Below are 144,179 nucleotides of genomic sequence, written 5' to 3' on the forward strand. Positions count from 1 at the left end.
CCATTAGTGGAGACATTTGTGTATTGACCATAATAAACCTGGGGGCAGAGGAAGGACACTAGGATGACCTATGTACAACCTTGTTTACTAACTGATCTAGGTTGTAAATTCCTATAGGGAAACCAACAACTGGGGTAGACATTTGTTGAGTAACACATCTGTTGATTGTTTTATTGTCTGAGAAAGCTAGAAGTGCTTGTAGTAATGAAGTAACCAGAGTCATAAAGTGGGGTATAAGAAGGGACTGCAACCTCTGTTCTTGGGGCACTACTCTGAACTGCTACTGCCATGTAGTTCTGTGTTCTGTTCCCTTCTCCCCTTCTCTGTGGAGAATGGAGAATAAACTTGGGTGCATGCTACCTCTCCTGTCTTGTTCTTTGACTCGCCACCGGCAGGACCAATATTCCCACGACAAGATGGTGGCAGCGGTGGGATCTCGTGAGTGATTCGTCCATCTGCTGAGGGCAGACAGAGGCTGATCACCCCGAACAGGAAAAAAGTTCGGTCTCAAACCTCGACTCGTTCAGAGAGAGAGAGAGCTGACTGACTCAAGGCAGAGGGACCATCACCGACGAGACAAAAAGAGCAAAAGGGCGAGTCAAAGAACAACACTTGTTACGGTAACGGGGTTTAAAAAAAAAGAAAAAAAAAAAAAGAAGGCTGTGTTTATCTTTCCTGTGCTGTTCACCTGGAGAAGAGAGGCTCTCAAAAGGGCACAGCCATATTCCGCCTGCAGAACTGCTGAGGGTATTCGGTAAAGTACCCATTTGGGGGGTCTGGGACCTCTAGTGCTTCTAAGGCGAGAGGCCGTACTAGTAAAGATCCAACTACGGGGTCGGGGTATTCTGGGAATACTGCCTAAAAGTTGTCTCTGGGAGGCACGTGTAAATAGCCGGGGTTTACACCTAATAGACGCGTAGAGGCCGTGAGGACGCTCATTGAGCATGGGATCTAACAGCAGTCAGGAATGTGAGCCTGTGTCGCCAAACGAGCAATGCATGAAAGATAAATATGGTGATGAAACAATTAAGTTTATGCCGCTGTGGTGTAGCAAAATGGGTTTCCCAAAAGGGGGTTCCTTTAGTTTGCAACACTTGGCGTTGTTTAGAAGGAAAACTAAGTGTGGCCGGAGCACGGCTCACTCCTCCTCACAGTGGGGCGCTGTGTTGTTCTGGTGCACTGATTTATGGGCGGGGAACACACCTCTATATAGGAGTCTGGTTTTACCTGGCGCGCGCTCTCTTCCCGTTCCGCTCGTCCGTGGTGGTGGCTGTGGCCTGGTGTAGCGGAGCTTGGGTTGGCGTTGTGAAGCCACGTGGCTGCATCAGCAGTGAAGCGTCTCTGGCGTGTTGCCAGGAGAGGCACGCTGTTTCCCTAAGCGCACAGGTAAGGCGCACTGATGCGCACCGCTGCTTTCTCTTCCACTCATCTCCCGACTGTTTGTTGATCTGATTGTTTCTGCTGCAGTGTGGCGTGCTGCTGGTGTTGGTATTGGTGAAGCCGTTTGGCTGTGCCGGCATTGGAGTGTCTCTGGCGTGGTGCCAGAGAAAGACGCACGTTCCCTCCTTCAGCGCACGGGTAAGGCGCGTCAGAACACACCGCTGCTTTCTCTTTTCATTCACGTGCCGATTGTTCTGTGACATGGTTGTTTCTGCTGCAGTGTGGCGGACTGCTGGGGCTACGGGGCTGGTTCGCCCTGTTGGAAGCCTTTCGGTGTTGTTGCTCTGTCTTCACGTGGTAAGTTGGCGTTGTCCGCCCCTCGTTTCAGTCTGTTCCGCCGCTCCCAGCTGATTGTACTGTCCTGCTCTGTTGTCCTAGACTACGCCTCCCGGTGCTCCGTAATGCCCTGCTGGTGAGGCCCAAAAACTGTTAAAGCCACCATCTTCTGGACCCGCTGCTGTTTTGGCTCACTGGAATTGCTCTGACTCCTCGGCTCTCCTGAGCTACGACGGAGTGATTGATACGCTCCTCACGGAGCTGGTGTCGGAGCTTGATTGTTACTTTAGGAATTTGTTTAGTTTATTAATTATTGTGAAAAGATTTATTTTGTAGTTATTTGTTTAGTTCGTTTGGCTAGCATCATTTATTCTTTTGTTTATTTTGTTTGATGAACATTTGTTTACTTTGGTTTGATTTGTTTTCTTATTTACTTAAAATACAGTGTGTGTGTGTGTGTGTGTGTGTGTGCATGCGTGAGAGAGAGAGGTTGGCGACACGAGCGCTGCATTAACTGGGAGGCTGGTTTATAATTTTGTTTCTTTTCTTTGTGGACAGGTGCTGAGGGCCAAGGCGGCGACCCAATCCCTGGTGGTGGTCTTTTCTTCACGAACCCCTTGTGTGTGTGTGTGTGTGGTGCCACGGGTGTTTTTGGTTAGTTACTCCTCCCCTTGATTTGATTTTGGGCCGCCGTAGCGACCCCAGTTCTGTCCACCCTTGCCTCCATGCCCCCAGTCCAAGTAAAATGCAGCCAGTGTTGATGTGACCTGTTGTTGATAATTGCAAATAAAATATTTTTGTACTTTTCTAATACGTCTCTGCCCGTGGTATTGAACCTGTGAGGACCTTATATACGAGAGAAAGGTATTAACTATTTTCCTTTAAGAATATCTATAACTATCTCCTGGGGCGAAACTCCCCAGGTGGCGTTGTTGGTACATTTTTCCACCCTCCACTTGCCACAAACTTGGCGTTGTTGGCAGGATACCACAATTAAAGGGGCAGAGACGCAATTTTTTTGTCATTTGGATTTATTATTCAATTTCCTGTTCTTTCTTTTTTTTTATTGAGAGCCAGTATTTGTACAGCGTTAGAGCCAAAACAGCAGTGCTTAGTCCAGTGTTCGAGTTCTCGTACGATCTTGTATAGCTGTCTTTCAGGCAACATGGAGGAGGAGATGCAGCGGCTTAGGGAGTTGGTGCTGCAGCTTACGGCGGACAACGAGCGACTCCACCAGGAGCGTGCTGCTTCCCCGGGGGGCTCTGGTGGGGCTGCTTCGGCCTCCTCTGGTCCGGCTGGCCCTGCCCTCGCTGCTGGCGTCACAGCTGCTGTTGCAGAACGGTTGGTGGTGATCCCAAGAGACCGTAAGTGTCCTATGTTCAATGGTAAATCGGGCTTAGGTATTGTTGAGTGGACAGAAGAGGTCCAAGCGTGCGTGCGTGCTCGGCGCCTTCCTGCGGTAGAAGAGGCATTGTTTATCTTTGATCATTTGGAGGGAGAGGCGAAGGAAGAGATTAAGTTTCGCTCTGGTGAGGAACAGAGAGATCCAGCTCAAATTATCGCCATCTTAAAGGAGCTCTATGGTTGTAGCCAGTCTTATGTCACCCTTCAACAGGCTTTCTTTTCTCGGCACCAACAGGAAGGTGAAACACTGCAGGAATTCTCATTAGCTCTTATGGCTTTAATGGCACAGGTTGAGCGTCAGGCACCTGAGAGAATGCCCAACGCTGATATTCTTGTCAGAGACCAGTTTATAGAGCATGTCCTCGACTGCTCCCTCCGTCGGGAGCTTAAGCAGCTAGTCCGTCGCCAGCCCACCATCACCCTGTTGGCCCTGCGGACTGAGGCAATTAGATGGGAGAGGGAAGGTCTTCCAGGTGGCACTAGGGGTCGCAGTTCTTCACTGCCAACATCTTATGGCCTCCAGTATGGAGTACAGGGCCGTCTCCATCAAGCCCCTCAGGTCACTCCTCAGGAGCCAGGATTGGGAGCAGTAATGGATCTCTTGAAGCGTCAGCAAGAGCAGCTGAATCAACTTGCCAAGACAGTAGCTTCTCTACAGGCCCCTCCTCCATTGGGTCCAGTGTCCCGTTCTGGCCCTGTCATTTGCAGGAGGTGTCAACAGCCTGGCCATTTTGCCCATGAGTGTGATGGTGAGCGGGTTCCTCCCCGCCGGCGTGCTAACTCTGTCACTGCTTTCAACCCACATGCTGTCATGTCCTCTCGTTCTTCCCAGCAGTCGGGAAACTGAAGACCGCTGAGCTGCCGAGCCACAGCTCAGTTGGGGAGTCCACAGGCTCACAGCCAGGTGCTGCAGTTGAGCTGATTGCCCCTTGCCCAAACATTAATGTGTCTATTGGGGGGATTAGTGTAGAGTGCTTGGTGGATACTGGTTCCATGGTATCCACCATTACCGAAAGTCTCTTTTTGGCCCAGTTTGAGCCATGGGGCCATGACCGCCTTCGTTCTTGTCAGTGGCTACAGCTGCGTGCGGCTAATGGCCTCGCCATCCCATACATTGGTTACTTGGAACTTGATGTGGAACTGTGTGGCAAAGTGATGCCCTGTTGTGGGATACTTGTTGTGAAAGACCCCCCTGGAGCTTCATCTTCTGTCCCTGGAATCCTAGGGATGAATGTAATCCGTAGATGTTATCAAGAGCTTTTTGGTCTGTTCGGGTCTTCCTTGTTTGAGTCACCCTCTGTGTCAGGGGCACCTAGTCCAGTTGTGGCTGCTCTTCAACAGTGTCACCAGTCTTCAGACCAGGTTATCTCGAGCCTCACTGGTGCCGTAAAGGTCCGAGGCAAGCGGGTAGTGCGTATACCTGGGGGAATGATGAAGATGGTCACTGCTACCTGTCCAGAACAGTTTTCCGGTCAGAGTGTCTTATTTGAGCCTCCTGGGTCTGGGTTACCAGCCGGGCTGTTGGCGTCCCCATGCATGTTGAAGGTTGTTCATGGTACTGTGAGTGTTCCAGTGGTGAATGTTGGTGAAGCAGAGGTCCTCCTTTACCCCCGGACTAATCTTGGTGTCTTGAATGCTGCTCAGGTTGTCAGCTTGCCTGCAGGGGTAACTGAGGTGGGGTCAACCGTGGCCACGGTATCCTCCCAGGCAGCCACCCCCTCGGTCCTCGATAGGGTTGGCTCATTGGATCCATCGGCTTTAACTGAGCAGGAACAGGCCAGTGTGAGGTCTTTACTGGACAGGTATGACTCAGTCTTTGCAGCTAATGAGGGGGATTTGGGGTGCACCAACCTCATCGCACATGACATACCTCTGCTCGATGATGTCCCTGTCCGGCAGAGGTATCGCCGCATCCCTCCCTCAGAATATGAGGCAGTGAAGACGCACATTAACCAGCTTCTTGAGTCACAAGTCATCCGTGAGAGCAGCAGCCCTTATGCGTCTCCCATTGTGTTGGTGAGGAAAAAGGACGGGGGCTTGCGGCTGTGTGTGGACTATAGGCTCCTCAATAGTAAGACCAGAAAGGATGCCTTCCCACTGCCTCGTATTGAGGAGAGCTTGGACACACTTTCAGGAGCCCGCTGGTTTTCTACCCTCGACCTGGCCAGCGGGTACAATCAGGTGCCAATGGCTGAAGAGGACCGCTCCAAGACCGCCTTTTGCACCCCCTTTGGTCTTTTTGAGTTCAATCGGATGCCCTTCGGCCTCTGTAACGCCCCGAGCACTTTCCAGCGGCTGATGCAGCGGATGTTTGGCGATCAGCAGGGTCAGTCCCTGCTGCTTTACCTCGACGACATCATTATCTTTTCATCTTCTGTTGAACAACACCTGCAGCGGCTGGAGATGGTGCTCGGGCGGCTTCAGAGAGAAGGCCTTAAAGCCAAGGCGGAGAAATGTGCATTTTTCCAACAACGGGTATCGTACTTGGGCCATGTCATCTCGAGTCAGGGAGTGGCGACAGACCCAAAGAAAATTGAGGCTGTGGCCAGTTGGCAGCGCCCCAGTCACATCTCGGAAGTGCGCTCTTTTTTGGGTTTCGCCAGCTACTATCGGCGCTTTGTCGATGGTTTCGCCAAGCTGGCCAAGCCCTTGCATCAGTTAGTAGCCAATCTTGCTGGCACCAAGTCAAGAAAGGGGTCGGGCCAGACACTGGGGACCGCCTGGACGCCTCAGTGTGAAGAGGGCTTCCAAGCTCTGAAGGCTAAGCTGGTCTCCGCCCCAGTACTGGCCTACGCGGACTTCTCACGCCCGTTCATTCTTGAGACCGATGCCAGCCACAGTGGGCTCGGGGCGGTACTTTCACAAGAGACGGACAGTGGTGTGAGACCGGTGGCTTTCGCCAGCAGGGGTCTCCGGCCCACTGAGCGCAACATGTCCAACTACAGCTCTATGAAGCTGGAATTTCTTGCGCTCAAGTGGGCCGTGACGGAGAAGTTCCGGGAATATTTGTTGGGGCACAAATGTGTTGTGTACACAGACAATAACCCGTTGAGCCACCTTCGGTCCGCTAAACTTGGAGCTGCAGAGCATAGATGGGCTGCGGAGCTCGCTTCCTTCAATCTTGAAATCAAATATCGTTCTGGGCGCAGCAACAGGAACGCAGACGCACTGTCACGACAGTATGTGTCTGTCCCCCACTTGGCCCCTCCATCTTGGCCTGGCACTTTGATCCCCAGCAGCATTCAGCAAAGTGCCCAGTCAGGTCCTGTTGTGTCTGCTACTCAGTCGTTGATTTCCATTCTTCCATCCCACTCTGCATCTGATCTCCGCTGTATGCAAGAGGATGATCCTCTGCTGAAGGAGGTGTTGTTTTTTTGGAACCGTGGGTCCCTTCCCACCTCAGTTGAGAGGCGGCAGCTTTCCCAGTCAGCAATTGCACTTTTGCGTCAATGGGACCGCCTGGTCAAAGAAGATGGCGTGCTCTTCCGCCGGGTCTTTCGTCCTGACGGCGGTGAAGAGTTCTTTCAACTTGTCTTGCCTGCTGTGCTCAAGCAGGAAACGCTGCATCAACTCCATCAGGACCATGGCCACCAGGGCATAGAGAGGACAACTGAGTTGGTCCGGCAACGTTGCTATTGGCCAGGGATGTCTTCGGATGTTAAGAACTGGGTCCAGCGGTGTGAGCGCTGCCAAGTCTCCAAAGACTCAGGGCAGGTTCCACATAGTCATATGGGCCATCTACTTGCATCCCGGCCAAACGAGATCTTGGCCATTGATTTCACGTTGCTTGAGCCCTCCCGCAATGGACTTGAAAATGTTTTAGTTTTGACTGATGTGTTCAGTAAATTTACAGTGGCTGTCCCCACCCGGGACCAACGGGCCTCAACGGTGGCCCAGGTTTTGGTCTCTGAATGGTTCTATAAATTTGGTGTCCCAAGTCGCCTGCATTCGGACCAAGGCAGGAGTTTTGAGAGTTCCTTGATCTATCAGCTCTGCGCTTTGTACGGTGTTGCCAAGTCCCGTACTACCCCCTACCATCCAGCGGGGAACGGCCAATGCGAAAGGTTTAACCGGACCCTACATAACCTTCTGCGTACCTTGCCAGCTTCCCGCAAACGGGACTGGGCTTCTTGTCTGCCACAGGTGCTCTTTTGTTATAACACCACACCACATCAGAGCACCGGTGAGTCACCCTTTTATTTGATGTTTGGGCAGGAGCCTCGTCTTCCGGTGGACTTCCTCCTTGGTCGTGTTCAGGATCCAGTGCCTGGTGAGGTACAGGACTGGGTTGCTGAACATCGAGCTCGACTTCGAGTTGCTTTTGAGGGTGCACGTGGACGGCTTTTGGCTGCAGCTGACAAACGTAAACAGAGACACGATCAACATGTCCGGGTTGCACCTTTGTCTGTGGGCCAGTTGGTGTACTTGAGGGACCATGGTGTGAGAGGTCGACACAAGATCCAAGACCTCTGGAGCTCAGTGGTCCACCAGGTTGTGAGGGCTCCTGCTGCTGAGGGAGCAGTCTACACAGTGGCTCCTGTTGATGACCTGGATAGGACCCGCAATGTGCACAGAGACATGTTGAAGGCTGTGGTCCAGCCTGAGGTTGTAGTTGCTCTGCCTCCGGTTCCATCTTCACCAACCTTGCCTCCATTGGTAGCCTCTGCTGATGACTCCTCCAGCAGTGACCTTTGGTTTCTAGTGTCTGAGACCTCTGCACCACCAACTGCTGCGCCGCCACTTGTGGTGAGTCCTGATGCCCCTTCTGGCCCGGCTGCGACACCGCCCCAGGCTGCGTCCAGCTCAGCAACATCCTTGGATCATGGGGATTCATCACGGCCAGCTTTTTCCCTGCTCCCAGTTGACCAGCCTAGTACCAGCCAACACTCGCTGCGTCGAACCACTCGTCCCACTGCTGGCAGTCATCCAAATGTCCACCATCTTCCTCGGTCAGCTGGTTTCCATGGCCATGCTGCTACCCAAGACCCCGTGTCTAATTCTCAAACAGTTGTGTTTAGACCGTGGTGTTAGTTCTTGAGACTTCGGTCCATCGTCGGGTCGACGATCCAAAAGGTGGAGGTAGATGTGGCCGGAGCACGGCTCACTCCTCCTCACAGTGGGGCGCTGTGTTGTTCTGGTGCACTGATTTATGGGCGGGGAACACACCTCTATATAGGAGTCTGGTTTTACCTGGCGCGCGCTCTCTTCCCGTTCCGCTCGTCCGTGGTGGTGGCTGTGGCCTGGTGTAGCGGAGCTTGGGTTGGCGTTGTGAAGCCACGTGGCTGCATCAGCAGTGAAGCGTCTCTGGCGTGTTGCCAGGAGAGGCACGCTGTTTCCCTAAGCGCACAGGTAAGGCGCACTGATGCGCACCGCTGCTTTCTCTTCCACTCATCTCCCGACTGTTTGTTGATCTGATTGTTTCTGCTGCAGTGTGGCGTGCTGCTGGTGTTGGTATTGGTGAAGCCGTTTGGCTGTGCCGGCATTGGAGTGTCTCTGGCGTGGTGCCAGAGAAAGACGCACGTTCCCTCCTTCAGCGCACGGGTAAGGCGCGTCAGAACACACCGCTGCTTTCTCTTTTCATTCACGTGCCGATTGTTCTGTGACATGGTTGTTTCTGCTGCAGTGTGGCGGACTGCTGGGGCTACGGGGCTGGTTCGCCCTGTTGGAAGCCTTTCGGTGTTGTTGCTCTGTCTTCACGTGGTAAGTTGGCGTTGTCCGCCCCTCGTTTCAGTCTGTTCCGCCGCTCCCAGCTGATTGTACTGTCCTGCTCTGTTGTCCTAGACTACGCCTCCCGGTGCTCCGTAATGCCCTGCTGGTGAGGCCCAAAAACTGTTAAAGCCACCATCTTCTGGACCCGCTGCTGTTTTGGCTCACTGGAATTGCTCTGACTCCTCGGCTCTCCTGAGCTACGACGGAGTGATTGATACGCTCCTCACGGAGCTGGTGTCGGAGCTTGATTGTTACTTTAGGAATTTGTTTAGTTTATTAATTATTGTGAAAAGATTTATTTTGTAGTTATTTGTTTAGTTCGTTTGGCTAGCATCATTTATTCTTTTGTTTATTTTGTTTGATGAACATTTGTTTACTTTGGTTTGATTTGTTTTCTTATTTACTTAAAATACAGTGTGTGTGTGTGTGTGTGTGTGTGTGCATGCGTGAGAGAGAGAGGTTGGCGACACGAGCGCTGCATTAACTGGGAGGCTGGTTTATAATTTTGTTTCTTTTCTTTGTGGACAGGTGCTGAGGGCCAAGGCGGCGACCCAATCCCTGGTGGTGGTCTTTTCTTCACGAACCCCTTGTGTGTGTGTGTGTGTGGTGCCACGGGTGTTTTTGGTTAGTTACTCCTCCCCTTGATTTGATTTTGGGCCGCCGTAGCGACCCCAGTTCTGTCCACCCTTGCCTCCATGCCCCCAGTCCAAGTAAAATGCAGCCAGTGTTGATGTGACCTGTTGTTGATAATTGCAAATAAAATATTTTTGTACTTTTCTAATACGTCTCTGCCCGTGGTATTGAACCTGTGAGGACCTTATATACGAGAGAAAGGTATTAACTATTTTCCTTTAAGAATATCTATAACTATCTCCTGGGGCGAAACTCCCCAGGTGGCGTTGTTGGTACATTTTTCCACCCTCCACTTGCCACATAAGTAAAGAAGAAAAAGAAATAAGAAAGGGTAAGAAGGTAGTAATGATGGATTTGAGGAAGTGGAATAGCAAAGAGCGGCATTTAATGCGTGGGAAAAGGAAGCGAAGCGTAGGGATAGAAAGCAAACTTGTAAGTTGATGAAGAAGGTGCTTGTAGAGCAATCAGACATGACAAGAACAGACAATTCTTCTCAGTGCTTTTCTCTGTATGCTTCTCTTTCACAGTTGGTAAAGGTTGACCTGGAACTCGACTCCTGTACCACTCCTCCCCCACCACAACAACAGCAGCCGCAGATGCAGCCGATGCCGGATGTGCAGCAGCAGCAGCAACAGCCGCAGCCAGCACACCAGCCACAAGCAGATGCGGGCATAATCAGCAGCAGTACAGCCGCCTCAGGCAAGCACAGAGACTGGTCCTGAAGCAGGAGCAACAGTATGGAGAGCGGGGAGCTGTACATCAGTCCGCTGATGTGATGTCACCTGATGTGAAGCCAAAGACACTGACTTCTTTGACATCTCCACACACAAGGACATGTGTGTAACATAGAAAAATAGAGACACAGCAAGAGTAAAAGACAGCAGATCTTCACAACAGTTCACAGCAATTCTCAGAGAGACAGAGAGTTCAACACCCGAGGAAGATGCCGTGAAGGAGGACAAGTGGGCAGAAGATTTGGAGGGCCAAGCAGGGCCTACATTAAAGACGATGTGTTTCACATGCGGGCAAAAAGGACACTGGGAGCGAGATTGCCCAAAGAACAAATCAGACTGATGGGGAGAGCGGACGGAGGAGAGGAAAAGGTCTCAGCCGAATGCCACTGTGTCAGAGGATAGAGGTACTGCACACACTCACAATACACACAAAACACAAACACATAAGAGTGCTACTGGGGAAAACTAACGTAAACAGAGGCACATATGTACAAATGCAGAATGAGGCCTATCAGCGGTTGCCAGAATATATGCTAACTGTAGGTAAAAACAAACTCAAATTTCTTGTTGATTCAGGAGCAACAAACTCTGTAATCAGAGCATGTGATCTCTCTCCCTCTCCAAAGATGAGTGGTAGATATGTGTATTCCATGGAAGCATCAGACACAGCAGTCTGATCACTGTCCTATTAATCTCTTGGGAAGAGATGTAAGGATAACTTTGGGGATATCTATTTTGTCAACTATAGAGGGACTGAAAGTCATAAAAGCAAATGCCTTGGTTAACCAAATGGTGAATATTAACACTCCACTGTGGTACACGTATCAATGGCAGTTGGCCAACACAGAAGAAAAGCAGAACATTAATTGAAGAGGCAGAGACAATCATGACCGCTCCTAACATTGTATTCATGCAAGATTTACTGTGTATTGACATATGAGACTAACTGGTACCAGGACAGACAACCTGACGACTTGGACATACTGACTATTGGTGACGTTTACAGGGACACAGACAAAAGTGCAGAAGCCATAAACCTGCCTAACGACCCGTGACAACTGTTTGAAGTTCCCAATGCAGTCCCACATGTAGCCTTGGCTAATACAAACAACTGTTAGTGGGAAGACATAGGGTCATTTGTTAAGGACTGCACACAAGCGACTGACTGGATAGACACTTCCACTGAAGGTGTCCGATACTGTGCGAGACTGAGCTCATGTAAATAAGCATTTTCTGCTGATGTACTGTATACACAGCATGCGCAGCGTAACACTAATGTCTGAGAAATGAATGATCTAACCTATATGTTTCCATGTATGTCTGTAGAAAAAAAGAAAAAAGCGCATGTTCATCCCTTGTTAAGTCAAGTCCCTGTCGAATTGTGGGCTAAAGGGAAATATGATGTGGGTTTAGTAAGAACGATAGAACCTAAAGCTGATTATCGACCATGTCAGAAACAATACCCACTGAGGCAAGAGTACGTCCTTTAAGGTGAAAACGTGGACGTTTACACATATGAGTCAGGGTTACTGTGAATCACCTACTATTTACAACAGTGCCTTAGCAGTGTCACTGTCATCTCTGCAACTCACACCAGGATCAGCCTTGTTGCAATACTTTGGTGATCATCTCCTTTGTGCCTCAAGAAGCCTGTCTACCTAAAGCGTGGTTTCTGCATTTCGCCAAATAGACACATGGGTTAGGCCGCGTGTCAAAAGGGGGGATGTATGCCACATTGGCAAAATATTGGTTTATTGCTTGTCTTCCTTGTTAGTGGACTTTCATTCACAGGTGAAAGCAGCACTGAAGGGTCCAGCCAGCAGTACACTCCACCCATTCCAGTGAGGAGATTGGGTGATAGTAGAAGACCTGAGAGTGAAGAGGTGGAACCAAAAGAAGTGGCTAGGACCATTCCAAGTGCTCCTGATATACAGCAGTGAAAACTTCTGAGAGAGCAACGTTGATACACGCCAGTCACTGCAGGGAGGTACCAGAGCCAGAAGACAACCCCACACAACCAAAAGGAGGGAAAACACTCACTTGCTCACACACACACTTACAGCGAGGCAACGATGACCAGCACAGCTGAAAGGTGTAAGCCAAGCGCTGCCACAGCTGCAACGATGAAGTTCACATGTTGCACACGCATGATTCCTGGGTAAACGCAACACACAAGACACTGTGTAGTGTCCAACGAGGGACAACGATGGAACGCAGAGCTTCGTGACAAGTGTTTAACAACCTATTAAGATACTGTAGTGCTAACAATGATGTCTAAAGGTTAAAATGTGCCAAATGTGTAAAGGTTGAAAAAAGTGCATTCAATGATGTGTTGGATTGAAGCTTATGCATTTTCTACAATGATGTCTGATTAGTTGATCATTAATGATAAAAAGGGGGGAGTTGTGGTGGAAAATTGCTATGATGGGTATTCTCCTTGTAATAAGTGGTAACATAGTCTTTGAAGTAGTTGTAGTAAGACCATGTAGCAATCCTGTTAACTCCATTAGTGGAGACATTTGTGTATTGACCATAATAAACCTGGGGGCAGAGGAAGGACACTAGGATGACCTATGTACAACCTTGTTTACTAACTGATCTAGGTTGTAAATTCCTATAGGGAAACCAACAACTGGGGTAGACATTTGTTGAGTAACACATCTGTTGATTGTTTTATTGCCTGAGAAAGCTAGAAGTGCTTGTAGTAATGAAGTAACCAGAGTCATAAAGTGGGGTATAAGAAGGGACTGCAACCTCTGTTCTTGGGGCACTACTCTGAACTGCTACTGCCATGTAGTTCTGTGTTCTGTTCCCTTCTCCCCTTCTCTGTGGAGAATGGAGAATAAACTTGGGTGCATGCTACCTCTCCTGTCTTGTTCTTTGACTCGCCACCGGCAGGACCAATATTCCCACGACAAGCATTAAAATTATGAGATGTAAGGATTTCAATGTGCAACCGCTTAGTAATATTGGCAAACTTCATTATTAGCAAAAATTACCTTTAACCACAGAATATAGAGCTGTTTCTCGGAAGGCCCTTTTTTTTTTTTGGCCACCACCCTTCATATTGAACAGGGCCATCATTTTGTTTGTTAGAAGTCTGTAAATTAAATAAAGCATTGTCAAAGACACACAAGACTTCAGTAATGCTCACTTTTTGAGAATGGTGTAAACGTCAATTAGACACCATAGATTTCAAAATAATAAGTGTGTGTGATATTAATACCTGTCCAATATCTTGTTGGTGTTGTCTTTTATATTTTTCCCCCCTACTTTGGCCAGCAGTTGAACCTGATGAAAAAATAAAAAGAAGAGACACAATGTCATGCTCTGTGCAGATACAGTTTCTTAAAGGGACATTGTGTAGTAATTCCTCCCATCTAGCGTTGTGGTTGTATATCGCAAGCAACTCAATCGTATTTTTCATGCAATCTTATATTTCACGTGAAATTGGGCAGACGGACGACAGCCACGGCACATAACGGCATAAACAAGCCTCTATGTAAACAAGTGTTCCGTCAGTGCGAGGCAAAACAATACACGTGACAATGTGTTGTCATGGCGATGTCGTATTGTTTTACCGGCTAATTCAGAGCTGAAAGGAACACTTCACTTTGTTGATGGGGGTTTTTGTGAATAGAAAACAGGATAAGTTACACAATGTCCCTTTAAAGGAGCAATTATTTTAAATGATATTAAAAGCATATGGATAAAATAATAAACTGATTTGATTTTTTATACCAATGATGCCCTCTGTTTTTCATTTGCCAGAAAGGCCTCCAGCTCTTCAAGCTCCTCAATCGAATGTACTCTTTTAAATTCTGTTGGTAGGCCCTCTGGTAAATGGTAAATGGACTTGCACTTATTAGTCCAGTGACAATGCCCCCCAAAAATTGAGATACCCCTACCGGAGGTAGAACAACACCTAACAATGTTTTTCCTCATCTCCAAGGTCTCCCATATATGAAATGGATTCTTAGGTTTAAATATTTTACTGCAAACATTGTTAAATTGATACATATTGTCATACACCCCAAACTTAAAAAAGAACAAAAATACAGCCTGGCCGTATGGGAGTTAAGACACATAAACTCATGTAGATTAATAACACAAGCTCTGACAGCTTTGAAACTTGACATAATTGTGGCCAGGAAGTTCCTTTACCTATTAGAAAAAACTGGATGTGAATATCTTGATGTGTGTAACATATAGAGACCTATAAACACTTGCCTTAAATAAGCGGACATGCAAAAAAAGAATATCTATGCAGAATATTCTCATTTACTTTGTAGTTGCTCAGCCAGGGATTGTCATAGAAACACATATGATGGCTTGTTTGAAAGATGGAGAATCCAGTGATACCAAATATGTGAATATAGCATGCATAGTCAGCATAATACATCACCAAATGTATGAGGTGTCCCAAATGAAAGAAAGTGAAACATTAACATACCGTATTTCCTCTAATAGTAGCCGGTATCTATTTAATAGCCGGGTCTGTTATAATGGCCGGGGGCGTGGTTTACACGAACAAATAAAGGCCGGCCCCAAATACAGGCCGGGTCAATGGGAAAAAAACAAACAAACAGAAAAAACCTGAATTTCAGTCACTGTGGATGCACTGGTCTCAGGCGGCCAAACACGGATGCAGTAACCCACAAGTGCCAGCAGATGGCAGTAGCTAGATCTGAAGTGCCACATGAACCCACGCTTCAAGGAAACAGTCACTGACAACTCGACCGAAGAGAGCTTTAGCAGCATGGCGTGTCACTACCCGATTTGCGACGCTACCCGATCTGTGACAAAACTGGTCACTTGTGCTCCAGCGTTTATTAGCCTAATCCTGTCCAGCTGATCGCTGCTGTTGCGGTACCTGCTACAGTAATGTGTAAAAAAATATAATTAATTGTAGGCAGAATGAAAACTGAGCACGGTAACTGTCAAATTTGAGCACCAGCATGAAACAGAGGAAGAAATAATAGCCTCTCTCAAATATAAGCCGGTCTCCAATACAGGCCGGTTCCCCTGGGCAGCTAAAGTAAATAAAGGCCTCGGCCTCTATTAGAGGAAATACGGTAATCAAGTCTCCACAGCCCATTATCAATGGTGACAAGAATGTTAAATTGAAATAGAACACCTCAAAAATAGGCCCACTTGAATTTATTTTTAGTCAAGTCATTACTGCATAATGGAAAATAATTCTGATGTTGACCCTAAATTTTGTAAGAGCCGCCCATTGCCATTTGCCATGAAGTCAAGAGTGGATGCTGAATTAGATCGACTCGAGAAGGCTGGTATGGTGAGTGGGCTGCGCCAGTGGTGCCTGTAGTGAAAAGAGACAACATAATTCGGCTGTGTGCCGATTATAAATTAACAGTAAATCAGGCTGCCACCACAGAGACCTATCCCTTGCCCCGAATTGAGGAGCTGATGGCGGGACTGTGTTTTCAAAGATCGATCTTGCCTCACCATATCAGCAGGTCCTTCTAGAGGATGAGACAAAGAAACTACTGACCATCAATACACATCAAGGGTTATTTGTGTACAACAGACTGGCTTTGGTGTTGGTTCAGCACCTTCCATTTTCCAAAGGATTATGGAAAATCTAATGAAAGATCTGGATGTTGTTGTCTATTGGGATGATTTGTTAGTTACAGGAAAAACTGAACAAGATCATCTGAAAAAGCTGCAAAAGGTGCTACAGAGACTCCAAGAGAGAGGCTTGAGAGTCAAGAAAACCAAATGCGAGTTTGGTAAATGCAGATTGAATACTTGGGACATGTTTTGAACAGCCAGGGCATTCATCCATCTTCAGACAAGATAAAAGCAATCAAGGACGCACCAGCACCATCCTGTGTGAAAGAACTGAGAGCATTTTTGGGGTTAGTGAATTAATATGACGATTTATGAATAACCAAAGCACTGTACTAGCTCCACTCCATAGGCTGTTAAAGTATGACGTGGCATGGGTGTGGAAGAAACCAGAGCAGGCTTTTGAGGAGTGCAAGAAGTTGCTAACAAGTGACAAGATTTTCCTGCACTATGATTCTAACCTACCCCTCACTCTGGCTTCTGACTCCTCAGCTTATGGTATAGGAGCTGTCATTCAGCATGAGAGGCCAACAGGAGAAACCCGTCCCATTGCTTACGCGTCAAGGACGCTATCCCTTGCTGAGAACAAATTTTCTCAGATTGAAAAAGAAGGACTGGCATTGATTTTTGGAGTCAAAAAGTTCCATCAATATTTATGGGGAAGGAAATTCAAGCTTGTCACTGATCATAAGCTTTTGCTGACTCTTTTTGGAGAACACAAAAGCCTGCCCACCATGGCTGCTGCCTGGATTCAAAGATGGGCAATCGTCCTCTCTGCTTATGACTATTGCATTGAGTGTGCTTCAGAAAAACACAGCAATGCACACGGACTGTCAAGGGTTCCTTTACCTGACACAAGCGATGTAGGGACTGAAGCCATAGCGCAGAACATTCATGCATGTTCTATGAACTGAACATTTGATGCAAGTGCCAGTGTATGCTGATCAAGTTGCACGTGCCACAAGCACAGACAGTGTGCTAGCCAAGGTTCTGAAATACATTACGAATGGTTGGCCTGATGATGTGGACAATAGTCTGAAACCCTTCCACACACGCAGATATGAACTGTCAGCTGAACGTGGATGTGTACTCTGGTGCACCAGGGTGGTTTTGTCTGAGAAGCTCAGAAAAGTTGTGTTGAAAGAGTTGCATTCTGGTCATCAAGGAGTTGTGAAAAGCTCTGGCACTCAAATATGTATGGTGGCCTAAGATTGACACGGATGTAGAGCAGGTCTGCAAAGCCTGTGAATCTTGCCAGATGGAACAACGGATGCCTCGGCAGGTGCCTTTACATCCTTGGGAGTTTCCAGGCCAGAGCTGGAAAAGATTACACGTGGACTTTGCAGGCCCCTTCTTACTGTAGGTCACACCTTCATGATTGTCGTAGATGCCTACTCCAAGTGGCTAGAAGTATTCGGAATGCCCAGCACCTCATCACAAGACTAAGGAGACTGTTTGCAGCATACGGTCATCCGGAGCATGTTGTAACTGACAACGGAACGCAGTTCACGTCTGCAGAGTTCAAGAACTTCATGCATCAGAATGGAATTCTGCACTCTACAAGCGCCCCAGGCCATCCTGCTTCTAATGGTCTCGCAGAGCGATATGTGCAGACATTTAAGAGTGGAATTAAGAAGCTTTCTCAGACTACACTCGACATTGAGGACAAGTTCTCTGTGTTTCTGATGCAGTATTGCTGTACCCCAAACTGCACCACTGGTCAGTCGCCTGCGGACTTGGTTCTAAACAGACATATGCAAACTCGCCTGGACCTGATGCATCCTGACACTGCAGTCACAGTTCGCAAAAAGCAGTACATGCAGAAGTTCTATCATGACCAGCGGGCAGTAAGCAGATCTTTCTCTTTGCAAAATACAGCAGGGGGGGGAGAGAAGTGGATTCCTGGAGTGATAGAGCACCAAACAGGACCAGTGTCCTACAAAGTGCAAGAGACAGACACAGACATAACATACAGGAGACATGGGGATCAGTTGAGATCCCGTGTCACAACTGATGGACTCATTTTGGATACTGACTGTACAACCTCTAATACTGACACGTCCGCCCAGCCAAGTGTGCTCCAAGACAACATGTCAGCCGGTGCTGATCTTCTGCATATGGACAGTGCAGAGGTGCCAGCAGCATCTCCAATGCTGCGCCGCTCAGCCAGAGAAAGGAAGCTGCCTGAGCGCTATGACCGTTAATGTGCAGATTGATTGTTCTTTACAAGCAGGTTGACACTTGGACTAAGTTGGTCAATATAATAATAATGTAACTACTGTTTTCAGTTCAGTATAGCTTTGTTACATTATGCCTGTCTTAAAGCAACACAAGGGAGTTTGTTAAATTAACTTAGAAACATTTGTATGAGTTTGTATGGTAATACAAGGCACTGATATTTTAAGTCATTGTGTAACAAAAGTGTACTTTCATTTAAAGGGGGGGGGTTACTTATCACAACTCACTACTGTGATGTATCAGATTTTGAGTTTTGTATTCTGTGTGACCGTTGTGCCGTTGTTATCAGTGTACCAAGGAATGCTGGGATATGTATGTGAAGTTCCGGTTTTGCACGAGCTGAGTAAAGGTGCCATGTGCAGTAAGAGTCACTGCGTCCTGTGCGTTATTAGGGAAATACACAACACTAACACTATTATTTTCCATTATGCAGTAATGACTTGACCAAAAATAAATTCAAGTGGGTGTATACAGTATATATTTAAGGTGTTCTATTTCAATTTAAACTGATTCTACTGGATATTTGTTTCCATATGAACTATATAAAGTGTCATCATGATATATGCTATTATTTAATGTATTATAAAAAAGAGTAGCACTTACCCAAAGTTACTTGCTTAGGTTGCAGTAAGATTGAACTGGTCATTCTTTCTTGTCACCATCACCATTGATAATGGGCTGTGGAGACTTGATTATGTTAATGTTTCACTTTCTTTCATTTGGGACACCTCATACATTTGGTGATGTATTATGCTGACTATGCATGCTATCTTCACATATTTGGTATCACTGGATTCTCCATCTTTCAAACAAGCCATCATATGTGTTTCTATGACAATCCCTGGCTGAACAACTACAAAGTAAATGAGAATATTCTGCATAGATATTCTTTTTTTGTATGTCCGCTTATTTAAGGCAAGTGTTTATAGGTCTCTATATGTTACACACATCAAGATATTCACATCCAGTTTTTTCTAATAGGTAAAGGAACTTCCTGGCCACAATTATGTCAAGTTTCAAAGCTGTCAGAGCTTGTGTTATTAATCTACATGAGTTTATGTGTCTTAACTCCCATACGGCCAGGCTGTATTTTTGTTCTTTTTTAAGTTTGGGGTGTATGACAATATGTATCAATTTAACAATGTTTGCAGTAAAATATTTAAACCTAAGAATCCATTTCATATATGGGAGACCTTGGAGATGAGGAAAAACATTGTTAGGTTTTGTTCTACCTCCGGTAGGGGTATCTCAATTTTTGGGGGGCATTGTCACTGGACTATATATTTTACTTTTATATACAGTCAGTCACCACTGATAGAAGTTGTCCGCTCGCAGCAGGACAGATAATCAGATGGATAATCGGTAAAGTTAATAATTTCACTTAATGTGGCTGTGAATAAATTAATTCCGATGTGTCACCGGGTATATTTCAGTGTTGCCCAAACGGAAATCTTGAATAAATCTCTGCTGTTTTCACATTTAAAAAGGTCTTTGTTCATGAGATTTGCTTGTAGCTACAGCACCTAAAAAAAAACCTCACTAACCTATCCAGCCTCGCTTCCAATAAAACACACACTCGCGTTATAATTGCGATCAGTGAAATATATAACAATATAAAACACAATTTAAAATGACAGTTGATGTTGCTCTAGTTTATTTAGTTTAAATGGATAAAGCTTCATATTTAAAAGTAAATTTGATTATGATTACTATTTGACTATTGCTGAAAAATGACATGATTGCATGATAGAGAAATGTGAGTGAGTATGTCTGTGTGTGTGTCGTGCTCGGTGTATGTGTTTTGTAGGAACTGAAGGCGCCCTGCACCGGTGTGAGTACGGAGGGAGGAGAGGCCACTGCTGCCAGTTGGAAGTGGTTTGGTGCCATGGATGAGGTGTTGGGGGGCAGGCCATCAATAACCCCCCCTGTCCTCATCACCTCATCCGTGGCACCGACTGCAGCAGTGGCCTCTCCCCCCTCCCCTCCCTCCTCACCCCCCCTAACCCCCCAACCATCAACATCAGCCGGCTCCCGGGGGAAACGTGACGGTTGGGCCACTGTCCTCCGGGAGCTGGACGAAAGGGAGGCTCGAGCAGAGGAGAGGGCAGACAGAAGAATGAGAGAGATGCAGGAGAGAGAGGCAGAACTGGAGAGGGAAAGACGACAGGACCAGGAACGGAGCTTGGAGAGGAGAGAAAGGGAATGGAGAGAATGGATGGACATGAGGATGAGGGAGGAGCGGCGTGAGAGAGAGGAGCGAGATAGAGAGAGTCGGGCAAGAGAGGAGAAACTGATGGCGATGTTGAAGAAGTTTTTGGATAAATAAGAAGTTGTTGTAGAAATAAGAAGGTTTTGTAGAAATAACAAGTTGTTTTAGAAATAAGGTTTTGTAGAAATAATATGTTTTTGGAGAAATAAGAAGTTTTTGTTGAAATAATAATTTTTTGGAGAAATAAGAAGTTTTTGTTGAAATAATAAGTTTTTGGAGAAATAAGGAGCTTATTCTATGTCAAATTAAAAGTTGAGGGACAGAAAGTTTTGAGTGTGTAGTGTGTTTCTGTTGTGATGTTATAAACGAATGTGTTGAAGACGAGTGATTGAGAATAGCAACAGACTAATGCAGAAATATTAGGTTGATGACCCCACAAACCAAGTTTAGCTTTACACAATCTGATTCTTTAGAATGACATGTAATAGAATTGATTACATTTTACAGTGCCGGTATTACATCTACACCTTCCTTAAACTAGACAACAGTATGGGATGTGCAAGTTTGAGCATTCACAGCTTTGGATAGCCATGACAGGGATGAGTAACAACCTTCACAGACAGATTAATAGCAAATGCAAGAGTAGCTTTATTCACAGTATATTCACCAAAGGGAGACATTGTTGTATAGCACATTTACCAGAGCCCCGTTAGCCAGCGTATTTCCAGGTCAACCCAGACAGGCCTTCTTGGTTACTGTATCAGCCAGGATGAGTGGACCACCCACCATATTTGGCCCTGTCTGGCAATCCTGTACTTTACCTGTTTCCACCTCTTACGACTTGGACGTGGGGTTGGATTTGTAAGAGGCACTATTTACAAAAACTATTTACAACAGGGTTAGATACTACAACAACTTGAACTAAAAAATGAACTCCCTGTATATGTACAAATTAACAATAGTCATGTTCTTGCAGAACTGCGATTCTGTGTCCTGGGGCAGACACCGCAGCTGCAAGCCTCTGTCTGAGGGTGTCCCCAGACCGCTGGACAGGCTCGTGGCCCTCCTCTCCATCACCACCATCTTCTTCTTCCTCTGCAGGTTCAGGCTCCAGGATGTCCCCATGGGTGATGCAGAGGTTGTGGAGGAACAGGCAGGCAGTGATCACCTCCAGTGCCTTGAGGAAGATGGAGCGCCACCTGGTCTTCAGGACTCCAAAAGCCCTCTCCACTACGCAGCGTGCCCTGGACAGCCTGGCGTTGAACCTCCCCTCCACTGCATTTGCCACAGGCTCCCTGAATGGCGTCAGCAGGCGGATTGGCTCAGCCAGGCACGGGTACCCGCCGTCCCCGATCAGGTACCATCCAGGCGGTGGGTACAGCTGGTGCACGTAGAAGGGGCTGCTCCTGAGGACCCTGGCGTCGTGGACACAGCCAGGGAAGCCCACCACCACGTCCAGGAAACGCCCCTTGTGGTCACAGATGGCCTGGAACTGGACCGAGTGGAAGAGCTTCCTATTGAAGTAGTCCGCTGCAAATTGCCCAGGTTGAACAATGCGGACATGGCAACCATCAATGCTCCCCGCCACTCTGGACAGAGCTGGACAGCCAGACAGCTCCTGGAACCCAGCACCTATCTCCTCCAGCTCCTCCATGTCTGGGAAGTGGATCAGCCTCCTGAACACACCAAGGATGACTCTGCAGACACGGTGAATCATGTCATGGCATGTGGTGCGGGGGACGTCAAATGCCTCTGAAACGACCCGGTACGATGTTCCACAGGCCAACCAAAACAAAAACACCAGGACCTCAAAGGACTTTGCCCAGCCATGGTCCTTGTGTGGCAGGAGCTGGATGAGGCTGTCCAGGGACTCTCGGGACAAACGAAAGTCCTTCCTGGTATCACCTCCATTAAAATAGAGGCGCACCAGTGGGACATGGGGATTAACCCGGCAGTATGGCCCTCTTGAAGCCACCTGTAACATAACAGATGAATGATCAATCAATCAATCAATCAATCAAACTTTATTTATATATATAGATCAATATGTTTTTTCAGGACAATTGCCCATCTGAAATGATTAATGGTCTGAAATGTTTAAAAATGGAATATTTTTAACTTATGTATGTATTTATTTGAATTATTAAACTTAATCGGATGATTCACAACAACTTTGTTGCTAAATGATGCTCATTTTCCCCTCCTATTGTGTTACAGTGGGGTATGTTAGCCTTTATTGTTTTTTCATAATGTTTGCTGTCTTTATGGGAATAAACAGTAAACTTACATCTTGGAGCAATCCCCAGTCCAGAGCAAGTATGATGTAGCGAAGATGGCGGGCGGATCTTCGTCTCAGAGCAGGCAAAACTCTCCGGTAAGGCATTTTGAACGGGCAAATTCCGTTAACGGCACGAGGTCGGTCCAAACGGCGTTTCCAAGCTAGCCACAGTGGGGACAGGTTCACTTCCTGTTTATAAAGTAAGAGCACTGACGTCATTGTAACGGCTTTCTTTATGGTCAATTGCAACGGGTGCTTTATTTTGACACAGAAACCGGAAGTACAGTGCTCACTACGGCTGGTTTTACTAACGCCAGAGAAGTTCGACTTCGTCCGACTAAAATTGTAAATAGGTGTTATTTTGTCATTTTTTCAACACCATGGGGATACGAAGTAGTACTTTCTCGCCTGAAAATGTTTCAAATGTTGCTGAAGTTATATATTTACAGAGTTTAGAGCTTAAGTGAAATCAGCTTCAGGGCGGCTGATTTCGGCTCGGGCAGGAGCGAAATGCATTGTGGGTTATCATAGTACGCAGCAGTGTGAACGCTCTGCATACTGTATGATCGATTAGTATGTAGTATGGAGTATGGAAGTATGCAGTATGGAAGTATGTAGTATGGAGTATGTGGTTTCGAACACAGCCACTGTTTTGCTGTTCTGTCAGGTCATGCATGATAAATGTTGACAAAGTTAGACTGTCAGACTTCCTTGGTTTTAAACTTTGGCGGCTCTGCCCCTCGTCTTTTTGCCACTCCGTGAGTGTTCTGCAGTGACTTCTGAGTACCGTGACGTTGACGGTCCTGTAGTGCTGCTCACCTCCGCTCATTTGAGAAAAAAAAACAAACCTCCGCTCATTTGATTGTGCAACTGCAGTGGGTGATTTATTAATACGTAGTAAGAAGCTAAGAATACCGTTTAAACGCACACATCATTTTGAACTCTTTATTAACAGAAAGTAGGCAGATTTTGTATCAAAATAGTCTTTTTATAACGAAAAAAGACATTCTATGTAACAATTTATGCTCAGCAGCCGTGGGCACCCCCATATAGTCAGAATGGTACGGTCTTGGTTAGATTCGACTACGAGGTTCATAGTCGAATCAGACCCCTCCGAATCGAATTGTCGAATAATCGACTTTTGGAGGTCAGCCCTAGTCCTCACACATCAGTATGTTAGCAATTCATATGAACACACCACTCCGGGTTTAAAACATCAGTCCGTGTCTCATATTACTTACGTTGTGGAGTGGGAGGTGAATAATTCTCAAAGATTTCTTTGGTGGCTTGGGTGGCAGACCTTTTATATGAGATGACTTATCTGTGTAGGAAACAGGATTTTCATTTTGCTGTGCAGTATAGCGATAAAAATGTTAAATGAAACAGTATGAAAACTATCAATGTTTCAATTTTACTCACATGTAGGTGCAGGAGACGATGGGGTTTTTCTTTTAAATTTTTGCGGTGGCTCTGGAAAAGCTTTTCTCTGAGATGATTTTTCTGTGAAACACAATTTTCTTTTTGCTGTAGTGCTCAAAATGTCAGTCTGTCAAATTTTCCTGATTAAATTATATAATAAAATGTATTAACTATTACAAATTTTACTCACATGGTGGATCGAGTGGCTCTGGCACACTGGTTATCTGAGTTGATGTGGCTGTTAGGGGAACACCATTTTACATTTGCTGTATTCAGTAATCCTTTAAATAGTATTTTTTTAAACTTCTAGATGCAAAGAATGAATATCCCATATTACTCACGTGGTGGAGTCAGCGTTGATGGGCTGGAAAATCTGAACCTTTTTTTTGGTGGTCCTGTTGGTAATGTTGTGCCTGTTTAATAAACATAATTTTGGTTTATTTACACTCTTGAATTATCATTAATTAATAATTAAACAAATTATACACTTATTACTCACCTGAAGGATTTGATTTATGCTTTCTCTTCCCCTGTGAGTAAGATCCCTCCTCATCAGTGGAAAGATCTAAAAATAAAAGCCGACATTCAGAGGAGTATAGATACCTATTCAAATGACTGACAGAGTAAATAATGCCATGTGCAGGTCTAAGTATTTTTAATGATAAAGCATAAGAAAAACTTACTTGGAACAAAATCTTTAAACTTCGTCTTCCTCCTCACTCTTTTCTCCATCTGTGTCACCTGGCGAATTAAAATTGCTAATAAGTATTAGTCCAAAACACATTAACATAAATTTGAAACTATAAAACTGTATAAAGTTACCCATAGTCATTCAATATCATGGAGAAGGGGGAAGACTGCAAACCCTTCTTCATACGGTAGGCACACCGCATTTCTGTGCAAGTCTTTTTGCTGCAACAGACATCTTTTTGCTTTGAGCATGGGATTTTTGACATAAACTATGTCAATGAGCTTTGACTTGCAGGGAGTCTCGAAGAGGTCTTCTGTGTCATCCTGCCTAATGACACTGGCAATGACAGTTCCGTTGGAACTCTTCTCCAATATGAAGGCATAACTGTCATCCTTCAGGAGAAAGCAGCAGTCGCGGGTTTTAGCAGAAAAAAACCTGCTTTTCTGTTTTTGGGAACGGGTGGACCTTGTGTGTTGTGTCTTCTCTGCCAACCTCTTTGTGACCTGGGCAATGGGGTTTTTACTTTTCCTTACACTTTTCTTTAACTGTTGGAGGTGATTTTCAAACGGAAAAGATGAGACCTCATTCAAAGAACACTTGAAGTATGCAACATCTTCATGCAAATGCTGCACACTGTGGACATTGTAAACTGTGAATGTTGGTCCATAGAAGTCCTCACTGTTATCGACAAAGTGCTTCAGGAGGTTGGCAGCATAATCTAGGTATGCCTCTCTCTTTTTTGCATCTGACTCCAGAAGGATTGACATGCCCACAGTCAATGACAAGAAATGTTCATAAAAGGCGTCCGAAAGTATGTCCCTGAGAACTACCGGCCCTGTGTACAACAGGAACTGGCGGAACTCTGTTGCTTTCCAGCGATCCATTTCCTGTAATGACCGGGGTTGCCTTGCAAACTCCGTTGGCATGGCACCCTGCAGCATTTTCATGCGAGTAGATATTTCTTCCCTCAGTTGGGGTGCCAGTCTGCAATTGGCAGGTCCACGGAGTAGATAGGTAAGCAGTCTTTTCACCACTCCCAGACAAATGAGGTGCATGTAGTCTAGTGCAAATTGCTGAATGCACAGGATTCCAGCACTGCTGAGGGGGGATTTCTTTTTTTGATGGCCTGCATAGTGGACCTGATCAAAATCCTCATCTGACCTGGACTCAAATGTGTCTTTTGATGGGTAAGTTACCCTTCTCTGGACGCTGACAGTGGGTGCCACACACCGCTCACACCCTTGCAGTCCATTGTGTCCAATTATGCACTTCAGGAATGCTCTGGCAGGAGCATCACACAAAGGCCTTAATTTTGACCTTGTGCAAGCTGCCTTGATGAAGGACACCATTTTGGGTGAGAGCCTTGATTTCCCCAACCAGGTCCTGCACATAGTCCTCGACTGCATTGGGCTTTTCTGTTGCACAAAATAGTGCAACCAGGAATGGCTCTGAATTTTGAATTGATGCCAATATGGGCCAAAATTGCAATTTAGAAGACTTGAAAATTGGAACCCCGTCAACATTTAACATTACTTCAATGTCTCCTCTAAAATTTGGGGAACGAGTAATGTGTTGCAAAATGCCAGTCTCTAAACCAAAATATACATACTTTTTCCATTGCCCCTTTCTTCACAAGTAACTGTACGTGGGGTGGAAAGCAGTGTGCGGGCATCCATGGGGAGGTGAGACCCATGTTTCCTGAGAACACCCAGAAGTGAATTTTTTTTTTTTTTAAGTATATTTTTTGAACGGTGCATCACTGAACATGCACCGTTCCCTCGCAACGAGAGTCTCCGCCACCAGATTCGCAGGTGATTCAGTGATTCACAGACCACACAGCAGTTCCACTGTCGGCCTGCACGCTTGCTGCTGAGCTCAACTACTGAACTGAGAAAGGAACGAATCAGGTCAGGAAGTGATTCTAGTCAGTACGTTCACTTAAATAATTTGTTCCTTCGAACGAATCACTCGCGAACGACACAACACTAACTTGGACTAAAGGTTGGCCCAGATACTGCACTGCCAGAGAGACTTTAACTGGTCAGAATATTCTTTTCACGTATCTCAGTTGACTGTGTTTACTTTATACGACGGTGAAGTTTTACGAGCCGCGACAGCGTGGTCTCCACCATTATCTCCGTACATTAGCTTAGCAGTGTTGCTATCAGTTAGCTCCTCGGCAGAGAAACCAGACTGCCGCACAACACGGACACGAGGAAGTCGCCACCGGACATTCGTGCGGGACCGGACGGACCGGACGAGCGGACAAGTCGACAACAGGGAACGAGGATGTGTCGCAGGTAGCCGGAGCTACGAGAGTCGGCGGGGAGCTGTCTGGACATCGCTCTGCGGCCTGGCTGGCTACACCGCCATGTTGCTTCTACACAGAGAGGTTGCGTGAGTACTTGACATTGGAACGATACCGAGTGCAGGATACAGGCACGGGACTGTGTTAAAACAGACTCGGTTTCAAAGTTAACTCTTCTTCTGATAACTGGATAAAACTTCATGTGCACCAACGCTTCAAATGGGCCCCAACGGTTAGGGAAAATTATCCAAGCGCTTGGGTTAGACTTTTTTTCTGGTATCATTATCATCTGTGTGAACTGTGAAAAATACTGTGGTACAGGTGTGGGTACATTTACTGTGTTTTGAATGCACAAAAGCACTATGGTTGATATTTCTATGCATTTGGGTTATTGAACAGTTAAAAGGTGTGAATACAGTTGAAATATTAAGAACACATCTAGGTAATTATTTCATATGTGAATGGTTTAACCATAATTTGATTTAGTTTATATGTTACGCCTCTGTAGGGCGCAGAGATACAGAGTGACAACTTTGTGTGTTCATGTTGCTACTGTAACTGCTCCATAGCAACATTTATTTCACACATACTGTATAATCACAGAACAACACAACGACTACGATACTAACGAAAACAGTTACAACGGCTACTCTGCATATAACGTTCATTACGACGACAACAACAAAACATTAAACATTAACTCATTGAGTGCCAGACCTTTTATAAAATGGTCAGTGCCAGGTGCCAGCGTTTTGGGGCATTCTGAGTAATATGTCAAGACCCAGAGAGTATTTTGTACTATGACTCTGAAAACACCAAACAGCTCAAAGGAAAGAGGAGACTCTCTATTTAACTAGGGAAAAAAAACATTTGTTTGTACCTTGTTCCATTCTTGATTTATCTTAAGTTGAATAGAGCCTGGTTGCACCAAAAAGACCACTTTTTTTCTAGAAAGCTGAGAAAAATGCATTTTTGTGAAAGAGAGTCTCTCAAGAAAAACAGTGATTTATCCGTTTTAATTTTGGCTTCAAAAACATGTAAGATGTCTGAAAATTTCATTTCACATGTTTTTTCATTGTACAAAAAAAAAAAAACAACTAAAATACAACAAGTAGGAGTCTTACTCTGCAGAGTGATGCCTGCTCTCCTACTCCTCCTGCAGTTGCTGCCCCCTCACCCTCTCCTAACCCCCTCCTCCCCCCTCCCCCCTCCCCTCCTTCTCCTCCCCTCTCCTCCTGCTGCTTCCCCTCGTCTCTGCAGTAGGGAGGGAGACGTCGTGGTCCAGCCTCTGCTGGACGCGGCCGCGGCAGCGACGCACCGCGCTGATCTCTCGGTTCGTCGTCACGACGTCGGTTTACAGCAACTGGTGAAACTGACTCCGCGATCCGCTTTCGCTTCGGCATTTCGGTGCTGATCATCTAGATGAGTTTACCTTTCCTGCCTCCTCTGATCACTTCATGCTGGAGCTATGCTAATAGCATCCGTGGCTAAGCTTCCTCCAGCTCCACGTTACACTTGTTCCAGGCTCTGCCCGTCGTTTTTCTCTAGAAATAGAAACTTTTCCCAACTTTTTTATCTCTGTACCGATCGTGCTCGTCTTCTCCTTCCTCTTCACTTCTTGCTCTGATCTACAGTCTTCTTCGTTCTACACATCCCAGAAGCCCCAAAATTACTCACAGTGTGCGCAACAGCGTCCCCATTTACCAGCCGCAGAAAAGTGCATTTGACGTATACGTCAATGGCACTCAAGCGTTGGATTTTGATTGACGTATATATACGTCAATGGCACTCAATGAGTTAATTAATTCCACTCACGGCAAAAACTACGGTTAAAAACTGTAAAACTAACACTCGCACACATTTAACAAGCAACACAACCAAGATAAACAACAATTATTACTATTTCTAACTTTTTTTTACCTGTAGGGCGCAGAGATACAGAGTGACAACTTTGTGTGTTCATGTCGCTACTGTAACTGCTCCATAGCAACAGAAGCCCATGAAAACAGAAGCCCACTGCCTCGCGCCCCACAACTCATAACATTCTAAAATGATAATAGTTAGTTAAAGCAGATATCAGTGGAATGTTTTTGTTAATATAAGTCCTAAATAGTCCTATTTTCCATCAGCAATCACTTACATGAAGTATTTCAGCCTAAACACGAGTCTCTCCGTCACTCTGCTCTGCTGTAACCCGAGGAGAAAATTTTCCTTGTGGGATACAAGTGTTATCCAATGAGGGGAGAGAACGGCATGAAGGGCTGTGTGTGCAGCCAAGGGATGCGCGTGAATGTGGTGACGTAGCACGAGGACCAATTGATGCCTGACAAGGGCGGGGGCTGCTAACTCATGGTGCGTTCAAGGAAACTCGTACTTTGTGTTTTTCCTTCCTGTGAAGTCATACCAGATCGATCTGGTACGAGTTCACGGGTCGGAAGTTACGAGTGGCCGTTATAGGGAACTTTCACAGACAACAGGACGGTAAAAACACGAGCTACGGGTTACCTGGAACGCTACCAAGTCGTAGTTGTGACTTGAAGCTGTAACTTACGGTTTCAAAAGCCTGCCTTGAACACAGCATTAGCCGAAACGGCCGTGCCGCTGTTATCTGCTTTAATAAGTAAAAATGAAACAAAATAAGAAAAAGTAATACTAATACACTATACTATACTACTAGTTCATACTGTATATTGTTCATAGCAACAGTCAGTGTAAACAGTCCATACTGTATATTGTTCATGGCAACAGTCTGTGCAAAGAGTCCATGTCTAGTGTATGGCAACAGTCCATGTGAACAGTCCATATGTTGTCTGTGGCAACAGTCAAACTTGTTAAGTCTGTAGGCTCACATTTCGCTGGAGTCCATACATGGAAGGAGACTGGAAATAGTATGGCTGGAGCGGTGGCAGCCATGGGGCCAGTCCAGGTGCGTGGTACACAGGCAACATCTGAGGTGTTGGCTGCACACTGTAGCAGGAAGAGATGCCAAGCTGGTCGTAGGTCAAACGTCTCGGTGGATGTCTCTGTCTTGCTGGTAGCTGAAATGATGTCTCCTCAGATTCCGCAGCAGCACTCGACGAGGAGGAAGGAGAGGCTTCATCAGGCACGTTTCCTGTAGGTGAGTCTGTTTCCTCTCCAGGCAGGCTTTCAGCAGGTGCACTCAACTCCTCCGGCGGCTCTCCTCGGGAAGGCTGCGCTGGTGATGGAGATGGAGCTGGTGTTCCAACTCTGTCCTCTACTAATCGGTGCTCCTGTTCATGCTCAGTCCCAGATTCAATCTCTGTCTCATTCCTTTCTACTGGCAGTCTGGGATCTGGAAGTGGCTTGTAATGCAGTTCATATTCATCATCGCTTTCCTCATCAGATTCCTGAGCTTTGGATACAGGCTGGCGTTCCCTTTTTTGTTTCTCCTTGTCATTTTTAACAAGCTCTGGTTGTTTTTCAAAGAGCAAGTAGTCACAGGGTATTAGCAGATTTCTGTGCAGAACTCTGGAGCGGGTTTTACCTTTCTCTGGTCTTATTTCATATATTGGCAGATCAGGACCCATCTGTCTCACTACTGTATGAACTATGTCCTCCCAATAGTTCCTGAGTTTACCGGTTCCGCCCCTGGGTGTTAAGTTTTTAACCAAGACACGATCTCCAGGTTGCAGCACTGAACTCCTCACTTTTGTGTCATAATACCTTTTACTCCTTTCTGCAGCTTTTTGGGTATTTTGGTTCACGATGGCATATGCTTCCTCCATGCCCTTTTTCCACTTTTCCACATATTCTCGCTGGTCACTAGAGCCTGACTCTGCATGCAGTCCAAAGAACATGTCGACCAGAAGCCTTGGTGACCTTCCGTACAAAAGGTAAAATGGTGAGTAGCCAGTCACTTCACATTGGCCCTCATTTATCAAACTTGCGCAGGATCTGGTGTAGATTCTGGTGTAAATATCAGTGTACGCCAAGTGTCACATGTGATTTACTAAAAGTGTGTACGCTGCTGATTTCGGCGTAGAACCGGCGTGGTGGTGATAAATCCGGTGGCTGAAAACGAGCGCAATTTAAATGTCACGCCCCGATATATTCCTGCTTTAGAGGCGTCGCCCTGCCCCTTTTACGACATGGAGACACGGAAGACGGCCAAGAAGACGGACTTTACTGACGTTACCGCGTTGAACAGGGAGAGGGCGGCAACATTAAATATCTGCACATTGATAGATTGATAGATTTTGTGATTGATAAGCGTCATCCCGATGGATGGAGGCTGCAGACGCACGTGTCACCGACCACGTCAGGAAACCCAGCGATCTCATGAAATGCTCCTGCAGTTTACTAAACACAAGTGATTGAGGAGAAATCATATGGGCATATTACTGCTGCGAACGCGACTTTATGACCATCAGCACCGCTGGCATGGTTCGGCTGATGGAGGGATGTGAAACACCGGCCCGATGTCCCGCTGACAGGTCCCGGTGGCGGGGAAGAAAAAAAAAAACACTCTGCCGCAGTGATCAGCTGTATCTGGACAGGTAGCGGAGCCCCCCACCCCCGCAACCGGGGGCTCCGGTGTCCGGCAGAGAGAGAGACTGAGGAGCCGTCCGGTCATGCTCTGGTGCAGGAGATGTTGGACGTTTGTGTGTGTGTGATCTACAATAACAGGTCTGTCTGTCATTGACTGTTTCTGTTTACACAGCTGATTAACGAGCATCTGTCACATCGTGGTTTTTAATTCATCTCAGTTGCTCAAAATAAAAGTCGAGTTAAATTTTCAACACGGACTTGGTGGTATCGTTTCTCTTTTTTTGGCTACTTTTTATCTTTTTATCAATATAAACAACAACAACATGTGGTCCACATCGCTGCGTTATTAGACTATGGTTTAATAATCATTCTGACACAGCAGCACTCGTTTCTGCATGTTATACGCTGGTTCCAAATGTGCGTACACCTGGTCAGAGCTGGCGTGAGATTTGTGCGTACCGTACGCTCACGCTCAGATTGATAAATGCCAATCCTTGCGGTGAATTTGGTGTACACCCATTTTTTTGGTGCACGCAAGTTTAATAAATGAGGGCCAGTGGATGTTTTAACTTTGTCACTAACTCTTCTGAGCTTGGACTCCCCACATGACTGATTTCCCTGGTCCCTAATAGCTGCACATGTATATGGCTCACAGTAACTTTTATGTGCACAATAGTGGGACCTATCTAAACTACAAGTTGCTCCTTGTCCCATGGAAGCAACTCTCATTAGTTTAAAGAGCTCTCCCTCTCTGGTCTTGGCAGTCTTGGCATTTTACATCCAGCACGGAAATGTTCACTACTTCCACACCTAAAGCAATGCTGGCAGTATTCTTCTCCTGCTTGTGTGCAAGCAAAACACCTGGGGCGTGGACGTGGTGCTGGGTAAGATCGCTGGGGTGCAAACCTTTGCTGGAACTGTGTTGTTTCCCTCACATGTGCAGGTCCCTGTGTTGGTCGGTACTCTTGTGCTGCTGTTGACGGTTGCTGGTGGTAGAACTGCATGTAGTTTTGTGCAGGGTTCCAAGACGATGACTGGGGGGGTGCAGGTGCAGACTGTTGGATAGTTTCTTTGATGTGGGATCTTTCAGCAACACCATGTCAGAGCGCAGTTCTTTAATTTCTGAGAGGAGATCAGGGGAAACAGTGGCTGAACTGTGCTGGGGGATGTTTTTCTTTTCAACTCGGGGTTCACTTGACTGGACAGTGTTCACATGAGTTCCTCGTGGTGGGGCTGAATGTTTCTTTTTGTCCTGTCTCTCCTTTTCATTAGCACATGCAGTGTTCACCTTTTCCAGTAGTAGCTCGTCTGACGTATTTGTCTGCAGGAGATAAGGCTGGAGATCACTTTTAACATTGTCATTTTGCAGGCCAGTCAAAACAGTATGCATGAAGAGACTCTGGACTAGTGCTGGGTCATACTTGAGACTTGATTCAACCTCTTGCGAAGCAAACAGAATTTTCTGTCTCAGGTCCATTGCTCTGATCAGGAAATTTTGGGGTGTCTCTTTATTACTCTGGACTTCAGAAGTGAGTTGCTTGTACAGTTCTGTGGCATTTCTCTCTTGGTAATGAGACCTCAGAATTCTACGAAGGGCAGGCAATGTCAGGTTTTCTTTTCCTTCAAGGTAACTCCTTAACTGCAGACCTAGTGTGATGGCACGGATTACTGCATCTGTGATTTCTGACTCTGGGTATCCTTTGCTGAGCCCATTTTCAATCTGCCTGGCCAAGCTGGAGAAGGTGAGTCTGTCTTTTTGTCCAGGCTCCCCTATCAGGCCTGATATTTTAAAATCTTTGCGCCATAAAGAGCCATTTGGTGATGCCGGAGCCATGGCCTGTACTGGGACGTTTGAACGCAGAGGAGGGGTCAGGCTATTCACCATCAGGTCATGCATTGCTCTCTCCTTTTCTCGCAGTGACAGTCTTAGTGCCTCTACTTCCCTCTGGAGGCTCTCCTGTTCTTCACTCTGATTCAGAGCATCACCTGCACTCTGCTCTTTGGTCATTAGTATTTTGTTAATAATGTCCTGGGCAATAAGAAGGTCAGACATGCCCTCATCTTCCAGATCAGCCAATTCGTCCCGTTCCAGGTATTTTGTAACGTGAAATTAACTGGCTACGTGTTTTACCAGCTACACATTCATTTCCTAATCCTGAGATCTTCAGTGCATTGCACACTTTAATCAGTTGCTCAACAGTAAGCCTATACAGTGTTCCTTTAAAGGTTGACTATGTAGAATTACAAGAAAAACAACAGGAAAAGAATTCCAGCAGTCGATTGCCAGACCGTTGCTAGGTAAAACGGGCCGTTGCTAGGGACTCCGCTCTGATCAGAGGACAGCAGAGGAGGAGAACTAAGCAGGATATTTACCTTATGTTTCATTTTTACTCTGCCTTCCACACCGCTGCTGCTCAGAGCCTCCGCTGTCACTGCTCTCATCAAGTTGGAAAAAAAAAAAAAAAAGGAGCTCCGTGGCACCGAAAGTCCGCGACGATAAACGTGTTTATGACAGATAAGACTACACAAATACACCCATCCTAACAAGTATATGATAATCCATTGATCCACCGATTGATTATTAAAAAGGCTTGGTTGGAAACAAACGCGTACGACCGGAGCCACATGTCGGCTACAGGCAGGTACGAATGTAAACAGAACGTTGACAGAAAGTCAGTTCTCGAGCCCGTCAGAAAAATTAAAAATAATAATTCAGACTAAAAAAAGTTTTTTTTGTGGAAAAGCAATACTTTCATTCTGTACCCCTCTAAAGGCCCCATGGATGTATTATTTTTGAAAAAATATAGCTTTTAATAAATATTCTACATATTCAACCTTTAATTTCCAGTTGCAGGTTCTCTAATTCAGATTCCATCTTCATCAGATGAGTTGGCAAAAGCAGTGAAAAGGGGGATTTATCTGGCTTAATTGGTCCTTGCTGCTGCTAGTGGTGTCTTTTGCTCACGTCAGGATACACGTCACCAACGCCGCCGGTAAACCGCCTCTGTTGCTTTCCTCGGGTGCCGTTCTGATGCGTCAGGATACACGTCACCAACGCCGCCGGTAACCGCCGCCGTTGCCGTCGTCCTGTTCCGTTCTGATGCGGCAGGATACACGTCACTAACGCCGTCGATAACCGCCGCCGTTGCTTCAGTCAGGTTCCGTTCTGATGCCTGGGTAGTTTGCGGGGATGATAGACGAGAGTCTCTCCTACGGGTTCCGGACGCTCCTCAAGCCTTCTCATCAATCCCAGCGCGGTGCCTCCAAAATGTTACGCCTCTGTATAGGCTAGTGACAAACTGTCAAAAAGGGCTTTAGTTTTTGAGATACCCCTACCGGAGGTAGAACAAAACCTAACAATGTTTTTCCTCATCTCCAAGGTCTCCCATATATGAAATGGATTCTTAGGTTAAAATATTTTACTGCAAACATTGTTAAATTGATACATATTGTCATACACCCCAAACTTAAAAAAGAACAAAAATACAGGCTGGCCGTATGGGAGTTAAGACACATAAACTTATGTAGATTAATAACACAAGCTCTGACAGCTTTGAAACTTGACATAATTGTGGCCAGGAAGTTCCTTTACCTATTAGAAAAAACTGGATGTGAATATCTTGATGTGTGTATAAACACTTGCCTTAAATAAGCGGACATACAAAAAAATAATATCTATGCAGAATATTCTCATTTACTTTGTAGTTGCTCAGCCAGGGATTGTCATAGAAACACATATGATGGCTTGTTTGAAAGATGGAGTTGTGCAGAATCCAGTGATACCAAATATGTGAATATAGCATGCATAGTCAGCATAATACATCACCAAATGTATGAGGTGTCCCAAATGAAAGAAAGTGAAACATTAACATAATCAAGTCTCCACAGCCCATTATCAATGGTGACAAGAATGTTGACCAGTTCAATCTTACTGCAACCTAAGCAAGTAACTTTGGGTAAGTGCTACTCTTTTTTATAATACATTAAATAATAGCATATTTCATGATGACACTTTATATAGTTCATATGGAAACAAATATCCAGTAGAATCAGTTTAAATTGAAATAGAACACCTCAAAAATAGGTCCACTTGAATTTATTTTTAGTCAAGTCATTACTGCATAATGGAAAATAATTCTGATGTTGACCCTAAATTTTGTAAGAGCCGCCCATTGCCATTTGCCATGAAGTCAAGAGTGGATGCTGAATTAGATCGACTCGAGAAGGCTGGTACGGTGAGTGGGCTGCGCCAGTGGTGACTGTAGTGAAAAGAGACAACATAATTCGGCTGTGTGCCGATTATAAATTAACAGTAAATCAGGCTGCCACCACAGAGAACTATCCCTTGCCCCGAATTGAGGAGCTGATGGCGGGACTGTGTTTTCAAAGATCGATCTTGCCTCACCATATCAGCAGGTCCTTCTAGAGGATGAGACAAAGAAACTACTGACCATCAATACACATCGAGGGTTATTTGTGTACAATAGACTGGCTTTTGGTGTTGGTTCAGCACCTTCCATTTTCCAAAGGATTATGGAAAATCTAATGAAAGATCTGGATGTTGTTGTCTATTGGGATGATTTGTTAGTTACAGGAAAAACTGAACAAGATCATCTGAAAAAGCTGCAAAAGGTGTTACAGAGACTCCAAGAGAGAGGCTTGAGAGTCAAGAAAACCAAATGCGAGTTTGGTAAATGCAGATTGAATACTTGGGACAAGTTTTGAACAGCCATGGCATTCATCCATCTTCAGACAAGATAAAAGCAATCAAGGACGCACCAGCACCATCCTGTGTGAAAGAGCTGAGAGCATTTTTGGGGTTAGTGAATTAATATGACGATTTATGAATAACCAAAGCACTGTACTAGCTCCACTCCATAGGCTGTTAAAGTATGACGTGGCATGGGTGTGGAAGAAACCAGAGCAAAAGGCTTTTGAGTAGTGCAAGAAGTTGCTAACAAGTGACAAGATTTTCCTGCACTATGATTCTAACCTACCCCTCACTCTGGCTTCTGACTCCTCAGCTTATGGTATAGGAGCTGTCATTCAGCATGAGAGGCCAACAGGAGAAACCCGTCCCATTGCTTAGGCGTCACGGACGCTATCCCCTGCTGAGAACAAATATTCTCAGATTGAAATAGAAGGACTGGTATTGATTTTTGGAGTCAAAAAGTTCCATCAACATTTATGGGGAAGGGAATTCAAGCTTGTCACTGATCATAAGCTTTTGCTGACTCTTTTTGGAGAACACAAAAGCCTGCCCACCATGGCTGCTGCCTGGATTCAAAGATGGGCAATCATCCTCTCTGCTTATGACTATTGCATTGAGTACTGTGCTTCAGAAAAACACAGCAATGCACACGGACTGTCAAGGGTTCCTTTACCTGACACAAGCGATGTAGGGACTGAAGCCATAGCGCAGAACATTCATGCATGTTCTGTGAACTGAACATTTGATGCAAGTGCCAGTGGATGCTGATCAAGTTGCACGTGCCACATGCACAGACAGTGTGCTAGCCAAGGTTCTGAAATACATTACGAATGGTTGGCCTGATGATGTGGACAATAGTCTGAAACCCTTCCACACACGCAGATATGAACTGTCAGCTGAACGTGGATGTGTACTCTGCTGCACCAGGGTGGTTTTGTCTGAGAAGCTCAGAAAAGTTGTGTTGAAAGAGTTGCATTCTGGTCATCAAGGGGTTGTGAAAAGCTCTGGCACGCAAATATGTATGGTGGCCTAAGATTGACATGGATGTAGAGCAGGTCTGCAAAGCCTGTGAATCTTGCCAGATGGAACAATGGTTGCCTCGGCAGGTGCCTTTACATCCTTGGGAGTTTCCAGGCCAGAGCTGGAAAAGATTACACGTGGACTTTGCAGGCCCCTTCTTACTGTAGGTCACACCTTCATGATTGTCGTAGATGCCTACTCCAAGTGGCTAGAAGTATTCAGAATGCCCAGCACCTCATCACAAGACCAAGGAGACTGTTCGCAGCATACGGTCTTCCGGAGCATGTTGTAACTGACAACGGAACGCAGTTCACGTCTGCAGAGTTCAAGAACTTCATGCATCAGAATGGAATTCTGCACTCTACAAGCACCCCAGGCCATCCTGCTTCTAATGGTCTCGCAGAGCGATATGTGCAGACATTTAAGAGTGGAATTAAGAAGCTTTCTCAGACTACACTCGACATTGAGGACAAGATCTCTGTGTTTCTGATGCAGTATTGCTGTACCCCAAACTGCACCACTGGTCAGTCGCCTGCGGACTTGGTCCTAAACAGACATATGCAAACTCGCCTGGACCTGATGCATTCTGACACTGCAGTCACAGTTCGCAGAAAGCAGTACATGCAGAAGTTCTATCATGACCAGCGGGCAGTGAGCAGATCTTTCTCTTTGCAAAATACGGCAGGGGGGGGAGAGAAGTGGATTCCTGGAGTGATAGAGCACCAAACAGGACCAGTGTCCTACAAAGTGCAAGAGACAGACACAGACATAACATACAGGAGACATGGGGATCAGTTGAGATCCCATGTCACAACTGATGGACTCATTTTGGATACTGACTGTACAACCTCTAATACTGACATGTCCACCCAGCCAATTGTGTGCTCCAAGACAACGTGTCAGCCGGTGCTGATCTTCTGCATATGGACAGTGCAGAGGTGCCAACAGCATCTCCAATGCTGCGCCACTCAGCCAGAGAAAGGAAGCTGCCTGAGCGCTATGACCGTTAATGTGCAGATTGATTGTTCTTTACAAGCAGGTTGACACTTGGACTAAGTTGGTCAATATAATAATAATGTAACTACTGTTTTCAGTTCAGTATAGCTTTGTTATTATGCCTAGCTTAAAAAGGTACATAATTAAAAAAAAAAAAAAAAAAAAAAAAAGCAAGACAAGGGAGTTTGTTAAATTAACTTAGAGACATTTGTATGAGTTTGTATGGTAATACAAGGCACTGATATTTTAAGTCATGGTGTAACAAAAGTGTACTTTCATTTAAAAAGGGGGGGGGGGGGGGGGGGGGGGTTGTGTGATGTATCAGATTTTTGTATTCTGTGTGACCGTTGTGCCGTTGTTATCAGTGTACCAAGGAATGCTGGGATATGTATGTGAAGTTCCGGTTTTGCACGAGCTGAGTAAAGGTGCCATGTGCAGTAAGAGTCACTGCGTCCTGTGCGTTATTAGGGAAATACACAACACTAACACTATTATTTTCCATTATGCAGTAATGTCTTGACCAAAAATAAATTCAAGTGGGTGTATACAGTATATATTTAAGGTGTTCTATTTCAATTTAAACTGATTCTACTGGATATTTGTTTCCATATGAACTATATAAAGTGTCATCATGAAATATGCTATTATTTAATGTATTATAAAAAAGAGTAGCACTTACCCAAAGTTACTTGCTTAGGTTGCAGTAAGATTGAACTGGTCAACATTCTTGTCACCATTGATAATGGGCTGTGGAGACTTGATTATGTTAATGTTTCACTTTCTTTCATTTGGGACACCTCATACATTTGGTGATGTATTATGCTGACTATGCATGCTATATTCACATATTTGGTATCACTGGATTCTGCACAACTCCATCTTTCAAACAAGCCATCATATGTGTTTCTATGACAATCCCTGGCTGAGCAACTACAAAGTAAATGAGAATATTCTGCATAGATATTATTTTTTTGTATGTCCGCTTATTTAAGGCAAGTGTTTATACACACATCAAGATATTCACATCCAGTTTTTTCTAATAGGTAAAGGAACTTCCTGGCCACAATTATGTCAAGTTTCAAAGCTGTCAGAGCTTGTGTTATTAATCTACATAAGTTTATGTGTCTTAACTCCCATACGGCCAGCCTGTATTTTTGTTCTTTTTTAAGTTTGGGGTGTATGACAATATGTATCAATTTAACAATGTTTGCAGTAAAATATTTTAACCTAAGAATCCATTTCATATATGGGAGACCTTGGAGATGAGGAAAAACATTGTTAGGTTTTGTTCTACCTCCGGTAGGGGTATCTCAAAAACTAAAGCCCTTTTTGACAGTTTGTCACTAGCCTATACAGAGGCGTAACATTTTGGAGGCACCGCGCTGGGATTGATGAGAAGGCTTGAGGAGCGTCCGGAACCCGTAGGAGAGCCTCTCGTCTATCATCCCCGCAAACTACCCAGGCATCAGAACGGAACCTGACTGAAGCAACGGCGGCGGTTATCGACGGCGTTAGTGACGTGTATCCTGCCGCATCAGAACGGAACAGGACGACGGCAACGGCGGCGGTTAGCGGCGGCGTTGGTGACGTGTATCCTGACGCATCAGAACGGAACCCGAGGAAAGCAACAGAGGCGGTTTACCGGCGGCGTTGGTGACGTGTATCCTGACGTGAGCAAAAGACACCACTAGCAGCAGCGAGGACCAATTAAGCCAGATAAATCCCCCTTTTCACTGCTTTTGCCAACTCATCTGATGAAGATGGAATCTGAATTAGAGAACCTGCAACTGGAAATTAAAGGTTGAATATGTAGAATATTTATTAAAAGCTATATTTTTTCAAAAATAATACATCCATGGGGCCTTTAGAGGGGTACAGAATGAAAGTATTGCTTTTCCACAAAAAAAATTTTTTTAGTCTGAATTATTATTTTTAATTTTTCTGACGGGCTCGACAACTGACTTTCTGTCAACGTTCTGTTTACATTCGTACCTGCCTGTAGCCGACATGTGGCTCAGTTCTCCGCTGTTTTCCTGCCTCCTCCCGGTCGTACGCGTTTGTTTCCAACCAAGCCTTTTTAATAATCAATCGGTGGATCAATGGATTATCATATACTTGTTAGGATGGGTGTATTTGTGTAGTCTTATCTGTCATAAACACGTTTATCGTCGCGGACTTTCGGTGCCACGGAGCTCCTTTTTTTTTTTTTTTTTCCAACTTGACGAGAGCAGTGACAGCGGAGGCTCTGAGCAGCAGCGGTGTGGAAGGCAGAGAGCCTCCACTGTCCCTGTAACAAGCTACAAGTCATTTATTATGCTGTTAATGACGGTAAAAATGAAACATAAGGTAAATATCCTGCTTAGTTCTCCTCCTCTGCTGTCCTCTGATCAGAGCGGAGTCCCTAGCAACGGCCTGTTTTACCTAGCAACGGTCTGGCAATCGACTGCTGGAATTCTTTTTCTGTTGTTTTTCTTGTAATTCTACATAGTCAACCTTTAATTAATTCCACTCACGGCAAAAACTACGGTTAAAAACTGTAAAACTAACACTCGCACACATTTAACAAGCAACATGTAGAAAAGGCCACAAAGTTACTGTGTATTTGTTGTTGTTAGATGTGTTAGATTACTATGTTATGTTGTGTTAGAGCACTAGATGGTTGATGTGCGAGCGGAGCCCCCTGCTGGTCTTATGACGTAATTGGCCGCACTCCTTCATGTGGCGGTGGTTTGGCTGCAGTGAGTGAGGAGTGAGGAGTAACTGTCGGGTCACCTGTTCGTGCTATGGCGACCGTCTGTGCGTGAATGAAGCATGTAAGTACGTCTGGATGGGTTATGAGAGTGTTGGATGTATGCTAGTGCTATTGTGAACGTTTGAGCTGTATGTTGTGATTGTAGCACTCGCCATGCTATGGCCGTTTATGACGCTAATGTCCGCTAGCTTGATTAACGAGCGAGTGTAATGAGTGTCACGTGATATGCCCGTGTTTATATTGATCGTTATCATGCTGGTTATTCAGCGCGCTGTTGCGCAGAGTACTGTGTTAACTATAAGAGGGATTTATGACTGTGTTCATATTATGTTTCTCTGATAGTTCTGGTTAGCTAAGCTATTTACCTAGCTTTAATTGTGTCAGTGCTAAATGCTACTGAATCTGAGCTAAGTGGTTTGATTTATTGATGATTATTTACTCATTCATTTATTTGTCATTTTTATGTTTAGAACCACAGAACAATCGCCTGTAAGAAGAGAAATAAACAGGATCAGAAACAGTCAGTGGCCTCCTCTTTATTCAGTCTCTGAAGATTCGGCTGAAAGTGGTGTTCTGGCCGACACACCGAAGTGAACTCAGTGATAACCCCTGAGCCAGCTGCATACACCTAGGGTCTCCACTACATTTAATGGTCCTTCGAGCCGGATCACCGAGTTCACATCAGAGATGGATCAGTCTTCAGAGTATGAGGCTCGTGGTGCACGCCCCAAACGACATCGTCGTCCCCCAGCACGCTACGCAGACTATGATATGGATCATCTGGGCTACATGCACCAGAGATACAGAGCGGACGCAGAGGCTCATCATCAGGAGGGAAGGGCCAGGATGACCCCCCTCACCCGAGAGCATGGTTCCCCCCCTGAGAGCCACAGGCAGAGGCGGGATGCTGTTCTTCAAGAGATGGACTACGGTGCTGAAGACCCCCAGCACATCCCAGAGTATCAGCTAGCCCCCCTGCAGTCACCAGAGAGGGAGCTGGGGGAACTGTTCCATGAGCGCTCTCCTCTTCTATATCCAGTGCTGCGTCCCAGACACCCACCAGAGGATCTGAAGGTAGAATTAAAGGACATATGTCAAGAGAGACAACTCCTCCAGCAGAGCCAGCGTCGCATGTCAGCAGATCTGGTGGAGCTCAGAGCACTGCGAACAGAAATGAGACAGTTAGTGGACGCTGTTCAGAATCTACAAAGCCCCTCTTCTCCTCATATGTATCAGCCTGAACCCACGTGGCCACCGCCACCAGCTACACCTGCTGCACCTGCGCCACCTGCTGAAGAGGATGAGTGGCCTGCACCACCACCGTGGCCAGATCCAGTGACGACGGGACAGTGGCCTGCTGACTTACCACCCCCGCCGCCACCACATCACAGTGTTCAGACAACCGTGGAGCTTCCATACATCAAAGAAGAGGCTTTATCGCCCCCCACTAAGCCGCCTGAGAGCCTGTTCCAGGCTCAGTGGTCAACATATGGCATCACTCCTGCTACAAGACCGCCTGACAACCCTGCCTATTCTCCACGTCCCTGGTTTAAACCGGTTCATCCCCCACCGCTGTCTAGTTTGCCTCTAGCTGAGCCCAAGTATTCTGCAGTGTACGGTGCTGTCAAGAGTGAGCCGGGACGCAACTCCCAGCAGCTTCCTGGTGGATCATGGATGCAGCCACAACCATTGCCTCCAGTCAGGACCTCCCACATTCCTGAGTCCAGCTACTATGGACCCCGCCCAACCATTCGCAACTTCTCTCATCGTGACCCAAGTGAGTTTGCTCGTCTTAAGCTCTCATTAGAGAACCTGTTACCCCCGGGCGCCCCAGAACTGTTTAAGTATCAGGTACTGGTCGATCACCTGCAACTAGAAGAGGCCCGGTTGATAGCAGACGCTTACCTCAACTCTCCAACGCCCTTCTCCGACACGATGGCTGCACTGAATGATAAATTCGGCCAACCACATCAGATCGCATTGAGGCGTATTGCTGCTGTGTTGGACTCACCAGATATCAGGCGGGGAGACGTTGCTGCGTTCGAGAAGTTTGCACTCCAAGTACAGTCGCTGGTCGGGATGTTGAGGACATTAGGCTCTGAAGGAGAAGCAGAGTTACAGTGTGGCTCACATGTTGCTCGCCTGCTAAGTAAGTTACCACCTGAGCAGAGAGCTGAGTTTCGTCGCTGCATGTTCCATCGAGGCTCACGGACTCACACTTTACCTGATCTGTCAGAGTGGCTGAAGTATGAGTCTTGGTGTCAGGACTCTGAAGGACAGTTAGCAGCGAGAGGGGCTAGGGAGAGGCCAGTGCCCCGACCGGATGGTCGTCAGAGTCATCGGCCCACTACCGTCCTCCATGGTGGGAACGCAGATAAGAAACCAGCGGTTCAAGCCCCCGGCAGCTCCTTTAAAGGAAACAAGAGTAAGCCTTACTGTCCATTCTGCAATAATGAGGAGCACTATCTCAGCCAGTGTGCAGCAGTTTCCCGGCTGACCAAGGACCAGCTGACAGAGTGGATAAAGAGCAACAAGAGGTGCTGGCGCTGTGCACGGTCACATCAAGCTGCACAGTGCAACCTGAAGAAGCCATGTAGCCTCTGCCAGGGAAAACACCTGCAGGTGCTGCATGAGGTCAACGTGAGGTCACCTAAGGCATCAACAGCAGCACCAGAGGCAGTGAGCCACGCTACAAGAGCCACAACGGAGGTGCTGTATCTGGACCGACCCGCAGAAGGTAGCCGAGTCCTGCTGAAAGTCGTGAGGGTCTGCATTCACTATGGTCGCCGAACACTCCACACCTACGCCATATTGGATGACGGTTCTGAGAGAACCATGCTGCTGCCAGATGCCGCAGAGAAGTTGGGAGTTCAAGGATCCCCTGAGGACTTACCGCTACGCACCATCAGACAAGAGGTCCAGACACTCCGGGGTGCATCAGTGTCGTTCGCCATTTCTTCCCCTGCGAGGCCAAAGGTCAAGTTCAAGATTACAGGTGCATTCACCACCGCCCGCATCGGACTGGCTGATCATACCTACCCCATGAAGCAGCTCAGAAAGACTTACAAGCACCTCGTTGGCCTTCCTATACGGACCCTCATGGACGTGAAACCTACGCTGCTCATCGGGAGTGATCATCCCCACCTCATCACCCCCGTCGAACCCGTCCGGTTGGGACCTCCAGGAGGACCTGCTGCCATCCACACGGAGCTGGGTTGGACCTTACAGGGCCCTGCTAGTGTAGTCCGCCACCTCGCTCAACCACAACAGTGCTTCTTCACGACAGTAGCCCCCCAGGAAAGTGAGTTGATGAGGCATGTTGAGAGACTATGGCAGGTCGATACCGTCCCATTCAGGAGCGAGAAGCTCGTCACTCGTTCAAAGCAAGACCAGGAGGCCATCAGCATCCTGGAGACCAAGACCACCAGAGTAGAGATCAATGGCATACTACGCTACGCCACCCCCCTGCTGCGCCGGAGGGACATGCCTCTCCTCCAGGCTACCAAAGAAGCGGTCATGCCCACTCTGCGAGGCGTGGAACGGCGACTGGCCAAAGATCCTGCACAAGCTGCTGCCTACAAAGTGGAGATGGAGAAACTGATTAAAGCCGGCTCCGTCATCAAATGTGGTCCTGAAGCACCAGCTGAGGAAGGTCGAGAGGCTTGGTATATCCCCCACCATATGGTCAGCCATAATGGCAAGAACAGACTGGTCTTCAACTGTTCCCACCAGTACCGTGGACAGAGCCTCAACGATTACCTGTTGCCTGGGCCGACTTTGGGAGCCTCACTTCTGGGCGTCCTGCTACGCTTCCGAGAACATGCAGTGGCAATCAGTGGAGACATCAAGGGCATGTTCCATCAGGTTCGTCTCCTCTCAGAAGACCGTGCCCTCCTCCGCTTTGTCTGGCGTGACATCAGTCAAGAGGAGCCTCCTGCGGTGTATGAGTGGCAGGTACTACCGTTCGGAACGACGTGTAGCCCGTGCTGCGCCACGTTTGCCTTACAGCGCCACGTCAACGACCACAGCCAGCCAGACGAAGATGTGAGGATCTCAGTCGAGAAATGTTTCTATGTGGACAATTGTCTCCAGAGCGTGCCCACCCTCGCTGAAGCAAGGCACCTGGTCGACAAATTGCGAACCCTCTTGGCATCTGCTGGGTTCGAGCTACGTCAATGGGCCAGCAATGAACCAGGGGTCATAGGTCACCTGCCTGAAGAAAGCCGCTCACCTAGCGTGGAGCTATGGCTAGCGCAAGACAAGACGGACGCTCCGGAGTCCACGCTAGGGCTGAGCTGGCTTTTCCACACTGACGTCCTCGGCTACAAGCACCGCCAAGTCAATTATGGTGTCCCCACAATGCGCAACATATACAAGGTTCTTGCGAGTCAGTATGACCCGCTGGGGTTCATCCTGCCCTACACCACCCGGGCTAAGATACTGGTCCGGCACCTTTGGGACAAGCACCGGGGCTGGGACGACCCGCTGCTTCCCCAGGAGCTTTTGCAGAAGTGGAAAGCCTGGGAGGAAGAACTGAGTGTCCTACCACAGGTCACACTCCCCCGACCATACTTGCCTAAGGAAGTGGACCTTTGCAGTCTTCACAGAGAGGTACACATATTTTGCGATGCCTCTGAAGAAGCGTATGGCTCAGTCGCATACCTCCGGTCCACTGACAGGCATGGCGGAGTGCATCTCTCCTTCCTGATGGCTCGCTCCAGAGTCGCTCCCAAGCGGTCCCACTCCATTCCCCGATTAGAACTTTGTGCTGCCCTTACCGGAGCACAGCTGGCACAGGTTCTAAGAAGAGAACTCACGCTCAGCATCGACCAGATGATCCTGTGGTCGGACTCGACAACGGTGCTGACCTGGTTGAAATCCGAATCCTGCCGATTCAAGGTCTTTGTCGGCACTCGCGTGGCAGAGATTCAGGAGTTGACCGACGGACAGGTTTGGAGATATGTCGGCTCAGCCAGGAACCCTGCTGATGATGTGACCCGAGGGAAAGGATTGAGAGAGCTGGTTGAGCCCAACAGATGGAGCCAGGGACCCCCCTTTCTCCTGCAGGGTCCTGATTCATGGCCAGAGGACCCTTCAGTTGACCAAGCCCACGATGCATCAGAGCTGCGCAAGTCTGCCTTCTGTGGGGTCACTACAGTTGCCTCGAGTCAGCCTGATCCAGACTTGAGCCAATACAGTTCCTGGAAGGAGCTGCTGGAGGCGACAGCGCGGGAGCTGCATGGGGCGGCCGACTCCAACGGTTGTCCTACTGCCGAAGATTATCGCCAAGCTGAGCGGTTGATCCTCCGTAGAGCCCAGAAGGATAGTTTCCCACAAGAGTACAGCTTGCTGAAGGTAGGGAAGCCGGTCTTAAGAAGCAGCCGACTTCTCACTCTATCTCCGGAGCTGGATGAGAGTGGAGAGCTCATCCGTGTTGGAGGACGTCTCCGTAGATCGGAGGACCTGGAGCCGACCGCTATTCATCCACTCATCCTAGACCCAAGTCATCAAGCTACTAAGCTTCTAATTCAAGATGTTGACATCCAACTCCATCACCCGGGTCCAGAGCGGGTGTTTGCGGAGCTTCGGCGCACTTTCTGGATCCTGCGAGGGCGCGAGGCCGTTCGGCGGCACCAGTACGGCTGCGCGGACTGTCGTCGCTGGAGAGCCAAACCAGCCGTACCAAAGATGGCAGACCTTCCATCAGCCCGTTTGCGGCTCTTCAAGCCTGCTTTCTATTCTACAGGGATGGACTGCTTCGGGCCCTTCGAAGTCAAGGTAGGCCGGCGGCGGGAGAAGAGATGGGGAATCATCTTCAAGTGCCTTACCACCAGGGCTGTGCACCTGGACCTCCTGACCACCATTGATACGGACGCCTTCTTGATGGCCCTTCGTCGGTTCATCGCCCGTAGAGGAACACCTGCAGAGCTGTTCTCCGATCAGGGGACAAACTTCAAGGGAGGAGAGAGGGAGCTCCGGGAGGCCTTCGCTGAGATCTCTCCTGCATTGAAGGAGCACCTTGCACCACAGAAGATCGCCTTCCACTTTAATCCCCCCGCAGCCCTCCACTTCGGAGGGGTGTGGGAGCGGGAGATACGCTCCGTTAAGAGTGCACTCTACGTCACCGTGGGAGCTCAACCAGTCGCGGAAGAAGTTCTTCACACAGTGCTTACGGAGGTGGAGGGGATCCTCAACAGCAAGCCCCTGGGATATGTGTCTTCCGATGCCAGTGACCTGGACCCAGTGACTCCTAATGTTCTTCTGATGGGGCGGCCTGATGGGTCGTTGCCTCAAGTCGTCTACCCAGAGAACGAGCTCATCAGTCGCCGACGTTGGAAGCACTCGCAAGTTCTGGCGGATCACTTCTGGGCCCGTTTCATCCGACTCTACGTGCCGAGTCTTCAAGGCCGCCAGAAGTGGCAGGCGTCACCAGCTGACATTGTTCAAGACTCTGTGGTGATGATCGCTGATCCACACCTGCCCAGAGCCCTATGGCCCATAGGGAGAGTGATCAAGACTCATCCGAGCCCTGATGGACACATCCGGTCAGCTGATGTGAAAGTGAAAGAAAGGGTTTACACCCGGCCGGTTGCTAGGCTGGTTGTTCTCCCTGCACTTCCGTCTGGAGAAGACGAGGACAATTCCACTCCTATGGCCACGGCCCGACCATAGACTTTGTTGCCTTTATTGATGAGCAAATGTATTATACATTTGGGGGCGGCTGTAGAAAAGGCCACAAAGTTACTGTGTATTTGTTGTTGTTAGATGTGTTAGATTACTATGTTATGTTGTGTTAGAGCACTAGATGGTTGATGTGCGAGCGGAGCCCCCTGCTGGTCTTATGACGTAATTGGCCGCACTCGTTCATGTGGCGGTGGTTTGGCTGCAGTGAGTGAGGAGTGAGGAGTAACTGTCGGGTCACCTGTTCGTGCTATGGCGACCGTCTGTGCGTGAATGAAGCATGTAAGTACGTCTGGATGGGTTATGAGAGTGTTGGATGTATGCTAGTGCTATTGTGAACGTTTGAGCTGTATGTTGTGATTGTAGCACTCGCCATGCTATGGCCGTTTATGACGCTAATGTCCGCTAGCTTGATTAACGAGCGAGTGTAATGAGTGTCACGTGATATGCCCGTGTTTATATTGATCGTTATCATGCTGGTTATTCAGCGCGCTGTTGCGCAGAGTACTGTGTTAACTATAAGAGGGATTTATGACTGTGTTCATATATGTTTCTCTGATAGTTCTGGTTAGCTAAGCTATTTACCTAGCTTTAATTGTGTCAGTGCTAAATGCTACTGAATCTGAGCTAAGTGGTTTGATTTATTGATGATTATTTACTCATTCATTTATTTGTCATTTTTATGTTTAGAACCACAGAACAATCGCCTGTAAGAAGAGAAATAAACAGGATCAGAAACAGTCAGTGGCCTCCTCTTTATTCAGTCTCTGAAGATTCGGCTGAAAGTGGTGTTCTGGCCGACACACCAAAGTGAACTCAGTGATAACCCCTGAGCCAGCTGCATACACCTAGGGTCTCCACTACACAACACAACCAAGATAAACAACAATTATTACTAGTTCTAACTTTTTTTTACCTGTAGGGCGCAGAGATACAGAGTGACAACTTTGTGTGTTCATGTCGCTACTGTAACTGCTCCATAGCAACAGAAGCCCATGACAACAGAAGCCCACTGCCTCGCGCCCCACAACTCATAACATTCTAAAATGATAATAGTTAGTTAATAAGTAAAAATGAAACAAAATAAGAAAAATTAATACTAATACACTATATACAACATGTTTGAAATGCATTTTTATGGCCTCCATATACAAGTAAGCTAAAAACCTCATTCATAGGTTTATTATTTTCATTTAAAAGATTGGGTTGAGCTCAAATTAAAAAAAATTCATTTCATTGATGTGAGGTAACTGAAAGAGTTAAAAAACACTCTTTGATTAAAACTAAGATATATCTGGTGATTAAAAATTATTGGTTGGTTGAAATAAACTAAAAACTGTTCTTTTGATATAAAAAGGGTAAAAAGAAAGCATTTTGAGGCTTCAGGTACAGTATTACTGTATTGATTTAAAGGGTACAGGTGTTTTTGTTTGTTATTTTCTTTTTGCTGAAGCTTTTCTAATACAAAAATCTAAGAGGGTTTAAATAAAATAAATGTTTTGTGTCTTACCTTTCACATATTGTGGTTTAACATTCCTTTAAGAGTCATTTGTATTTTTGAGGGCTTACATAATCTTTGCTAACAAATAGCATAGTAAGTTTTCAGTGGAGGCACCGCGCTAGTTATTTTCCTTTTTCCCACTCTAATGATAAAGTCTCTTGTTTAATTCAGAACCACAGCGAATTCACCATCTTTAGCTAAGAACCTAGGACCTGTTTTATTTTATTGGGTGTGACCACAGTGTAGATTATAAACACTAAGGGAAAAAGGGGTTACAAGTCAAATAAATATAATTAAGAATATAAGTTATTTAACACCACAATTTAGTGTGACAAATGCTCTTTTTAGCTTCTATTAGCTTGGGCCTTATTACACACTAAAAAAAAGTCAAAGTCAGTGTTGACTGATATGTACCATACAGCATAGACTATGCAACTTAATGGCAATGAATGCAATGCCAACATATCACTTTGTTTGTTGTTTTATTTTGTTTTAAATAAAAAAGGTTCAAGGACAGATGTTTTTTCTGAGGAGCTGAAGATAAAAACACAGAAACAGCTTTTGGATCTGGTAACCAGACATGCAGGCCCAGATCCAGCCCCAGACCACCAACCCAGTGCTGCAAGTGAGCCAGCTGCAAAGGTGCCACGACTTGGTTCCTTGTCATCAATGTTTGGTGAAATCATGGAAGAAACCCCACAGCCCCATGGTGACATCACAGTGGCTACACAGATGAATCTCTACCTCTCAGAGCCACCCATCCCTCGGAGTGCAAAGCTTCTGGAGTACTGGAAAACCTCCAAGCATCGCTTCCCTGCCCTTGTCCCTGTCGCAAGAGCTTACCTCTCTGCAACCAGCACGAGTGTGGATAGTGAATGCTTGTTCAGTGTTGCTGCCAACATCCTGAATGAGCGCAGGAACAGACTATCTGCCGAAAAGACAGAGAAGCTGCTCTTTATCAAAAAGAACCTGCCAGAAATGATTAGAAAGAAAGAGAAGGCCTTCAGCTGCCACCTAAAAATACTAAGTCTGCTTAGTTTTTCCAGTTCTGTAAAGGAAAAATATGCACTTTTATTTATTTATTTTGCCTTTGTGACATTTCCCACTTCTTTCAGAACCTGTTGAAACCTCAATAGAGGCTACTTAAGTTTACATCCTTATTACGGTCTAACAAATGCTGAAGAATGTGCAAGAAAAGAAAGTTTAATGTGCAATAATTAATGCCACTATAATTGTAAATGTTCAGAGTCAGACTGAGGGAGGCATTTATTACACTGTCAGTGTCAGTTGCCTGTGTGCCATTTAAAAAAAAAAATTTTTTTAATGCCACTATACTGCCAATGTTGAGTCTGGCATTTTGAGTTTGTTTAGCCTGTTATATAGTTCAATTTATATTTTATTTTTTTATACTATGTATGCAACAATACAGCCATTTAAATGGCTAATGTCAATAAATGACTGAACTTTCATCCATCAGCTCTTCTTGACTGCCCTCTAGAGGCCATTTTGGCATATTGTTTTCCACAGTGCCACTGCTGCTATGAAGGAATATTGTTACTGTTATGCAATAAATAAAGGTAATCTAGTAGTACAAATAAATAACTAGAAAATTTCCTCTGGGGAAATTTTGAAAGGCCCACGGGGCTACTGCCGGTTTTGCCATCTCTGTCAACATGGGAATCAAACCCACGATCTTAAGGTCAAGACAGAGCTGATCAGACAGACACATGATCATCTTTCTATAAGCACTGATATGGAGGAGCTGTAACCACATTAGGTTACCTGTGTGTGTGTGTGTGTGTGCCGGTACAATCGTGTCATATTACGTGCGCACCTATCAACTGGACGTGTCACACCCGCGTGCTTTGACGCCTGTGCAGCAGACAGCGCCTGACGTGTAATGTAGTTTCCTCATTGACTTATAATGGCCCCCCGTTCACGCGTGATGACTGCTGCACGCCGGTAATCACACTACGCGTAGTGACCACGTGTAACATTCATGCGTTTTTTAGCGAACGCACGCATTAACGCTCGCGTGAAGCTGATTGAACATTTTTGTCAGGCGCTCACACGGATGCGGAAACGACGTGCGCAAACTGTGTCACGCGTGACAAGAAGCTGCGTTCGTATGAAGCAGATTGTGCACGTCTGTCTAACGGTGCGTTCACACCAAACGCGATGAACGCCACAACTTTCTATTAAAAGTCCATGTAAATGGCGCGATGACACGCGATGGCGCGTCGGGCGGCGCGTTTCGGGCGATACGAGCGACGCGATGAAGCGATGACGCGTCCATCGCGGCCATCGCATCATCGCGTCCATCGCTTGAAGTTGAAAAATTTGAACTTTTCAAGCGACATCGCGTGACGCTGTGCCGCGACATCCAATCAATGTTGATATTCAACCACGTCACCGACACAGCTGCAGACACACATTTCAAAACATGGTCTCGCTCACCAGACCCTCCTACAGAGAACCTGTGGCTGTGTAAAAAAAAAAAAAAACAACCCAGGGGCTGTGTGTGTTTTCCTCAGATCAATAATATACATCCATGGCCATTTCCCGGAGCTTTATGACACGACGTCGTACTTTTACCGCGGTCGTAATAAAAAAAGATAATGCCTGCAGAGGGTCAGAGGACCTACAGCTTCCTCCTTGTGAATATTTCATATGTATTTATATTTATTATTATTTCTCAGCCATGGTTGAGGAGAGAAAGAAAATAGCGGGAGGTGGGTTGCATCATAGCGCGATGAAGCGATGGTGAAAAATGTGACAAATATGTCAAGCGACGCGATGCTCGCGTTACGGGCGATGGCATCGCTTCCATCGCGTTTGGTGTGAACGCACGGTAACACTGTTGCTGCAAATATGACTAGAAGAGGTTGCTTTTAATTTCTGACAGCTGAACATTGGACTACTTTTAAATACGAAGCTTTATTCATTTCAACAAAATAAACTAGAGCAACGACTGTTATTTTTAAATTGTGTTTTATAAGAACAAGATATTCCAATTTATGAATGAATGAACCCACAATTTGTTAAGTAACAAAACAAAATATGTTTTCAACAAGTACAAAAATACCATAAAGAGATTATATAGAGTTTATTACACAAAAAAACAATTAAAAAAAACACAGGCAGTCCGTTTTTTTAATCATGTTGTCATGACCTGTTACAGTTCAGTTCAATCAACAACTCTGCAACCTCACTTACACGTATAACTTAATACAATAACATGTATTTGAGGTAGTAATTTCATGAACAAGCGGTTGTATAGAAACAATTTCAGAACTCATACGAACTTTAAATGTTTTACGTGTGAAATTCATTTCACTACATTGTGATGCACTGTTACAGCTCAATAACTGCAGCCTCACACACTGCTGCTGTCTTCAGTAACATTCCTGAGTTTACATACACTCATATGTCTCTTCTGGCATGAAGAATCTGAGAATTGACGGCTACAAAAACTACAACTAAATGGTTTCTCTTCTGTATGGATCCTCATATGTTCAGTAAGATGCTGTTGTCGTCTAAATTTTTTACTACACGTAGCACACTCAAATGGTTTCTCTCCTGTATGGATTCTCATGTGGCGTTTAAGATTTGCTCTTTGACTAAATTTTATACCACAGGTAGCACAGTTAAATGATTTTTCTCCTGTATGGGATTTCATGTGTCTCATGAGATTCCCTAGTATGGAATACGTACTCCCACACACACTACAATCAAATGGTTTAACGTCTGTGTGAACTTCCATGTGCTTCTCTAGATCATCATGTTGGCAAAACATTTTCCCACAATCATTACAACCGAATAGTTTTGCTCCTCTATGGCATTTCATGTGTGACACAAAATTTGCTGGCTCCATAAAGGTTTTTCCACAAACACTGCAACCAAATGGCTTAGCTTTTGAATGGACACTTGTGTGTTGTAAACAATGTTTCTGCCGGGTAAATCTTTGTCCACAAATAGCACAATCAAATGGTTTCTGCCCTGTATGGACTCTCATATGGCCACTAAGACTATTTGAATGGCTAAATTTTTTACCACATGAAGCGCATTCAAATGGTTTTTCTCCTGTATGGACTCTCATGTGATCCGTAAGACGCTGTCGTTGTCTAAATTTTTTACCACAGGTAGCACAGTCGAATGGTTTCTCTCCTGTATGGACTCTCATATGGGTGCTAAGATACGTTTTATGACTAAATTTTTTACCACAGGTAGCACACTCAAATGGTTTCTCTCCTGTATGGATTCTCATATGTCCAGTAAGAGCCCCTTGTTGTCTAAATTTTTTACCACAGGTAGCACAATCAAATGGTTTCTCTCCTGTATGGACTCTTATGTGTTTCTTTAAATCCGAGGTTGTTTTAAACATTTTCCCACACTCTGAGCAGCAGTGAGACTTTTTACCAGTCTTACATTCATCACTTACATGAACAGCTTCACTGTTCAAACCGGACTCAGGTGCTCTGGTTTCTCTCCAGTTATCATCACTGTCTTCAGCTTCAGAGGACGACTCATCATTTGTGTCTGGCTGAAGATCTTCAGGTTGATCTGAGTTCCTGGCTGGTTCAGATCGTCCACAGTCGTCTCCATCAGCCTCTATCTCTACCTCTATCTGTTCAGCTGAGCTGCTGGATGGAGGCTCTGCCTCAGTTTGTCTTTGATGAGGTTGTAGGGACTGAGGTTTCTCCTCTTCATCCTCACTCTTCACATGAACAGAAGTGAGGAGGAACTCTGGAGTGGTCAGTAGTTCTTCCTTTTCTTCTTTAATATGTAGACTCTCTGGGTTTTCCTGATCCAGACTAGTGGTCAACTCAGGAGGATCCTCTGCTTTTATCAACAGGTGCTGATCACCTGCAGAAACAATGAAATACACATCATGAACAACAGTGTCTTCATACTGTCACTCATATACACGCGTGGACAAAACTGTTGGTACTATTGTCACTAAAATAACTTGAAACTGACCAAATGAATAAAGTTAGTGAATGAAAATCAGACATTGCTTTTGAATTGTGCTTTAACAGAATTATTGTAAAAAAAAAACAAAAAAAACAAATGAAACTGGCATGGACAAAAATAATGGTACCCTTAACTTAGTCTAAACTTAATATTTTGTTGCATAACCTTTTAAGGCAATCAAGATAAACAAAAAAAACACCCCCCACCTCCACTGACAAGTAATCATCAATACTACTGTTACTCTTTAGTAGAACTTGCTGATGTCCTGTTATACATGACTGGTGGTTCAATTCTGAATTATAAACATACGGTATAACTCAGTCATAATATATAGGCCTACTACTTGTGAAAGTCAATTCGTCAATCCATCAGAAATCCTCACAATCATGAGTATTTTTTCTTCATTGTTTTAATTATTTTGTTAATAAGTGTCATCTGCGTTACACAAGGACTGAATTCTGACTTAAAGGGACAATGAGGAGTTTCTATTCGGTTATAAAAAAGTCTCCGCTACCCACACTTGTTAATGGGCCCATTTTCGATAAATATATCGTTCTGTCTCTATCGTTATTTTGTTATTATTAGTGGTGGCGGAAATGCTGGTCAAGCTGACCAGCGTTTCCTTCGTGGCGAGTCATGAGAATAACGCAGCCGAATCGCCGTTTATGGTCGGAACTACAACGGTATGTGAACCTCTTTGAACCTCTGACTTTAATTATTGATGAATGAAAACATGAGTCCGTCTTGCGCCGGTCAAAGAATTTTACGGTGCACGCTGAGGCTCATAAATGTAGTGTGAAAACGCTTCGCTTTTCCAAAACTCCTTGTTGTCCCTTTAAAAGTGGAATTAGTGAATATAGCCCAAGTTCCAACAGAAATAGGTCTGCTACCACCAGGCTAAGCTTAGGCTCCAGCAGCAGCCAGCTACCACCACACCAGGCTCAGGCTGCAGTAGGGCTGGGCGATATGGCCTAAAAAAAAAATCTCCGATTTTTTTACAAAAAATCCGATTCACGATTTAAATCGATTTTCCCCCTCTCTCACCTAAAGCTATGGTCTACAACAGCACAACTGGATCTCAAGTGAGCGGACCAGTAAAATAATAGCATGATATGGTACTATAAATAAAAAGAACTTTTTCCTTTGTATTATAAGATGTTTACAGTTAACTATTCTTTTACAAAACATATTATGAACAATCTGAAATGTTTTGACAAAAATACATGCAATTTCAACAATATTATGCCTCTTCTTCCTTCTATGTAATTTTCACACATGGCAAATTCATTCTGAGGGCCAGATTGGACTCCCTGCTGGACCAGTTTTGGCCCGCGGGCCGCAGGTTTGACACCCCTACCCCCGACCCCAGAGCAGAGCAGAGCAACAAGCCTGCTGCCAGCAGAAAACACGGCGCCAGCTTTGAATGCGGAGTAAAATATCGAATTCACAACTTCCACAATAAAAACAAAGATTAGGCTACCTGTTCAACATAAACTCCGCTCTATCAGCACCACCGCTGCAGCCTGAGCGGTCGCTCTGCACAGTGCACACCGCGGCTCCGCGAGCTTTAGACCCCGTGTCTCCCTGCTTCTCTCCCTGACGCACAGCGCCCTGTCCTGGGGATGCCCGCCGCCGCCGCACCGACAGTCCGGTTGCCGCCGCCACGCACCAGCCAGGAACACACTGGCCCGACCGTCGGGCGTCGGAGAGTCGGACCACGTCGGGTACAGGCAACTGGTGCCGCCGTCATTAGCAGTCATTAGCAGTAGCTGGTACATGGTGGTGACTGTTTGGGTCTTGTTCCTTTCATAGCGAGCAACAACACGGGAGAGATGTTGTGGGGGGCGCGCGCACTCTGAACTACGGGAGCCCAGCAGGGAGCGTTGGTGGTGGATGTTGAAGAGAAAATCGATTTTCATTTAAATAAATCGACGTAAAGTACAAATTCGAATTAATCGATAAAATCGATTTATCGCCCAGCCCTAGGCTGCAGCAGCCTGGGCTCCAGCAGCAGCCAGCTTCCACCAGGTCAGGCCCAGGCTCCAGCAGTCCTGCTACTAGCTGGACCAGGTAACTGCTATAGTGGAAGGCTTACTATTAGCTAGTAATCCATTAATGATCCTCAAAGGAGAATTCCAGTCATTTTTGACCCCTAAATCGTTGTCCTGATGGTCACTAAAATTGATGCAGGCAAACCGGAGTTACACCATGGCTAGACGACGCTAGGGATAACGACAACGCTAACCTAACCTGAACTCATAAAATGTACAGTATAAACTTGGTGTTTTTGCATGTAGTCGTAATATCTGGAAACAAATCGAGGGGGGGGGCAAACATCGCTAGTTAATGTCGCTTTGATTAAACTTCAAGATAACCATGACAACCGGTCAAACAATTAAAAAGCGCCGTTCTTTCTGCAGTCAGAGCGCATCCGCCGTGTTGGTATATCAACGTGATGACGTTTGTGTCGGAGGCAACCGTGCTTGAGCACGCTTGGGTTCGAGGCAGTGTGAGTGCAGGCCAGTGGGGGACAGGGGAGTGGGGGCATTCGGGCTTCAGCACGGTACGGAACAACTGGCCCTAGTGTGAGTGTGCCCTAAGATGAACAGACTACACACAGACAGCTTTCATTTTAGCGTGTTCTTAACAAGCTGTTAATTGTTATCTTAACAAGCACTGTGGTCGTGTAAAACGTGCCGGTGGAAATGTCGCTGTTTATGCTGAAATATGATGCACGTTTATGCTTGTTGAACAAGTGGTACTTATTGCCTCCGCCAAGGAGGTTATGTTTGTTGACTTTCAACTCGTGAAGGTTTTATTACACTTAAAATAACGCGCGTCGTCGTCTCCACCTGGGTCACTTCTCTCCTCTCTCTGCTGCCGCTGCACACGCCCCATCTCTCCCTCTCCCATGCTCTGTGTGTGTGTGTGTGAAGAGCAGCCCTGCCCCTCAGTGATCAGAGAGACAGAGAGCAGCGCAGTTTACAAGAAGCAGTTTATGGCGCTGTGGAAAAAAACTGCAGCCATCGGCCACATTGGAGCCAAGTTCCGCCGATTCTGATAGTTTGTAAAACGTTAATCGTTAACCAAAACGATTAATCGGTCGACCTCTAATCTGAGGTGAGTGATAACATGCAAAAACACAAAGTTTATACTACTGTACACTATATGAGTTCAGTGGTGTGTCATAAGGGTTCGAGTCATGTACTATAGATATTTGATTGTTTTTTGAGTGTTTGTTGTGGTCAAAGTGGAGTATCTTGAAAATCAGTCCAGAAGAAACAATATTGTCATCGATGGTATCCCAGAATCCTCTGACGAAAACTGGACTGACTCGGAAAAGAAATGTAGAGAAATTTATGTGAAAAAATGAAAATTGACCAAAAACATATTGGAATAGAAAGAGCACACCGTATTGGAAGGCCAACGAACGATGGTGAGGGCAAAAGGCCAAGATCCATGACAGTGAAGTTATGCAGGTAGGCTACAAAGATAGACAAGCAATCCTTTCAAAAGCTTACTATCTAAAAGGTACCAACATTTATGTGAATGAAGACTTTACTGATTATGTGTTGTGTTATTATCTGAAATATGGCAGACTCATTGTGCAGCCCTGAAGAGAACCAGGGGTAGACAATAAGGGAAATTTGCCACTGGCCCTCCGGGATAAAGGTAAAGCTCAAATTTAGGCTATATCAATGACAATGCACGTTTCATCAGTGAAGTTGTTGGTTGTCTACATCAATGTAAAACTTTGCTTTAAGAATCATTGTGAATTTGTTTGTAAGAAGGTTTCAAAATCTTTAGGCATTATAAAAAGGGTTTTATTTGAAAACTTCTATCCTTGTATTACAGTTTAATCTATTCTCACATCTCATACTGTAATAAATATAATTTGGGCCAGCACCTACTCTTCTTGTTTTACAAGCAATCCATAGATGTCAGAAATCCTTTGTAAGAATTGCCACCAACTCTTCTTATCTAACCCCAACGAAGCCACTATTTAAACAATTACAACTTCTTACAACTTATGAGGTGAATAAGTATCAAACAGGAGTTCTTATGTATAAAGTAATTTGCCTTCCTGCATCTTTATCTATTTTTTTTCAAAGTTACTTCGAGTTCAACTCTCATTATCATGTAGCTACATTTTACAAGAAAGAATGATTTACACATTCCTTTCTGTAGGACCTCTGTTGCTAAATTCTCATTTATCAAGGTGCGGTGCTGTGTATAATAAAACATTTTTTTAAAGCAGAAGTAAGTGATATATTTGTGTTAATATAAGTCTTAAATAGTTATATCTTCCGACAGCAATCACTTACATAGAGTGTTTGGACTGAAACACGGGTCTCTCAGTCACTCTGCTCTGCTCTGAGCCGAGGAGAAAACATTTATCGTATCCTACAGTTTTTATCCAATGAGGAGAGAGAACGGCATGCAGGGCTGTGTGTGCAGCCAAGGAACGCCGTGAATGTGGCGACGTAGGGACGAGGACTGTTATGGTGTGTTCAAGGAAACTCGTATTTTTCTGACCGTGAAGTGGTACCAGTTCGATCTGGTACGAGTTCACCGGTCGGAAGTTACGAGTGGCCGTTATAGTGACTTTCACCGGTAAAACAGGTCGGAAAAACAGGAGTGGGTTGCCTGCAACGCTACAAAGTCGTAAGTTGTGACTTGAAGCTGTAATTTACGATTTCAAAAGCCTGCCTGGAACGCAGCATTAGCGAAAACGACCGGACCACTTACTTCTGCTTTAAATCATGTTTCTCTTTAAATACATTTAAAACCAAGCTCAAACAATACTTACAGATCTTGTCACTTTTGCATCATTGGGTTTTTGTGTGTATTTTATCTTAATTTCGCTATACTATTGTTAAACGTTGTATATCTATATCTGTATGAGAAGATACGCACTTGTGTGCTTAATTGTGCATGTGTTATTGAGGAGGGGGGAGTAAAGTCTTCAGAAAAGTTATTCATTTTTTTATTGATATTTTTTAATGATTGTATGTCTGTCAGTGCAGACATACAAAATAATAAAATAAATACTCAAATGCCCCCTTTCTGTATGTGGTGAAGGCACGATCAAACATCTGAACCTAAAACACTGGAGTCTTACTGTAAATTCGACCACAAGGAGAAAAAACATGTGGAGAAAATAACCATTTACTGTAGATTTAGGTGATTTACAGAGCCGCACTACCCAGCTGGCATTCGACCGACATTAAACGTTGAAATTTGGTTGAAATAACGTCAGTTGATGAAAAAACGTTGATTCAACATCAAACCAACGTTGAACACCAAACTGTTGAAATGGTGTTGTCAATTCACTATGGATTCAACACTTGAAATTATATCAGTTGAAAAACGACGTTGTTTCAACTTCCAAACAACGTTGATCAATCAACTGTTGTTGGGGCGTAGGGCGCTCGCGAATGTTAGCTTGACGTTGCCTAGGAGATCTGTGCCAAATCTCGAGCTGGGGCGCGCTCTATGTCTGTGGTGTGGAGCAGTGCGTCTCTGAATGCAGCGGAGGCAGCTCCGTGACACTACTGTGTGTAGGCTGAATACCTGTGAGTGCCCGCGGCAGCGCCGCTGCTCGTTGAAAACAGCTGTGATAACGTGATTTCAGGTCCAGAAACGTTTGTAATATCACGGGAAAAAGTCGCTAGATTTGTCGCTAGTCGCTTTTGACAAAAAATGTCACCAAGAGGGGTTGGAAAGTCGCCAGATTTAGCGACAAAGTCGCCAAGTTGGCAACACTGCCGTGCTTGCGCATGCGCAAAGTGGGTCTGTGACGTCGTCATCATCAGTTTGCCAGCAGCCGGTTCTGACCGGTGCGGAGGTCACTTTAACGGCCGCAGGAACTGACGGCAGGCTGCCACGAACAAGTCCAAAGCGGTAAGCAAAGTTGTAAAGTCATATTTTATTATAAACCTGTGATGTTTTGTGTACGGTTTGGTCAACGCTGTGTATGGTTTATGGTTGTGTACAGTTTGCTGGTTGTGTAACGTTATAGTTTGGTTAACGGTTGTGTACAGTTTGCTGTTTAACGTTAAAGTATGCTTAACGGTTGTGTACGGTTTGTTTAAGCTAACGTTAACCGTTACTATTGGGCCAACAGCAGCATTCGCCAACAGTCTTACTTTTTTTCTTAACTAACTTACGCTTCCTAGCAGTGCTAACTAACGTTAGCCCAACGTTTTTATTATTTGTAACTGTATTTGTGTTGTTTTATTTGTCATAAACAAGAGATTAGTGCGTTTTTGTCGCGGACTTGCGGTGCTAACGCTCGAACTTTTATTTTCACCGAGACGGCCAGGCTTTGTGTTCACCTTCCGGCTCAACAAAACCTCAAGTCCCGGCCCGGGTTAACCTGTTCACGCAGGCCCCCTAGTGGTTGGGACGCCGGCGTCCCAAATCAATAACACATGAACGGCGTCCTTAATATAACGAAAAGTAGGCATGCTGTAATGAAAACTCCACCACAGACCTTTTAAGGACACTTTCGGCAACAAGTAGGAAAAAAAATGAAGTTTCTAGGTGCTACGGTTTTTTCACAGTCACTGAAAATGTCTCAAACAATATCAGACTACGGCAGCCCACAAGCGACGTCACGTCAACAACGAAGGTGATTTAAACATATATGTACCATCTGTACACCTCTTCTTTCACCACCAAAAAATCGTTTACTGTCATATAAACAAAAGCAAAGAACAAAAATGCAGTTTTTACCCCATCAAGGTTTTAAACAAGCCTGCTCACTCAACACAAACAAACCCGGAAGTCATTTTCGAGTGCCGAAAAATATGGACAATCATCAATAATAGACCCACTAAAACACTGAATAAAATTACAAGCTTACCCTCTTGTTAAAGCTGAAGATGTGCTCGACAACACAGGCATGGGCGATTTAATCCATCGTGACCAGATAATCCGTCAATGGTTACGTTTACCCGCAGTGCTAATGCTAATGAGTCATTCTCCGTCAGACTGCGCACCCGCTTTGCGCAGCTGGCATCGCCTGTCAATCAAAGTCACGGGGGTGAAAACTTTTTGGTCCAATAGCAGAGACTCTAAGGTGTGACCTGATGTATAATGATCCCTGATTGGGCAAAGCTTAAGCCTGCACCCAGCTGGTTCCTGTGGTTCCCTCTCCCCCTAGTGTCAACAAGTAAGCAATACAAGTCCCCACAAAAAGTGTGTTTTTATTTTGAGCTATTGCGGTGAATTAATCAGTCAATTAATTAATTAGTCTGTTGGGTGATTGGCTGTTTGCGAGTAACTAGTATTGTATAACTTATAATCGAACTAATTACATTTGAATTAAAGTAATCAGAGTAGTAAATTGGTCACCAGAGTAGTCATCAGTACCAGTAATTTGAATACCTGTAACTGCAAACATGTTCCAAAAGGCTGTTTATCACATGTAATTCTTCCTCTTTAAAGGGCCAACAAGGAGTTTCTATTTGGTTATAAAACAGTCTCACGTTAATGTAGATGAATCTACGCAACCCACACTTGTTAATGGCTCCATTTTCGATCAATATCGTTTTGTCTCTATGTTATTTTGTTATTATTAGTGGTGGTGGAAATGCTGGTCGAGCCGACCAGCGACTCCTTACATTCGGTTTAGTGGACGCGAATGAGAATAACGTCACCGTTTATGGTCGGAACTACGACAGTAACTGAACCTCTTTGAACCTCTGACTTTAATTCTTGATGAATGAAAACATGAGTCCGTCTTGCACCCGTGGAAGAATTCTACGGTGCGCGTGGAGGCTCATAAATGTAGTGTGAAAATGCTTCGCTTTTCCAAAACTCCTCGTTGTCCCTTTAAATTGTGATCAAATATTCAACAGGAGGTATTATTACTATTATTTCTTTCCAGTGGCCAGCACATCTCTAGTAGCAAGGCTACTAGCTAGGCCTATTCTCAAATCAAATTATTTTTATGTATGTAATTTGGGTTTTATGAATTTCAGTGTTGGTACTTTAAGCGTTGCCTCTGCCAGTCAGTGGTCATTCATATAACATCAGAATTAGTGTGGGCAATGTGTATTCTGTGAGAAAAGCGCTATCTCCTGGTCATACCGCCGTAATTCAATGAATGGGTGGAGTTACAGTAAAAAAAAATAGACATGCCCAGCCCAGGAGAAGGAGGGGGTCACTCCAGCAGCTGGAACTTGGAGGGGAGTTGATTGGGAGTTGCAAGGAAGTCGGCTGCCTTTTGACTTTAAGGGGCTGTTTTGAATGGTTACTCCTGTGTTTCAAAGTTAAAGATTTGTCGATGTTCTTAGGCCTCTCCCTAATCGGGTACAATAAAAAAACATTCAAACTATATCTTCATGGGGGATTTCACATTTTGATCAGAGACAGACAGGATGAAGAGGTGTGCACGTTATGTAAGAGCATGGGGCCTGTAGTGTGCAGAGTTTGTTTTCATGGGTATATTACCCTTTAGCACAGAAAGTGCCGTTTACGGCTTCATTGCACAACTCTGTGTGTGATGTTGTTGTTATAGTAGTAGTAGTAGTAGCTGCTAATGTACTCTGGAGGACAGTGCTATAAAGTGCAAGTGCTACAAAAGACAAATATCATATCTCAGCTTTGTGGAGGTCTGGACTCTTAAGTTTTTCTGTTTCTTGTTGCTCCTTTTCAGAGTAAACATCTGAGGAGGTTGGGGGGTGTTGACGCTGCTGACTTTGTGAAGAGGTCAATGGCTGCGTAAGTTTGTTTTTTGCATTGAATTATAGTGGTCCAGGTAATCTGAACAACACAAACTACACAATCCAGTAGTTTGGATAAGTTGGAGAAAAGTCATGGAAATGGAACAAATCACCTTGTTGTTTACAACTACTTCCAGGTAGAAAAGCAACATGTAATTTAGCTATATACAGTATATCATGTTTTTTAGACAAATGTTTAGACAAATCTGAAATGACTGAAGAAGTATTTCTGTGTGCATGAGCAAGGCAGTTTTGTGTGGCATTTAATCAGTTTTGGGGAATTGCAACTTGATTACACTATATAATACTCTTATATAAATCTGTTTTACCATGGCAGGACAATGACAAATAAAAGAATGGCAAAGATCAGCCTGAGAGGAAGGAATGGGAAGACGTCATTCGGGGGGACCAAACTCTACAACACAATCTGTGGTGAGTTTGCTTAAACATAGTAGTTGTGACCATGTGTAAAATAACTGAATATATAAATACTGTATACAGTGTAAATCGCTTATAGTGATCACGTTGGTCCCGAGTTAATGCCATCATCGTTGCTGGTACCGGTGCTGGTGCTCAGCAAAGTGTGTTTTGTGTGTCACTGGAGCTCAAGAGGGGAGGCTGGCCGGTAAGGGGCGCTTATATAATAATTAGGGGTAACGGTACGCACAAGTCACGGTTTGGTACGGTACGGTTTTCTGTAAAACAGACACTAATTGAATGTAAAACTAAAATCTGTCTTGTGTTATAAAAGTAGAAAAAAATAGAATATAAAGCAAGTGCATTAGTAGTGTTGGCAGGCCATTTATTAATTCTGGAGGAAAAAAACTTGCACTTGACAACGAAAAACTATTCATGAGTTTCAAATGTAGTCCTAGACCTGCCATGTTGAGGACCAACACAGGTGTTTCAATTTGAGTTGTGTTTCTGATTGGAGTAGGACCAATTAATTAGTTTGAAACACCTGTGGGTCCTCAACATGGCAGGTTGTAGGACTACATTTGAAACTCATGGATATAAAAAAAACAACAACAAGAAATCAATGTTGGTTTACATAGTAAATTTAGACAAGATGCCAGTTGCTGTTTCTGGCCCTGTCTGTGTTCATGTCAAGAGGCTTAAAAGCAGCCGGATATGTTGTTGCGCACAAGTTGTCTTTTTCCTTGCACCAGCGATTGAAATGGGGGGGGGGGGGTGATTCTGTCCCAATCCTTTTTGATTCATATAAGCGGTTGATCACTGTATGTATATTGTAATACTTTATGCTGTTTGTCTTTTCCCCTCTTCAGACGCTGTCCTCAGTTCGTTCAACACAACCACATCAAAAGTGGACGAGTACATGGCGAAGTACCTGAAGTATGCGCCTGAGAGGATCGGTGGCGGCGGCAGAGGAAAATTATAAAATATGTCTAATTTATATGTTGTAGACCTCGCAGTGGCCTTGGAGCCCTTGACAATAAAGTTTTATTGTATTGTATTATTGTATTGTATGCTTTTTTATCACTGTGTGGTTCTTATTGCCCACTTTAGGGTCCATGATGTCCTCCTTTGTTTGAGGGGAGGCTTTGGTAAAAAATAATCTGTCTTATGTTAAAAGTAGAAAAAAATATAAAGCTAATCATCCTACAGTTGCCTTCGCTGACTGTCCATTTTGTGAATGCTTTCCATTTAGAGATTAAGATTTTAATAATCACACAGAAGATCTCTAGAGAGCTATTCACTCATTGTGAGATTTGATTTCTGCATTGAACACATCACACATCACATCACAACAAAAATTATTTATTATTCTATTTGTCACATATGTGTAAAAGCAGGATTTTACAGTGATGTTGAAATTTCAACCTTGGCAAATTCACCTACGGTATGTTGAGAAATGTGAGGTTGAAATGACGTTGCTATTTCAACGTTGATTAAGTTTGCAAAATCAAATCAAAATCCAACGTTGATCCAACGTTGGCAGATTCACCTATGTTGAGAAATGTGACGTTGAAATGACGTTGCTATTTCAACGTTGATTAAGTTTGCAAAATCAAATCAAAATCCAACGTTGATCCAACGTTGGCACCTGACGTTGTTTCAACGGTGATTCAACGTTGAAATGCCAGCTGGGTAGGAACATAGGCATGAAGTAAACTAACTCGCTTGTTGATTATAACGAAGACTATTGAAAGCCCAAGTCGCCCTAATAAAATAATAATAATATTAATAATATTTTCCTATTTTTTGTAGACTCACTGGTGTATTTGCTGTTAGCCATACGTCCTCTTTCTCTGCAAACCGGGACTCTACATGTTCATGGATTTAAAACTGAATCACTAACCCGTTTTGTTGAGAGCGACCCCAGGCTGCAGGAGAACATCCAGCATGTTCCTCTGCCGCTCGATCTCCTGTCTGAAGCCCGAAGCCTCCGCCTCGAACCCGGCTACGACTCTGTCCACGGCCGCTAAGATTTCCTGGGAGACGGCGGTGAGTCTCTCGGTAACGAATCCTCTCAGATCCTCGACCTCAGACATTTTTCCTCAAACTCTCCGTTGTCCCCGTCGAACGATTTGTCTCCCCAACCGCTACTCTCTTCCGGTTTGGGTACGTGCACAAATCCGGGTAGAAACTGCGACAACTTCAATAATGTTCAATAAACACTTCGTCAACCACAGACTCGGGTTGTGAGCTCTGTTCAGGACGCCATGATATCGTCTCCTTACAGTCTGTAGTCTCCTCCATAGACTGTAAAACAACAAAGAGAAGGAGGAGGGTCTCCTCCAACGAGACCCTCCTCCTTCTCTTTGTTGTTTCCGGAAGTGTAGACGCGTCCAGACATATTAGTATCTTTGGTATTACTGCCCTCTACTGGACAGTCTTATAGGACTTTCTTCACTCTTCTTGTTCTTCTGTGGGGTTTAAGAGCAATGCAATTTCCACCTTAAAGCAGAAGTAAGTGATATATTGAGCTTAATATATATATATATAGCTGTTAATATAAGTCTTAAATAGTTATATTGTAATAAATTTTGTTGTTTAAGATGTTTAGAGTAGCGTCAAGCTGCCACCACCTTTGTTAACCCGGTCTGGTCCGGTATTAGAGGTCAGAGAGCACCCACCACAGACAGATATGTATAAAAATAGACAATCTTTATTTCCAATTAATTTTTAAGTTAGGGACGTTTGCACCCAGCAGGCCAATGAGGGCAGCTCCAGCAGGTCAGGCAGGTAACTCCACCATCCGGCGACACCAACACTGCACACAAGAGAACACACCCAAAAAGGGACACTGCACACAAATCACTGCACAGCAACTAGAACAGGTATCACACTACACACAATGGGAGCTCTAAATCACACTGGCTCCTTAGGGACCACTACAACATAAAGGGTCGAACCCCACTCTTAACACTAGGGGGAGATAGAGCGCTGCAAGAATAATGAGCTGCCCTTAACGGGGCCGCTGGCACACTGACGTCAGTTAATTAAAAACCTTTCTTTAAGAGGGAAATCATATAACACTCGGACATTAACTGACAAGACTACAAGTAAGTTTATATGAAAATCATTAAAATAATGGACTTATCCTGCCCCAGTCTGGTGACGAGACCCCCCCGTGGGGCCTAGGCAATGGAACTGGGCTGTGCACCGGAGAAGAGGCTGCTCAGCTGGCAGGCGTGGAGTCGTTCAGCGTAGTCGGCGTCACTGATGTGGCTGCTGCATGAGAGCACAGGTAAGGCACGGCTACTCCCCGGTCCCTCGCTACCTAAAGGAGGTTTCTGGCCTCCCCTCTTGATACAGGACTGATCGACACGACGAACTCCCCTACTCAGCTGTCTTCACTGCCGGCAGCACTACAAGCTGCGAACAGCACCCACCCGCCACAGTGCCACTGGCTCCCAAAAAGCTCAGACCGACGACTCTCACGTCCTCCCGTCTCTTCTCCCGTCGCTCTCTCCACCGCCTCTTGTCTTCCCAGCCGCTGACCCCGGTCGGTCTCCTCCCCCTCTCAGGTGAACTGCATCAGCCCTTGATTGCCCCCCACTCCGGGGAGTTCCTCCGCCCCACGTCACTCCCTCACTACACTCCTCCCTCCCCTAATGGAGAAGACTCGTCCTCGAGTCAACATGACAAATCATAGTCTCTTGACCACGCCGGCGCCTTCTTCTCACGGACCGGGCGTCTTCCTTGTGCAGGGTCAGGTTGACAATCCCCCCCCCCCTGTTAGGGAGAGTGGTGACTCACATGGCTGTTCCAAAACTACCTCAGTGTCCATTTCTTTACTGCGGTGAACTGGTGCCTGAACATCTCCCGTTCCTCCAGGCGGGCCCACTTCGCTCATCACTCCAGAAGACAACCTTTGGGGTGGTCCACCAGCTCCTTGCCTGCTTGTCAGATCACCTCCGCCCGGGCTTGATACCCCCTCGGACTGCCTTGGAGGACCAACTCTTATGACATCTTGGGCTGGTGGTGATCCTGGACAAGGGGACAAATAAGGTTTAAGACGGTTAAAATGCATCACTGACTCGCCCCCCCCAGCAACTGATGCCACCCGATACAGCACTTCTGTGACTCTCTCTACTATCTTATAGGGACCTTTAAACCGCCTCTGCAGTTTAGGACACAATCCCCTCCTTCTAGCCTTGTTAAGAACCCACACAAGTTCCCCTTCAGAATAAAACTGAAGACTCGCTCTAAAGTCAAAATTGGTCTTTTGCTGATTTGACGCTTTAGTCTGATGCTTCCTTACTGCCTCTACTACTGTAGACAGTGTCTCCACCAAATGGCCGACATATGCACTGACTGAAGAAAATGCTTCCCCAGCCCCCACATCAAGCATTATGTCCACTGGCAGTACCATCTCCCGCCCAAACAGTACCTTATATGGAGAATAACCTGTACTAGCGTGTACACTGCTGCGATATGCCATCATTACATATGGTAACAAAGTGTCCCAATTGGACTGATTTTCCTCCACAAACAGTGACAGCATACACAACAATGTACGGTTAAATCACTCAATTAGACCATCCGACTGGGGATGATATGGCGTAGTTCTTGTCTTGTGAATATTCAAAAGTTGACACACTTCCCTGAACAAGGTCGACTCAAAAGACCGCCCCTGGTCAGAATGAATACTACGGGGGGCCCCAAATCTGCACACCCACTCCTCCACCAACACTTTAGCAATAGTATGGGCCTCTTGATTAGGCAGGGGATATGCTTCTGTCCATTTGGAGAAGTAATCCCCGACAACCAAAACATACTTATTCTTGCGAGATGTCTCTGGCAACGGGCCCAAAATGTCAAGTGCCACTCTTTCATATGGTCTTGACACTGTGGATATTTGGAGGGGGGCGCGAGGAGCGCGACCCTGAATCTTCCTGGAGGCACAATCAACACACTGTCTACACCACTCTTTCACATCACCAAACCACCCCAACCAGTAAAAGCGATCCTTTACTTTCCCTTGCAATTTCTGTATCCCTAAATGACCACCTGTCGGGGAGTCATGCAACTGAGCTAAAACTTTAGGGACCAGGGCCTGTGGGAGAACAACCTGAACCTGGGATGCTGCATCAGTGTTTGCAGGGGGCGCCCTTACCAAACGTGAATCCCTAATCTGAAGTTGAGGCCACACAGGAGCATACTTCTGCAAGGGCGAGTTCTCAGGAATAACCTTCCCCTGTGTTTTAAGCTCAATCAACTGCTTCAGCTCATCGTCCTCCTGTTGGGCTTTTGCTATTTCGTCACCAACCAATTCCTGACCTGCTGGTGGACTAGCCCCCCCCTCCTGCACAGCACACACACTGGGATCTGGAAGGTGCTGCGCCATAGTGTCACACAGTACTTGGCCAGACCGGGGCAACTCAGCTTTAAAGGCAGGCAGCCTCGACATGGCATCTGCATTGGCATGTAATTTCCCCGGCCTGTGGACAATTTGGTATTGAAAACTGGCCAACTGTTCCACCCACCTAGCCAGCTGTCCCTCCAGGCCCTGGAAATTATGTAGCCACCTAAGAGAGTTATGATCAGTACGCAATATGAACTCCTTCCCCAATAGGTAGTGCTTGAAATACTTTGTAAATGTTACCATACTTAACAACTCCTTTTTGGTGGTGGCATACTTTCTTTCCTGCTTGGATAGCGCCCTACTGGCATAAGCTACAACATGCTCAACCCCATTACCCTCCTGTGACAAAACTGCACCAATTCCTGCATCACTAGCATCGGTGTCTAAAATAAAAGGTTTTGCAGGATCTGGATAAGCCAGCACAGGGGCTGACTGTAAATGAAGAGGAACACGACGTGGGTGCAATTTGTGCAATTTCACAGGCTTGGCATCTCCGGTGTCAATTGTGTGCCTTACAAGGGGGGTCCTCCCTAGATCTGTATCACCTGTACTGAAGACAGAAAGATGTTTACACAACAGATTATGAACAGCTTGTTGGTCTGAGTTTCCCAGCCCCTTCTGATTCAGCCCCAACTTCTCAACCAGAGCATCTACAGACCACAAGGGCTCCTGACCCTTCCTCCCATTAACCTCCCCCAAATCATCCCCCACTTCAATATCAGCGTAGAGGGTGCCAACTTTCATGCCCTCCCTCAAAATCAGTTCTTCATCTGTCACATTGATAACACGAATTGGGACAATCCCTTGTTCTACTTGACACACAACTCGGGCAACCAAAACATTACAGTGATCAGACAGTGAGGTTGAGGGTTCGAGCATACCTTCCACACGCTCTCTGAAGGGATTTGTGATCATGCCAGGCAGGATAGCCTCGCTCCGCGGTGGCACTGCAGTGTCAGATTTGATAACCACAGTGCGAGGCTTCTCAGGATCTTCTGAAAACAGCAGGGGTAAGGTCTTGCCCATCAAGCGAACAACCCTCCCCTTATAATCAATCACAGCCCCATACTTAGACAGGAAGTCGAAGCCCAACAGAATATCACTAGATGGAACATCAGCGACCAAAAACTCGGCCACTAGGGCTAAGGAATCAAACTGACAAACAGTCTGCCATACCCCAGATATACACATGCCCCCCCCATTAGCAGCAGATACATTCCCAGAATAGTCAGTCAATTTGCACGCCCCCTTTGTAATAGTCATCCATAACTCCCTGGGAATTATGGAGCGGTCAGCACCACTATCCACTAACACTTGAAAATCCACCCCCCCCACTTTAGCGGCTATATGGCTACCCTTACGGTTGCTAGAGGCCAAAGTCCGAGTCACAGCCAAGGGGGCAGGCATTTGGCCTGCTGTGCCCACCCCCTTTAGTTTCCCTGCACATAGGGGCAGTCGCGGCGCATGTGTCGGTCACATCCACACTCCCAACACACCCCAGCCTGCCTACTGACTCTACGCCTAGAGGGGGCACTTGGAACAGCTCCAGGACTGGCATCAAAGTTCCTGGATGGTCTAGAGGGATTAAGAGGGGTTGCTGCACCAGGAGGCTGTTGTAATACCTGCACAGTAGCTTGCATCATTTTAACCTCCTGCCGCAGCCCCTCAACTGCTCCTAATAAAGCCTCAAAACGCTCCTCAGTTTTGTTGGGACCTTCTGTAACCCCCCTTACTTTAGCATCAGGGGCGATGTGTGTTTGTTCCAAAGCTCTAAGAAGCTCCATTTCAGCAGCCAAATGAATTGCAGCCTCTAATGTTTTAGGTTTAGCTGCACGGAGGCTAATACGGAAGTCCCCTACAGTGAAATGGGTAATGAACTGATCTCTGGCTAATAAATCTCGGGTATGGTCATCCACGGAGGGGTACGCTTTAATAACCAGTCTGCGCAAAGCATTACCAAATTCCTGGGCGGTCTCATTAGGCAACCTCCTCCTTTCAGTGAAGGCCACCCTGTTCCAGTCATCACCGTGACAGGGGTCCAAACATCTGGACATAGCTGCTTTCAACAGGGCATAATTACTTTTTGCCTCCCCAGAGACCCCATTATACATATCACGAGCATGACCCGACAACAATAAAGACATGAATTTAAGCTTAACAGAGTCATCCCACCCATTTACATTAGCAGCCAACTCAAATTGTTCCACCCAATCAGACCATTCACGGCCCACCCCAGTAAAAACTTGGGGCATAAACACAGGGCGTGGAATTGCACCAGTTGGAGCAGACAAAGAGCCCATACTACCAGAGGGATTATTCTGGCTAGCATTTGCTTCTGAAGACCCCTGCTGGGGTGAGATACTCTCTGCCTCTGACATTGTTCTTTAATATATTTAATATTTATATATTTTATCCCACCGCTGCCACCAGTGTAATAAATTTTGTTGTTTAAGATGTTTAGAGTAGCGTCAAGCTGCCACCACCTTTGTTAACCCGGTCTGGTCCGGTATTAGAGGTCAGAGAGCACCCACCACAGACAGATATGTATAAAAATAGACAATCTTTATTTCCAATTAATTTTTAAGTTAGGGACGTTTGCACCCAGCAGGCCAATGAGGGCAGCTCCAGCAGGTCAGGCAGGTAACTCCACCATCCGGCGACACCAACACTGCACACAAGAGAACACACCCAAAAAGGGACACTGCACACAAATCACTGCACAGCAACTAGAACAGGTATCACACTACACACAATGGGAGCTCTAAATCACACTGGCTCCTTAGGGACCACTACAACATAAAGGGTCGAACCCCACTCTTAACACTAGGGGGAGATAGAGCGCTGCAAGAGTAATGAGCTGCCCTTAACGGGGCCGCTGGCACACTGACGTCAGTTAATTAAAAACCTTTCTTTAAGAGGGAAATCATATAACACTCGGACATTAACTGACAAGACTACAAGTAAGTTTATATGAAAATCATTAAAATAATGGACTTATCCTGCCCCAGTCTGGTGACGAGACCCCCCCGTGGGGCCTAGGCAATGGAACTGGGCTGTGCACCGGAGAAGAGGCTGCTCAGCTGGCAGGCGTGGAGTCGTTCAGCGTAGTCGGCGTCACTGATGTGGCTGCTGCATGAGAGCACAGGTAAGGCACGGCTACTCCCCGGTCCCTTGCTACCTAAAGGAGGTTTCTGGCCTCCCCTCTTGATACAGGACTGATCGACACGACGAACTCCCCTACTCAGCTGTCTTCACTACCGGCAGCACTACAAGCTGCGAACAGCACCCACCCGCCACAGTGCCACTGGCTCCCAAAAAGCTCAGACCGACGACTCTCACGTCCTCCCGTCGCTCTCTCCACCGCCTCTTGTCTTCCCAGCCGCTGACCCCGGTCGGTCTCCTCCCCCTCTCAGGTGAACTGCATCAGCCCTTGATTGCCCCCCACTCCGGGGAGTTCCTCCGCCCCACGTCACTCCCTCACTACAATATCTTCCGACAGCAATCACTTACATAGAGTGTTTGGTCTGAAACACGGGTCTGTCAGTCACTCTGCTCTGCTCTGAGCCGAGGAGAAAACATTTATCGTATCCTACAGTTTTTATCCAATGAGGAGAGAGAACGGCATGCAGGGCTGTGTGTGCAGCCAAGGAACGCCGTGAATGTGGTGACGTAGCGACGAGGACTGTTATGGTGCGTTCAAGGAAACTCGTATTTTTCCGACCGTGAAGTGGTACCAGTTCGATCTGGTACGAGTTCACCGGTCGGAAGTTACGAGTGGCCGTTATAGTGACTTTCACCGGTAAAACAGGTCGGAAAAACACGAGTGGGTTGCCTGGAACGCTACAAAGTCGTAAGTTGTGACTTGAAGCTGTAATTTACGATTTCAAAAGCCTGCCTGGAACGCAGCATTAGCGAAAACGACCGGACCACTTACTTCTGCTTTAACTCCCTACGGTGACAAATAAATTACTAATACTTAACTCGGCTCCATTTTTACCATACGGCAATTAAAAAGCTTCAGAGTAATTGTGATGGTTACCGGTAAATGAATGACTTGTAACTTACAGGGAGAATGAACCCAGCTGGCATTTCAACGTTGAATCACCGTTGAAACAACGTCAGGGGCCGGTTGCACCACCTCTCACTAAGTGTTTACTAACCTTAGTAAATGTGTAAGTGTTTACTAAATCAAGATTTAGTCATTACTAAATTAAAATGGGTTGCACCAGTTTTACTAGGAATCACGTAGAGCTAGTAATTACTAAGTGTTTACTATATATTTACACCTACCCTAGGGGTTGTGTAACTGTTTAGCCTACTAGTTACAGTTTGTCGACACATGATCAAAACCAACTGAAAAAAACAACAACAACGACTAGCTTATAATGGCTCGTTTAGAGAGGTTTGCTTTACAAAACAGAGAACCTGCCGTTAGGAAAAGGGTTTTGAGAGACTAGTCCACAATCTAGATTTATCCACACCACTTTCCGGAGAACAACGCTGGGTGTCGCCATGACACTCTATTACATTTTAGATTAACGTTAGCTGGGCTAAGCTGTTAGCCGTTAGTAGTGTCTTAAAATAACTCTTGACAGCCCATGAAAAAAAATATTTTTCCCAGCGGATATCTTAGTTACATGACTGAGCTAACTGGAGTAGTTTCATGTCGTGTCCGACAACGGGAGGGTTTTAACAGCTGACGTTCTGCCGTTAGCTTAGCTACTGCTGTTAGCTGTCAGCAGCAGCTAAGCTAACAACTACGATAACCATGACTAGTTGTTGCAGAGGCGTGCACACAGAAGTGGTGGTGTTTGTTCGGTAATTGATTTGGTAGACATGACAAACATCAGATTAGTCAGGGCGGTTTTGGCAGCCCGGAGCCCCCACATTTGGTGGCTACACCGGTGGCTAACGCTTACACTACCAGTTAGCCGCTCACTAGAATGCTACTACAGGGTGAAACGGAAGTTGAAAACCGACTTCCGTTGTGGTGTGACGAAAATAAAGTGGTGGATATGATGACTTTGATATTTACTGTCGGTACCGTTTAAACACGCGACCACATAATGCGGATCACGGACATGCTAACATTAGCTGCGGCAATTTAGCATGGGTCCGAACGGGGCTCTACCTCCGTTGTTACGTTGCGATACTTCACTACGGGGTCGATGCAGAATGTGGTTGGGGACACAATTCAAGTCTACAACGGTACTGTCTGTCGAGTGGCAGTGTGAGTACCTCAACGAGTACATGCACAGCATTGCCGGCTTCCCGGATGTGGTGGCATGTGTCGCACACTTCAAAATAAAAGCGCCCAGCTGTTCCTGTGTACGTTCTGCTCCGCACGCTGATTGGGTAGCCAAGTTGTTGTCGTCACTTAATGCGACTAGTAACCTGCTAGTAACCACTTACACGTTTACTAGATACGGGATTGCATACACTGGTCTGGTGCAACCGAAACTAGTAAACAACTAGTTGCAAACTAGCTAGTAATTAAGGGTTTAGTAGTGGTTTAGTAATTACTAAATCCTGAATTTAGTAAAGAGATACGCCAAACTGGTGCAACCCCACCCTGGTGCCAACGTTGGATCAACGTTGGATTTTGATTTGATTTTGCAAACTTAATCAACGTTGAAATAGCAACGTCATTTCAACGTCACATTTCTCAACATAGGTGAATCTTCCAACGTTGGATCAACGTTGGATTTTGATTTGATTTTGCAAACTTAATCAACGTTGAAATAGCAACGTCATTTCAACGTCACATTTCTCAACATAGGTGACTCTGCCAACGTTGGATCAACGTTGGATTTTGATTTGATTTTGCAAACTTAATCAACGTTGAAATAGCAACGTCATTTCAACGTCACATTTCTCAACATAGGTGAATTTGCCAAGGTTGAAATTTCAACATCACTGTAAAATCCTGCTTTTATACATATGTGACAAATAGAATAATAAATAATTTTTGTTGTGATGTGATGTGTGATGTGTTCAATGCAGAAATCAAATCTCACTATTATTTTTACCAAAGCCTCCCCTCAAACAAAGGAGGACATCATGGACCCTAAAGTGGGCAATAAGAACCACACAGTGATAAAAAAGCATACAATACAATAATACAATACAATACAATAAAACTTTATTGTCAAGGGCTTTAAGGCCACTGCGAGGTCTACAACATATAAATTAGACATATTTTATTCAATCTATTTAGTCCAGTCATTTTATGAGAAAAGGTTAAACAAATTGCAACAGAAGCAAACTCAACTGATTTTGTATCCTAAACATCTCCTGAATGAGGAAAAAAAAGCCCCGAAGAATCCCATTAGGGGAAAGTTTTGAAAAACACCCAAATATATCCCATTTATACGCATATAAAGATTTTTTTTCACATGAATAGGGTAAAATTTTTAACCTTTAGATATCCCCATGAAAATTACTGAGTTGATTACTTACATTAAGACAAACAAAAAATGTATTACAAGTTTTTTGAAATTATTTTTTAACATGAGAAAATGTGCATACATTTGCATAAATTTGCATAAATTCCACCGTCTTGATGGCACATGTATATATGAAGTTGCTGTGGTGGTACCAGCATGAAAATTGGAGTGAGTTGACTCCATCGGTCAACCAACAAGAAATCACTTTAAATTTCAAGATGCCTTCAATTTTTCAAGGTAGCCACATCCTTAGTAGAGCAGGTACTGTATGAGTAACAGTAACAGTAACAGTGCATAATCCAATTATGTATGGCTAATTTGCACACATACAGTACAACACCTGATAGCCTAAATGGGTTCCATTCAGACCTTAATATTAAGTTTTTAACTTTAATATGTTAACAAGACTGAACAAGACATTTTCACCTGCTATACCCAATGTTTAGATCAGGTGTTGGTATGTATGCAAATTAGCCATACGTAATCTCATACCTGCTCCACTAAGGATGTGGCTACCTTGAAAAATTGCAGTCATCTTGAAATTTGAAGTGGTTTCTTGTTGGTTGACCAATACTCACTCCAATTTTCATGCTGGTACCACCACAGCAACTTCATATATACATGTGCCATCAAAACGGATTTGTGCAAATTTATGCAAATTTGTGCAAATTTGCACATGTTAACAAATAATTTAAAAAAACTTGTAATACATTTTTTGTTTGTCTTAATGTAAGTAATCAACTCAGTAATTTTCATGGAGATATCTAAAGGTTAAAAATTGTACCCTATTCACGTGAAAAAATTTTTTTATATGCGTGTAAATGGGATATATTTGGGTGTTTTTCAAAACTTTCCCCTAATGGGATTCTTCTGGGCTTTTTTTTCCTCATTCAGGACATGTTTAGGATACAAAATCAGTTGAGTTTGTTTCTGTTGCAATTTGTTTAACGTTGACCCCTTTTTTGGCCTATAATTACTGGACTAATTTTCCTCTGCCGCCGCCACCGATCCTCTCAGGCGCATACTTCAGGTACTTCGCCATGTACTCGAACTGAGGACAGCGTCTGAAGAGGGGAAAAGACAAACAGCATAAAGTATTACAATATACATATACAGTGATAACCGCTTATATGAATCAAAAAGGATTGGGACAGAATCACCCCCCCCCCCCCCCCCATTTCAATCGCTGGTGCAAGGAAAAAGACAACTTGTGCGCAACAACATATCCGGCTGCTTTTAAGCCTCTTGACGTGAACACAGACAGGGCCAGAAACAGCACCAAAGCAACTGGCATCTTGTCTAAATTTACTATGTAAACCAACATTGATTTCTTGTTGTTGTTTTTTTTATATCCATGAGTTTCAAATGTAGTCCTACAACCTGCCATGTTGAGGACCCACAGGTGTTTCAAACTAATTAATTGGTCCTACTCCAATCAGAAACACAACTCAAATTGAAACACCTGTGTTGGTCCTCAACATGGCAGGTCTAGGACTACATTTGAAACTCATGAATAGTTTTTAGTTGTCAAGTGCAAGTTTTTTTCCTCCAGAATTAATAAATGGCCTGCCAACACTACTAATGCACTTGCTTTATATTCTATTTTTTTCTACTTTTATAACACAAGACAGATTTTAGTTTTACATTCAATTAGTGTCTGTTTTACAGAAAACCGTACCGTACCAAACCGTGACTTGTGCGTACCATTACCCCTAATTATTATATAAGCGCCCCTTACCGGCCAGCCTCCCCTCTTGAGCTCCAGTGACACACAAAACACACTTTGCTGAGCACCAGCACCGGTAACCAGCAACGATGATGGCATTAACTCGGGACCAACGTGATCAATATAAGCGATTTACACTGTATACAGTATTTATATATTCAGTTAAGGGTTCCTACACATTTTAAATTTCCAAATTCCATACTTTTTCCAGACCCTAATTTCTGGATTTCCACTACAAAAAACTCAAACTCTTACTAAGAATATTTGGCTTATTTCTAGTCAAAATGTCATTTCTAGTCAAAACAAATCTCATTATACTTAAAATAAGACTCATCACATGAAAAGCAGCTTGTTTTTAGACACTTTTTACTTCTTTCAAGCAGATTTTTCGATTGAAATAAATAGAAAAATCTACGGAAGCCGAGAACGGCCACGTCCATAATATTTTTTTTATTATCGTTTTCTCGTGATAACGACTTATTATTTCGTTATCTCGAGATAACAAAGTCCGTTTTCTCGTGATAACAAATTAATTTATTTCGTTATCTCGAGATAACAAAGACCGTTTTCTCGTGATAACGAAATAATCATAGAATGTGTCGTTGACATGGTTGCCTAGCAACATGTTGCTTCTGTTTACGGGGTTAATATAATCAAAGACGGTTTATATAATACATCCATGGTAGCAGCTGGTTAGCCGCTGTATGTTCGTAGCAGGAGGCTACTAAAGCGAGTCTGTTGGAAACACTACACATCTACAGATCTAACGTAACAGAAGAGATGTTTTTCGTGGGATAATTGCCCAAAACCATGTGTAGAACTCAAATCAGTGAGCTGATTAATGTGATCACATCATCCTGATTTCAGCCTTCAAGAGTTGCCACTAACGTTAGTCTGCTCTGAGGAGCTGTCAACAATGAAGTACCGGTAAGTTACACTTAACGTTAGTTTGTTTACTGAGCTGGGTTTATTTAAGGGGCTACAGGTTAGCATAAACACATGAGAGTAGACTACGTTATGGCAGCTTGCTAAGGTAGTGTTAGCTAGTTGCTGCTCAGATAAAGCTCATGAACACTGCTGTCTTGCCAAATTAACATTAGCCTACATGTCAGTGGTCGCAGGCAACAGGTGTCTGATGGTTCGAGATAAGGTTGTGATTTCTGACAGCAGCAGCAGCCAGTAGCTAACGTTAGCTTAGCTGAAACAGGATAGATGGGACCACCGGCCGGTAGCCCCTTAAATAAACCCAGCACAGTGACGTTATACAAACTAACGTTAAGTGTAACTTACTGGTAAGTTATTGTTGACAGCTGGTGTGGACAATAATCACACCAGTGAGTAGGCTAGAGTAGAAAAGTTAACTGCCCCATGCTCGAGCTGAACAGTAGCCTCCTGTTGCTGGCAACCATGGCAACCATGTCAACGACACATTCTATGATTATTTCGTTATCACGAGAAAACGGTCTTTGTTATCTCGAGATAACGAAATAAATTAATTTGTTATCACGAGAAAACGGACTTTGTTATCTCGAGATAACGAAATAATAAGTCGTTATCACGAGAAAACGGTAATTAAAAAAAATTTATACGGACCTGGCCGTTCTCAGCTTCCGTAAAAATCAGATAGTGGATCAAGTTTTTTCTTTCTATTACGAGCACAAAAATCTTGCTTTCACTGGCAGATTTTTCTACTTATTTCAAGTGAAAATTTGTTTGAAACAAGTGAAAATTATCTAAAAACAAGTACATTTTTAGGTGACATGACAAGTCTTATTTTAAGTGGAAAGAGATTAGTTTTGACTAGAAATGAGACATTTTGACAAGAAATAAGGCAAATCAAATATTCTTGGAAAGATTTTGAGTTTTTGCAGTGTCTCAGTAAAAAAAAATTAAAATAATTTGTGACATTTGAGTAAATAGATGTGTTTCACATTAATAAAGCATGCAATTAATCATTTGTTTTCATTATTCTGAATTTGTATGCCATTATGAAACCAAATCATTTCCAGGATATTGTAGCTACGTACAATAGCGCATATGGCTACAAAGTAATAATGTGAATAAGACCAAACCCAGATAAGTATTAAGATAAATATATTTCCATACATTAGTTTCTGTTTTCCATACTTTTCAAGACCTGGAAATGTATGAAATCAAATTCCATATTATTCCATACTTTCCATACTTGCGTAGGAACCCTGTATTTTACACATGGTCACAACTATGTTTAAGCAAACTCACCACAGATTGTGTTGTAGAGTTTGGTCCCCCCGAATGACGTCTTCCCATTCCTTCCTCTCAGGCTGATCTTTGCCATTCTTTTATTTGTCATTGTCCTGCCATGGTAAAACAGATTTATATAAGAGTATTATATAGTGTAATCAAGTTGCAATTCCCCAAAACTGATTAAATGCCACACAAAACTGCCTTGCTCATGCACACAGAAATACTTCAGTCATTTCAGATTTGTCTAAACATTTGTCTAAAAAACATGATATACTGTATATAACTAAATTACATGTTGCTTTTCTACCTGGAAGTAGTTGTAAACAACAAGGTGATTTGTTCCATTTCCATGACTTTTCTCCAACTTATCCAAACTACTGGTTTGTGTAGTTTGTGTTGTTCAGATTACCTGGACCACTATAATTCAATGCAAAAAACAAATTTACGCAGCCATTGACCTCTTCACAAAGTCAGCAGCGTCAACGCCCCCCAACCTCCTCAGATGTTTACTCTGAAAAGGAGCAACAAGGAACAGAAAAACTTAAGAGTCCAGACCTCCACAAAGCTGAGATATGACATTTGTCTTTTGTAGCACTTGCACTTTATAGCACTGTCCTCCAGAGTACATTAGCAGCTACTACTACTACTACTATAACAACAACATCACACACAGAGTTGTGCAATGAAGCCGTAAACGGCACTTTCTGTGCTAAAGGGTAATATACCCATGAAAACAAACTCTGCACACTACAGGCCCCATGCTCTTACATAACGTGCACACCTCTTCATCCTGTCTGTCTCTGATCAAAATGTGAAATCCCCCATGAAGATATAGTTTGAATGTTTTTTTATTGTACCCGATTAGGGAGAGGCCTAAGAACATCGACAAATCTTTAACTTTGAAACACAGTAGTAACCATTCAAAACAGCCCCTTAAAGTCAAAAGGCAGCCGACTTCCTTGCAACTCCCAATCAACTCCCCTCCAAGTTCCAGCTGCTGGAGTGACCCCCTCCTTCTCCTGGGCTGGGCATGTCTATTTTTTTTTACTGTAACTCCACCCATTCATTGAATTACGGTGGTATGACCAGGAGATAGCGCTTTTCTCACAGAATACACATTGCCCACACTAATTCTGATGTTATATGAATGACCACTGACTGGCAGAGGCAACGCTTAAAGTACCAACACTGAAATTCATAAAACCCAAATTACATACATAAAAATAATTTGATTTGAGAATAGGCCTAGCTAGTAGCTACTAGATATGTGCTGGCCACTGGAAAGAAATAATAGTAATAATACCTCCTGTTGAATATTTGATCACAATTTAAAGGGACAACGAGGAGTTTTGGAAAAGCGAAGCATTTTCACACTACATTTATGAGCCTCCACGCGCACCGTAGAATTCTTCCATGGGTGCAAGACGGACTCATGTTTTCATTCATCAAGAATTAAAGTCAGAGGTTCAGTTACTGTCGTAGTTCCGACCATAAACGGTGACGTTATTCTCATTCGCGTCCACTAAACCGAATGTAAGGAGTCGCTGGTCGGCTCGACCAGCATTTCCACCACCACTAATAATAACAAAATAACATAGAGACAAAACGATATTGATCGAAAATGGAGCCATTAACAAGTGTGGGTTGCGTAGATTCATCTACATTAACGTGAGACTGTTTTATAACCAAATAGAAACTCCTTGTTGGCCCTTTAAAGAGGAAGAATTACATGTGATAAACAGCCTTTTGGAACATGTTTGCAGTTACAGGTATTCAAATTACTGGTACTGATGACTACTCTGGTGACCAATTTACTACTCTGATTACTTTAATTCAAATGTAATTAGTTCGATTATAAGTTATACAATACTAGTTACTCGCAAACAGCCAATCACCCAACAGACTAATTAATTAATTGACTGATTAATTAACCGCAATAGCTCAAAATAAAAATAACGTAATAAAAGCAATCGGGTCATATAGCAGTTCACTGTCATTGATAAAATGATACTAGATTTTTTTTTAAAGTTCCGTCTACAGTAGAACCGGGTCAAATTCCACCCTTTCTGCCTCTCATTCCACCCTCTTTTTCTGTTTGGTTTGAAGAGAGTCACACAAGATGCATTTGTGGCTCTGTATCATAGACTGTACAAAGAATGGACGTAGCATTCGTGACGTCACCCATTGGTTTTGTGGAGTCGTTTTTGTGACTCAAATATGGCGGCCTGAACAGCGCCATGTTGGATTGGCCAGCTGAGAACCCGCCCACTGGCCTCGAAGCAGCCTGTCCCCGAATCGCTCCGGACCTGTAGCTGAACGTTTCCACGCACTGATTGGCCAGAATCTTATCCTAATAACAGTAAAATGGTAGAGTTAAAAAAAAAATTCACCCCCCTCAGAGTGTGAATGGGGGTAGAATCTATCAATTGAGACCAAAAAACGTAATGGTACCAGGCTGTAATGTTATTTTTAAGCTGTAAAGTTGGCTATTTTAACATGGGGGTCTATGGAGAGTTAGCCTGACTCTCGCCAGACCCTTGTAGTTCCGCAAAGCTCCACCAGAGGCGCTACGCTCAGCTTCACACAACAGTCTGGACTCGAGGCCAATGCAAACTCTTTCACGGGAGCAAAAAAAATGCTAACTAATCTAGTGTTGCACCGATACCGATACTAGTATCGGTAGGGGGCCCGATACCGCACTAAAATGCTGGCATCGGTATCGACGAGTAAAACAAATGATGCACCGATGCCATTTACTGATATGAACGCTGCGCCTTGTGTCTTCTCTCGCCGGACACTCACTGCTGTGTGATCACACGTGTTCAGTGCATGCCAAGCCAAAAAGGATGTAAACAATTCAATTAATTGCAGTTAATCCTTTTCAAGGAGTTTTTTGTGAAATGTAAACAAGCAAAGCCAACATAAAGTAGCGGGATCTCTATTTAAATGTGTGCGCACCGCACTGAGCAGCGCACTGAGCAGCGCACTGAGCACACACAGGGGAGAGAGGAGGTGAGAAGAGTCAACAACACTGTTACCTGCTGTATACTGGCCTCAGCCTGTACCATCGCTAAAACACAGAGACCAGTGTGTAACGAGTCAAAAAGCCGCCGTCACTGAGCTGCCAAACCGACGCGGATCCGGTGTGTTTATCAAAGCCTGTTCGCCGTGCTCAGACACCGGTCGATTTGAGCTGCGTTCAGGCTGCAGTGACGGCAGCTTTTTCACTCGTTACACACTGGTCTGTGGCCAGTAGCCTATACAGCAGGTAACAGTGTTGTCTCTTTTCACCTCCTCTCTCCGTGTGCGGTGCGCACTCATGTAAATAGAGATCCCGCTACGTTATGTCGGCGCGGTCGCTACCGGAGCTTAATTTAAAAAAAAAAAAAAAGCGCTTGTTGCGGTGCAGCTGAGAGCAGCGGAGTTTCCTCTGCTGCAGCTGATCAGCTGACATGTGGTCAAGACGAAGCTACAGAGTAGACCTGTCACTGTCACAGGTGTCTCTCATCTCATCTCATTATTATAGGACTTCAACCTCAGAGCTCTGTCTTCAGACCTGTCCCTGAACATCACACATGGACAGCATGGAGTTGCCTGTGTGATTGGTTACTGAGTTTATTAATGTTTACATCAGGCTGCGTTCAACCAATCAGTTTATGCTACTCTTATTTATGTATATACAGTAATCATTAGTGTAGTGGCAGGAAAGACCATTTCATGTATCAAATCTATTGTGTTGGTCAAGTCAGAGGAAAAATGTTTGGGGTGTGTTTACTGTTCCTAAATGTAAAAATGCGTTACATTGGACCCTCAACATTATTTAAAGGTTAAATAACGTGTTACTTAAACATTTTTACCAGGTAGGCAATAAAAAAGTTCTACTGGATTATAGTATTAGAAGAAAAAAGCTCTTATATATTTTTTTTCCCAAACTGTGTGGTATCGGAACGGTATCGGTATCGGCAGATACTGCACAAAAAATGGTATCGGTGCAACACTAAACTAATCAGGATCACTGGGCGGGACTGTTCGATTCAAACAACAATGGCAGCTCGCAGCGAGGAGTCGTGCGTTGGCATTGACACAATCACATACAAGGATTTTTTTTACAAGGCCCCGCCTTCTGAAATACATCGCCTATGGAGCAGTCCCAGACCCTTGTGTGGAGCTCAGCGTAGCTTTGCGGAACTACAAGGATCTGGCGAGAGTCAGGCAAATGGAGAGTTGCTACCTTCTGGAGCCAGCCCCCAGAGGAATCGGCGGGGATTGCAGTTTTTTGAACACGGAAGTGAGCTTCACTTCTCAGCCCGACAACTGCCCCCTTGCTCTGTATGTAATTTGTGTGACAATAGGAGACCAAATGGCCCATTAAACACAGACAGTGGGGTTAGGGTTAGGTCATGTGCTAAGGTGTTTGGTCAAGCCTACTAGCTTGTTACCACTGTGGCGGGCTGTGGTTACCGGAATTATTACAATGTTTTTCTTTTGTGCTTTTCATGTGTCTGTTTTTTCCCCTTCACTAGTTATTTTCTGAAAGCATTAATTTGTTGTCTATGTGGATCAGGAGCGAGAGAGAGGCAGGTCTAACAGGAGAAACTTCATTTCATTTCATTTGCTTTTTTTTGGCTTTAATCACAGGACAGCTAAGACAGGAAATGGGAAGCAGGTGGGTCGGGGGGGGGGGCTGATTCTAGAAATTCTTGAAAAAAAAAAGTTGGGGACTCCGTTGAACCCTCTCAAGGACCCCACTTTGAGAACCATTGATCTAAAGACTCTGATGAAGGAGCGACGCTCACCTGGAGGAGTGACGTTTGAAGCAGGAGCTGATTGAGGCTGTCGAAGGAGGTAATGAGGCGCAGCAGGAGGAAGGAGGAGGCTGAGGGGGAGACAGAATCTCGGTCAATAAATCAAACAATTAATCAATCAATCAATAGGACTGTGGTTGACGGGAAGTACCTGGATGGTCAAAGAGATGGTCAAAGAGATGGTCAAAGAGATGGTCTGCGCTGCAAGAGGGCAGGGGGGACCTGCCAAGGCCCCGGGAACGAGGAAGGAGAGGCCAGATGCTCCACAGACAGGACGGTGGTGATCTCTGGTCGCACAGTCAGCCTGGTTTAAAAGTTCCTTCAAAATAAAGGTGGATGTTTCTTTTTTAAATATATTTTTAGGGGCTTTTTTTTTTTGTCTTTAATCACAGGACAGCTAAGACAGGAAATGGGAAGCAGGTGGGGCGGGGGGGGATTCTAGAAATTCTTGAAAAAAAAAAGTTGGGGATTCCCTTGAACCCTCTCAAGGACCCCACTTTGAGAACCATTGATCTAAAGACTCTGATGAAGGAGCGACGCTCACCTGGAGGAGTGACGTTTGAAGCAGGAGCTGATTGAGGCTGTCGAAGGAGGTAATGAGGCGCAGCAGGAGGAAGGAGGAGGCTGAGGGGGAGACAGAATCTCCGGTCAATAAATCAAACAATTAATCAATCAATCAATAGGACTGTGGTTGACGGGAAGTACCTGGATGGTCAAAGAGATGGTCTGCGCTGCAAGAGGGCAGGGGGGACCTGCCAAGGCCCCGGGAACGAGGAAGGAGAGGCCAGATGCTCCACAGACAGGACGGTGGTGATCTCTGGTCGCACAGTCAGCCTGGTTTAAAAGTTCCTTCAAAATAAAGGTGGATGTGGATGTTTAGAAATCAAGCCAATACAGTATGTACATGGAATAACTGTACACAGGGATTTCTGACTGAACAGAATTAACTAAGCCTGGCTGTTAGCCTGGTCTAGAACAGGCTAGCTTCAGAGAATAAATCAAACATTATAGTAACTTGACCAGGATATATTTAGCCTGCTTTTTAACAACCAACTTGAGGCTAAATTCAGCCAGGATAACCAACATATCCCGGATTAATCCCTTATCTAGATTTTGTGAGAGGCTTGAATTTACACCTCTGACATAATCAGAATTGTGTAGTTGTTTTGATCACGTGACACAAGTCATGCAGGCAGCTCGCAGCCTCGCATTGGACGGAGGAGGAGGACGGGGGTGATTGACAACTCGGACCGCCAATCGCCGGTCATAGACAAGACATTACTTTACGACCACCGGCCTTTCACAATAATGATAACCAGCTTCGTAGTACCGTGTTAACCTGGGCCGGGACTTGAGGTTTTGTTGAGCCGGAAGGTGAACACAAAGCCTGGCCGTCTCGGTGAAAATAAAAGTTCGAGCGTTAGCACCGCAAGTCCGCGACAAAAACGCACTAATATCTTGTTTATGACAAATAAAACAACACAAATACAGTTACAAATAATAAAAACGTTGGGCTAACGTTAGTTAGCACTGCTAGGAAGCGTAGTTAATTAAGAAAAAAAGTAAGACTGTTGGCGAATGCTGCTGTTGGCCCAATAGTAGCGGTTAATGTTAGCTTAAACAAACCTTACACAACCGTTAAGCATACTTTAACGTTAAACAGCAAACTGTACACAACCGTTAACCAAACTATAACGTTACACAACCAGCAAACTGTACACAACCATAAACCATACACAGCGTTGACCAAACTGTGCACAAAACATCACAGGTTTATAATAAAATATGACTTTACAACTTTGCTTACCGCTTTGGACTTGTTCGTGGCAGCCTGCCGTCAGTTCCTGCGGCCGTTAAAGTGACCTCCGCACCGGTCAGAACCGGCTGCTGGCAAACTGATGATGACGACGTCACAGACCCACTTTGCGCATGCGCAAGCACGAGTATGGGCTTTAGCTCTCGAGCGAATGCATCAGTCGATCCTGAAAGGGGAACTAAACCATAGATATATAACGACCTACTAACGAGCTACTCTAACAGCACTAGTAGCGTGGACACTACTAGGAGAGGACGCCAGAGCCGTGACACAGCATCTACAGCTGATCCGCCGGCTCGTTAACTCGTTAACGGCTCGTTAGCGCCGGTGTTGTGCCAGAAAAGGACTGCCTGCCAGAAAACGACTGACCCCCAGCGGGAACGCCTATTGGGGTGGTACCAACACATCCATGGGTGGTACTTGTCTCTCCACAGCGAAAGACCGCCTCCGACGGAAACGCCCACCTGCTGCAGCCGCTGCAGCAGCTCCACAGCTGATCTGCATGAGTAGGCCACGTTGCATTGAGGAGTCATTCCGTCGTAGGTTACACCTTGTCTTTCAATAAACCATCAGGAAATTCATTTTGGCGGTATACTTTTATTGTTGTCGTTGTTATTTCAATAAACCACCAGCAGATTAATTTTGGCGGTATGCTTTTATTGTTGTTGTTGTTGTTGTTGTTGTTGTTGTTGTTGCTTCTGCTGCTGCTGCTGCTAAACAGGTAGAGTATCCTTGTAAAAATAAAAACATAATATTAATACTACTACTAGGCTGCTACTAATATTTAGTAACATTACACATGCTTTTTAACCCATAAAATGCCCCCTGTATGCAAACCGCAATCTTCACGTACTGTAGGCCAGGGGTTCTCAACGTCTCACTCTGGGACCCACATTTTCCCATGGTCATTAAGTCGCGACCCACTTTTATAGAATTCAAACCAAGATTTAAAGGGATATGCCAACATTTTTTTTTTTAGGCCTACAAGCAAAGTGCATTTCAGAGCACAGGAATGAATGCACAAAATAAAGACCCACAAAACAAAACAAGGTATTTTCACTGCATTCAGGCCACATTAATAAGAAAATGATATCTTTGCATTCAGAGAAAATAATAAGAAACTGAGGAGGACCATTACAACTGCTGCATGTGTGCAAGTGTCGTGTGCCTTTCAAAATAAGTTGTATTTCAAAATAAAAGACATGCAACATCACATGTGCATTAAATATTTACTTTTTTTTGACCAGCTGTCCATGACCCATCCAGAACAGATTCGCGACCCACTTTTGGGTCCCGACCCACCAGTTGAGAACCACTGCTGTAGGCTACATATTTCTGAAGCACTTTGCACACCAGGACAGGGCAGTCACTTTCTGGCAAGGCAGGAATGCAAAGAGCAATGTTCACAAAAATCTCTGGAGTAATGCTAGAGGTTCCTAGGGGCATGTACAGTGAATTTGGTAAATATCACCCTTTGCATCCCTTTGTAACAGGGCACTTTCTGGCAAGGCTTTGCCAGAATGTGACTGCCCTGTCCTGGTGTGCAAAGTGCTTCAGAAATATGTAGCCTACAGCAGTGGTTCTCAACTGGTGGGTCGGGACCCAAAAGTGGGTCGCGAATCTGTTCTGGATGGGTCATGGACAGCTGGTCAAAAAAAAGTAAATATTTAATGCACATGTGATGTTGCATGTCTTTTATTTTGAAATACAACTTATTTTGAAAGGCACACGACACTTGCACACATGCAGCAGTTGTAATGGTCCTCCTCAGTTTCTTATTATTTTCTCTGAATGCAAAGATATCATTTTCTTATTAATGTGGCCTGAATGCAGTGAAAATACCTTGTTTTGTGGGTCTTTATTTTGTGCATTCATTCCTGTGCTCTGAAATGCACTTTGCTTGTAGGCCTTAAAAAAAAAAATGTTGGCATATCCCTTTAAATCTTGGTTTGAATTCTATAAAAGTGGGTCGCGACTTAATGACCATGGGAAAATGTGGGTCCCAGAGTGAGACGTTGAGAACCCCTGGCCTACAGTACGTGAAGATTGCGGTTTGCATACAGGGGGCATTTTATGGGTTAAAAAGCATGTGTAATGTTACTAAATATTAGTAGCAGCCTAGTAGTAGTATTAATATTATGTTTTTATTTTTACAAGGATACTCTACCTGTTCAGCAGCAGCAGCAGCAGAAGCAACAACAACAACAACAACAACAACAACAATAAAAGCATACCGCCAAAATTAATCTGCTGGTGGTTTATTGAAATAACGACAACAATAAAAGTATACCGCCAAAATGTATTTCCTGATGGTTTATTGAAAGACAAGGTGTAACCTACGACGGAATGACTCCTCAATGCAACGTGGCCTACTCATGCAGATCAGCTGTGGAGCTGCAGCGGCTGCAGCAACGGCTGCAGCAGGTGGGCGTTTCCGTCGGAGGCGGTCTTTCGCTGTGGAGAGACAAGTACCACCCATGGATGTGTTGGTACCACCCTGATAGGCGTTCCCGCTGGGGGTCAGTTGTTTTCTGGCAGGCAGTCCTTTTCTGGCACAACACCAGCCGCACTAACGATTCCCATTCAGGCAGCTGTTAGCAGCCGTTAGCCGCAGCAGAGCAGCTAGAGTGCCTAGCAACCGTTAGCGGCAGGCAGCAGCCGGTGCTGATTGGTCGGGGAGCTGGTGGCCGGTGACGAAAGCTGCCTCCAAAACGTCATCTGCCTCCATCTCAGCCAATAGAAAAATTCGATTGTAATAGCCGTGTTTCAACCCATAGAGGGCAGTCACTCTACATTTTTACTACAAAATACACCAAATTGAAATATTTTGACTAAAATGTCAAAAGTTGGACCAGAATCAACGATATACCTTATACCCAAATGCATTTGTTTTCAGCAGAAAAAAGTGGTTTAGGGGTTTAGTTCCTCTTGAACATTTTTACACTACAATTGCAATAAGACGGACACATAAAGAGAAAATTTTGTTAAGATCGGTACCAGCTCGAGATTTGGCACAGATCTCCTAGGCAACGTCAAGCTAACATTCGCGAGCGCCCTACGGCCCAACAACAGTTGATTGATCAATGTTGTTTGGAAGTTGAAACAACGTCGTTTTTCAACTGATATAATTTCAAGTGTTGAATCCATAGTGAATTGACAACACCATTTCAACAGTTTGGTGTTCAACGTTGGTTTGATGTTAAATCAACGTTTTTTCATCAACTGACGTTATTTCAACCAAATTTCAACGTTTAATGTCGGTCGAATGCCAGCTGGGAAGGCTCTCTGCCTTCCATAAATATCAGAGTCTGGTCTCGGCGGCACAGCAACACAAACGCGAACCTTATCCCGTATGTTTTGTTATGACAGATAAGACTACATGGTAACATGGTAGCCATCATCCACAGCTCCATGGATTGCTTTCTCCCCTGCTTTGTTGAAAACGAATGCACATGGCTGAGAGGAGGGTTAACAACACAGAGGAGAAGAGACTGCACTTGCATAGTTCTCCTTTAAGAACTGCTTAAAGGAATTGAAGGAATTATTCAGGACCGACCACGGCTGCTGATTTCAGCCAGGAAGAGCAGGTTGTTTTAATGCAATGATACAAAATAGCGTGATCACAGCCTAAAGCAACACTGTTGCTGCAAATATGACGAAGAAGAGGCTGCTTTTAATTTCTGACAGCTGAACATTGGGCTACTTTTAAATACGAAGCTTTATCCATTTTAGGGCTGTCCCAAACGATTATTTTTCTCCCGATTAATCTATCGACTATTTTTTCGATTAGTCTATTAGTCTAACGATTATTTTTTTGACTAATCTAACGATTATTTTTTGGTTGACGATTAGTCATTTACAAAAAAACACTTCTGAACACTTCTCTTATTTAAATTCTTCAGATACTCTTTCTGGTGTGCATTCCTCTATATCAGTGGTTCCCAACCTTTTTTCCTCAAAGCCCCCCCCCCCCGTTTTTGTCAAAGACAAGCCTTTTTATTCTATTTTGTGCCATCCTTATTTTGTTTTATTATATTTCGTTCTATTTTTATTTTGTCTTTATGTCAATTTTCCTTTGTTGTGTCATAATTGTTATCAAGTCCCTATAAGCAGGTAGGTTTTATGTAGGTTTTTGTTCCTATTGATTTTGATTATCCAATTGGATGTGTTATTGGAATTTTAAAATTTCAATATGCACAAATCTAATTTTGATAACCTCACAACCTCAGAACAAACCAAGCTCTGTGGACCCCCTGACATCTCTGACGCCCGGACCCAAGGTTAGGAATGCTCTAAATAATCTTTTTTTTTTTGGAGGGGAAAAACTGTGCCATATCAGTTTGCTTTAACCTGGAAAATAGACAGATAAAGCAGAGTGCACACTGAAATATTAGCACAAATGAATAGGCACATTTATTTAGTATAGTCATGGAGCAGACCAGTGTTTCCTCTAGGATTTTTTTTTAAGCGGGGGTGCAGGACATCACCCTCACTTACGATCTGCATGCTGTGCTGCGTCCGGGTGCACGGAGAGCAGCAGCGGAGGGGATTAAAAAAAAAAAAAAAAGACAACACGAGGACGTGTTTACATCTATGGATACATAAAGCAAGGAGACTGTGGCGGGTGGTTTGATTGTCCGACGAGGGAGGGGGGCGCGTATGAGTTTCGTTTTTACAGCGCACCCTTTGCTCTGTGTGTGTGTGCGTGTGAGTGAGAGAGAGAGAGAGAGCGTCAGTAACGGCGACAGAGCGCTATGCGGAGATGAATGAACGGAGTGATATTGCAGCTTCAGGTGCTCGTTCATCGCCGTGGTGCTGCTGTGGTACAACGTGTGTTTTTCTGCTGCAGTCTGTTACAGTCCATGGTTCACAACCCGACGGTGTGTTGTACCCATCGACGTATTTACGTCATCGACGTAATCGGAAACAACTCGACGGTATGTTGCACGTGTCGACGTATTTACGTCATCGACGTAATCGATTAGGTCGATTAATCGGGACAGCCCTAATCCATTTAAACAAAATAAACTAGAGCAACAACTGTCATTTTTAAATTGTGTTTTATAAGAAGAAATTCAAATTTACAATGAATGAACCCAAAATTTGTTAAAGCAGATATCAGTGGAATGTTTTTGTTAATATAAGTCCTAAATAGTCCTATTTTCCGTCAGCAATCACTTACATGAAGTATTTCAGCCTAAACACGAGTCTCTCCGTCACTCTGCTCTGCTGTAACCCGAGGAGAAAATTTTCCTTGTGGGATACAAGTGTTATCCAATGAGGGGAGAGAACGGCATGAAGGGCTGTGTGTGCAGCCAAGGGATGCGCGTGAATGTGGTGACGTAGCACGAGGACCAATTGATGCCTGACAAGGGCGGGGGCTGCTAACTCATGGTGCGTTCAAGGAAACTCGTACTTTGTGTTTTTCCTTCCTGTGAAGTCATACCAGTTCGATCTGGTACGAGTTCACGGGTCGGAAGTTACGAGTGGCCGTTATAGGGAACTTTCACAGACAACAGGACGGTAAAAACACGAGCTACGGGTTACCTGGAACGCTACCAAGTCGTAGTTGTGACTTGAAGCTGTAACTTACGGTTTCAAAAGCCTGCCTTGAACACAGCATTAGCCGAAACGGCCGTGCCGATGATATCTGCTTTAAGTAACAAAACAAAAAATGTTTTCACCAAGTACAAATATACCAGAAAGAGATTATATAGAGTTTATTACACTTTTAGAAAAAAAAACAATAAAAAGAACACAGGCAGTCCATTTTTATCATGTTGTCACGACCTGTTACAGTTCAGTTCAATCAACAACTCTGCAGCCTCACTTACACGTATAACTTAATACAGTAACATGTATTTGAGGTAGTCATTTCATGAACAAGCCGTTCGAGCGATATGTAAGAATGTGGCCAAAATTGTTGCTGCAGTCAAATTCAAAACACAGCAATGCGTTGTCCCCCCTCCCCTACCCACCAGACTCCAGGTTGCCAGACAGCGACGCACTAACCTGCTCTGCTCACTCACAGTCAGTCTCAAAGTCTCAAAGCAGAGTAAAAAGATAAATATTCATCAACAACCTCACTGTTTTATTGCTCTGACTCACAGTAACTACGAACTACTAGCTGCAGCTCAGTGGAAGCTAACTGGCAACCTGGAGGCTGAAATGCCACAGACGCTGTGACTGGGAAAGAGCGCTGGATGGCGACACATGCCAACCACAGAAATTCAAAACATAAACATGATTTGCGGTCTGCAAAAAAAAAATGTAATGCGAATATTTTGGCTGTAGGATTGTTGTTGGTGAGTTCTGTATGTTATATGAACATTATTCCTGAGTCTCTCTGACATCTTAGGATGATTTTACAGCCAGTTGCTTTAGATTTCTTACATATTGTACCTTTAAATGTTTTACATGTGAAATTCATTTTCACTATATTGTGATGCACTGTTACAGCTCAATCACTGCAGCCTCACACACTGCTGCTGTCTTCAGTAACATTCCTGAGTTTACATAGACTCATATGTCTCTTCTGGCAAGACGAATCTGAGAATTGATGGCCACAAAAACTACAACTAAATGGTTTCTCTTCTGTGTGGAGACTCATATGTTCAGTAAGATGCTGTCGTCGTCTAAATTTTTTACCACAGGTAGCACACTCAAATGGTTTCTCTCCTGTATGGATTCTCACGTGGCATTTAAGATTCGCTCTTCGACTAAATTTTATACCACAGGTAGCACACTTAAATGATTTCTCTCCTATATGGGATTTCATGTGTCTCATGAGATTCCCTACTATGGAATACGTACTCCCACACACACTGCAATCAAAGGGTTTAACGTCTGTGTGAACTTCCATGTGCTTCTCTAGATCATCATGTTGGCAAAACATTTTCCCACAATCATTACAACCGAATAGTTTTGCTCCTCTATGGCATTTCATGTGCAACACAAAATTCACTGGCTCCATAAAGGTTTTTCCACAAACACTGCAACCAAATGGCTTCACTTTTGAATGGACACATGTATGTTGTAAACAATGTTTCTGCCGGGTAAATCTTTGTCCACAAATAGCACAGTCAAATGGTTTCTCTCCTGTATGGACTTTCATATGAGCACTAAGATAGGCTGAATGACTAAATTTTTTACCACATGAAGCACATTCAAATGGTTTTTCTCCTGTATGGACTCTCATGTGATCCGTAAGCCGCTGTCGTTGTCTAAATTTTTTACCACAGGTAGCACAGTCGAATGGTTTCTCTCCTGTATGGACTTTCATATGAGCACTAAGATAGGTTGAATGACTAAATTTTTTACCACATGAAGCACATTCAAATGGTTTTTCTCCTGTATGGATTCTCATATGTCCAATAAGAGCCCCTTGTTGTCTAAATTTTTTACCACATGAAGCACATTCAAATGGTTTTTCTCCTGTATGGACTCTCATGTGATCCGTAAGACATCGTCGTTGTCTAAATTTTTTACCACAGGTAGCACAGTCAAATGGTTTCTCTCCTGTATGGATTCTCATATGGGTGCTAAGATACGCTGAATGACTAAATTTTTTACCACATGAAGCACATTCAAATGGTTTTTCTCCTGTATGGATTCTCATATGCCCAGTAAGAGCCCCTTGTTGTCTAAATTTTTTACCACAGGTAGCACAGTCAAAGGGTTTTTCTCCTGTATGGATTTTTATGTGTCTCTTTAAATCCGAGGTTGTTTTAAACATTTTCCCACACTCTGAGCAGCAGTGAGACTTTTTACCAGTCTTACATTCATAACTTACAGGAGCAGCTTCACTGTTCAAACCAAACTCAGATGCTCTGGTTTCTCCCCAGTCATCATCACCGTCTTCAGCTTCAGAGGACGACTCTGAGACCTCATCATCTGTATCTGGCTGAAGATCTTCAGGTTGATCTGAGTTCCAGGCTCGTTCAGATCCTCCACAGTCGTCTCCATCAGCCTCTATCTCTACCTCTATCTGTTCAGCTGAGCTGCTGGATGGAGGCTCTGCCTCAGTTTGTCTTGGATGAGGTTGTAGGGACTGAGGTTTCTCCTCCTCATCCTCACTCTTCACATGAACAGAAGTGAGGGGGAACTGTGGAGTGGTCGATAGTTCTTCCTTTTCTTCTTTAATATGTAGACTCTCTGGGTTCTCCTGATCCAGACAAGTGGTCAACTCAGGAGGATCCTCTGCTTTTATCATCAACGGATGCTGATCACCTGCAGAAACAATGACATACACATCATTAACAACATTGTCTTCATACTGTCACTCATAAGCCATTTTCCCACTAAAATTAGCGGTTCGATGCGGGTTTTTTAAACAAATGCCCAAACAACCACCAGGTGGCATCTGTGAGCAAGAGGACTCCATAAGAGTCCATAAGAGCACTCCATAAGACAGCAGCACGGAGCAGTGAACACGAATGGGGAATGCAATATAATAATAATAATACAATAGTTTTTCAATGAGAAAAATGTAATGACGGCAGCTATAGGCTACGTCTCACTCTCTTTTATCGATCCTCTCGTCAGCTCCAAACCCATCTGCACAGCGATTAGGCCTACGGACCACAGCGTGGTTTTCCACACAGCAGTTAATTAACTCAGTGGGTGATGCTGCCGGTGTGTTTTTAAAATGAGCCAACTACAGTAGTGTTCATTCCCCACCTTGTTTGATTGAGAGTGTAGCTGGATGATTTCTCATGAATGAACGGGCAATAGCCTATGTCACTTTCGGGCTGGGCGATAAGACAGGATATCCTGAAATAACTTTCCCTCAATAGAAATAGGCTACAAGACGTGTGGATATAGGTTTCATTCATCCATGTTTTGACAGACAACACAAACAGCCAGTGACAGGGACAGACTGGCCATAGGGCAATATGGGCAAATGCCACAACAGCTGCGACCGAGGCAGCCGCGTGAAGATGCAGCCGTGCTGATGTGACCGCAAAAAACACAAAAACAAAAGTCAGTCGGGGTCCGCTGGTTTACAGCCGACCGACTCTGAAACACTCGAGACACAATAACATTAGTAACACACGAGAGGTATAGCTCACTTAGTAAAGCAGCTCTCACTGTAAGCAAAGATTTTATCTCAGTCTGGGATCGAATCCCAACGTGCAGTTTTAGTGAACAATGCATTTTCTCTTGTCATCATTATTATGATCACTGATATAGCCTACTGTATATTAGGGTTGCACATCTCTCTGTGATAAACGATTCGATATGAATCTAGATACACAGATTACGATTCGATTAAAAAACGATATCCTTTTAATACAGACCGATTCGATCCGATTCGATACAGTGTAGGACGATTCGATTCTACGGTTAATATTTGTTGTAGGCTAGATATTTTATAAAATAAAGAATTGACTATCTTACAGTAGTACTACAATATTTTTTCAAATATATCCCCAAGCTTTGTTGCTTTAAAGCACTGGCAAAAAAAAGAAAGAAGAAAAAGAGAATAACAACAAAATCACATGTCAATGTATTTATTCTTTGACATGGACCAATATCTGTGAGAACGTTTTTGTAATTAGCCCTTTTCCACCGAGCTGGTTCCGGTGCTGGTTCGGAGCCAGTGCCTGCTCAGCACCAGTTCTTGGTTCAGCACCAACTCCTTGCTGGGTCAGAGCTAAGAACCGGTTCTTCCAGGGGCTGGCAGCGGAGTTGCCTTAGCAACAAGACTGCTACGTATTACGTTTGTTTATCGATGAAGCTAACTAGCTGAGCTACAGGCGGTGGCTAACAGCAGCTAACGCTCATATCAAAATATACGTCGAAACGTAGTTGCCAGTTGCCGCGATTACAGCGAAGACGGCTGCTTTTTTTCAGCCGGGTTTAGAGTTATCGCTCATTAATAGCCTAGTCTATGCTTCCACGTCGGGTCCAGTGTTCAACACCCGCAGGTCGGACCAGGTTGTCTACCTGTAGCAGGCAGCAGAGACAGGAGCAGCTCCTCGATGGGGAGTGTGCTAATAGCAGCAGCAAAGCTAACATCAGGACGTCATCTGTTAAACCCCCAGTCCCCTCCGTTATTGGACACAACATGAAACTACTCCAGTTAGCGAATCGTGTTGTAACAAAGATATTCGCAGGAAAAAAATTGTTTATACGTGGCCCGTTGATTGATTTATGAGCTATTAAAGACACCGCTAACGGCTAAGCACTCTAGCCCATAGCGATAACCGGTTCATGACTCTACAACCGATTCATCTAGGAATTCATGGCTAATTTGTATCGATTCAGGAGGCTGCTACCGATACAGCCGAATCTCTCACTTGTTAAACCGAATATCCGGTCGCATCGGTTTATCGTTCACAACCCTATGTGCGTAGGCTATCGTATGTGTGTGTTTGTGTAATGTATGGCCTTTGTCAAAAATGCCAGGGCCTCTTCTTGGTGCCAGTGATAATGAAAGGTGACACCGTCACTGCGCTTTTAAATATGAAGCTTATCCAAACAAAAAACTAGAGTAACAGCAACTCTCACATTTAAATTGTGTCTTATATTGATTTCATATATTTCACCGATTGCAATTAGGCTATAGAATGCGAGTGTGTGTTTTATTGAAAGCGAGGCTGCGTGAAAATCGCTACAGTGGGGTTTATATGCAGCGGTCTGTAGGACCAGCTTAATAGACACATCAGCGACACATTAGCACCTTCATTTATCTCTGAACAATAGGTGTGCTTGTGGATACTTCACTCAAGTAGGCTACAGCCCTGCCCCCCACAGAACTTCACACAGCTGTTCAGTCAGCTTTGAACAGAAAAACCGGTTCCTACAGTAGCTCTCCTCACACTTTTCAGTTCATAAGTGTCATAAGCCGGAGGACAAAACTGTAGGCTACATTGTTTTGTTTCATTTCGTTAAGTAAAAATCATCTCTGAATTATGGAACTAAAAATAAAATAGGCCTATCTTTAAAAAAAAGATCCTATGATATTTAGCCTAATGGCGTTATTTTTATTCAAATGTGACTGAGACCTTTATCTACCTAAACAGAGGGTAACATGAATAAATATCCTGTTTTGTTACATATTTCTGGAAACTGTTACATAACATGACCGCGGCGCTCACTCCCCCCCTCTCTCCCTCCCGAATCGGGCACATTATGATAAATATAACTGTAGATGAAAACAATAATTGAGGAAAAAAATAAGCTATGGTCGGCCCGAGGTATAAATGCCCAGAAATTGAGTGTTTCATTTGTGTAAGTTGTAAGCTTCAGAAACCATCACATATGGAAAAGTCATGGACTGAGAGACCTGGGCCCTCATTTATCAACCATGCGTACGCACAAATGTGTGCATAATGAGTGTGTAAGAACATTCCCACGCAAAGTATGGAATTTATCAACTTGTACTTGTGCTTAGGAACGTGTGTAAATTTAAGCACAACTCTGACCATGCGTACACACAAAATCTAGTGGTAGAACAGTGGAACTACAAATAGAACCCAGTGGAGGAGTCACAGTGTTCAGCAGTCTCAAACTTCACACATGTTCCCTGTTTCCTAATTTAAAAAAATTCTCAATTAGTAATTTAGCAGACATTTTGAATGATTGGTGTGACAAGCTATAAAAGTATGCAGGTACATTTGTGTTGTTATTCTTCAATCAAAAAATATATTTTCAATTAAAAAAAAAAAAACACTTTTTTTTTTATTATTGAAGTTAATGTTTTTTTTATTGAAAATATATTTTTTGATTGAAGAATAAAGACACAAATCTACCTTCATATAAAAGACAGCTTTTTTATTTCTCAGTGATCTTTCCTCTGACCCAACAGAATTAACAGCAGTTGTTACTTTCTCCATATGCAGCATTTTTTCTTTTGTTGGTCACACCTGCATTTAGTGTTCCAAACAGTATTTTTTGGTTTGATTCAACTTCTCCTCTAAGTACCTCAATCTCGGTATCAGAGAAACTCCTCTTCTCCGCCCTCTTTGCCATGATTTTGGTGTGTGGGAAAAAATCCATTCACGCATTATTAAAGGCAGGGATGCAAACGGGTCAGGACCAAAAAAGAGAGGAATTGTCTGGCGGGGGGGGGGGGTTGGGGCTCACCATTAACAAATAATTACATTACAATATCATGGAAAAGTCAATTCCCAGTAGTTCAACCCCAACCAAGTATTGAGTGCATATAGATGGACATAGTTTTCAGAAGGCCAACATTTCTATATTAAAAATGCTTTAAAAAAAAAAAAAATCCTTTGCAATATTTCAATTTTGGAGATACTGATTTTTAGGTCTTCACTGAATGTTAGTCATAATTATTACTATTAAAATAAACTGAATAAATAAAGACATGGGATGTTTCATTCAGTGTGTAATGGACATATAGGCCTATATAATGTGTTAGTTTCACTTTAATTGAACACATTCTACATCGCGGAGGCGACGTCTTTAGGGCTTCCTAGGGCTTCCTTCCCCTCTGAAACGGGGCAGAGCTCTGTGGAAACACCTGCCTGACACAGCAACGTAGGGAACCGTGCACGTCCGCAGCGCACAGCTCCACGGACATGCACGGGGGAAAAAACGGCGTCGCCGTCGCACCGACTGCACGCGGATACGCGCCGCTTTGGGTAACGAGCGCGCACGTCGCGCGTCTACATTGGAGGTAGGCTGTTATCAGTATAATCAGAGACAACCATGAATGAGTTCGCCTCAGTTTCACGTGATTGTCACTGTCAGCCTGTTAGAAAAAACATTTTACTGACCCCAGCTGATCGCTGAGACCCCCCCCCCCCCCTCCCAATAACAAAAACTCTTCGGATCTGAACGATTCACACAAGTCACCTAATTGGTCATGAAAAAAGCGAGTTTCGCTTTTCGGCGCGCTGTTTGCATCCCTGTAAAGGGATTGTTGCTACCATATATGGTCAATTGGAGGCGTGTCTGAAGGCAAATGACCCTAACCATGGTAGTTAGGAACAGGTGGGATTTATCATGACCGATTACTTACTAGTGTGCGTACGACCGGTGTCCGCACGTTTGATAAATACGGATTTTTTTGTACTTACACACATTCTAAATTTCATTCCTACGACAGAATTTAGAACCTTTTCTACGCACTGTTGATAAATGAGGCCCCTGTAGTTTTAATGTAAACAAAGTCATTTACGCAAGAAAAACACAAACGTATGTGAGAGACCGTCTTGGTGGTTTTAGTGTTAACATTAGCCTAATGAAGAATGAAGAAAACATGTTACAAATAAACTATGACCGAATTGGCAGCCGAAACAGTGTGCACTTATCTCAAGGAAATTTAAATCGAATGCAACTGTAACTTGTAATCCAAGAGGCTTCATCAGTTCATATGCATCAGATACATGAACTGATGAAGCCTCTTGAGAGGTGAAACATCTTCCTAGACAAATAACCAAGTCCAGTTGCATTCAATTTAAATTTCCTTGAGATAACTATGACCTGGACAAATGAGAATATTCACAGGCTTAGTGCATGTGCACTTATACGCCGGCCGGAGTCAACTCAACTCGCAACAATGTAGCTTTCCCTCGATTAAAGTAGTTAGTCTAGATGGAAACAGGGGTTCATGAGCACGTACTCGTTTTTTTTCCCCACCTGTTTTTTCTTAATCTTTAAAGTGTCTATTTTAAGATTCTGACAGGTACCAGGATGAAAAAATGTCCCATGGTGTTTACTTTTAACCCTTTACTGCCCCATCCCAAATTCGAGGCTGAAAAAACTGAAAATGAAATTGGTATAGCTCTTTAAGTAAACAACTCACAGAGACAAATTAACACGTTTTTCTACACAATTTGGGGCCAAGGAATTCAATAGAATAGTTATTTTTACGTTTTTAACACATCCTGACTTGATTTTGGGACAAAAATATCAAAAATTAGCTGAAAATTCTAAAATCGTATGTATATTTTCCCCTATACCAAAATCCTGTGCACTGAATGAAAACATTTTGAGATCTTTCTTAATCTTTAAAGTGTCTACTTTAAGACTCTGACAGGTACCAGGGTGAAAAAATGTCCCATGGTGTTTATTTTTAACCCTTTACTACACCTATCCCAAATTCGAGGCTGAAAAAACTGAAAATGAAATTGGCATAGCTCTTTCATTTAACAACTCACAGGGACAAATTAACACATTTTTCTACACAATTTGGGGCCAAGGAATTCAATAGAATAGTTATTTTTACGTTTTTAACACATCCTGACTTGATTTTGGGACAAAAATATCAAAAATTAGCTGAAAATTCTAAAATCGTATGTATATTTTCCCCTATACCAAAATCCTTTGCGCTGAATGAAAACATTTTGAGATCTTTCTTAGGTTGCTTTCACACCTAACCAAGTGGACTCGAGTTCGCTTGGGGGGCTGAAAGTTGCAACATTGTTGCATTATCACTTGGTTCGGTTCCGCGTTCACACTGCAACTTCTGAACCGCACCAAACTTGCGCCCCAAGCGCACCAAACATTCTGAGCGTCAAAAGTCGACGTCACTCCGCTCGCGACTGACAGACCTGCTGGGTAACAGTAAACATGGAGCAGCATGTGAAGTTGGCTGTTTGGGGGATGTTGTTTCTTTTTTTTATGTACCAATCAGGCCTGGAATTTCGTCATTTTAGGGGCAGGGCCACTTGGCCTTTCGTGTTGTCAATTTTTTGAGGGCACAAAGGCCAAAAGCCAGGGCAGCAAGGCCATAATATAAAACAATGATTTTAAATCCATGCCTTTAATGAATTTACTAACTACCGGTATCTGTTAAATTAATACATAAAACGGGCTCAAGCAAACCAGAAATTTTCTACTTTAAATTAATTTATGCATTTAATTTTTTGCACAAGGGTCCAGTCCTATGCAGCTATGTTTTGAAATTCCTATCTTACTTGTTCACTATTGCACTGGGCGATATGAGAAAAAATCCTATCACGATAATTTTTTTCATATCAGTCGACATCAATTTATATCACGATATAACTCAAATCACTATTTAGGTCAGGCTTAAATATTCCCTTATTGTCACAAGTGAGATTCTAGGTTATCAGAAGGTTATTTTGTGATTTTTTTTTTCCTGTCTAACATGACAGATGTAATGATGAACATTATACAACATCATATAAATAAAACACATGTTAGTATAGTAGCTTGCCTGGGTCTGGGCAGTGTTCAGGTCGGCACAGTTGATCTTTACGCCGGAATGCGGTGCGTTTGTATCGGTGTGAACACAACAGTGGCTCTGGGCTGAGCAGCAGCAGCAGCAGAGCAACCGCACCGTGACCGCGTCCGTTTGTTGGGTGAACGTGGCCGGGACGTCGGTCCGCTCCAGCTGTCTGTCTGGCGTCTCCATTGTTAAAGTTTAGTGTTAGCCTACTTCAGAGTTAATGACGCACCACGCATCTTTTCACGGTCAGTCATCCGAGTTCTCCTTGACTCCTTCACATTTTCTTCCGAGGCAAAACTCTTTTTTTATTTTTTCTATTTTTTACTGCCGGTGTGCCTCTGCTGACGTACACGGCTGTAGCAGCCCAAACACTTAGCACGTGTTGACATGTGGCTTGGCTCTTTTCCAGCCACATGATTGGTTCGGCGGGTGGGGGGTGTTTGATGAAGTCACCTGGTTGGCCGGCGATAGATTGGTCGTCAAACTGTTGTTATAGCCGCCCGAGCGGTTTATGCCAGGCTCGAATCAAACCCACCCCGTGATGATGCTGCCAGAATGGCATCAAAATACGCATTGTTTTTTCTTCAAAGACGCAGGTGTCAAAGCCGTGTTGACAGGAAAGAGGCAACGGAGAAAACCACAAAATCAACCGGGGCAGTGCGGGTGGGGCATCAAGGCCACTGTGGCCTTAGGGCAGATATTTTTTTCAAGGGCACAAGGCCAAATCGGACGGGCACGAGGGCCATGGCCCTCGTGGCCCTCGTGAAATTCCTGCGCTGGTACCAATTGCACTTGGCTCAGCAAGCCGTGCTGTACGACCACCATGTAAGGCAGCGAAGCAGAGCGCATTTCGCTCTTACTACTGCACTGAGGACGGAGAAACGGTACCAGAGGAAAAGACGGAGACTGATGAGAGATGTCGAGTTGTTGGCGTTGTTGCTACACAGACGGCGGACAAGATATGTAACCTAACAATAAAATAACCTATGCATTACGTATGTGTTTAGCAGTGGCGGCCTTAGACAGCTGGGGGCCGTTTCAATATTTCATATGAGGCCCTGCCCTGTTAAACATCAAATGATTTTCCAGCCATGTGCCCATGTGTCGCTGATGCTTTAAACCCTGAAAGGACGCAGTAAACGCACTATCCATGCATCCCAGGTACGCACAACACATTGAGTGTTAAAATCACTATCAGGGCAAGAAACCAGGACTTAGCAGAAAAAACGAGGACTTTCATCAAAAAGCAAAATCATGTACATTTTCAGACAAACTACAGGCTTTAACAATATTCTGAATTTAAATTGGCAACAAAAGTAATGAGAGCAAAGTGCTCCGCGTTATTTCAGCACCACGGACAAGGAAAGGACGAGACATGCGGACAGACAGACAGACAGACAGACGTACAGGTGCTGGTCCTGTCGGTGCTGCGGTGCTAGAGCAGCAGACAGACAGCTGTCTCCTCCATTAGTAAAATCTGTAAATAAGCTGCGAATAATATCACATTTTAGTTGTGCTCTCGCTGTGTTTTATTTCTCTGTTAAGTTAGGACGTACTCATAGATCGCCTGTTTGGAGGCATTTTAACCCGAGGAAAAAAAGAAAAGAGGAGGAAAGTGATTGACAGACGTCAATCATCAGGTTACGCAAATGGGCGCACGTCAGGAGGAAAGCAGGAAAAACAAAAGGACATTAGAAACGCTAAGAGAAAAGGAATAATACTGGGAGAAGGAAAACGAGGGTCTATTGATAGTTTGCGGGCCGTTTTCAAAGGTAATAGCCTACGTTGTTATTGATATTTCCTGCCGTTATTGTTAATTAGGAGCGATTAGTAGGCTACAGTGTCGCGGTGTGGCATGATACGCGCATCAGTGGTTGTAGAGCGGATCAGGGGTCGAGTGTGTGACCGCACGGTGGACAGAGCTGTTTGTGTGTGTGGTGGATGTAGGCCTGTGTGTGTGTATGATAACGGTTGAAACATAGGTAAGGCCGCCTATGGTGTTTAGTCCGCTGAGCTTTCACACTGCATACGAACCGAACCAGGGTTCACTTGCAAACGGACCGAGACCCCCGTTTTCAAGCGGACCAGAGTTCGTTTGTTTGATCCGCACCAGAGTTCGTATGAGCTTTCACACCTGCCCAAACGAACCGGACTATCCGAGCAAACGAACTCTGGTCCGTTTAAAGCGGACCAAAGGAGGACAGTGTGAATGCGCCCTTAATCTTTAAAGTGTCTACTTTAAGACTCTGACAGGTACCAGGATGAAAAGATGTCCCATGGTGTTTATTTTTAACACTTTACTGCACCTATCCCAAATCAAACCTGAAAACACTGAAAAAGAAATCAGCATATCTCTTGAAGTAAACAACAGAGAGAGACAAATTAACTAGGGATGCACCGATTGTGAAATTCTGGGCCGATGCCGATGCCGATGTTTAAAATAACAATTTGGCCGATGGCCGATGCCGATGTTTTTTCTTTTTGTTATTTATTCCGTCTTTGGTGCCACAGAAACATTAGGCTACTGAACTATTTTAAAAGTCTTTCAGCTCTTCATCATATTATTATTTAATGAGCACAAATTCAGTTAGACAAATTTATGAAACAAAAACAAACTTTAATGTCAATTTTTACTTGACATAACCTTAAAACACTTACAGTGGTTTTTTTAATAAAATGCTCAAATATGTCAAATTACTTCAACTTCTCTCCCTAACCCCCTTTATCTGCAATTAACCAACTTGCTCAGTAGGCTAGTAACACAGAGACAGAAGGATAAAAGGTTGTTGTTTTTTCCCAAACAGTTGATGAACTAAAAAATAATCTGTATAATGTACACTGAAAGAGGAACTAAGCAGGATTTCTCCCGTGGCTATGCTACATTTTTACCTCAATTAAAAAGCCCCAGAGTAATTGTGATAGTTAACTACATGACTTGTGACTGGTAACGAGTGAGAACGGAGGCTCTCTGCCTTCACCTGGCGTCTCTCTCGTTGCAACATCAGTGTAGTAGTGTCTACCTGGCCCCGCGGTGTCCGTGTCCCAGCTCTTGTCTCTGTGGCACCGCGACGCAGACGCGCTGCGTAACGTAATGTTTATAACAGTTACGTAATCCACCGCTCCATTTATTGATTTCTCGCTGGCGTCGGTGTAAACACATACACGTGGCCAGGCGGAGGTTAGAGGGAAAAAAAGCGACCAGACGAGTTCCTCTCTAACGGGTGTATACAGGGGATTTAAATGACGAGGGGCGTTCAGGCTCCTCCGTTCCTCCGCTCGCCATGACCACGCTGCACATATCAAGCGTGTTTATTAAACATGCGCGCAACTTTTTTTTTCAAAAATCAATCCGCGGATCACATGTGTGCTGAACCGAAGATATTGATCCGAACAGATCACAGATCAATGATGATCCGTTGCACCACTAATATCTTCCCCCCCAAACAAAGGAAAAAAGAAAGGTTCCTCCCGAGCACAGCTGTTCATGCGGCATTTAAACCAACATAAACATCGGCCACTGCCATCGGTGAATGTCATCTTTTTTTGCCGATGGCCGATGGCAGTTAACGAGCCGAACATCGGCCGATGTCGATGTTAGACCGATGCATCGGTGCATCCCTAAAATTAACACATTTTTCTACACAATTTTGAAACAGGGAATTCAACAAAATAGTAATTTTTAAGTTTTTTAACACATCTTGACTTGATTTTGGGACAAAAATATCAAAAATTAGCTGAAAATTCTAAAATCGTATGTATATTTTCCCCTATACCAAAATCCTGTGCACTGAATGAAAACATTTTGAGATTTTTCTTAATCTTTTAAGTGTCTACTTTAAGACTCTGACAGGTACCAGGATGAAGAAATGTCCCATGGGGTTTATTTTTAACACTTTACTGCATCTATCCCAAATCAAACCTGAAAAACTGAAAAAGAAATTACGGTAGCATAGCTCTTGAGGTTAACCAGGGTTAACCAGGGTTAACCTCAAGTCAACCATGTGGCTACTTAAGGACCTTGGGATTCGAGGCCAAGCCCAATGCCAGACCATCAAAGCCCTCTCAGGAGCAGCAGAGCATGGAAGCCGATGGCTGTGGGCAAAGAGGCGTGACACCTCCTGGACCCATAAGTAACACCAGTGGCCTAGAAGCGTTGAAAGCAGAGGGGGCCACACCTGGGACATCGTCACCACTCAAACCTCAGGATGACAAGCTTAATCTAGGGATAGTTTCATCTAGTCCTAAAACAGAACTCATCTGTGTGGGTTGTTAACTTCAAGATATTACCGTGATTTCTTTTTAATTTTTTTCAGGTTTGATTTGGGATAGGTGTAGTAATGGGTTAAAAATAAACCCCACAGGACGTTTTTTCATCCTTGTACCAAAATCTTAAAGTAGACACTTTAAAGATTGAGAAAAATCTCAATGTTTTCATCCAGTGTAAAGGATTTTGGTATTGTGGAAAATATACATGCGATTTTAGAATTTTCAGCTAATTATTCATATTTTTGTCCCAAAATCAAGTCAAGATGTGTTTAAAAACTTAAAAATAACTATTTTGTTGAATTCTCTGTTTCAAAATTGTGTAGAAAAATGTGTTAATTTGTCTCTCTCTGTTGTTTACTTCAAGAGATATTCTGATTTCTTTTTCAGTGTTTTCAGGTTTGATTTGGGATAGGTGCAGTAAAGTGTTAAAAATAAACACCATGAGACATCTTTTCATCCTGGTACCTGTCAGAGTCTTAAAGTAGACACTTTAAAGATTAAGAAAGATCTCAAAATGTTTTCATTCAGTGCACAGGATTTTGGTATAGGGGAAAATATACATACGATTTTAGAATTTTCAGCTAATTTTTGATATTTTTGTCCCAAAATCAAGTCAGGATGTGTTAAAAACGTAAAAATAACTATTCTATTGAATTCCTTGGCCCCAAATTGTGTAGAAAAATGTGTTAATTTGTCCCTGTGAGTTGTTTACTGAAAGAGCTATGCCAATTTCATTTTCAGTTTTTTCAGCCTCAAATTTGGGATAGGTGTAGTAAAGGGTTAAAAATAAACACCATGGGACATTTTTTCACCCTGGTACCTGTCAGAGTCTTAGAGTAGACACTTTAAAGATTAAGAAAAATCTCTAAATGTTTTCATTCAGTGCAAAGGATTTTGGTATAGGGGAAAATATACATATGAATTTAGAATTTTCAGCTAATTTTTGATATTTTTGTCCCAAAATCAAGTCAGGATGTGTTCAAAACTTAAAGATAACTATTCTGTTGAATTCCTTGGCCCCAAATTGTGTAGAAAAATGTGTTAATTTGTCCCTGTGAGTTGTTTACTTAAAGAGCTATGCCAATTTCATTTTCAGTTTTTTCAGCCTCGAATTTGGGATAGGGGCAGTAAAGGGTTAAAAATAAACACCATGGGACATTTTTTCATCCTGGTACCTGTCAGAATCTTAAAATAGACACTTTAAAGATTAAGAAAAAACAGGTGGGGAAAAAAAATCAGGACGTGCTCGTGGACCCCTGTTTCCATCTAGACTAAGTTCTGTCATCTCCCACTTTGTACCGGATAAGAGACAGCACCTGACAGATATGTGCTAAATGTTTGGATGCAACAAAGTCACTGTTAACAAAATCAGCATCTAATCTGTTCCTTCAAGAGCAGCTGCTGACAGATGTGCATTATTGCTCCGCTCGTGAGTCTAGCCGCATCGGGTCCAGGCTGCTGGCACGGACAAAGCAGCTTAGAAACTGTTTAAACGAGCGATCGTAGGACATGAGTGAATTGTTACATTCACCAGAACTTGCAGAAAATAGATGTTAGACAATTTACTCAAACTTGGAGCCAGACCCGGCCAGGCTACAGGAGAGATCAAAAATATGCAGGGGACCCCCAAAAGGTTGAGAACCACTGATCCTGTTGAACGTAACCACTGTGATACAATAAAAAACAACAACAACATTGATCTGATTGACCGGCATAGCGGTCCCTCTCTCCATTTACTCTCTAGCTCTCTCGACCACAGCTGCAAATGAAGTAGCCTATGGCCTATGAACAGCGCCACTCTCCATTGCAGCTACGTTGTGGTCAAATGTGGAATTATCCCAAAATCTTTTGAGCTGCATCTCAGTACGATGCTTCCACCTAGTGGCTACAGTGTGACCTACAATTTCACACAACGCGTGAATCACGCTTTCCGTGAGGGAAACGTCCATTTGACACTGTACCGTGCCCAAGCACGTTTGCCCCCTTAAGTCCGGATTCTATTGCTAGTGTGAGAGCAAGCGTTCCGTGCTTGAGCAGGTACACTTCCCTGGCCCGGCACGGTTGGGAGAGGTGTGCTTGGGCACGGTACGCTTGGCCAGGAATGCGTACAGTAATGTGCTGCAGGCTCGTTCTCCACCACGTGTCTGCAACCGCGTGTAAACAACAGTCACTTAACCATTACGTCGCGCCGTAAACATCGCTAGTTAACGTCGCTTTGATTAAACTTTAAGATAACCATGACAACCGGTCAAACAATTAAAAAGCGCCGTTCTCGGGGCGGTGTTTAGCTCAGTTGGTAGAGCACCCGCCCCATGTGTTGAGGCTACAGTCCTCACTGCAGGCGGCCCCGGTTCGAATCCCGCGTCGAGCGGCCCTATCCTGCGTGTCATTCCCTCCCTCTCTGCCTCCCATTTCCTGTCACTCTATGAACTGTCCTATCCATTAAAGGCATAAAAGCCCCCAAAATATACTTTAAAAAAAAAAAAAAAAAAAAAGCGCCGTTCTTGGGGCGGTGCGTGGCGCAGTGGTTAAGGCGGCCGCCCCATGTAGAGGCTACAGTCCTCAACGCAGGCGTCCCCGGTTCGAATCCCGCGCAGAACTTTCCTGCATGTCGTTCCCCCTCTCTCTGCCTCCCCCTTTCCTGTCTATCTATACTGTGCTATCAAATAAAAGGCAAAAAACGCCAAAAAATATACTTAAAAAAAAAAAGCGCCGTTCTTTCTGCAGTCAGAGCGCATCCGCCGTGTTGGTATATCAACGTGATGATGTTTGTGTCGGAGGCAACCGTGCTTGAGCACGCTTGGGTTCGAGGTAGTGTGAGTGCGGGCCAGTGGGGGACAGGGGAGGGGGGGCATTCGGGCTTCAGCACGGTACGGAACAACTGGCCCTAGTGTGAGTGTATTCTCACATCTCATACTGTAATAAATATAATTTGGGCCAGCACCTACTCTTCTTGTTTTACAAGCAATCCATAGATGTCAGAAATCCTTTGTAAGAATTGCCACCAACTCTTCTTATCTAACCCCAACGAAGCCACTATTTAAACAATTACAACTTCTTACAACGTATGAGGTGAATAAGTATCAAACAGGAGTTCTTATGTATAAAGTAATTTGCCTTCCTGCATCTTTACCTATCTTTTTTCAAAGTTACTTAGAGTTCAACTCTCATTATCATGTAGGGGAGACCGGGGTTGGTTGTCACACTTTTTACTCATGTACGAATTGCTCATCTTCGAAAAAACTTTGAACAGTAATTCAACATTAAATGAAAGCTTAAGGTCTTGGCTTGAAACTGGTATCCTTTTTGTCTTTAGAACATATTGCAACAAGAAGTAATTCACCATGAAAGACACTCTGACACAATGTGACAACCAACCCCATCACGGGGTTGGTTGGCCGCATCCGGCCCGCTGAACCTTTCAATCAGGCTCGCGAGTTCTACTAGTTTACATATTACTGTATACTGTATTTCTCGGGCACCGTGCGCCTGTAAGTCAATGCACTGGGACATCGAAACACGTGTGGAGCGTTTGTGTGTGCCTGTGAGGCCCTGCACTGGGATACAGAAACGTTGACGAACCCAAATCACCATGCGCAAGTGTTTGGGGAGCGGGCTGGACTGCACGGTTTTCCCTGCCTGTCTGCAGAGACCGTGGGTGATTTTCACCGCCGTCTTGGTTCAACTGTGTGTGCATCATGCATGGGGGGCCGTTCAGATGAAGCGTCTTTTGCGCGAGCTCAAACCCATTCAATGTAGCCGCGCGTCATGCACGCTCACAACTCAAAAACCGTAGCCGCGCGCATTTGATGAAACGCAATTGTTTTTTCGTGCACGTCCGTGGCGCACAGCTGCACGACCTGCTTCTCCCCCGGTGTTGTGTCCCGGTGCCCTCGGCCTGTGTCTCTCCTACTGTTTCCCACTGAGCTCTGCCTCGTTTGAAAGGTGAAGGAAGCCCGTGTGTGGACAGACGTCGCCTCCGAGATGTAGAATGAGAAACACACATTTCAGGACTAATGACTTGTATCCTCAGTCCTCAGTCCTCAGTCAGAGATGTCCTGTGATGGTCAGCCTCCTTTCATATTTAAGCTGAAAATCACAGGGCATGTCTGAGGAAGTCAGCAGAGTAAAGCTCCAGCATGATATGTAAATGATGATGATAATGTCAAGACATTTACAAAACACAGTGAAGTGTATAAATAAAAAATATGTGCTTACAAGTAAAATAAAAATATTTAAATTATTAGACAAAAAGGTGAATTTAATTTCAATCTAGGCCTATTTGAATGTTCGGCCCCCAAGGTGTCTGTTAAGAAAAATTCTGGCCCTTCGACAAATGTATTTTAGTACCCCTGCTGTAGAGGTTCAATAGGGTTTCAGTGATAGGATTTTAAAAGAAGATGTGTAACTTTCTTGTTTTTTAAGCTAGACACACCAAATAACTTTTGAAATGAATACCACCTCTATAATAATCACCAGTGCCCCGAGAACGATCAAATTATCAAATCATTATGAATAATAATAATAATAATAATAATAATAATGTTGCCTCATTTGGCAACAACAAACAGCATACCAAGAACACATGTCCAATATTATAATAAGACTGAGGCAGGTGATCAGTTCTCTGAATTATCTAATGAGAAGTAAAATGGAAGAATTTGCACTGCTATAAAATTATTTCAATGTGAAAGCCATTGTCACTTATGTGACAACCAACCCCCAGAGCAGTGAGACAACCATCCCCAACTGACCATTTAACAAACATGTCAACACATAGCTTTAGCTTGCTGGCTAAAAGACGACTACAACAAAAACTACCACTTTTGTTTTGTTAATGAGTGTTTTATTGTGAAATGACTAGTAACGTGTAAGCTGTTATTACAAAAATAACACAAACATGAAAAATTACTCTGACCCATAAAAATGATAAAATATGTCCTCACCTCAATGTTTAGTATGCATTCAACAAAATGACTATTGCAAAATGAACAGGAAGTCAGGGCTCAAATTTAATATCAACATCATGTCACAGCGCTCTGTAGTGTGGCTGTAATAAGCACTGTGAGAACCAACCCGTGAGACAACCAACCCCGGTCTCCCCTACATTTTACAAGAAGAAAGAATGATTTACACATTCCTTTCTGTAGGACCTCTGTTGCTAAATTCTCATTTGTCTATCAAGGTGCGGTGCTGTGTATAATAAAACATTTTTTAAAATCATGTTTCTCTTTAAATACATTTAAAACCAAGCTCAAACAATACTTACAGATCTCGTCACTTTTGCATCATTGGGTTTTTGTGTGTATTTTATCTTCATTTCGCTATACTATTGTTAAACGTATATCTATATCTGTATGAGATTAAGATACGCACTTGTGTGCCTAATTGTGCATGTGTCATTGAGGAGGGGGGAGTAAAGTCTTCAGAAAAGTTATTCATTATTTTTTTAATGATTGTATGTCTGTCAGTGCAAACAATAAAATAAATACTCAAATGTCCCCTTTCTGTATGTGGTGAAGGCATGATCAAACATCTGAACCTAAAACACTGGAGTCTTACTGTAAATTCGACCTTAAAATTCACCACAAGGAGAAAAAACATGTGGGGAAAATAACCATTTACTGTCGATTTAGGTGATTTACAGAGCCGCACTAGGAACACAGGCATGAAGTAAACTAACTCGCTTGTTGATTATAACGAAGACTATTGAAAGCCCAAGTCGCCCTAATAAAATAATAATAATATTAATAATATTTTCCTATTTTTTGTAGACTCACTGGTGTATTTGCTGTTAGCCAACATGTGTGGTGGCCCTGAAGTGCAAAACATAACGGCAAATCAGACAACAACGACAAAAGAGAAAACACAAGACAAAAAGAGAAAACACAACGGCAAAAGAGAAAACACAACACAAAAAGAGAAAACACAATGGCAAAAGAGAAAACACAACACAAAAAGAGAAAACACAACACAAAAAGAGAAAACACAACGGCAAATCAGAAAACACAAAAGCAAAAGAGAAAACACAACACAGAAAGAGAAAACACAACGACATTAACCAAACCGGAAAAGGTAGGTACCCTCGGGCGCAGTGTTTCCCCCAGAAACTTTGTTAGTTAAGGTGGTGTCTGTCCTGTTGGCGGGGGGGGCGTAATAAGTTTCGCTTTCACCACGCGTTGCTGTTATGCATGCGCGCTTCTCTGTAGTAACCCTGCTCGGGCGACATGAATCGTCGCTGATTGGACAAAAGAGGGCCTGTTGTTCTGGTACCAGTTGGAAAAGCCAGGTTGGACCAAGTCTCATAAGTCCATCCTGGTTTAGTTGGTTGTTCGAACGCCAAGCCAGGCTGAGAAGGAGCAGCTTTGTCAAGCCAGGTGTAACTTATTCTCTCGTCAGTAGACCACAGAGATTGATCACAGATTCACCGATGAGACGACAGGTGTGGCTGCTTTCCTCCAATCAACAGGAACTTAATGCTGACGTCAGGTGACACACCTCTCTTAAAAAAAAAAAAAAAGCACTGATGCTGTCGTAAAGCTCAGAGAGAGCACGGTGGACAACTGCGGGCTAATTTAATAATCCAAAATTATAATCACAACTCAAGTTCCTTTCACAAATTAACAGTTGTGCACTTTGCCTTATAGTCCAGTCATTTTAGGCCAAAAAAGGGGTCAACGTTAAACAAATTGCAACAGAAGCAAACTCATCTGATTTTGTATCCTCAGCATGTCCTGAGTGTGGGAAAAAAAGCCCCGAAGAATCCCATTAGGGGAAAGTTTAGAAAAACACCCAAACATATCCCAAAAAAGCACAGGAAATAACCATATTTTAGGAGTGTATTTCTCAAATAATAAGTGTTTCCTTACAGTATCTTTGTATTAAATAAAAATAGGTAACTTTTTGTGCAGTTTCATAGTCTACTGCGATGCCATCATAAAAAAAAAAAATTCACGTGTATAGGGTAAAATTTTTAACCTTTAGATATCTCCATGAAAATTACTGAGTTGATTACTTACATTAAGGCAAACAAAAAATGTATTACAAGTTTTTTGAAATTCTTTGTTAACATGAGCAAATTTGCATAAATCTGCATACATTTGCATAAATTCCACCGTTTTGACGGCACATGTGAAGTTGCTGTGGTGGTACCGGCATGAAAACTGGAATGAGTTGACTCCATCGGTCAACCGACAAGTTGACCACTTTAAATTTCAAGATGACTGCAATTTTTCACGACAGCCACATCCTTAGTAGAGCAGGTATGACATGAGCCAACAGTGCATAATCCAATTGACCCTTTGTCAAGGCCCCGCCCCCCACGGTTACTGTTGCTAGGTTGGACAAACAATGGTCACGGAAGGGTTAACTCCCATTGGAAACCATTGAAAATTAGGCAGATTTAAATTGCTTGTAAAGAAAATTTTAATTAACTTATGCATCAGAAAAATAGTGTCCATGATAGAGGACAGACGTGGCTCAATAGCGATTGAACGGGCATTACCTGACTTTTCCGAAAAATGGGGAAAAATCATTGTTTTGGTCACTCACTAGCTAGTAGCTAACGACGCTAGCTAGCGTTAGCTACAAGCTAACGCCTAATCTCCGCCGATCTCCCGTTTCTCCTCGTAAAACTTCACAAAGTTCAAAAGACATTAGCAGCGGTAATGTTACGTTTGCTAGATAACTTTGAAGGTATTAGATCCTCTCTGTCTATGAACACGACCAGAGAGTGGACTGGAGGATGAATGAGCTTCAATAGCACTTCAGTACAGCCAGGGAAAAACAGGCTCACTTCTCATGAGGACTGCACACAACAACAACAACAAACAAAACTTTGCAGTTAACCCCTGACCTATGCCTAGAGCTCCCCCTAGTGGACCACCCCCAAACCCTATTATTAAGCTCAACTAACAGAAGGTTAAAGTAATATGTTATACAGTACACATGGGCCAAGTAGCCTATGTTTATTGATGTCTTAGGTTTGGGGAATGGGATAAAAATGACTCCAGGAATACGTTACAGATATCGTGAGTTGCTATTGCAGGAACCCCAGGCACATTTTAACCATATTGAAAAATTATTAAGTAGTTTTTGCCAAAAAAATTGCTGTCTACCTATCTCGTTTCATAGGGTTTCATTCCAGGGTTGTCCAACCTTAGAATGTTGTGCAACATGTGACATGGGGAGAAGCGCTCTGATTGGTGGATCAGCAGACCAATCAGAAGGCCAACAAAGGGTCAATTACGTATGGCTAATTTGCATACATACAACACCTGATCTAAACATTGGGTAGAGCAGGTGAAAATGTCTTGTTCAATCTTGTTAACATATAATATGTTAACAAGATTGAACAAGACATTTTTTAACTGTAATATGATATTACAGTTAAAAAACTTAAGGAATGGAACCAAAGGCTACCCATGAGCATTAGTAGAGACGGAGCATGTCATACCTGCTCTACTAAGGATGTGGCTGTCTTGAAAAATTGCAGTCATCTTGAAATTTAAAGTGGTCAACTTGTCGGTTGACCGATGGAGTCAACTCATTCCAATTTCCATGCCGGTACCACCACGGCAACTTCATATATACATGTGCTGTCAAAACGGTGGAATTTATGCAAATGTATGCAAATTTGCTCATGTTAACAAAGAATTTCAAAAAACTTGTAATACATTTTTTGTTTGTCTTAATGTAAGTAATCAACTCAGTAATTTTCATGGAGATATCTAAAGGTTAAAAATTTTACCCTATACACGTGAATTTTTTTTTTTTATATGCGTATAAATGGGATATGTTTGGGTGTTTTTCTAAACTTTCCCCTAATGGGATTCTTCGGGGCTTTTTTTCCCTCACTCAGGACATGCTGAGGATACAAAATCAGATGAGTTTGCTTCTGTTGCAATTTGTTTAACCTTTTCTCATAAAATGACTGGACTATTAATGATGAGCAGTGGAAGATCATTCATTGCACAAATCTGAAGTAAAGTTTACAGCACATGGCCAAATGTGCAACAGGTGAAAATTAATTAAATATTAGAACATTGTGCTGTTTGGTGCTTCAATAAATTGCCGATAACAGTGATGAGGTCTATAAATTATTTGGAAGGTGCTCACACTCACTCAATTTTATTCTTATTTTCTTACCTCAACCAATATTTAGGCCAGTATAATCGTAACATATTTTATGAAAATAATTTTGAAGGCCTAATTATGAAAAAAAAAAGCCTAATAAATATTGTAAATGTTTCATATTTTTTATTTATTGTTAATGCATTTTATTTGTTTATAATTCAGGCCAATATGTACATAAGAACATGTATGAAACACATTGATTTCTGATCAGAGTGACTGCTGACTTCACAGATAAAGACAACAGAATCAACTAAGCCTGGCTGTTAGCCTGGTCTGGAGCAGGCTAGCTGCAGAGAATAAATCACCATAGTAACTTGACCAGGATAAAGGTATCCAGCTTTCAAACAACCGACTTGAGGCTAAATTAGGCCAGGATAACCAACATATCCCGGCTTAATCCCTTATCTAGGTTTCGAACAACAGGCCCCTGAGGGGTATTGCACAAAACCTAGATAAGGGATTAAGCCGGGATATGTTGGTTATCCTGGCTTAATTTGGCCTCAAGTCGGTTGCATGAAAGCAGCTCAAATCTATCCTGGTCAAGTTACCATGGTGATTCATTCTCTGCAGCTAGCCTGCTCCAGACCAGGCTAACAGCCAGGCTTAGTTGATTCTGTTGTCTTTATCTGTGAAGTCAGCAGTCACTCTGATCAGAAATCAACGTGTTTCAGACAGTTATTCCATGTCCTTATGTTCATATTGGCCTGATTTATAAACAAACAAAATACATTTACAAATCTGTGTCCATCTATGATATTTTATGACCACTAGTAGCTATATATTACTGGCTTCTCATAAAAAGCAATGTAGCAAAAATGGCATATAGATTTATTTTTCTATTTTTTAAAATAAAATGTTAATATATTGGCCTAAATATTGGTTGAGGTAAGAAAATGAGAATAAAATTGAGTGACTGTGAGCAACCACCTTCCAAATAATTTATACACCTCATGTGAACATTGTTATCAGCAATTTATTGAAGCAGCAGACTGCATAATGTTTTTATATTTACCAGTAATTCATTTTCACCTGTTGAACTTTTGGTCACTTTTGCTGTATAAACTTGTATTACTTGTTATGTACTTAAGATTATAAGGAATTTGGACAATGAATCAACTTCCACTGCTCATCATTTAGGCAAAGTGCACAACTGTTCATTTGTGAAAGGAACTTGAGTTGTGATTATAGTTTTGGATTATTCAATCAGTCCACAGTTGTCCGCTGCGCTCTCTCTGAGCTTTATGACAGCGGTGCTTTTTTTTTTTTTTTTAAGAGGTGAGTCACCTGACGTCAGCACTAAGTTCCTGTTGATTGGAGGAAAGTGGCCACACCCGTCCTCTCATCAGTGAATCTGTGATCAATGTCTGTGGTCTACTGACGAGAGAATAAGTTCCACCTGGCTTGACAAAGCCGCTGCTCCTCAGCCTGGCTCGGCGTTAGTGCAACCAATTAAGCCAAGATGCTCCGACCAGACTAGTTCAAGCCGCGCTTGCTCAGTTATCCTGGATTTCTTTATTCTACTTTTGTGCAATAGCCCCCTGGTCCGTGCTTTGAACCGGAAAGACAACACCGCCAGCGCGACAGACAAGCGGGACTAGCACAGAGGCCGCTGTATTGCCCAAAATGTTTTGCTTTTGTGTTTTCTGATTTGCCGTTGTTTAGTAATTTGTCGTTGTGTTTTCTGTTTTGTTGTTGTGTTTTCTGATTTGCCGTTGTGTTTTCTTTTTGTGTTATGTTTTCTCTTTTGCCGTTGTGTTTTCTCTTTTTGTGTTGTGTTTTCTGATTTGCTGTTGTTTAGTAATTTGTCGTTGTGTTTTCTGTTTTGTTGTTGTGTTTTCTGATTTGCCTTTGTGTTTTCTCTTTTTGTGTTGTGTTTTCTCTTTTGCCGTTGTGTTTTGTTTTCTGATTTGCCGTTGTTTAGTAATTTGTCGTTGTGTTTTCTGTTTTGTTGTTGTGTTTTCTGATTTGCCATTGTGTTTTCTGATTTGCCATTGTGTTTTCTCTTTTTGTGTTGTGTTTTCTCTTTTTGTGTTGTGTTTTCTCTTTTGCCGTTGTTGTCTGATTTGCCATTGTGTTTTGCACTTCAGGGCCACCGTAAACATGTCCTCTTTCTCTGCAAACGTTCATGGATTTAAAACTGAATCACTAACCCGTTTTGTTGAGAGCGACCCCAGGCTGCAGGAGAACATCCAGCATGTTCCTCTGCCGCTCGATCTCCTGTCTGAAGCCCGAAGCCTCCGCCTCGAACCCGGCTACGACTCTGTCCACGGCCGCTAAGATTTCCTGGGAGACGGCGGTGAGTCTCTCGGTAACGAATCCTCTCAGATCCTCGACCTCAGACATTTTTCCTCAAACTCTCCGTTGTCCCCGTCGAACGATTTGTCTCCCCAACCGCTACTCTCTTCCGGTTTGGGTACGTGCACAAATCCGGGTAGAAACTGCGACAACTTCAATAATGTTCGATAAACACTTCGTCAACCACAGACTCGGGTTGTGAGCTCTGTTCAGGACGCCATGTTATCTCTCGTCTCCTCCAACGAGACCCCCCTCCTTCTCTTTGTTGTTTCCGGAAGTGTACACGCGTCCTATACATAGGTTGGCCCAATCCCAAACTAGTCCCTACTCACTACCACTTCACTAGTGTCACTCCAAATGGAGTTCCACTCCCAGCTGCGGAGGGCACTCCTGATTAAGGGGGAGGAGGGTATAAATGTAAGCCAAACAAGTGAGACGCCCTCGCTACCTTAAAGGAAACAGGAAGGAACCGTTATCATGGAGACGCGTTGCCTGTGCTGCAGCTGTCATTTACCAGTTTAAACTCAAGACAATTCAAAGTGCTTTATATGAATTAGGTTGTGTCCGAAATCACTCACTCATTCACTACTCCCTACTCACTATATAGTGAATTCAATATAGTGGACTATATAGTGGACTCAACGGCGGAACGTCTCGGACACGCTCGGACACTACTCCGCTCGTTGCTCGGCGCCGTTAATTACGTCACAGCTGTCGCACAAATAAAACGTGATGTAAACACAACATCAAGTGGAGGAGTTATGTTTGTCTGTCCCTTTTAACTAATAAATCTGCCTTAACTAATAAATCTGCCTTGTATTTGATATGTGTTGTCACCAAAGCTTACATCTTTACATTACGAGCACCTTGATCTGTCTTGTTGATGTATCCTATGTAAATAAACGGGTCTCCGCATTGTATTGTTTTTATTAATAACTTTTTCCCGCCGCAACTCACGAATTCGTCTCGCGCACACAAAGGAAAACAAACTGCCGTTCATCTCAAACGGAAAAAAAATGCCAGCCACCGTCAATTTCGCGTTGTTCATCATAACAATTATTCAACTACTGTTGATAAGGAGGAGCAACAGACTTGCCAGGCGGCAGAGAAGACTGAGGCGTTTCGCTCTTGCTCGGCTCAGAAGACGTCGTCTAATTGTACGTACCGGTATGCTAGAGTACCTGCCAATTCTAGATACAGATCTGTACAACTACACCCTCTCCTGGAGAAACTTAAACATTACATAATTTTGTTTTCACATCACATAGCTTTCCTCCATGGCTGTCACACTACCAGTCACACATTTCATTACACTGTTATCATTTTTATTATTACTATTTATTATCAACACATACAGTACATCTACATTTATTTATCTATTATATACATACACCTAAATTTATTTATTTACATACATTTACATTTATTATATACATACATTTACATTTATTATTTACATACATCTACATTTATTATCTACATTGTTCTCATCTTTATTTACAGCATGGTCAAAGATCACAATACTGTGTATTGAACCGCCATGTTCCAGTGCTGACCCTCTACTTTGACGGCCAAAGTGAGCTGCGGCCAGACTTTCGCCTCTCGAGACCCACACTTACCAACCTGATCAACATCCTCCGCTCCCCCATCGACCACGGCTGGGGTCATGACCTTGAGGTTCTGGTGTTCGTTTTCTGGTTGGCAAGTGCAACCTCTTACCGCGTCGTTTCCAGGGCATTCGACATACCACGCTCCACAGTTTATGACATTATCCACAGAGTTACTGATAAAGTTATCAGGCTCAAAAACCAAATCATCTCCTTTCCTCCCCACGATGAGCTTCACAACATCGGTGCCGGCTTTGAGCGTCTGGCAGGATCTGCTGCATTAGCCAAGGTGGTAGGCAGCATTGACGGCTGCCACATTCGAATTAAGCCCAAAAGTGCAGACGCCCAATGCTACTTTAACAGGAAGCTTTTCTACTCTATTCAACTTCAGGCAGTGTGTGACCACCAGTGTCAATTTTTGGACATTTTTGTGGGTTACCCTGGTTCAGTCCACGATTCTCGCGTTCTCAAAAATAGCCCCCTCTTTGTGAACAGCCTGTACCCACCTGAAGGCTACTGCATTCTGGGGGATGGGGGATACCCCTGCTTGTCACAGCCCATCACACTCATCACACCCTACAGGGAGCCAGTGAGGAATGCGGTAGAGGCCAGATTCAACCGACACCATGCCAAGGCCCGTTCAGTCATTGAACGAGCCTTCGGCATCATGAAGACCAGGTGGCGATCTATTTTTTTTAAGGCCCTTGAAGTGCACCCAGCTTTTGCCGTCAAGGTCATCGCCTGCTGTGCAATCTTGCACAACCTGTGCCTCAGGGATGGTGACATTGTTGAGCCAGTGGAGGAACAACCTGAGCCAGATGCTGGAGGTGCTGAGCTTCACCCAGAGCTGCAGTGTGGGGAGCGACTCCGCAGTCGCATGGCTGCTGCAGTTTCTGCGCCGAATATCAATCCTGCAGCTCTGCAGGATCATGATTATTGAAGAGACAAAAATCAAATCAAAAATGTTAATAATTTAATCTTAGATAATTTATTCTCTCTCTCTCTCTCTCTCACAAATTTAATTCTCTTCTCTTCACCTGTCAACCTCCTCTGTCCTCTTATCTTCTCAAGTTGCAATTCATGTAAATAGTTTCAGTAGCTGATAGTTATAGATAGTATAGTAGATAGTGATAGAACGTAGCCTTTAATGTGTTTTATATGCTCACTGTTTAAAGTGAGTATAATGAAATGTTCATAGTAGTAGTAGTAGTATAGTATTTCTTGTCGGTGTTCACCTGTGTGTGATAAAGACCTGTATTTCAATTGATAACAAAGTGGGGCATACTTTTTTGTTATTTATTACTTTCACATTCACATTTTCTCTACAATTCTTTCGAGGAGGCTCAAAAGTCTCTCCTCCCTGGCCTCCTCCCTTTTCTCCCTTTCCTCTGCCCTCTTCTCCTGCCTCTCCATCAGCTCTACTACCGGGTCCCGCCGCTGACGCTTTGGAGGAGCTGGCTCAGACTCTGGCTCAGACTCCTGGTCCACACCCTGACTTTCCTGCTCTGGTGGCACTGAATCAGGGGAGGCTGATGCCGGGACTGGAGGGTTCTCCCCCCAGGCTGAGGCAATGAGGCAAGGAGGCTGAATAGAAGGCCTCCCGCCTATTGCCTCATCCATCAGGGAGAACCACTTCCAGTTCCCGGCAGTGGCCTCCCCTGATTCAGTGCCACTCCCTGTTGGTGGCTTCCTCAGCTCCTGCACACATTGCAATATACACACATTTGATGTATGCAATTAATGTAGTGTTCGTTTATAATGCTAAACACAGCAAAGAAAATATACAAAAGTAAAAGTCACTGTACTTTCATCTATGTCGGGCAATGTCCAATCTATTCCACAGAGGACCGAGTGGCTGCAGATTTTCTTTCCAACCAAGCAGCAGCGCACCAGACCTGATTCATTTAATCAGCTGATCTCAGTCTTCAGACAGCTGATCAGTAAAAGTGTGTGCTCTTGGGTGGTTGGAACAAAAACCTGAAGCCACTTTGCCCTTTGTGGAATAGTTTGGACATGCCTGGTCTATGCTTTCACAAAATAGCTGTAGTTAATTATGATGCATCCTAACCTTGTAGGTCTTTTTGAGATTCTCCCACTTCTTGGCTGCCCGGGCAGGAGTCACCACCCCAGTCAGCCCCATTTCTTTCAGAACAGCTCTACAAAATGCAATAACAAGTACAGGATGAAAAACAACAACAATTAACCTATCATTAATGCTGTCAGTGTCAAATGCTGATGAGTAATTTAACCATGAGTAATTTACAGTAATTTTGTCAAAAGTCTGTGTCATTTTACAGTTGTGTTCAGTTTTCATCTTAATAAGATAACGTTACAACTTCACAAGAATATGACACAACTCATGATGATTTCGGACACAGCCGTTACGTTGTTACTCACTCCCAACCGGCTGCGGAGGCGAAGCGCTTCCCCGAAAACAGCCGGTCGTTAGCTTTCCGCAGCCGGATGAGGGCTGCCACATCGTCGTCGGTCCCTGGGAGATTAAAATAAATTAACAATCTTCTCCCGTGCTTATCTGACACTTGTGTAATTTCGCTAACGTTACTTATTAATTAAAATAGGCTGTAGTCCATTTTTACGATAGCTTAACCTGGAAAAATAGCATTACCTGTAGTACTGAGCTCATGATTAGGCTACTCATGATTGATGCCATAATGGCTTAATGCGTAACCCCGTCATGCCCCCCAGTAAGTTTTTAAATAGTATAGCATATTAACAAACTATTTTCAACTTCGGGATCAAACGTTAAACGGAAAAAATACTTACACTTGTAACAGAGATGATCGCGCCCGTCCGCCATTCTCTCTTGAATGCGTCTAGCAATGCATGATGGGATATCTTGCCCCGGTTAGTGACCATCGGATGCTCACTACATTCCGCGGTGGATTGTGGGATAGATTCAGTGCACTATATAGTGAACATTAATAATCACTAAACATTCGGACACCACTACAAAATGGCGTGGCCACTATATAGTGCACTATATAGTGGTTAGGGGGTGATTTCGGACACAGCCTTAGAGTGCCTATTCACCTTATGTAGCCCCGCCCACTTTGCCACTTCCGGTTTGGCAGCGATTGTGTTACGACTTCCGGTCAAATGCGGAAGTAAAAACTGATGTAAACAATCGACTGAATTTGCAGTATATTGCGGGACAATTACAATACAGACAATCAAATCAACATGGACAACACTTGAGGGGTGTACTTCGAAGCGAGTTTAGTGGGTTATATTTTATAATTATATATTTTTTATTGAGTCTAAAGCCAGGCTTTCCTGTACTCTCTCTTTCAACCCAGCTAGATCGCCATGGAAACTTATGGTAACAGATGTTTAGCTCATATATTCAGAGTTTAATCCTAAAATCGGCTATAAAAGCGCCGCTGTTTCACAATTTAACTCATTTACAGCGTGACTTTTACTTTGAAATCCAAGTGGAGCTGGCAGAACCAGTACGGAGGGAGAGATCGCGCTGATCCGCTGCTGTTTACCAACTGTTGAGCTGAGCGTCAGGAGCTCATTTATATATAGGCTATTATATTACTTGGATATAAGCTGCAGCATGGACGTCGGAACTATTTACTGAGAGAGGGAGGGGGGGGTTTTGTTGTGAGGGTCGACTGTCACCTGGAGCAAACTGACAACTATATGATCAGAAACTCGTTCAACTCTGGACTGTCTGTGAAGACTCACGGGAAGCTGGCCTCATCCTCTGCTTCAGAGAGAGCCTTGCACTATCGGACCTGGGTCTCTGCTCCGTGTCCAGAGCCTGGTCGGGTCGGGACACGCTGTTCACGCTGTGAACCTGCTCGCTAATGTGTAAAAGAAATAAACGGAGGGATTTAGAACCCTCCCTCAAATACTGTAACTTAAATGTGGCCATGAATAAACTTGTTTCGCCTACAGCAGTATTGTCCAAATGCAAATATTGAATACATCTCTATTTCCACAGTTAAAAATGTCTTTGTCACCTAAACTACCCCCCGCCCCCTCCAAAAAAAAAGAAAAGAAAAGAGAAACACTGTAGCATATTTTCATACGCACACCCAGCCTGAATTGCGATCAGTAAAATATATAAAAGTAGGCTATACAACACAATTTAAACATGAAAGTTGTTCCTCTAGTTTATTTTGTTTAAATGGATAAAGCTTCATAATTAAAAGTAGCGCAATGTCCAGCTGTCAGAAATTAAAAGCAGCCTCTTATGTGCATTAACAGTGTTGCTTCGGGCTGTGATAGCTTTTTTTTTTTTTTTTTTTTAATTCGCTCCTACTCTCTCCAAACAAGCTGCTCACCTTGGGTGAAATCAGCGGGGACATGGGGATTTATTTAATTATTTTTAACCAGACTCTAGAGTAGATGGAGGTGGGTGCAGGTCGTACAGAGCTCCACACACACTGGGACAGAAGATGAGGTCGATGCTCAACTGCTATAAAAACTCACACGTTTTCTTCCAGTGATTGTAGCTTCCTCTTTATAATGCTCGTCATTTTTTGCAATCGACAACGGGAAAAAAAACCCGGATTTGCCAACAAGAAACAGCTGAGAACGGACTCAAATAATCAAGCTACTGCTAATGTACTATACGACTTCCGGTCGTCACCGGAAGTTCCAACACAATCTCACAGCGTTCCATTGACTCCATGGTTGCCCCGGAGAATAAGGTGAATAGAGAGAGAGTGGCGACAACGGAAGTTCAAAATGCTGGCCGATCACGTGGTCCATGTAGCCTCAGAAAGTTCCCGGAAGTGCTTGGCGGGCAATTGAAAGCAATAGGAAAACCCCGATAATTGCTAAATATTGGTCAATAAATGCTTTGTTTTGCGGTTTTTATATGCTTGTGTTAATTACTTTTAACTGTGTTAAGTTTACTTAACCCCTACAGTCATCAACAGCAACAAAATCGTAGCATTTTCTCTGTTTTTATCAAACTTTCAGACTTGAATGAGGCAAACTGACAGGTCACTCACAACATGTCTGGACTCACACTGCATAATGATGTGAATTCAAATAGGAAATCCATGCAAATGCTAAAATTTGATTTGAATTCATTGTAAATACACGTAATTCTATCACTATTTGTTAACTATTCTTCTTATTAGGCTATGCTTGTGTTGCTTTGAACTCTGTTAACTTGACTAAACCCTTACTGTTGTTGATAGCAATAAAACTGTAATACCGTATTTCCTCTAATAGAGGCCGAGGCCTTTATTTACTTTAGCTGCCCAGGGGAACCGGCCTGTATTGGAGACCGGCTTATATTTGAGAGAGGCTATTATTTCTTCCTCTGTTTCATGCTGGTGCTCAAATTTGACAGTTACCGTGCTCAGTTTTCATTCTGCCTACAATTAATTATATTTTTTTACACATTACTGTAGCAGGTACCGCAACAGCAGCGATCAGCTGGACAGGATTAGGCTAATAAACGCTGGAGCACAAGTGACCAGTTTTGTCACAGATCGGGTAGCGTCGCAAATCGGGTAGTGACACGCCATGCTGCTAAAGCTCTCTTCGGTCGAGTTGTCAGTGACTGTTTCCTTGAAGCGTGGGTTCATGTGGCACTTCAGATCTAGCTACTGCCATCTGCTGGCACTTGTGGGTTACTGCATCCGTGTTTGGCCGCCTGAGACCAGTGCATCCACAGTGACTGAAATTCAGGTTTTTTCTGTTTGTTTGTTTTTTTCCCATTGACCCGGCCTGTATTTGGGGCCGGCCTTTATTTGTTCGTGTAAACCACGCCCCCGGCCATTATAACAGACCCGGCTATTAAATAGATACCGGCTACTATTAGAGGAAATACGGTATTTCCTCTTTTTTTTTACTTTCAGACTTGGTTGAGGCAGAGTAACAAGTGACTATGATTTGACAATTGACAACAGCATTATGATGATAACTCTAATAGAAAATCCATGGCAAATAAATTAAAGTTTAATTTTAATTCATTGCAAATATATGGAATTTTATCACTATTTGTTAACTGTATACTTATCCCAAACTTACTGTACTCAGTGATGCATAATAAAACACAGAGTCATGTTTTACCCAGTGCACTTAATATCACAATAAATTCCTTAAAAACAGATCTACAGAAGTCAAACAGATCAGCATGTCAAGCTGTTTGCGTCCTTTCCGCTGTGTTGTCCTTGAATATAGTCATCACCATGGTATGCTGTGCTGCACGGGGATGCTCCAGTCGCTTGGAGAAAGGCCTGCACATGTATGGCTTCCCCAAACACAGGGACAGGAGAAAAGCATGGCTGGCTAAAGTCAGAAGGAGCAATTTAAACACCTAGATTTCAACAACAAAAAAATATGTGAGGTAATCATATTCAAACAATTTGCTCTTTCACACACTTTCAAATACCACGCCACTGGGAAGTTTAATATTTTTTTAATTAACAGAGCAGAACAGGAAAAAACAATGCAAGAAGAATCACAGAATCACAGCTCCTAAAACAGTAGCAACGACAACAGAGGGCAGAATCCATTGGGCTACATGTAATAAATGTCACCACCGACATGGGTAGCCCTAAGCAGGCCATGTGGAAATCCTTTGGGGTCGAATAAAACATAGGTGACACATTCAGCAACACCAGACAGGCATTTCTTCTTCATGGCTGTTGTCCCACATCTGGTGAAACAGTTAACACATAAGAGACATGTTACATCCTTGTCATCATCACTCCTGAGCTATAAGATCATTGGTCCTTACTCGTCAGTTCTCCTGATGTACAGCATCAATGTCTATGATTATTGATTAACTATATATTGCTCTGGCCCATACATTCTTCATTTATAAAAATATATATTTCTAGTTATAGCTGACATAGTCAAAAAGGTGATCACTAGTCACTAGTTGCTGTTTATTTACGGGAGTCATAGTGGATGCTGCTGTGCTGGGGTGCATTACATTCAACAGTGTTCCATTAAAATACTTGAAGGCAAAATATGAGCAACAATTGTTGAGATAATGCAGTCCAACACACAATGATGTCAACAAATAACATAAAGTACAATGAACACTACTTTTCTGATGTCAACAAAAACTGAACATGTATAAAATTTATGAAAGTAGAATTTATGGCACAGCTGGTATACTGCACTGCATGATGTTGCACAGGTGTATCAAATAATATGACCAATAGTTTATATAATGTTTAGTATGATTACTTGAGAACATGCCATGGCTAGATGTGTATTTTAATCAGTCAGTGGTTTAACAAATAAATTAGCAAATCAGAACATTTTCCCATGTTTGAGACAGCAGTCCAGAATGTCCTCATATCATAAACTTCACCCATCTTTCCGCAGCCTCAATGATATTAATTTTATGTTTAACTGCAATCACACTCCCTATACATTAACCTCGCTACTAGTCTGACAATTGACAGCGTTGGATTAAGTTATATTTAGAGAACAGATTTACATTTAGCAGCCTGTTGCATGTGTTGCTATCATTAGCCAGAGTGCTAGCCTAAACTTTTATCTGTTAATATTCTCTAAATATTCAAATCTAGACGGGGATAATCCGCCAACATACTTAAAGCAGATATCAGTGGAATGTTTTTGTTAATATAAGTCCTAAATAGTCCTATTTTCCGTCAGCAATCACTTACATGAAGTATTTCAGCCTAAACACGAGTCTCTCCGTCACTCTGCTCTGCTGTAACCCGAGGAGAAAATTTTCCTTGTGGGATACAAGTGTTATCCAATGAGGGGAGAGAACAGCATGAAGGGCTGTGTGTGCAGCCAAGGGATGCGCGTGAATGTGGTGACGTAGCACGAGGACCAATTGATGCCTGACAAGGGCGGGGGCTGCTAACTCATGGTGCGTTCAAGGAAACTCGTACTTTGTGTTTTTCCTTCCTGTGAAGTCATACCAGTTCGATCCGGTACGAGTTCACGGGTCGGAAGTTACGAGTGGCCGTTATAGGGAACTTTCACAGACAACAGGACGGTAAAAACACGAGCTACGGGTTACCTGGAACGCTACCAAGTCGTAGTTGTGACTTGAAGCTGTAACTTACGGTTTCAAAAGCCTGCCTTGAACACAGCATTAGCCGAAACGGCCGTGCCGATGATATCTGCTTTAATTACTCATGTCGATTTAATTCAGATGCACTACTGGTATGAAAATGCCATTTTTTAAAACATTTTACCTTGAACAAGTGCTGCTCCGACCAGCTGCTCCATTGGAATACATTGAGCGGCGGTTAGCTTATGCTAACTTCCGGGAACTTTTGAGGGGCTCCATGCGCCGCCATTGCTGTGAAAAAACTGAACCATTACAGTGAACGGAGGTGGCGCCACTCTCTCTCTATAGGCACTCTAATATGAATTAAGAACAGACATGAGGACAGAGGGTAGAAGCAAAACAGTGCAATATGAAGGACAAAATATTTAGGCTACATAGGAATTGGAATGGGTTAACTCAAGAATAACATAATAACATAAAACCTAAAATCAGCCTCCCTATACCCACAGCATTACGCTTAAAAAAAAGAAAAGAAAAAGAATCTGAATTTAAACTCAATTTGTCTGACTGACATTTATTTCATCTAATGCATAGATCTATGCTTTTGATGTGATATGCAGCCTGCTGGTGCCTGGCTCTATACAGCAGCCTGCATCAGCAGCCTGCATCAGCGTGGCAGCTCAGCCTTCAATTTCTAAATCCCTCAGTTTATTTTTTACACATTAGTGACCAAGCTCATCGTTCATTAGTTCATCTTCATCCTCACGTACTGTCCTCCTCACTGCGCTGTCGGACCTGCAGCTCTGTCACTGTTGCGCTGTAGCGCTTCACTCCCCCCCCCTGCTCCGTGTCCGAGCCCGTTCGGGACTGGAGACGGAGCAGAGACCCAGGTCCGATAGTGCAACTTGTCCCTCTCTAAAGCAGAGGATGAGGTCAGCTTCACTCCAGTCAGTCCACAAAGTTGAAAGAGTTTCTGATCGTTGTCAGTTTGTTCCAGGCGACTGAGTTTTTTTTTTTTTTTTTTTTTTTTACCCAGCTTGTATTTAGGGCCGGCCTTTATTTGTCTGTGTAAACAATTGAATACCGGCTATTATTTGAGGGAATCCCGTATGCTATTATAAAATAACTTAAAATCAGATCTTTAATCATTGATAAGTGTGCGTCTCTCCCCCAACTCTCCCAACAAAAATTCCCCCTCCCTCTCAGAAAATAGCCGAGTTCCGACGTCCACGGATAAAGGTGTGTGTTTGATCTAAAATACTTGGAAGAAGTAGACGGAACTACACTTGAATGACGTTTCCTCCATTGTCCGGACGTAATTTCTGCTGCAACCACCAGCGAGCCTGCACCTGTGCAGACTCGCTATTTAAGGGCTTGACAAGCCACTTCCACTCAGTGGGAATTGGTTTGGGACGGCCCTTAATATGGCGGATCTCCGCGTGAACGCGCAAACGGAGGGGTAGTGGATAGGGTTAGGGGATAGGGGCTGGTTTGGGATTGGGCCGTTGTGTCCGAAATCACTCACTCATTCCCTCCTCCCAGAGCGATAGATATAACAGAGTGGCGACACTCCCATAGGACTCCGTTGTAAAAAATGGCGGACCGACTTCCGGGTTATGGAGCCCTCAATAGTTCCAAACATTCCTCCCGCGGCGCTGGACCACGTCTGTTTCTATGGCTGCACAGCAAGAAACTACTGAGCTACGTTGACGAAATACCGACCAATTTTAAGTTATAAAGTGGTAATAATCTTTCCCAAGTACAGTAACCATGTTGACTTAACAAAATAAAAATTATTAGACTGATCGGTTCATTGAAAAACATTTATTTATTTACGTAACTGTGGTGATTTCAGTCCGTAGCCCAGAAGCAGCCCTGCTCACTTTTCATTCAAACAAACTAATGCCACTGCCACAGTTGTTAAATTTCATCAATGAGACCAACATTAATCTCTTCAAAATAATTTAACAAGCCAGCGGTAAACCTCTAAAAGCATGCGGATACGTTACTTGGCTCGTTTTCTCCGACGGGAGGACGGACGGTCGGCCCCGGCAGATCAGCTCAGTAGAGCGGCTGCTGCTGCTGTGACAGCCGCCTCCCCTGGTCCCCGGTCTGGGCTCACACAGACTCTGCACTTCTCCCAGAACAAACATCGGTGCAAGTTCCTAACAAACGTTATGAACTGACCACAGACTCCGGATTAAACGGTGACTTTCTTGCATGAAAAAAATATTAAAACTGTGACGTGTTGACAGCGCTAAAGCCAGGTTTTGGCAGCTTTACTGCTGTGGCTCGGTTGCCGCAAAATGGCGATATCGATGCTAATTTCTGTTAGCCCGTCTATGAGGTTTTGCATTATACGTTAGCATTAAGCTAGCGGGCTTTATATTTAGGTGATACTGGCTGTGTGTGTGTTTTGAACATTGTTTCAAACTGTGTGGGTTTGATTGAACATCTTTTATGCTTAAATATATATATTCCCGCTTAATATATTGCTTTACTCCTCTTCTTATGCCATTTTTACTGTAGGGCAGGCTAATCTTCACTTTAGAGTGACAAATAAAACCTTGAAGCAAGAAGATTTTGCCTTTTGTTTGAAAACTGACATTGATGTACATACAGTAATTCAGTAACAGTTGTAAATATACCTTTGTACGGTTTATTTTTTAATATTTACCGTCCAAAAGCAAGCTCAGTGCTGTCTGTCCCATAGCAGAACATGACAGCGGCAGCCTCGTTTGGAACTATTGGGAGCTACATGAACCACGTGACCGCACTGGCGGCGACATCAAAGGCTGTCGCCACTCTGTTATATCTATCGCTCTGCCTCCTCCCTACTCACTGGGGCTGTCCCATTTCTCCACACTTGGCTCAGTGCGCTTGGTTACGCACACACTTTGGTAACGTTTTGCCGGCGGAACGTATATTTGCATATAGTGTTCCAAGCATGGATTAAGTGGCCAAGCGTGTGGGGGGATATTTAAAAGCAATCGGGACACACTTGACAAGTGCAGCCTGTGCCTTTGCGCACAGCACACTAGCACAACTACTACACACACACACACAGCAACAGTTTTAATAAACGGTGCTGCTGGATCAGTCTCATCTACTCCTAAAGTGTCTCTATGCGCAAGGGTTACATGCTGCTATTCAGACATGCCGCTATTTCGACATTGACTTCTAATTGTCGGAATAGCGGCATTAACATTATTTTTTAAGCATCCCACTATTCCGACATTTTTTTTTTCATTGTCGGAGTAGCGGCACTTTACTATTTTTCAAACATTCCGCTTTTCCGACATTGATTGATTACGTTATAGTCAGACGTGTCCTTCTGATTTATTTTTATTTTTTCATCTGAGACACTGTTTCTCATACACAAATACATAGGCCTATTAGAGAAGAAAAAACAAACCCTCCAAGTTTAAAAACACACAGCACACAGCAGCGCACACTGATCTGCAGCTACTGAGACTGTTATTATTCTGTCACCTGAGTTTATCCTGCTGCTTTACATCGTTTTAACATAGGTAAAAGAAGAAAAAAAGATTGTCTGGAATAAAGGGGCAGATTACATAAGATTATTCTTTTTTCTGCTCCCTTTTGTTGAGATTTGGGAGGTTTTTGCCTGATTTATTGCCCGATGCCATGTATCTAGCTTTCTCTCCCCTCCCTCCGCCCGTTGTCTTCGTTGTCACTTTGTTGTCGCTCCACAGAGCGCACATGGCTAATTAATATGCACGTGCTGACCATATGGTTGTCTAGGCATTCCGGGACGGAGGTGTGTTCACGTGCGCAACTGCGCACCATTCTTGGATCCAGTTATCAAAGTTGAGGTGCAGAGTTGTGCACGCACAGTTTGATAGATCTGAAAAAGGTGTAAATATTTTGGGTGTCTTTTCGCCGTAGGCCTAAGCAAAACATTTAGTAGCAGCAGTTTTACACTGCTTACTTACAGTTTTGATAAATGAGGCCCCAGGCCCTGAGCCCAGAGCCCAGACGCTAACAGCTGCAGCTCCGCGGGCTCATCCCCGGCGCTGTCCGTGGTGCTGAAGGTGACAGGTTAACTTGACAAACAAACTGCAGCATAGTTCTGTTTGTTTATCATGTGTGTCAGTTTTGTTTGTGACTTGATAGTTGAGTTGTTGAGATTAAGAACATCACTCCCTCATCAAACCAGTGATAGACATGCTGAAAAGAAAAGAGAGAGAGAGAGACGCGCCTGGGTATCGCAGCTGTAAAAAAATAAAAATAAAATAAAAATAAAAAAGACGTGTCGGAATAGCGGTATCAAAAAGTGTCGGACTACCGGCATGTCTAGATAGAGGGATGTCGTAATAGCGGGATGTCTAAATAGTGACATGTCGGAATAGCGGGATGTCTGAATAGCGGGCGGACCCCATGCGCAAGATTCAAATCATAAATGTGTAAGCCCAACTCCGTAAGTAAATAAGACAAACAAGAAAAACGAAAATATAAAAACATGAACAGAGCATGATGAATATAAAATATGACATTAAAAGGTCATAATTATTAGATAGAAAGTTAATTTCATTTTATTGAGATTAATTCAATCGCATTTCCTAAACGTGACTTGTGGCTCTGGGTGACGGCGGACTTCACCGTGGTGCATTGTGGGATTTATACTTGGCCAAAGACCGCTCGGATGCGGTCTTACCATAAGTGTGGGTAAAGTGCAAATCAAGCGCGCTGCACTTTCGGTCGTTGGAGAAATGGGACACACTTGCGCACTGACACTAGGCCCATGAACGCGCACGCCAAGTGCCCAAGTGTGTAAGTGTGATCGAGTGTGCATATTGGGACAGGCCCACTATATAGTGAATTCAATATAGTGGACTATATAGTGGACTCACTGGTCAAATAAAAAAACACTTTCGGACACTACTCCGCCGCACAGTTAATGACGTATTACGTCGAGTAATTAAAACGTTCCGACCGTGATAATAACGGCCGGTGCAGGTACCATGGATACAACCATGGTAACGGCCGGTGTAGAGGAGTAAAGCAATATATTAAAGCAGAAGTAAGTGGTCCGGTCGTTTTCGCTAATGCTGCATTCCAGGCAGGCTTTTGAAATCGAAATTACAGCTTCAAGTCACAACTTACGACTTTGTAGCGTTCCAGGCAACCCACTCGTGTTTTTCCGACCTGTTTTACCGGTGAAAGTCACTATAACGGCCACTCGTAACTTCCGACCGGTGAACTCGTACCAGATCGAACTGGTACAACTTCACGGTCGGAAAAATACGAGTTTCCTTGAACGCACCATAACAGTCCTCGTCGCTTGTCGCCACATTCACGGCGTTCCTTGGCTGCACACACAGCCGTGCATGCCGTTCTCTCTCCTCATTGGATAAAAACGGATAGGATACGATAAATGTTTTCTCCTCGGCTCAGAGCAGAGCAGAGTGACTGACAGACCCGTGTTTCAGACCAAACACTATATGTAAGTGATTGCTGTCGGAAGATATAACTATTTAAGACTTATATTAACACAAATATATCACTTACTTCTGCTTTAAGCGGTAATATATATATATTTAAGCATCAAAGATGTTCAATCAAACCCACATAGTTTGAAACAACATTCAAAACACACAAAGCCATGTGTCACAACTAAGCATAACGTCCGCTAGCTTAATGCTAACGTTAATGTAAAACACCATAGACGGGCTAACAGAAATTAGCCTCGCTATCCAGAGCCTGTGGTCAGTTTATAACGCTTGTTAGGAAATTTGCTCCGACGTTTGTTTTGGGAGTCTGTGGAAGCCGCGACCGGACAACTCTGGCAGCCGGACACATTTATTGAGAGGCTGCTGCACTACTTCATTTATTTGGTAGCTACACCGGTCGTTCTGGACCGGTGTGTTAAAGGCGTCGATCCGTGACCGCAATGCATGATGGGATATCTTGCTCCGGTTAGTGACCATCGGATGCTCACTACATTTCGCGGTGAATTGTGGGATAGATTCAGTGCACTATATAGTGAACATTAATAATCACTAAACATTCGGACACCACTACAAAATGGCGTGGTCACTATATAGTGCACTATATAGTGAAGTGTCACTATATAGTGCACTATATAGTGAGTAGGGGGTGATTTCGGACACAGCCATAGACTGTAAAAAAAAATGGACGTAGACTTCCGGTCTGAAAAGTGAAGCCAACGCGGAAGTGACTTTACGTGCAATCCCAGCCGCATCCTGCAGGGGGTGGCTGCAGAAAGCCCTGGTTCCAATCCACTCCCATTCATTTTCAATCATGAAATACTCGCTCAATAATTTTTTTTCTCAACTGATAACGGTCTAAACAGCTAAAGTTTATCATCCTTAAATATGACCTGGTGGTCCTTCTGAAAAAAAATCTATAATTATTTAGATATTAGTCCTTCCTGGTTGGTATAACTGACCAATCACCTTCCAGCACGGAATATGATTGACAGCCTGGTGACTGAGACGTCACAGGTCAGACACAGTGGATCAGACACCGAGGATTAACACCGGAGGGGACCTCCCGTCGTTTGCGTATTGTGTTCAGTCAGTTTTAATTTAATTTCTGATATTTTGTCGATATGTTTGGATGATAGATAGCACAGGTGCAGTGCTGGCAGTTAATTAATTTCACCCAAGTTTTCGTTTCACCTCGTCCGACGGTGCAAACAGACCCGGAGGGAGCTGATATCACGGTTCGGTGAGTATTTTTTTCTTTTTCTGAACGCATAAAATTATATTTAATTTGTCGTATATTCCAGAAGACTACTGATTACTTTCCCATGTTCTCATGTCTGTTCTGACCGGAGAACATGAGACTGTCACCGTCCAAGACAAGTTAATTTATAGTTAATGTGAATAATCGAGTCACACGGCTAACGTTAGCTCACTGTTAGCTCGCCGTTAGCTCCGTGTTAGCCATGCTAACCGTAGCTCGTCTCCGACTTTTACCGGACCGGGATGAATCCGGTTTAATATTTAACGACCACGGCGTCATGTTGGCAGAACAGTGATCGGTAGGATCGGTCTACAAGCTGCAAAGCCCCCAGGTTTATCCATCAACTTGCTATCTTGCTGGTGTCATACTGTACTGATAAATACAACATATAGAGGTGGGGGCTTGTCATTTACTGCTGTAAATTAACACACAAATGTCTTTAATTGAAGCAGACAGTCATGCACCTGCCATGTTTTAATTTAAGTTCTTGTGTTTTACTGTGATTCTAAAGGAGCCACTGTGAGAGCTGAGTGACCGGTGCCAACAGAAGGAGGACATCATGTGAAGTTATGGAGCTGTGATGATGATGAAACCAGAAAACCTCTCATGAGAGAACTAAACAGACCAACTGTTTGTTTATTATTCCATGTTCACATTTGACCTCACACTTTTTAGGGTGAACTTAAAATTGACAGTGAAGATATTGAAGCAGCTATTTTCATAGTCCAGTTAATACAAATGCTTTATTCAGTCGATGATTGTTATCATTGAAAATGTAATAATAAAGAAAGTTACTGTGATTAAATTGTAGTATTTCTTTTACATATTTACCATAACCTCATGGTCAATGGAATGTGACACTTTGGTGAATTATTGTTTTCAATATCATAGATTAGTTGACAAGAAACATCAGGAAAGCACAAGCTCTGATATTCATCTCTAGATGCTTTATTATTTCAAGGAGGGTAACAAGATTAAACATTTGTATTTTTCTTGTGTGTAGTGGAAGCATACATAGAAATAGTCCTGGAAAGTTTTTTCCTTAATTTATTATTGATTACAGCAGTGTGTCGTGGTGTTAATGTTACTGTAAAGATCTGGCCCATTAAAAATCTGTAAAGCAAATCTTAGTAAATAAATTAATTTCATGTTTAAACTGCACTAGTAATTTCAGCATTTCACAGCACTGAAAACGTTTTATAAACTGTGGATGATGTAAAGGTGAGCCATACTGTCAAAACACAAGCTTGTATTGTATTAGCTGAATTTCCAGTACATCTACATGTTGGTAACCTGCAAAAAATATGTGCATATATATATATAATAGGAATGTAAAATAATAGCTAATAGCTGGGTGAATGCTGTCACGTGGTCGACAGGTCGGAGCTCCAGCAGCCGATCATCGGGGATGCAGGTGAGGTAACTTAACATCAAGTCCAGGAGCCGTAACCCACCAGTTTCAGTCCATGACAGTTTAATGTGTTGCAGCTTTACAGTTTGAGACAGAAACTAGCCTCTGGGTTCTGTAAAACAATTTAAAACAATATCAAAATACGTTTCACAGCTTTACATTAGCGTATTAATGCTAACATCGGCTACAATAACGTGACACATTACTCCTCATGGGATCTATGTAGGCTAGTTCAAACATGGACATGTATTTAATAAGCTTCTGAGATTACTTTCACCGTTAAATATAAAGTTTACCTCGAGTTGTAGATGCTAACGGTGTTAGCAGCGTAGCCGCTCGGCAGTTAGCCGGTGTTGCTGGGTAAACTAGCAGCCTCGGAGACACGGGTCCGACCCGCCCCTCGACCTCCTTTGCTCCGCCCCCTCGTCCAAATATGGTTTCTTCTTGCTCCAAAAATCAAAAATGGCGGCGCCCTGAAAGCCAATCTCCGGGCTTCACAAACCAATGGGTGACGTCACGGAGGGTTGCCACTTGGTCCTATAGAGAGCCTAAGCGGAAGCAGGAAGTAACGTCGCCATGGGACCTCAACTCTGAAAAACTCGCCATTCAAATGATTGAGACTGAAAATTTTATTTTGTGATCCGATTGAATTGCGCCATGAGAAAAAAATATGTCCTCTACCTGTTTAAAACATCACGTTTCATGAAGAGAAATCAGCCGTTTATCGTAAAACGGCAACAGAAGAATGTATTTTGTGTAAAGACCGCTCCACGGACTACAGATCTGTGTCCCACAGAAAAAAACAGACGTGTGTGACGTCACCTACGCGACTTGTAGTCTTTCTGCTTACAGATTCTTCTGAATTTTATTCTACAATAGCTTTACAACAAACTGCTGATTTCTCGGGATGAAACGTGATGTTTTAAACAGGTAGAGGACATATTTTTTTCTCATGGCGCAATTCAAACGGATCACAAAATAAAATTTTCAGTCCCGTTCATTTGAATGGCGAGTTTTTCCGAGTTGAGGTCCCATGGTGACCGTTACTTCCTGCTTCCGCTTAGGCTCTCTATGGTCCAGACGGTCCAGACCAGGGGTGCCCAAATTCTTCTCAGTGAAGGGCCAAAAACGAATCGGGGTGGAGGGTCGCGGGCCAAAATTAAACATTCAAATTAAATATGCCTATAAATGTTAATTGTGCAAAATAAACACTCATACAAAGTATTTTTTAAATAACACTATTGATTATTGTGTTTCACTGTTAAACAGGGCTCCAGACTGCCCCTAAATGGGGGCATTTTGCCCCAAAAATTTGGGACAGTGCAAGTAAATTTTTCATCTACAGTACTTGTGCACATGTGCAACCAGTGAATTTGCCTGTCTTTTGTTTTGTAACGCTGGTGAAACATGAAAGGGGAGACTCAAAAAATCAGATGTTTGTAATTACAGGTGGCAGGTCAATGTGTGTGAGTATTGTGAATACTTGCCCTGCAAATCAATTTACAAGTGTGTTCCCCTAAATTTCCTGCTTGCTCTCCTAAAATTTTAAGTTCGGGGCCACTGTGCTCCTAGTGAAAAATGTTAGTCTGGAGCCCTGCTGTTAAAACAAAGCAAATGTTACTGGTACTGGTAGCCTACTCTGGTAGAGAATTTTCTGCTACTTGTGTCGTCCCCAGAAAAGCAGAGTAGCATCATGTGAATTTGTTGCCGTTGCCCAGTCAGCTAATGCCCAGTCTCCCTGCTCCTCTCACCCACACACAGCACCCTGTGTTGGGGGCTGCACGGCCGGCAAGCCCCCAACACCCCCCCCCTCTCCACAGCTCGCCGGAGCTCTGGAGAAGGTTCTAAAGCTCCCGGCAACGGCACCGGCACAGTACCAACGGCGGCGACTGTAACGTTACCGGCAATGATGACCACGACGGCAACAGCCCCGTCGGCACCGTTGCCGTCGTCGTTGCCGCTACCGGTGCCGTCCCGTCATCTTTCCCGGTGCTAAAGCTCTTTGGAACTCAGAGCTCTGGGGGGGAGGCTGCTGGACACTTGTGTGTTTACTTCCTGTCTCTGCTTCTACGAACACTCCCAGCACGTTAACCACAACACTGGTGACAGACTCCACCTAGTGGTCGGAGTCGTACATGCAACATACATCACAGTGGGAAAAAAATAGAAATTTCAAAAATTAAAAATTCGAGCATTGGCAGCGGGCCAAGGGCCCCAAATTGGGCAGCCCTGGTCCAGACCATGGTCCAGACCGTCCAGACCATGGTCCAGACATAATAGAGTATCTTTGGTATTACTGCCCTCTACTGGACAGTCTTATAGGACTTTCTTCACTCTTCTTGTTCTTCTGTGGGGTTTAAAGAGCAATGCAAGATTTCCACCTTAACTCCCTACGGTGACAAATAAATTACTAATACTTAAAGCAGAAGTAAGTGGTCCGGTTGTTTTCGCTAATGCTGCGTTCCAGGCAGGCTTTTGAAATCGTAAATTACAGCTTCAAGTCACAACTTACGACTTTGTAGCGTTTCAGGCAACCCACTCGTGTTTCTCCGACCTGTTTTACCGGTGAAAGTCACTATAACGGCCACTCGTAACTTCCGACCGGTGAACTCGTACCAGATCGAACTGGTACCACTTCACGGTCGGAAAAATACGAGTTTCCTTGAACGCACCATAACAGTCCTCGTCCCTACGTCGCCACATTCACGGCGTTCCTTGGCTGCACACACAGCCCTGCATGCCAATCTCTCTCCTCATTGGATAAAAACTGTAGGATACGATAAATGTTTTCTCTTCGGCTCAGAGCAGAGCAGAGGGACTGAGAGACCCGTGTTTCAGTCCAAACACTCTATGTAAGTGATTGCTGTCGGAAGATATAACTATTTAAGACTTATATTAACACAAATATATCACTTACTTCTGCTTTAACTCTGCTCCATTTTTACCATACGGTAATTAAAAAGCTTCAGAGTAATTGTGATGGTTACCAGTATACAGGGAGAATAATAGTCAGAAAGTGCTATAGGATTCTGAAAGGAATTTCCAATTTAAAATTCTACTTGAATTTGGAACCAATCCTATAAGAAAAAGTCCTATTAGACTATAACCTATAGGACTGGTTTCGGTACAATAACTACAAAATCCTATAGGTTGTTCTATAGGATTATGTCTTATAAAAGTCCAAAAGGACCCCTAGTTCCAAAATCTTATACTCTTATAAGATTTTGATCATTTATAATCCTACAGCAATGGCTATAGATTATTTACGTAATCCTATAGGATTAGGTCTGTTTGTTTTATACAATATCTTATATGCGTTTAAATTTAATTTATTATTTCTTAAATACATTTTGATTGACTTTACGTAACCTTAATTTCTAGATGTAACATTAGAAAAAAAAAGTATGGTATAAGCAGAGATGCACCCAACCAAGAAATCAGTTAATTTACTTTAATGTCTTAAAGCAACACTATAGGATTCGTGGTTCTGGTATTCTGGTTGAGAAGAGCAACTGCTGTTACCTGTGTCTTTCCCAGAGAAGCTCAATAGCCTACGTGAATTTGGTGCAGTGCAGTTTCAGCCGATGCAACCCCGCTCAGGCTGCAGCGGTGGCACCATTCATCCTATTAACCATTTTTCTACCACTTCAATGAGTTTAGAAACATTATTTTAGGGTTGAAATACTACATTGCTTTGAAATCATTACAGAAATAAAAAATTACGAAAGTAACATTTATCATCCCAAAAAAATATTTTAATGAAGAATTTTGGTGACAAAAATTATTTCAAATGCCATCTTGATAGGGAGTTCCTGAAAGGGACAGACAGACAGACAGACAGACAGACAGACAGACAGACAGACAGACAGACAGAGAGAAACATGGAGGGGACAGAGAACAAGAGATTAAGAAAACAAATCAATAAGGAACAGTGCATATACTTACACGTCTGTTTATCATATCAGTGATTCAATTACTTAATTATGTTACTGTTAATATAATGTATGCTGTACTTTCTGGATTTTGCAATCTAGCTTCACAACTTTAATGCCAACAAAGCCAGGGGCGCAACTACCTACTTTCTGGGGGGTATGCAGACATATCACAGGCGCCCCCCCCCCCGTGGGCGAACAATCTCTTGGCGCCCCACCAACAAACAAACACAAGAATATATTATATTATTTGTGTTATTTTATTATATAGCCTACAGTGTTGGGAGGATTACTTGTAATATGTATTCCCCTACAGATTACTGATTACAAAATCTGTTATCGGTAATATTTGGATGACTCAAAGTAATGTATTCTGAATAGGCTACTTATTGGATTACTTCTTACTTCAAAATCGCCTGCCTGGGCGGCGGGCGCCTTTAACACTGAATTTAATCTTACACATGATCTTATAGGCTACAGTGGCTCCTTTAAATTAAATAATATTTAAATGATTTTTTAAATAGCCAATCAGGCTTAGGTTATATTAAAGCTGGGCAGCTTTCTCTGCTCACAGTCCAGACTACAGCCTCTGAACCTCTAATACCCTCAAAAAAATACACAATTTAAAATAGGTTTTGTTTGTGAGTGTAGGGCCAGCAACATGATATGACAGGAGCCACTGTTAAACCTGTAGGCTAACTCTAAAAACCTACCTAAACTCACTTCTCTGCTGAAGTCGGTGTGGTTTTGGAAACAGCGTGACGTTGCGGTTAAACTACGCTCATTATAAACATCACGACAGTCCAGGGTCCGTTTAACAACGTGATCCTGTTGCAGTTTATTCATGTTGTTTACCAGAGACCGGACACTGAAGAGGAAGAAGAGGAATATTGCTGGGCATCCCATAGCTACATTACCAAAATGAAGCCAACTTCAGCGGAGACGGGCGAGGAGTTTAGCGCTTAACCCTCCTTTCTTTCCCTGCATGAGAGCGCTCTGGGCCGGCGGAGCATCCGATGTGAGACTCTGATACAACCTCAGCAGTCGCAAGTTGATCCCCCGCCCCCCCCCCCAACCCCTTGCCTCTTCTGACACACACACACACAACATGACTCTCAGCAGCAAGGTGACATAGGGCGCCCACTCCACTAACTTGACGTGGAAATGAGCGGTAGTTAAGAAAACTAGCGAGTTTTTTTGTTTTTTTTGTTTTTTGGAGAGCGCTCGTGCGCCCTCACAAACATTGCGCCCTGGGCCCATATTGCCCATAGCTAAAACCGGCCCTGAGAGGAGGGGGGGTGAGGGAGCGGAGGGGCTGTTATTGATCATATCATTTACACATGCACAAACAGCTGTTAAATACAGAAAATGCCGACTCAAAATCATTTTTCCCCCATCGCTTTGGCGCCCCCTCTAGCGCGGCGCCCTTATGCGCTGCATATAGTGCATACCCACTTTTTGCGCCACTGAACAAAGCCCACTCTGACTGATCTAGTCCATTGCTAAAGCACATAACCAATTATGCATACTTTTTTTGGGAATTGAAGACAAGTCTTTTGAAACAGTGCATAACAGCAGCAAACAGCAAAATGTAAAGTTTAGCATTCATGAGAACAGATCACACATATGTCTTCATATGCATACATGATTTGCTTGCTTAGCTACTCTTAACTCAAATCCTACATTAGCTAGCATACCTTTAAATTACATCCTCATGCTCATCTTGCACTCATCTGCACACTTCTGTGCAATCAGTTTCTTTATTTCGCTTTTGCCAAGACTTGACTCGACACTCATGTATTCTGCAAATAAAACAGAAGAGAGGACAAAAAATTACCACATAATATTAATTGTGTTTATCAGGATCATCCTACCAGCATACATAACAAACATACAAAGATGACAATGTTTCCACAGCAGTGGATACAGGATTTGTAGCTTAATTATACTACATTTCTGCCTTCATTAAACAGCTTTGGAGTATTTGTGATGGTTTAATAAATGACCTAACTTGTTATGAGGGAGAATGGAGGCTTCACATGCATGTCACCTATTGTGTGTCTTGGCCGGAAACCAACATTGCAAGGCAAGACCGTGTACTGCCGCCTCAGTGTCCCAGCTCTGGGCACCGCAACACAAACATGCATAGTTCCTCTTTAAAGAAGGAGTATTTCCTTTCAAACGATCAACTAGAGAAGAAAATTAGATATGTACTTTTCTTTTGGAGTTCTGCATCTTTCCTCATTTAAAACAGCTAAGTCAAGGCCCTTTCAGAAGATGTCCCCTGCATTGCTGGCTTCATCTGTCTGTTAAAGTAATGGCTTTTGGGCATTCTAACATAGGTGTGTGCTACTTAAAAAGTTCCATAATGACTATTACAGGACTGCTAGAGCTGTGCACTTGTGAAAAGAAACTACAAGTTTATATTAAGTTTATGAGACATCAAAATTGGTCTTTTTATGAACAAGAGGAATGAATACAGCAAGAATGCATCTCTCTGTACATATGGGAAACCCATGTGTCTTGTCCCTGACAAATAAACAAATAAAGCAAACTTAAGTAAACTTTAAAAACCTTCTCTAAATTGTGGCTTACCAATAATGTCAGCAACCTTGTCTGGGTCCAGCTGTGGCTTTATGTCTGAAGGCGTTTGATGTTTTGCCAGTCAGACTATGAGTCCTAAGGACCTGCCTTCCAAAGACTGCCACGCAGAGCTCCCTTGTGGCCTTCTTGGGATCCCCCCACTTAATGTTTGAGAATTGGCTTGCAGATATCATTGTATGCGGACCAATTTTCACCTTCAGATGACAACAAATAGGCATTATAAAGTTACAGGAGTACTGCAACCCTTTGAGGAAAATATACTGATTTATTTACGAAACTTACTTTTCAGTGACTATTCACAAAATTATTATTATGCAATAGTCTTATGATGGAGTTTACAGTGTATATATGATTTTCTACTAAATTCTTCTACTTCTAAAATTAACACAAAAAGACACAGGGCTATAATGTCAGTTTCTTGTCTAGTAATGATTTTGGCCAGTTTGTGGAAAAGTAAATACAATATTTCATAACTGTCAAACAATTGTGGTTTTAAAAGTTTAAAAAAACAACAACAAACAACTGTAGCAGGAAGCAGGGAGATGAGATGATATCAATGGTAAGGAGGGGAAAGGGGAGGTTATAAATCAGGCCCACCTGAGAGCTTTGTGGAGGGAAAATCAAACAAAGGAGAGACTGGAAGGAGGAACTAAGTAATCTTGTAGTAACAAAGCGAGCAGCTGGGGTTTTCTCTCCAAATTATGTTAAACACTTATAATATGATTTATAATGTAAATTTAACAGGTCGAGTTTAGGCATTCTCCTGTCTGGCGACCAACACTTTTTTTGTTTGGAGAGGCTTCAATACTACACAACAAATGGTATCTTAAAATATTTACCTTTAGAATTTCCCTCTGTGAGCTAACTTGGCTGGTCACTGATGAAACTTCACTGGGTCTGGGCTCCTGCTCTGCCTCAGAGCAGGCTATACTGGAACTGAAGCCTGCAATACAAAAAAGTCAAATATTTATCACTACAGTGTCATGTATGTTAAGTTAGGGCTAGCTATTCAGCTGTAATAAACTGTCCAAAGGACTGAAATTTAAGTTTTCTGGTAATATCAGTTTGTATCTTTGTAATTAAAATACTGGGCAAGTTACAGTGTAATAAAATGTTAAAGTAACTACTGTTTTAAAACCCACATTTACCAAAAGAATTCCACATAAGTAAATCATAAACTGAATGGTAAGGCCCAAAATTTTGATTTCTGTAAGTTACCTTTGTTCGCCAAATTTCTTTCAATCGATTCCATTTTCTTCTGTTACTGGCGAAGCAGTGTTTTTATCTCTGTCAATTCTGAGCGGACGTATTCGTCCTTGTTCACCTGACGAAATGAGATAAGAGTCATGAAGACACAATGAAGCTAACCTGCAGATATTGTGAAAACAATTCAAGACGTGCAATATTAGAATTTTACCTCTGCATTTATCAAGTGAGAGGAGATTGGTCCTACCTGTATGGGCAGAAATATGTGCCACCAGAAACTGAATTTGAATCATTCATATTTGAATTTGAATTGCTGAACTTGAATAATTGAATTGAAAATTTGAATTTGAATCACATAATTTGAAATTGTATTGTTTAATTTGAATCATTGCATTGAAAAACTGTATCTGAATAATATAATTTGAAATTGAAAGCCAATAAAATTTGATCCTCACTGAAAATACAGCTCTCTCACAATTCAAATTATGTGATTCAAATTCAGATTCAAAATTTCAAAATTCAAATTCAAATTCAAATTCAGTTTTCAAAATTCAGTTTTACCGTGACAGACATCCGGGTACTTGAAGGATGAAGGAAGAGCAATCGAGCTCAGATACACAGGACTCCTCGCCTGTGTATCTGAGTCATGGATCTATCTGAGCTCGTAGAGAGTGTAGCTGTGCTTAACTGGTTCAACTCTGGTGCCTCCACAGAAATCAGAGTCACGCTCCTCATACAGGAGCTGCTCCTGTCTTTGCTGCTGCAGCGGCAGCGACAATTCTCAGTCTAAACTCGGCTGAAAAAAGAAAAAAGGAAGCCGCCTTCGCCGTGACCGGCAACTCCTGAGCTCGATTGCTCTTCCTTCATCCTTCAAGTACCCGGATGTCTGTCACTGTAAAACTGAATTTTGAAAACTGAATTTGAATTTGGTCCGTGTACGAAGTATAATTCAATTGCGTTGTTCATTTCGAACCATGAGAAATGTCATTTTTAGGGGTATTTCCTATTTCATTGACGTAAGACGTACAACGCAATTCAGCGCACCAAAGTGCCCGCTTGTTCCTTTCTCCAACTTGTACAATGAAAATTGCAAAAGGAAGTCGAGAGGTAAAGGTAAAAGGTAAAGGTACTTTATTTGTCACATATACAGCAAGTACAGTGAAATTCTTTCTCTGCATTTAACCCATCCCTGAGGAGCAGTGGGCAGCCACGGTGCAGCGCCCGGGGACCAACTCCAGATTATGAGCCAGTGCCTTCGGTCAGGGGCACTGACTGGAGGATCAGGCTAGCTGGCATGTTTTTTTTTAGTGGTGGGGGAAACCGGAGCACCCGGAGGAAACCCACGCAGACAAGGGGAGAACATGCAAACTCCACACAGAGAGGACCTGGGCGGCTGGGGATTCGAACCCAGGACCTTCTTGCTGTGAGGCAACAGTGCTAACCACTGTGCCACCGTGCCGGAACCAGCCTTCAAAATAAAAGCTCCGCGTTTTGAAGCATAGGATGAGTTTATGCATCAGCTCATGGTGGACCCACATCTGCCAAACAGAGACACACATGACATTTGATATTTCATTTAGACGTAGTTTAGACTGCTTTGTAGTCTGCGTGGACAAACATGATGCTGGTATATAAGTTACACATTTGTGAACACAACTAGCGTTTAATAAATAAAAAAAACGCGTATTTAAAATAAAACGACGAAACGACGATTTAAAATAAAATAAAAACCCGAAACGAATTAAATACAAACTCACAACAAATCGCCTAAACGATTACCATTTCATAAATGATATAAAATGATATTTCGGCTACTTCCCCCACAACTGTCAGGATCCCTGGGGATTTTCACAATAAGGGCACTGGATCGCACTGAGATGCTGTCAACGACGTGAGGTGAGTGAGTCAAACTTTGTTGTGGTTGATGACTTCATCACTGCTTCACTCATGAAGTAGGTCACACGTTATGTTGTTTTTCATTTTTTCTACCTAACTTCTCCAACCAGTGTTTAAATTGTTGACCTGTAGCTAACGGTTAGCTCCAGAAGATAATCAACGCTAGCAATGCTAATTGTTTACAGGTAAACTAGCTAGCGGTTGTAGCTAATTAACAGCTGTTGGATGCTAACGTAACGTTACGTCTTTTGTTATTATCAGCTCTTTAACTCCACCT

General features: G+C 43.7%; 2 protein-coding genes and 1 long non-coding RNA gene across 6 annotated transcripts; 1 reads left to right on the top strand and 2 right to left on the bottom strand.

Annotated features, from left to right (window-relative positions):
* The first annotated feature begins 1,135 nt into the window (after positions 1 to 1,135).
* Positions 1,136 to 9,739, top strand: LOC146990367 (uncharacterized). Of its 4 annotated transcripts, none has more exons than XR_015035462.1 (4): positions 1,136 to 1,578; positions 1,661 to 1,737; positions 1,819 to 3,080; positions 9,358 to 9,739. It is a non-coding gene; the product is annotated as an uncharacterized LOC146990367 (long non-coding RNA). The 4 variants fall into 4 exon arrangements; XR_015035464.1 differs by having other exon boundaries at positions 1,819 to 2,370; XR_015035463.1 differs by lacking the exon at positions 9,358 to 9,739 and having other exon boundaries at positions 1,136 to 1,386; positions 1,468 to 1,578; positions 1,819 to 3,466.
* Positions 9,740 to 51,970: 42,231 nt separating this feature from the next.
* On the bottom strand, positions 51,971 to 116,763 carry LOC146990368 (uncharacterized). Its single transcript, XM_085772428.1, has 3 exons — positions 116,377 to 116,763; positions 92,062 to 93,888; positions 51,971 to 52,405 (listed from the first exon to the last, which is right to left on the bottom strand). Exons 1-2 carry the CDS (start codon positions 116,567 to 116,569, stop codon positions 92,135 to 92,137), a joined length of 1,947 nt encoding a protein of 648 aa, XP_085628554.1. The 5' UTR covers positions 116,570 to 116,763; the 3' UTR covers positions 51,971 to 52,405; positions 92,062 to 92,134.
* LOC146990369 (uncharacterized) lies at positions 52,400 to 65,500 on the bottom strand. The gene is made up of 2 exons (XM_085772435.1): positions 65,128 to 65,500; positions 52,400 to 53,967 (listed from the first exon to the last, which is right to left on the bottom strand). The coding sequence occupies exons 1-2, from the start codon at positions 65,318 to 65,320 to the stop codon at positions 52,478 to 52,480; spliced, it is 1,683 nt and encodes a 560-aa protein (XP_085628561.1). The 5' UTR covers positions 65,321 to 65,500; the 3' UTR covers positions 52,400 to 52,477.
* Positions 116,764 to 144,179: the final 27,416 nt, after the last annotated feature.

This window comes from Trachurus japonicus, chromosome 3, assembly GCF_045865225.1.
Source record: "Trachurus japonicus isolate A0001 chromosome 3, Traja_1.0".
Lineage (NCBI taxonomy): Eukaryota > Metazoa > Chordata > Actinopteri > Carangiformes > Carangidae > Trachurus > Trachurus japonicus.

Bases quoted from the DNA above. Each gene is read 5' to 3' on its own strand.
- LOC146990369 (XM_085772435.1), bottom strand. From the start codon at position 65,320: ATGTCTGAGGTCGAGGATCTGAGAGGATTCGTTACCGAGAGACTCACC. The intron at 53,968-65,127 runs GTTAGTGATTCA...TTGTTTCTGCAG, and splicing joins GGTCGCTCTCAACAAAACGG to GTGATCAGCACCTGTTGATA.
- LOC146990368 (XM_085772428.1), bottom strand. From the start codon at position 116,569: ATGTCTGAGGTCGAGGATCTGAGAGGATTCGTTACCGAGAGACTCACC. The intron at 93,889-116,376 runs GTTAGTGATTCA...TTGTTTCTGCAG, and splicing joins GGTCGCTCTCAACAAAACGG to GTGATCAGCATCCGTTGATG.